The sequence below is a fragment of the Centrocercus urophasianus genome, unplaced genomic scaffold (assembly GCF_019232065.1).
Source record: "Centrocercus urophasianus isolate 14NV4802_14NV808 unplaced genomic scaffold, USGS_Curo_1.0 seq_24, whole genome shotgun sequence".
NCBI lineage: Eukaryota > Metazoa > Chordata > Aves > Galliformes > Phasianidae > Centrocercus > Centrocercus urophasianus.
Window position 1 is genome coordinate 11,297,709 of NW_024884800.1, and position 144,179 is coordinate 11,441,887.

Genomic DNA, 144,179 nt, shown 5'->3' on the forward strand with positions numbered 1-144,179 from the left:
AGGAGGAAACAATGAGTGAAAAGGAGTCTCCAGGGCCTTGTCCTCTTTATTTACGCCATACCAACACGCACCAGACAACAAAGACACACGTACAAAAAAGCCAAGTCTCTGTTTTCAAGTGATTGTATGCGTCAAGGAAAGGGATGAGTTATATACAAGAAGTTCTGTCTGAGATACCTTGCAATACCTATGCTGCAAGGTATTAATTTAAGGGAAAAAATTGTGTCATCCAAAATACCAACAATTTCTATTTATTAAAACAAAAACTGCTTAGCACTGCAGTGAGAATGAGGGGTTTGTTCCAAGTCTATTTTCTACTCAACAGTCTAACTAGTTTCCTGCTGTGCTGTGTCCCTAATAGGTTCATGGACTAAAAACGAAGTTTCTTCTGCTAAATGAGGCTTCAGACTTATGCAGGGAGAGACTACATATTGCAACAAAGGGAAAGTTGAAAAATAAAAGAAAGGGAAAAGAAATAAAGAAGTTTCTTAAGCTCTTTGCTGCCCTCTGGTCTCCCTGGAGGATTCAGAGCCAGAAGAGAAAACAGAGAAACAGACTGACTTGTCGGAGGCAGAAGTGGAATTTTCTGTGTATTTTAATGACTGACACAGACACAGAAGAGGCATTGCTATGAGGGGCCTGTAAGGAGCCAATGGCATTGCAAGTGTTGCACCAAGTGCTATTAACTCTTTCCTCCTGTTACCAGTATCATCAGATCAGCAAATGGCTTGGGTTGGAAGGGACCTCAAACACCACCAGCCCCAACCCATGGGCTGGCTGCCTCCAGCAGCTCAGGCTGCCAGGGCTCCATCCCACCTGGCCTTGAGCAGCTCCAGGGATGGGGCAGCCACAGCTCTCTGGCAGCAGGGCCTCACTGCTCTCTGAGTAAAGAATGTTTTCCTAACATCTAACCTGAATTCCCCCTCTTTTAGTTTAAAACCATTTCCCCTTCTCCTATCACTGTCTTCTTCTGCCTGTAGGCTGAAGCTCATAATCTTTGTGAAGAAATGCTGGATGTTAAACTTGGCTGTCCTCACACAAAGATTGCTGTAGGAAAGTAAAGGGGGAAAATGCCCTTTATTTTTTTTTGCTCCAACCACAGTTTGGTGCTTAGGTAGCGTCAGTTGAGGGCTTCAAAACACAGCTGCAGCAAATTATCTGGCTCAGAAATATTGTAGAAATAGTTGAATAGCTTTGCAGCATCAACTTTTTTTTTATTGATAGGTATTACGTGATTAGCAGTGCCTGTTTATGGGTCTGGGGTTTGGCACTGCCAACAGGGAAACTCAAGCACATTTCAAGATCAAAGTACAATACAGAAATACAGTGTACTGGAGCATTACAAATTTCTTATATTATTATTTCAGATATATTTGGGGAAGATATTTGCTCCATCTGAAGTTTTGAAAGGCTTTGCATTGCTTGCAGTGATCCCAAATTGCAGCCCAGAAAGAGCTGACCTAAATCTAAAATAAGGTATAGAGAAGGAAACAGATTTAGATTTGAATCTCAACTCCATCACTGAATTTCTTCATTAGTTCTGGTAAATCATTTTGACTTTTATTACTTCTATGTCCGATTCTCAATTTCCAAGATAAGAATCAGTTCTTTTTCACACAGCACTGCAAGGATCCTTTAAAAAAAAAATAATCACGTAAAATACAATGACATCCCTCCATCTGAGGGAAGATGGATAGATAATTGCATATATTTTCTTAGAAGAAAACAGCCTTAAAAAGCCAGAAAAATCTCTTTATGTCCATAAGGAAAACAGAATTTCTTTCAGCTGAAAACCTGACCAGACATTAGAACAGGCCGCAAAGCGTGCTTAAAGCTGCCAAGAAAGCCCTGGGCAGAAAAGAGTTTCAGATTCCAGTGTTAATTTTCAAGGATTTTGCTTTTAAAAGCGGCGTCCATAGGAATGTTTAGTTTGCAGCTTTTATCTGGTCCTGAAAGACAGTCGGGGCATCAGATGTCCTGCAAACTAACTGGCCCTTATTTCACTTGCATCATGGATGGCACAAAGGCTGGAAGACTAATTTCAAGATTATCTGCAGCATTGTTTTCGGTGTGAACCCAGTGGCAAGGAATGCAAGAGGTTCTGTGGAGCTGGTATTTCGCCCGGGCTGCAGAACAGGCTTCACATTCACAGCATGGGGAGGAACCACAGCTCCCTTCTGCCCACTAAAAAATTTGATGCAAGATTAAACACTGATGTACAAGAAATATTTAACTTGGCTTCTGACAGAAGATGAGGTGACTTAGAAGAGCTGGGTTTATCTTGGGAAATGTCTCAAGAAGCTCGATTTCAGGATGGCTGTCAGAATTCTGAGCAGAAGCCATTAAACATTAGGCTCCTAATCTTTATCCGGATTTTAATATACCCAGACTTGGACTACAGGCTACGCTGGTGCTGCAGAAGAATAGCACTAAAGCAGCAGGTTATCTTGTCACATCCTGTATGTCCCCAAGGAGAGCACAGTGAAGTCACCTGTGGCATGTTCCCACATACAGCAACCAGCAGGGGCTCCTGTGCAGCCCCACCTCCAATCTTTCTATCTCCAGCTGCATGCAGGCAGAACTCTTTAGCAAAGGCAATGAAAGGATTTCTTCAGCTCTGCTTCCCCTGCACATCCTACCAGTCTCTGAGAGCACTGTCACCCTGGACACATAAAGCAGCATTTCCTCTCAAAACTGAGCATGTTTTAGCATTGCAGATGCAGACACCACACCTGACAGTGTTACCAGTGTTTTGCTCAAAACCAAACTGCATTCAGGCCACATATGCAAATTCTTCTCCATTTTGGAAGAGAGTTGGGCTGAGAGGGAAGAGTAAATAAATAAATATTTTCTTTTCCTTCATTTTCTTAAGTCCAGAGAGAGAAATAAACTAGTTACGGCTGAGTTTTCCACTAGAGTAGGCTTGTTAAAAATTTGCTAGCAAACTTGTCATTCAAATGAATAAACCTCATGTATATGAACATGCTGACAGATATTTCTCCTTGCACAGGTCTGTCACAGTCACTTACAGGCAGAAGCATTTCCTTCCAAATCTCTTTTATTGTGTTGACCACAGAGGGCTCCTGTCAGACACAGCTCTGCTAACACACCCCACCCAAATTAACAACAGCAGCTATTCTGTAATCTCTGTCCACATACTCAAGTGGGTTGTGTGCTTCCATCCACACCCTCTCCTGTGTTTGAACGCTCACCTTGAGCCATCCAAGAGCTCAAAAGGTTCATTTTAGCCCCTTTTTACACTATGCAATTTATTCTAGGACCAAAAGTCATGCACAGAGAAAAGCAAACCATTGAGCAGCGTTCAGGAACTGAAGCTAGAGTGGCATTTCCCAGATGAGATAGATCTCCAACTCGCAGTGAAAACCTAGGGCTCCAGCACACTCCTGAGCTGCTCTGTGCCCGTTCACAGGATCAGGCTCAGTAGAGGTACGGACTGCCAATCCCTGCTCATGAGAACAGGCTCTCCCGGATTTAGCCTCCCAAGCGGCCCCAGTTCAGAAGGAGGTCGTTGCTTCCATTCTGCAGTGGAATCAGTTCTCCCTGCACATGCCTTTGCAGCTGAAGCTCCTTGGCATGCTGATGGGGAGGCTGGTGCCTGGCACAGCTGGCCCTGCAGTATTACATCTAACCTGTCAGAGCTCATTTTCAGTCTCGTTATTCAGGGGTTGGCGCACCGCCAAATCATCTCCAATGGTTCAGCAGCACAGGATCCCCTGGGGTGTATTTTGTTTTCAGATATCTCTCTCCAGCCTCACACAACAAAGCTCTGACATAAAACCTGTGCAGAGAGCATATTTCTGTGCTTACTAACACAAACTAGTGGCATGTGTGCCTGGCTCTGAAAGTCCACATTGGCACTGGTCTGCCTGTTATCATAAGCATCTCTGCTTAGGCTGACAGTCTCGTGTTAGTGATGCTGAGCAGACTGAAAAACAGCCTTCCTATATAGGAAAAGTCCTTTTTGTAAATACAGGCTTCTATTTTCACTCTTCCTATGTTCAGCTGTAAGTAAATACACAGTAGGTCACACCAGCTTGAGTTGTTTTGAAATGCGTTTTCCCTCTCCTTTTCACCCCCTAGACCTGAATCTTTCTTTTTGCAGCATTTTCTCTTGCAGCCCATATGAATCAGAGAAGTATGTAAAGAAGAATTCTACATCTGCTACCTGTTCTTCCTGCCTCACTCTGCTCATCTGCTCTGCAGGAACAGTTGGACTTGCCAAGTTGCATGCATCAGCATCACAAAGCAAAAATGTTGCCAGCTCGAGGTGCCTTAAAAAGGAAAAAGACTGATTCAGGGAAGTCAAGACTGGAGGCACACTGCATCCCCATAAAACAGTGCAGAGAAGGTAAGGCAAGTGCGTACATGGAGTATCACTTGAAGTTGGAATGTAGAGTTACAAGAAATAATATACCTAACATCTTCCAATCTTCCAAAAAGAACTAAGGAACACAAAATCACAAAAAAATTTAAGATCCATACAGTATTTTCTTGCCTTACAAGAAGCTTACGGAAGATTCCTATGAATGACATGTTAGCTTTCTACCCTTGAAAAGTAACACCCTCTTTTTTTGCAATGCAGTAGGAAGAACTATTCTCCATGAATATCTAACAAGTAACAAGCCTGACAACGCTAAACCAAAGGAGCAGTTACATACTCGTGATGGAACAGGTTTCAATCTGTACTGAACAGAAATGTAAAATATTCAGTGAAGAATCATAGAATCATAGAATCACCAAGGTTGGAAAAGACCTAAAAGATCACCCAGTCCAACCGTTCACCTATTCCCAATAGCTCCTACTAAACCATGTCCCTCAACACAACATCCAGTCTTTCCTTGAACACCCCTAGGGTCGGTGACTCCACCACCTCCCTGGGCAGTCCATTCCAGTGCCTGACCACCCTTTCTGAAAAGTAATACTTCCTCATGTCCAGCCTGAATCTCCCCTGCCGTAGCTTGAAGCCATTCCCCCTGGTCCTATCACTGATGACACGAGAGAAGAGGCCGACCCCCAGCTCACTACAACCTCCCTTCAGGAAGTTATAGAGAGCAATGAGGTCTCCCCTGAGCCTCCTCTTCTCCAGGCTGAACATTCCCAGCTCCTTCAGCCTCTCCTCATATGGCCTGTGTTCCAGACCCCTCACCAGCTTTGTTGCCCTCCTTTGAACACGTTCCAGGGCCTCAATATCTTTCTTGCAGTGAGGGGCCCAAAACTGGACATAGTACTCGAGGTGCGGCCTCACCAGTGCTGAATACAAGGGAACAATCACCTCTCTGCTCCTGCTTGCAACACTGTTTCTGATGCAAGCCAGGATGCCATTGGCCTTCTTGGCCACCTGGGCACACTGTCGGCTCATATTCAGCCGAGCATCAATCAATACCCCCAGGTCCATTTCCTCTATGCAGTCCTCCAGCCACACCGCCCCAAGCCTGCAGCGTCGCCTGGGGTTGTTGTGGCCGAAGTGCAGGACCCGGCATTTGGCCTTGTTGAAACTCATCCCATTGGCTTCAGCCCAGCTCTCCAGCCTGTCCAGATCCCTCTGTAGGGCCTCGCTACCCCCAGGCAGATCCACACTTCCAGCCAATTTGGTGTCATCTGCAAACTTACTGAGGGTGCACTCGATGCCCTCATCGAGGTCATCAATAAAGATATTGAAGAGGACAGGCCCCAGCACCGACCCCTGGGGAACACCACTCACAACCGGTCGCCAGCTGGATTTGACTCCATTTACCACCACTCTCTGTGCCCGGCCCTCCAACCAGCTCCTTACCCAGCCAAGAGTGTATCCATCCAAGCCTCTGGATGCCAGCTTCTGCAGGAGAATGCTGTGGGAGACAGTGTCAAAGGCTTTGCTGAAGTCTAGGTAGACCACATCAACAGCCTTTCCCTCATCCACCAGATGGGTCACTAGATCATAGAAGGAGATCAGGTTGGTCAAGCAGGACCTGCCCTTCATGAAACCATGTTGGCTAGGCCTGATCCCCCGGTCACCCCACACATGCCGCATGATCTCCCTCAAGACGATCTGCTCCATAACCTTCCCTGGCACCGAGGTCAGGCTAACAGGCCTGTAGTTCCCCGGATCCTCCTTACGACCTTTCTTATAAATGGGAGTCACATTGGCAAGCCTCCAGTCTTCTGGGACCTCACCAGTCAACAAGGAGCGTTGATAGATGATGGAAAGCGGCTCGGCTATCACCTCCGCCAGTTCCCTCAGCACTCTTGGGTGGATCTCATCTGGCCCCATCGACTTGTGGCAGTCCAGTTGGAGCAGTAGGTCTCTGACTGTTTCCTCCAGAATCACAGGGGGGTTAGTGTGCTCCCCAGCCGAGATTACCAGGTCAGAGAGAGGAGTATCCTGAGGATAACTGGTCTGACTTTTAAAGACAGATGTAAAGAAGGCATTCAGAACCTCTGCCTTTTCCTTATCCTCAGTAGTCACATTCCCAGCCTCATCCAGCAAAGAGTGGATATTCTCCTTTGTCCTCCTCTTACTGTTAATGTATTTATAAAAGAGTTTTTTATTCCTTTTCACGCCAGTGGCTAGGTTAAATTCAAGCTGGGCTTTTGCCTTTCTGATTTCACCTCTACACATCCTAACAACTTCCTTGTATTCATTTTGAGTGGCCTGTCCCTCTTTCCACAGGCGGTAGATTCTCTTTTTCTCCCGGAGCCTCAGGAATAGTTCCCTATTCATCCACGCCGGTCTTCTTCCCCGCCGGCTCATTTTGCAGCTCAGGGGGACTGCCTGCTCCTGCGCCCTTAAGACTTCCTTCTTGAAGAGCAACCAGCTCTCTTGGACCCCTTTACTCGCTAAGACTGAATGCCAGGGGACTCCCCCTATTAGTCCCTTGAACAATTCAAAGTCCGCCCTCCTGAAGTCCAAGGTAGCAGTTTTACTATTCCCCCTCCAGGCTCCACCATGAATCACGAAGTCTATCATTTCATGATCACTCTGCCCAAGACAGCCTCCAACCTCCACATCTCCCACCAAACCTTCCCTGTTTGTGAACAGCAGGTCTAGCGGGGCAGTTCCTCTCGTGGGCTCTCTGACCAGCTGTATCAGGAAGTTGTCCTCTACGCATTCCAGAAACCTCCTAGACTGCTTCCTCTGTGCTGTGCTGTACTCCCAGCATATGTCAGGGAAGTTAAAGTCCCCCATGAGGACAAGGGCAGGCGACTGTGCAGCTTGTGCCAGCTGCTTATAGAATACCTCATCTGTCTCTTCATCCTGATTTGGAGGTCTATAACAGACGCCCACCAGGGTGCCTGTCTTGTCAGCCCTTCCTCTGATCTTTACCCATAGGGATTCAACGTTATCGTCCCCAGTCATAACCTCAGTAGCATAAAAGCATTCCCTAACATAGAGAGCCACACCGCCACCCCGCCTTCCTTGCCTATCTTTCCTGAAGAGTTTGTAGCCATCCATTGCAGCACTCCAATCATGGGAGCAATCCCACCACGTTTCCGTTATGGCAGCTAGGTCATAGTTTGCCTGCTGCACAATGGCTTCCAACTCTTCTTGTTTGTTGCCCATGCTGCGTGCATTAGTGTAGACACACCTCAGCTGAGCCCCTTGCCTCTCACCTAATCCCAATACCACTTCCCCAGGCTGCTCTCTAGCAGGCCTGGCTTTATCCCCCTCCCCCTTCCTATCTAGTTTAAAGCCCTCTCTACAAGTCCCGCCAGCTCCTGGGCAAGTATCCGTCTCCCTTTTGGAGACAGACAATTCCCATCAGCAGACCTCAGGCCAGATGCCGAGTAGACCACCCCATGATCAAAGAACCCAAAATTTTTGCGCTTGCACCAGCCTCTCAGACATGCATTTACAAGATGGCTTTTCCTGGTTGTCTCAGCGCTCATACCTGCCACCAAGGGAATACTGGCAAACACTACTTGTATGCCTGCTCCATCAACTAACTTCCCCAGTCTCCTAAAATCATTTTTTATAATCCTCAGGCTTCTAACAGGGATCTCATCACTGCCGGCCTGAACTATCAATAGAGGGTAATAATCAGAGGGGCGGATAAGCCTAGGGAGTTTTCTAGAAATATCCCTGACCCGGGCCGCAGGAAGGCAGCACACCTCCCTACGGGTAGGGTCAGGCCGACATATCGGACCCTCTGTTCCTCTCAGAAGAGAGTCACCTACAACTACCACTCTCCTTTCTTTCTTGGAGGAGGCAGTCTTTAAACGCGGAGCTGACCGCCTCACCTTAGGCAAGCTTGGCGGCAGTGTTCCCACATTATCATCAGTCACCACTCCCTCTGGTTTCAGAGTTTCATACCTATTACAGAGAGGGATCAGGGGAACCGAGGTAGGTCGAGAACTTGGGGGTTGCCTGCGACGCCGGGATGAGACCAGCTGCCATTCCTCATCTTCTCTCAAGCTGTCTCTCCCTGTTTGACTACAATGAGAGATGGGGTCCATTGTCCCCTCAGTCTGGGTAGTGCAATCTCTGTGCCTTTCTCGCAGAGAGTCATCCTCCTGCTACGAGACTCAGGTAACAAATGACTACCACAGATGTGCCCCTAGGTGTCCAACACAGCAGTTCACATGTACAAAACATACTGATGCATCACATCAGAACTCAGCTGGCTCTGCAGTGATGGCGTTTCATTTACAGCACAACAGTATTTTGGATTTTTATGTATTTATTTTTTGTCAACTACAGCTCTGAGCCCTATCTGAATATAACATCTTTAGATATTTAATATTTTGATATAACCATGTCTACCTGTGACCGCTCTGTCTGTCTACAGTGACAGGAAAGGTCTTGAATCTGCCTGTTGCCAAAAATATCAGCTATTGCAGCTTGGCACAGTGCAGAGCCTCCCCTAGGACCTTGCATTCAGGTGTCTTAAGCAATGGGTTAGTCCCAGAGAGACCTGCTGTAAACAGCTACCTTCGCCAGTTCTGCACCATTTCAGCTACCCCAGATAATTCAGCTTCAAGACAGGACAAATTCAGCTTCAAGACAGGACAGTGCTTATCTGAGAGTCACAGACAGTGAATGCAGACCTGTCGATTTCAGTCCAAAAATTATTATTTTCTGGAAAGCGTGTAGTGACACCTTCAAGCAGTCAATTAACCTTAGCAGTGCTCTGGGATATTCTTGAGGCTTTTTCTGAATGCTCAATGATAACCATAATGGATTATGCTATGCACATACTTCTATATTCCTTCTCTGTCTACTGAAAGGCATGGAGATGCCAAAAAGACAAAGTTCAACAAGTGCATGTGCTGTGCACTGAAACGCAGGTCTGGGAGGAAGGGGAAAATCTTCTGCATTTGCTGTCCCTCTTAGGGCCTTACCAAGAGCCTGAACAATTGAACAGGAAATGACTGACTTCATTCCTATGCCATTGCATACCACAAGCTTACTCCTACCACTGTATTCTCAAGTACACTGATCACTGCTTTCAAGCATCAGCACCTTATCAGGGAGATGACCCATTTGCAGGATCTCAAACATCACCACTTTCACCTTATATCCAACTAGCAATATTCTACTGACCTACGATCCCTTCCTGTAAACCCTAGCTATGTAACAGCAACAAGAGCTAGACTCTTGCATTTAACAGCAGTGTATCTAAACACATAGCTTACTGCAGTAAACAAGTGTGCATGACAAGCTCAGATTGTACTCTGAATATTCAAGTAAATTTAAAACATGATGCTAGCATACATAAATACTTGTATATCCACAGAATTCTGAGCATCTCGCAGATTTATTATCACTGTTAGAATTTTTTCAGCAGAAAGGGTAACACTTAAAATACACAGATGAAAGAGTCAATTTGTTATACCAGAATCTCAGAAGACATCCTGCAGGAGAGAACCCAGCAGCAGGCACCCAGCTGTGTGTGTTCCCCACGAGCAATGTGCCATCAGGGCTCCACCTAAAAACCATTCAGCAGCAACAACAAGTGAAGTTTCCAATAGCATGCAAGAAAAGTGAGAGCCAAGTAAATCAAGTACCTTGTCCAAGACCATTCCAGAGATCAGCTTCAGTGCCAGGAACAGAACATACCTTGTCTACTTTCCTGCTGTTTAACTGTATTCACTCCGTAGTGGCTGCTCCGTGGCTCCCACAGACATGCTCTCTCTCTTTGTATACATGTCCTCCAAATTCTTTACCTCATCATCTTATCTTCCCAGCTTAACCTTAAGGCAAATGATGCATGTTCAGCAATTACAGCTTTCTCTCCAACTCAGTTCTTCCAGCTCCTTTTGTTCTCTCTCAGCTACCACTGGCATGGAGGCAACCTGAATGCCAACACTGTGACTCCAACCTTGCTGCAACACGGAGTGAAGGAGACCAGGGGACATCCTGGACGCTCCTCCAGTTCTGACTGCAGACAGCCCACGGGAGCAGACCCAGCCTGCAACAGTGATTCCTTCCACCTCTACATTCCTTTCGAGGCAGGCTTGCAGGTTCCTTCTGTCCTGTGCTTTCAACACAGCTCCCATATTGCACAGATTGACAGCTATCAGCAATCTCTGCATAGTTCTGACATCCTATATGCTAAGCAGTAACAGGTGACTTCCCATCAAAGGCAAATCTGCCACATTAAGTATAACCCAGTACCACAGATTAGCATAATTTCCTGCAGCTCTGCTGATTATAGTACAAATTAATACATCGTAATATATTAGCAAAGCTTGCCACAGAAGCTGAGGAGTGGGATCTGCTCTGTCCCATGCAAGGTATATTTTAGATATATATTTGAGAATGGAGTTGACCCACAGCAGTCAATTCAAATTCACCTCTCTATGAACAGATTTTCAGTCATCATTTACGATCCAGGCCAGCTGCACATCCAAGAAGTGATTTGTACACAGATGCTTCATTATGTGCAGAAATAAGCAAGAAGTTCAGAAGATATCTCAGCTGGAAGCTACCCATGCCTGTCTGTCTCATGATAAGAGGAAACCTGGGAAGTTCAAATGCAAAACCAAAACAAACTGTCTGAAGAGACTCTCCAGCTCACTCTGTCCTCCAATATGTCCAGAGGCAACAAACTGTGTCAAGAACGCAAGATGACTTAAAACTGTGTGAGAACTAAAATGATCTGCAGAAAAAAATCAATGCAAACCTGTGTTAAGGAGCCACACGAGAGATAAGAAAAGATCAGTAGCTTAACAAGAAGTTTTTGAGGAACAGAAATATTAATCATACTTATTATGTTTTGCAATGCCTTTAAGGCAGAACTTGCCTAACAGAGGTGCTGCATTGCCATTGATTTCCCCATAAGGTCCATGATGTATGAAAAATTGAGGAGCTGTAATGAAAAATTATTTGCTAGCTAGACTGGAAAGTTAGCTTTGCAAAAGTAACTTGTGTGCAACTTCCATAAAGCAGGAGAAACATTGTACTGTTCATGACAGGGTAAGGAAAACAGCATGGAGTAATGTGCAAAGCAGGTTGGGTTTCCACAATCAAACGAGGGAAATTACAGTAACATCTGCAAAGATTTTTTCCCACCTGGGCAACCCTTCAAGCTCGTGTTGTTGGGAATTTTTTGTGCCAATCAGAGGGAGGATGACTTTTTGGGTGCTTGTGTATTCATGGCAAAACAGAAGGAGAGGAGAAGGAAATGTTCTCCATCTTCATAAAGTTACAGTGGAAAGGGACTGCTGTTCTTTAATACACAGGAACAATATTGTTTTCACTTAGCATCCAAAATGCTTTCATTTCAGAGCCAGGACAGGATTTTATTTGTGGAAATCAAAACCCGTTATTGTGTGTGTATGCTTACAAAAACTCATCACCTCTGGAGTGAAATGTGACAGCTGTTTCACAAATAAGAAGCAATTTCCACTGATGAAATGCAGTGCAGCAGATAATAGTCTAGCCGACTGCCTTACAAGGCTTCCTCTTTTGGATACTCTTTCTTTTTTTCCTCCCCTCTCTCCTTCCGATGCAAACCACCTTTCCATCAGACTCAGCAGACTAACTGGGATTTCAAACACCAGTGTGTCCCCCAAACACACATAAGGTGCTTGCAGTGTCTTCCAGCCAGCAGGTGGTTGCCTGCTTTTGTTCAAAGTGTTTTTGCTAGTGCCCTCATGGGCACTTTCCACAGAAAAATAACCCAGATGAAGGTCACAAATGCAGAACCACAGTGCTTCACCCAAGCCTTCTTCTCTGGTACCATCAGTATAGAAACTTTATTTACAAAAGCACCTGCCTTTCTGGGCATGCTGTAGCCTGTAGGTATCCAATACCCCTGTGCTGAAGCACCTGCCTTGAATTAAAAGAAATCTATCCTATCTTTTGCTCAGGTTTTAGCCCCTTCTGCCTTGTAACAAGATCAGAGTGTACCAGTTATTAAAACCTAACACAATAATAGCCAGCAATGCTTTTGTTGCCTCAGCTGTTTGTAAGATGAAATACTGGCACTTTCCCACAAGGCTTTATCCTTTCTGAAATCCTGCTCAGCATTCTAGACTGACAGACGTTGGGCCCCAGAGGAATTGCAACTGAGACTACATGCAAATGCTCCAGCACTAACACAGCCTGCTCATTCTGTGATAACGCACACTATTGCCCTGATGCCCAGATGTCCCAGGAGCCCTGCGTGATGCTGAGTCTGAGGTGCTGTGTTCCATACAACTGAAGAAAAGGAAAGAGGACAAATATTTGAACCACTTCTGTGACCACAAAAACCAAAGCAGCGACTGAATTCCTGGGAGGTCCATGTTGAAGAAGGCTCATTTCAACAACTGAGAAGAACGCATTTTCCAATTTCTCAGTGCAGAAAGCCTGCTATATCCACCTACCTTCTTAAGTGCACTGAGTGGTCTGCACTGAGCTCTTTATTTCCGCAGCCATCTTACTATCAGAATCTGTGCTAGAAGGTCACAGCGAATTCAGGTAAAGCCACAGATCTTCCTTGCAGATACACCTTGTCACCCAAGGCAAAAACATCTCAGCTCACATCTCACAGCTGAGCAGTAGCAGCCCAAGTTGAGCGATCATCTCAGCTGGTGTACTTTGTCACCTTGATGTGTGCTTGCAGAAGGAAGCCACCCTGGGCATAGGGTTTATTAGTGCACGCAGCCTCGCTGCTGGTTCTCACACTGCACTGGAACCAGCTATCACTTATCCAGCCCCCTCCTACTTTCCTTTTCCTGCCAGCATTAAAATTGCCGGATTGGCATTTTCAGCATGACCCTGCCAAGATGAACTTGAACTACACACACATCTGTCTTCTTCACATCAGGGTGAATCTTCTTTCATTGCTTCCAGAGTTGTTAATCCTGCTCCTCTGGGATGGTACCAGGATGGTTTTTTCTTGAGGATAATCAGGCTGTCCAACAGGATTCTAGAAAGGACATGCAGTTCCTGATGCATTTTTACTTTCCATATTTGTTTGTAATTGGTTAATTTAGTCCCACTGGAGCAGGAAATGGATAGTTAAGAGTTCAAGGACAATTCTGGTATTTTGTTTTTAAATGGCATTTATAGGTGATAATTAATCAGAAGCATATTTCAGAACTTACAATTAGGAGGAGTCTTAAAGATAAAACTAACAAACCTTACAGGAAGGAACTGGAGAGAGCAGGAGAGAGAAATGAGCATTCATTCATTCATTCCTCACAGTAAACCGTTAACACAGCTGTTCAGCTAACCAAACTGGGGGCCATAATAAATAAGGTAGTGCCACAGGATACCCCTCAAAGGGCCAAACAGCTACAGAAGGCAGTTCCCACCAGCATCTCTTCAGCCATAAGAGTATCCTGCTGCCAGCATAATCTCCGGAACTGGACTAGATTACATCTAAAGGTCCCTTCCACCTCAAACGATTCTATGATTCTATGATTCTAGACTGGAGTATATAAGAACAGACACATACATGAAACCAGAGTGCAGCACATCAATGAAATGCCTTTGAAAGGAGAGAAGAAAGAAGTTTCTTGCCATGTCAGTCTTCCTTCCTCAATCCATACTGCAAGTAGAAACTCTAATGAAATGCAACACCTTCTGGGAAGAGCAGCACAAAACAACTGTTACTGTAACATAAGGGAAGGAAAACACTAGGGACCTCCAGTGTGACTACAACAGACACCAAAACTAGATGTATTAAGCAGCTATGTCTACAGGAAGCGAGAGACCATAATTTACCATCTCACCTGAAAAACAATTTTCAGCAGTATAAGGCTGCTAGCAGCAAAGTGCCTTGCTAGTTTATTGGTAAATCACAGGAGAGCATCTTCAAATGAAGCATCAGTGGCAGGCAGTGATTTCTGCACAATCCTGTGCTCACAGCTTGGAAAATTTTCTGGGTGTCCCAGCAGAATAAACAAGATAAAGAGAGAGTGATTCAAGTAATGAGTAATAAAAAGGCCTAGGAAAGACTGCCTGATCATGGACAAATGTGATATTGGCAAGAATTAATGAGAGTGGCAAGACAGAAAGGAGCTGACGGTAAAAAGAACATGAATGCGTGACAGTTCAGATCTAAGAAGATTTAAAGTTTCCAATTCCACTTTGGAAGTCCCAGATTTTATTTCATTTATTTAAAAATGAACACCTGAGCATTCGGATGTGAGTTCAGCTTTTAATATCACCAGAGGCAAAGAAGACTCAGGGTTAGAGTTATTCAGACAGAGCCTAACACAACTTCAGACAGCATTCAGTCTGAAATTCACCTGCTCCACCATGTGAGAAAATATTCGTGGTGGGACTGGATTAAATTGAATCCTCCAGAAAGAAAAGCCATTTATACTGAGAACAGCCTCTCTCCAAGCAGAGAATCAGAGGAAAATTCTGGCTGAAGCCAGGCAGTGTAGTCCAGGACCAGCTTTCTGTTTTAGTTAATGGGGCAGCTTCACAAGCCCCATGGTCATTAGCATCCCCTAGCAAATCCAACAGGACCTGCAACCAGATGCCAGTGTGTGGGAGAATGAAACACAGTATTGGCACTGGGAAGCATTCCTGATTTATTTTTTTTTAATTTTCAATTTTTAAATTACATAAAAACTTCAACCATGACAAAGTCATCGCTGGGATAGACAGCACATAAACCATCCCCAGAAAGGAGTTTCCTCCCAGGTTGGGTATTAGGAAGAATTTCTTCTTAGAAGGAGTGGTGAGGTATAGGAACAGGCTGCCCAGGGAGTCACCATCCCTGAAAAGGGTCAGTGTGGCAGTGAGGGACATGGTTAGTGGGCATTGTGGTGTTGGGTTGATGGTTGGACTAGATGATCTTAGTGGTCTTTCCAACCTTAAGGATTCTACAAATCCTGCTGCAAAAGTATTATAGCTTCATGAATAAAGCACAGGGAGGGAATAAGAAATGTTCTTCCAGCACAACTGGACCCAAAGTGGACCCAAGTGTTTCTGGCTCCCAGGCTACATCTCTATCAGTCAGATCCAAGAGTAGCACCAGCACTATTTTCACTCGCACAACCTGAAGGTAACGTTGCTCAGTAAGCACTCTTCAGCCATGAAAATCAGTGCACCTTGAATTATTTGGGGTGCTGAGCCATACCACGTCAGCCCTTCTTGCAAGCCACCAAGAGGAGAGTACCAAGGACTCTTCTGTGCTCTGTGTCACACACAGGCAGGCAATGATTCCCCAGGTTTTATCCCAGTTGCAGAAGGTGGAAGCTTGCTATTCCCAGCCACATTTATTTATCGCTTTACTCTGGTCTCCATGGAAACAAGTCATGATATTAGAGGCTGAAAGAAGGAGGTCGAGAGGTCTGCAGGAGCTGCTGGGAGCCAGTGGCACAGAGCAGAACAAATGCTAAAACTAGAAAAGTGTAATTTCTCTGCAAAGAGCAATGAAATAAGTGGCAGGAGAGTTGAAAAGTACTAAATGTGAGAGGCCTGAACTTAATACCACTTCAATTATTTAACAAGATTGTCTCATCTATGTATTTGGATGAGTATGATCATACTGCAGGACCGCTGAGGTCGTCTCATCACTGCTTACAGACAGCGTCAGCTTATTGTAGCTCTGCACCCACTGGGCACCTTTGAATCACTTTTTATCAGCCTTCCCTACAAGAGATGAACAAGGAATAAAAGCCCTGAAGCCAGACACTCGGAGTTGTGCCTCATCCTACAGAAATCAGTGACACCAGGTGAGCCCAGAAGTAGTTCTAAACAAATAAACACAGAGAACAGAAGTAACAGAAACACAGCTAGCAGATGCATGCCATGTGGGCCTGCATCTCCGTTCAGAGACGGTTTTGCAAGGGACTACAGCCAGACTGTACAATTAGAACAGTACTGACAAACTCTCTTAAGCTATCAAAATGCCTAAATTGAGAAAAGCATGAAATCTCCTCCCTTATCTATTCTATAAATTAGAGAAATACTAAATTAAAAGCGTATTTCAGACAAGGACCACAGGAGATGGTAGGGCACTACAGCGTGACCACTGGTCTTTCCTCCCGCCCCCCAGCATTTTACATTTCACTTATAGAATATCCATCATCCACTCCCCAGGATAAATGCATACAACTTTTTTTTTTCCACCCTAGAGGACAAACCATTTGAATTGTTTCATTTCCTTTATAACAAAGACCATAACCTACATCCTTGATACAACCCCTCGTCTGAGTTACAGAATAGAGGGCAAGCCCAACCAAAAACAATGGTCGTATGAAGTAATTGCAATGCCTGGACAAGGTTTCCTGTAATTAATCACTGGCATAATTAAAAACAAAAATCCACTTCCAGCCTTGCTTCAAATCAGCTTGTTGCAGGCTTTTGTCTGCCACACTGAAGAGTGAATCAAGTTTTGTCTCCTTGTGTGCACTGCTGTCGAATCACCCATGACCTCTGTTGGCCACGTTCAATACATTCAGTTTCCGGAGTCTTTTGGTAGAAGACCAAAGCCCACCTGAAGGAAAAGCTTGCTGCTATATTTCGCAGAATAAATGTATGACAGCCACAGATATTTTAAATATGTATTTGTTCATTTTGCCTCTGCTTCTGAAAGGCTATTCCCATTACACTGAATTGAAAAGTGTTTCCACAATTACTGGGCAAACATCTGAATTCTCTGAGATGGAAAATTGCTAGTGATCTCACAGAGGGCCAGAAAGACTCTCAATCTTTAACAACCCAGTCTTTAAGAAAGGACAGATTATTTCCCAGTACTGCAGTGCCAGGTTATTCCAAATATTCTGCTGCTACAAAATCAGCACTGGAACCACAAGTTCAGAGAAGATGTCAGAGGAACTTCTGAGGGGCTGCCTATGAGACAATTTCATGTTATATTTTAATTTAATTTGGAACAACATGCAAGATTTCCAGGATGCATATATAACATCAATGCAAAGTGGTTTGTTTATTTGTCTTCTGGCCAAAAAAAACCCAGGTGCTCTTACTGAGAATATCTTCAATACAAAGAATCGTAAGTGCACTCCACAAACATAGAAGCGATGAAGCCAGTACTCATCAGCTTATTTTTAAGAATCTAAAATCTAGAAGGTTACAGAGAACAATTGAGAGTTGCCACAGAAAATGCTGTGGCAAGTATTCATCTGCCAGAGTTCATGGTATCATCTGTGTGTGATGAAAGAGCCTCAGCCTTATGGGAAAGTCCCATAGAGTTTATTGAGAGACATAATCCAGCTGACCCTTTTAAATGATTCCCGAGAGTTCTGTGCCAGATGAGATTTATACCACCTTCATTCCCTGTCCCTCTCACACCAACTGTATGCACTCTTTGTGGAGATGAGCCAGGGAGGCTGGAACATAAATACGCCCAGAGGCAGCACATCCATATTGCCCTATCAGAAAGAACAAAGAAAGAAATCGGAACTAATTAGTATCGCAATGTGTCTGAGGCTGGATTTAGCATCATTCAGCAACCACAGGCAGTGAAGGAATGAAGAAAAATGGAGCCAATTTGTGGCTCAGTATTTATTAGCATTTAGATAATATGCCCCATCCATCATAGAAAAGGCATGTTTCAGAAGTACCAATGCTTGTGCGTTCCGAGTGCCCAGAACCCTTGTAAATCGCATTCCTCTGATCCTGCTGAGAATAAAACACATTCATCCAGAAGCACTGCTGGAGGAGGACATTTTTTCCTTGTGATGGAAATAAAGACTGATGATACAAAGGAGTCATAAAAGCAAGAGGCTGCAGATTAAGATAGAAGCAATCCACTCCTTCCCAGTGACGCGCGTGTGTGATTTACAAACTGCCAAACACAGCCATGGGATTAAAATGGGAACAAAATCCCAGTCGACATTGACAGAGGGGATCAAAAAGCATCCAAAATCTGCAGACAAGTTTGCTGCTCTGCAACACAGCTGTTATTTTACATAAGAGGAAGGGAGACCTGAGATTATGGAAAGGGGCAGGAGAGGTTCTGGAAAAGAAACTATTAAAAATGACAGCAAAAAAAGTTTGATTCCTTTGTTTATCTTGCAGGTGAGTAATTGCAGGCAGCACCAGTTCACAAAGGGCTGAACAAGATATCCATTTCCAGATGTTGCAACCAGCCGCCCTGCAAATCTCAAGCATCCTGGATGAGCACTATGTGTGCCTTTCTCAGTGCAGTTTCATTTCTACAGGGCCATCACTTCGTAAGAGACAGATTCTTCCATCGTTTATTGCTCAGTGTAGAGGAGACAGAGACACAGGTTCACAACCTTATTGCAGTCTTGGAAAACATGTTGTATTTCTCCATTTTTCAAGTTTATTCTCCTGACATTCCAAGACCAGACTCCCAGAAATCTCATCAATGCATGACTCAGTGAAAGCCTAAGCATATGACTGGACTCAAAGAAATAGAAAATTAAGCCCACACGTAAACACACTGCTAAAGCAAGGCTTATAAAAACTAGAACACCAAATGAGTCTTTTTCTGCAGACTTCTGCTCTGCTGAAGTTTTAATGATATCTGACTTTTCATCCCACTTCACCATGGGAGACTTATCAAAAATCTTGGAGAGATTCTAGGAAGAGTAACTTCTTGCCTTCATTTAAGAAGGTAAATTGTTCTGGGTCCTGAGTGGTAGTCAGTTTGAAAACAGTCAGGTTGTTCAGTATGTTAACAGTTGTTAACTAAAACAAATGCAACAAAGCAAAGCAACACATTTCATAATGAGCATCCATCTGTAAGGAATGTAAGTCAGTAATGCTGGTTGTTAACACAAGGGTGACACTGGACTTCTGTTCCTAGTATAACAGCTCAAGTTTTTGTTTATTTGTATAATCTTTGAGAGCACAGGCAAGTCAAAGGATCCATTTCTGAGTAAAATGGTGGTTCCTGGGCTGTTAGCAGTGGATACAAATCCACGGTAATGCTGACAGAGGAATTGACTCATAAAACACGTTTGACAAACAGATGAGCTTCAAACTCTCCAGTAGCTCAGGACTATAATGAGCAAGGAGTTTAGTAAATAAGAACATTTTAATTCAGGAATGTGCAATTGATATCAGTGCCACTCATCCACGATCCTGAAAACACTGATATGCTGAACGAGAAGTTGTGTTTCTTGAGATTTCTGTGCCAGCAAATACTGGAGATAAATTAAGCTTCAAATAACAGTAAGTTGCAATTGCATACAACTGTTTCTAGAAAATTCAGTATTTTCTCATTTCCTCCTCGCCATGTACATGCACACTCATAAGGTTACATAATTTAAAGCCACGGAGTGCCACTGATTACATTTATATGTACATCTACCCCATAATCACCTTGCCATCATTCCCAGGGTCCCAGCAGAAACATCTCTGCTGAGATCAAAACTCACTTTGCAGATGAATTTCCTTCTCAGCAGGCAGTACAGACCACTGCCAGCCCTCCAGCCCATTGCCCTGCTCCCTTGAGCTCTCTGCAGGCTCAAGCTGCTCCTCCTGCCTGGGCTCAGACCCATGGCAGCCACACACATGTTGTTCTTACCTGGAGCAGCAGCACATCACCATCCAGACCCCAGCCTGCATCCTCTGCTTTCCATTCACTTCATAGAGGGCAGACACCTGCAGCCTACATGTAGCAGCCTGAAAGAGGCAATGAAATGAGAAATATATATTAAAAATGAAGCTGTGTGTGAGGACAGTGCAATGTATCAGCACACTTTGACAAGAGGCCAAAGCCCTGGACTTAAAATACCCTTAAATTCGTGCCACCTGACCACCTGCACTTTCTGAAACATCAGCATTTTGACATCAACATCAACCTGACAGCATCAGCTCCTCCCAGTAAAGATGGCTGCTGCAAGGAATCAAGATTGCTACCTGTCAACCACCAGTGCTACTGGCCTCGTGTGGACTGGTAAACTTGGCCTGTTTTCCTAAATGTGTAATAAATAATGTACCACCTGTACCAGTGCAGGAGTGATTTCACTGGCCAACCTTCTCTACCAGCCTGTTCTAGCCTGCAGGATTACCCAAAAAGCCCAGGCAGACATGTGGCTGAACTGCTGTGCCCATCTCTAACACTGGCCATTTGACACTTGAGAGCCTGGCACCTTGCAACTCCTACAATAAAGGATATGAGTATAAAGAACAAAAAAACACAGCCTTACTGCAACAGGCTTTCCCCAGGGAGGTACAACTTCTCAACTGCTCCCAACTGACTGTAACAAAACCTTGAGAAAAGGGGACAGGGAGGAGAAGGCTGCCTGATTCCTTCAGTACAGTTCCCAGAGACAGCTTCAGTCACACAAACGGTATGAAGTGTACTCAAAGAAATACAATAAATTAAACACACATAGGTTTAGACAGCGCTTGGAAACAGAGAACACTATGCAGGTAATGATACAGCTGTTCATAAAGTTAGCATATCGCCCTCTTCTTCAGTCTTTGCCATCCCACGTTACGACACAGCCCAGGATTAAAACTAAACAGGAGATTACATTTCAGGCACTGTAATGGAACCTTACCTTTTTACTGCCACCAAAACAACAGCTGCATTTCTTTAAAAAACAGAAAACCTCTACTAATCCTAACCAGCAGGCAAAACAGCTGAACCAAACAAATGACTAGCAGCTCACCCATTGCCAGCAACAGACAGTACAGGAGGGGGCTTGTGGGAATGAGTGTCCGTCCTAAATCCTCCTGAAAGCTCAATGAATTGGTAACGTCAGTGGCATCTTTGTTCATGGTCATGGGACAGAGGTGAAGGTACGTCCATGGCTGGTCCTGCTGAGCACACCAGGAGGAGCCATCACCACTGCTACCTTCACTTCCATCCAACGCCTCCCTCATCTTCTTTCTGCCTCTCCCTTTGCTGTCGCTCTCTCTGAATATATTTTTGCATTGTTGCTACTTCTGGCTCAGTGTCTGCCTTCTGCTAACTTTTCTGCTTTGCTGATTACAGATCGTTGGATTCACACCTGTGGCTCCACAGTCTCTCTGCCTGCCCTACACAAGCAGCCACCCACACAGCCACAAGTGAGTGACATCTCAGAGTGACAAGTCCTACAAGATCGGCACAACATTCTGGGTATCTGTGCCCAGAAAGCCTGAATTGTGCAAGACAGGACACGAAAGAGAGCTGAGCGATTTGCTCAACCTGACTGGATGCAAATCTAAAGCATTTTGCATTTTGTTTGAAAATCCTAAAACTCTGTTGTAGCCCCCATGCTTCCTTACCCCATGGCCTGAGCTCTGTGACACCACTGTAGGGCAGATGAGGTCGGGCTCACCAGAGTGCTCAGCCTGCATCCACACAGACAGGAAGGCCCTGCTGACCCAAGCTCACATCCAAAATACACAAGGGCTGCTCCAAAAGCAATGCCTCTTATTTTATGATGTTGGCCCATGATGTTAGAGGTGGATGTTGCTGGTATGGCAGCAGAGGTTAAACCTTCCTGACAATATTTTGATACATTTTGCTGCCATGCAACAGACAGCAGCAGAGGGGCAGTCTGGCAAAATGGTGCCTGACGTGGAAGTGTGTTTGAAGCAAAGGTGTTTGTCATTCAGTTCCTCCATGTGAAAAAAAATGGCACCCATTGATGTTCATGGACGTGTGCTGAACGTTTATGGACACCAACAATGGATGTGAGCACAGTGAGGTGGTGGGTGGTGAAACACTGTGAAACAGTGGCTCTTATTCATTACTGGTGAAAATGCACAGCTAATGGTGGTGACTGTGAAAACTGAGGATTTGCTCTGTCAAATAGTTGTTGTGCCCTTTGTATCTGTTGTAGTTTCCATGGAAATAAATAGGAGGCATTACTTTTGGAGCAATCTACATAGTATAGATTGACCAGTTGTCCCTGATATGAATCTAAGTGAACACACAAAAAGGTTCTTCTCTTCTTTATTATGAATAAGCACAAGGTTATGTCTTCCTGCACAAAAAGACCGTGCTGCTAGTGATGAAGGACACTGCAAGACTTTACTGCAGAACTACAGCAATCTCATATGACGGATCATTTTTCCAAAATTTATCTAGCATGCATTAAAGAAATCTGACAGGCATATCATTTAAGCTACTGGCTGGTACTGTCCATACACCTGCAGCACTGCTAAGCTAAGATCACATTCATAACATGCTTCCCAGCTCTATTTCTATTCAACAGGAGCTGCAGATTATTATTTCAAGGAAGGTTCATGGTTCTTCTCAAATTACTGTATTTTTACTGGCACACAAGCAAAAGTGCAAAGCAGAATTGAGACTCTCTAAAGAAAATAGCAGGAAAGGCCCCATTGGGGAATGCAGGAGTCATTCAAGGTCTTCTCAAGATTAATAGCATTTTTATGGAGATTCAGTTGCCTGCCTTTCTGCTCATGCTTTCAAATAGGAAGCTGCAGCAACTTAACCTAAAATCAAATGAACCTACTTATATGCATAAAGTTAACTAACCACTTAATTAGCTTCCTAGTCAGTCTTTTTTCCTAAAATAAAAGGGAGGGAGGCATTCATGTTCATTTGTCTCACAATTTAAATCCTTTTTTAAACGAAAGATTGATATTTTGCTTTCTATTCAAGGAGAAGAGACCTGGTGTATGCAAGCTTGCTGTCCTCTAAAAAAAATTTAATGCTCATCAAAATCCTCCTGTATTTTAGTATGCCTCTCTGAGCATCTCATTTCTTAGCTAACAGTGCCATGCACCATGGGTAGACAGAACACGTTCTTGCACTGCAGTGTGTTCCTGCCACTGACAAAGAGACAACATGAATAATAAGAAGTGAGACGTTAAGAAGAAAATGGAGGCAGACAGCCTCTCTGCACAGTATTGCTTAAGGAGAAATCAGTTATTTCATATGCTTGGTTAAGAGGTGGCACCCCTACCACTTTACACACCTCTTCCCTTCCTCAGCTACCTTATCCCTTGCAATAAACTTCACAGCTAATAGTGAGTAATCTTTCTCCTTTCCCAAGCACAGCATCCCAAGGTTGCTCAGCCAGGGCACTGATATATGCTTACACTCCTCAAACCTGTAAAATCTCTCAGGCTCGCTTTGCTCTGTGCAGACATTTCAATCACTGGTATCTGCTTCCTTATATTTAGATAAGCTGTCAAGGTATAATTATGTTATCACTGTTTTCAGAGGTAGAAGCGAAGTTTTGGAGAACCTCTGTGACTGTTCATCCTCAACGCTTTCATTATGTGTTTCAGCACAGAGCATCTCCTCTGCTTCTGCCCTCCCCTCAAAACATCCACAGTCATAGTAGGGAACTGCAGGAAAATCAGTGTTTTTCACTGACTGACACTAGGACTAAAGCAGTATGAACAAGGTTTCTTTCTTCCAGAACAAGTACCAGCAATTCATCATGTTTGGGAAGTTGCAGCCTGCATGAATTCCAAATTTCATGTTTTTCTCTGCCTTCTGATTAAACTCTATATTTTAATTACTAGATTTCTCCACAAGTATCTGGGAACCTCTCTCAGGTCTGAAACATTGCCCTAACGTGGTCAGTGAAATACTAAGATTTTTTTAAAAGGAGCCTGCTGCAGCTAGACTTCCAGGAGATTGGAAGTCTTACTTAATGCTCTACTGTGCAGATAGAGGAATAAGCTATCACGGAGGCTCTTGCATACACATTTCCAACCTTCCTTTTGTATCTTTATCTTCTTTCCTCATCCAAATACATTCCAGTATCTCTCCTGGGTCATTAAAACATCCAGACACATGGACAGGAGGTAAGAAGTGAGAACTATCTCATCTTGTAAGCACAGTGATGGGTAGCTGAGACTCGTAAGCCCAGATGCTATTGCTGAAACTCCTTATACACTTCAGAATTAATACTAAGGGTCTTGGATTAGTTTGAAGAGAAGCAGACTTAGGTGGAAAAGAAAAAAAAAGAATAAAAGCAAGCAGAGACTTAGCTGTGAACCCAGTTTTTGCCTCACCTACAAAGCCTAATCCTTCTGCAGAGCTCAGTGGAACTACTCCTTTACAGGGTAGCAAGAAGAGAATTTAGCACTAAGTAAGCTGCAATCTGGGTTATTGGTATAGTTACACAGTTCAATGAGGCTAACGTGATGTAGTAACACCACATAAGGTAATTAGGATTAAATGGTAGCAGCATTCTCACTGCATTGTGACTGCAGCCAAGCAGCACTCCATCCATGTTAAGCTACAGCATATTGCAATGGAGCAGCAATTGCATCTTACACTGATGGCTACCTGCAAGAAGAAACCTTCAATTGCAAATAAATTAAAAAGTTACCTTTCCTCTTTCTATTATGTTAGAGCACCATGTAAGTTCTGCAAGAATTATACACGGGAAAAGTTTAACACGCCTTTTCTGCCATGACTTTTGCTAGCCAAAGATAACAGGCAGAGGTGCCACAGCCTTCTGTCCCCACATTTCTGTGTGGCAGCAGACACAGACAGGCAGAGGGCTGATGCAGACATCTGTGTCACATTTCTGATAAGATCTGACAACGTTAACGAGATTCGGGAATGACTAGTCATGGTGAAAGATCAGAAATGGCTCTGCTTCACCCCTGAATCCTGGCAGCAGCAGATGTGTGAGTGGCATATCAGAATGGGAGGAGGAAAGATAAAAAAACCAGGGCAAGAGAAAAAGCTAATTACAATCTGCAGCCAATTTAGAACATGTCTCTTGAACTCACTATCAGCACCGTGATCTCATTTTTCATCCACCACATAGTGCCTGATAAACACTGACACTCTGTTATTAACATATTGCCATCTAGTATCTATTAATGCATGTTAGAGCCCTTTATGTGGTGGTATTTTCCCCTCTATCTACATCTATTTTTATTTATTTATTTGTTTGCTCCTGTGGTCAGATGAGAATCAAACAGCAAGAATTTCTTGCTAACTCCTTTTAACATCTCTGATAAGGTAATCTGGGATCCTAAGGGCACATCCTAAACGTAGATTCAAAAGCAGACAACCACTAATGGCCTCCTGCAAGCAGTGGAGATTCTGCTCTTTCCAAAGGCTTTAAAGTTCCCTGCGGTGGACTGAGCAGTTTGGTCTTCTGATACAGAAAAGCTGTCAATCATCTCAGTCAGTGCCCTCTCTAAGCAAGGCACTTCATAAGCCACATGACCAGCCAGACAAGACATGGAGCAGGGAGAGGAAACAAGTGGCTTAGATCTCTATGGCATTATTAGGCACAGGGATGGGAGCCGACATGCTCAGACGTGGGCTGTTTTTCTCCCTACTCTTCACCTTTGCCTGAAAGGGAATATCTCAACAAAGGGAAACTTTAGTAAGAGTTTAATCAAAGCTTCAGGCAAAAGGGCTGGAAGTCTGTTGTGTCTGCTAAAAGACTGACAGAACTTTAAGGTCTGTTGTCTGGCAGTGCTAGCACTACATTCTGGACTCATTATCAGGCTAAAACAGAGGGCCCCATCCTACAAAATGCAGGGCTGGGAAAGAGAAGAGAATCAGTCCTGGGGACTCTTCTGTAAATTAGATGCCCTTGTTTGCTGTTGGCCTTTTTAGTTCACACACATGGCCTTTCCTCTTATGTATGCTTGTTGCTCTGTCTGCGTTCGGCAAAGACACAATCCAGTCCTTTTCTTTGCAAAAATGATCATCAAATGAAAGACAAGGTTCCTTCAGGCAGGATGTCTGTAAGAATCAAAGGGAGACAGCTGATTTTCTCAAGCTGGTGTTGGAAGCAGAGAAAAAGAAGACAATCCTTGGAAGAAACATTGCTTTTGACTTCTGCACCTACCCCTCAGCAGGGAGCCATGCTGTCCAACAACAGCAAGAGGGCTGAGACCAGGAGGGAGGAAGGCTGCCAGCTCTGTGAAGGATGATGTCTGGCTCCGTGTCTGCCCTCCGCTCCAGCTCAAGACTGGTATATGTGACACAAAAAGCAGGACAGGGTATCAGCTATTTGCAGGACTCATTGTCTACTGAGAAGCACAAGGAAGTACGTGGCCAGTCTCAGACCAGTATGTAGTGAACAAAACTCCCACTCACATCTCAAACCGTGGGTCTCAGTGTTTGTGGCTGTCCTGTTCACGTGCTCATCTGAGCAGCATGCACAGTGGATACGGAGGGATTTGTGATAAGGAAGCTTGTTACACAAGGTATATTTTCTTCCCCCATGAGTTCATTAATTCCAGTGGAGAGAGAGGAGCAAAAGAGGAAAGTGGAAAATAAAAGAGGCAGGTAGGTTGAGACATGCTCAATTGTGAGCAAAAAAATTTGTGAGGAAATAAAAGCTACAAGCAAAACTGTCTTTCAGGATTTGATCAATTCCTGTCTGTGAATGTGACTGAATCTATCAAAAGGATCAAATTTCATCTTGGTACATAAATTTCCGAGGTTTGTAGGAGCTACTTCATTTACACCATTGGTAAATATGCTCATTATGTCTGAAAGACTGGAAATGCCCAAGCACAGAAGTAATTGCACAGCAACTTTCGTTACTATAGGGAAAGCTGGTTCCTTGAGATCAATGTTTCTGAGACTACTAGTATCACAGAATATCACAAATCAATTACAGAAAGTCGTACCTTCTCTGCCAGACTTGTGGACAGCTGTAGGATAGGGTTCTTTGTGTGGGGTGTGCTCTCTGGGATTCCCTGCAGCCTTGTACTATAAGAACAGATTACCAGAAAACAGGAAAATTAATGGAAAGCAATTGCCACATTCAGTTCATGTTCCCCATTAAAAAATAAGCTAATGATAGAAAAAGCTGGCAGTGATATCTAACCTCAAGACAGAAGTCCTCTGGAAAAAGATCTGATCAGGTAATTAAGGGGTATATAATAATATAAATAGGCAAAAGGGCTAATTAACATTTGTAGAATCAACCTCCATTCTGCTGTTTTCTGATTGCCAAGTTCTTCAATTTCCAGCCTTTTTAATACGAGTTTAATGTGACTTTTTGTGTACAAATAAGAGCTTTCTTATTAGCTGTGCCTTGTCTAGTCTCTTACTTGCATGCCTGCCTGGATTGAGTCACAGTACAATGAGTCTCTTGCCTACTGAAGTCATGTAATTATCTCAGGATCTTAAATTAAAAATAGAGCTCTTGTAAACCTCTCTGCTCTGAAGAAAAGTGTAAGTAGGCAAATCCAGAATAACCACTGTATTTGTGCCTGTGGAGAGACTAAAACAACAGTTTTTAAAGGCATCAAATGTCTTGTGTATCCTAATAGAAAACTAATTATTCTGGCAACTCTTTCAACACCATCCCATTAGGGAACTCTGCCATCCCAGCGGATATTTATGGGACTAAGTGCTTGGAGAAATCTTGCTGATGACCATGTTATTACTTCTGCTTCGTCTGAAGATAAATCTCCCTGATCCTCCTGGTGAATAAATGAACCCAGTGCTCAGAAGCACTTTGGGCCTTGCCTTGATCCCCTAGCATGCTTTTCTGAGTCAGGATTTCCATGTGCCATCTGATAATTTATGCCCCGGCTCCTCTGTCCTTGCTTTATGCTTTGTGGCCATTAAGGGACTGAGAAACTGCTTGAACTCCTGCTAAATGCAGGTTCAAACAGTGTGCCTGTTTGTAGAAGAGGGCATAACTATTTGCAGTGTTCTTTGGTAGCTCCTACCTCCAGCATTGTTCTCTGGAGTGTCTGAGCACTCAGCAGCATCAAGAGCAAAGAACTGCAAAGAGACAGGCTGCAGATGAGAGATTTCCAGTTATTTTTAAGCCATCTCACATACAGGCAGTTCATGTTTATGGAATATGGCACAGGAGTTATCTTAAAACCAAAGTGCTTCAGCTATGCATATCATGGACAAATCTGAAGTGAACCATACCCTCTAACCTCCTTCCTTCCACAGCCATTTTTGTGGCAATCAGAGAAAGCATTTCCTACAGGAACAGTTCATATGAAATTTGTAAATCTCCCCTTGGGCAGGAAACATCCATTTCCCCTTCTACCTGTCATTCTTTTTCCTTTATTGAATCAATAAGGCATGAAATTTGGCAGCCTATAAGAAAAAAATGAGCTGTTCATGTCAAAGAGAGCCTGGATGGATTAAAAAACCCACATTGTTAGAATCTAGATCCAGCTAATAGGAATTAAAATAAATAGAAACAGAATCTAAATGTAAATGAACATTACATCACCACTAGCATTTAAGCTCATTTTCAAATACAGAATTAGAAACAAATTTAACTTGCAGAAACGTGCTGTGTGTTCACACACACTGCACTACTCTGAGGACACAGGTCTGAATATTTTGTCTGTAGCTTCTGTCTCCAAATAAAACACAGATGGAAATTCATACTGGACAAGGAGGAAGGGGGATTCTGCAGAAGGGGCAGATCCCTACTTTCTGGTCAAAGGAGAATAACAGTTAACAAGCTCTTGCTTCCCTGCCCTTACTTGTAAGCTGTTGCAATATGACAGCCAGTGTGTCTGAGTCAGCCTTGTCCCTTTGGGATGTAGTCTGAATCTCCTGAGTGGCTGTTTCTGTGCTTCCAGCCATCAGTACAAGTTCTCCATCTGCTCAGATGAGGGATGCCTGTTACTGCCATGCATTTACACCACGAAGCCCCTTCTCTCCAACGATCTGTTGAGTGTAATTTCCCTGAAATAATTAGCAGGAGGGCAGTGCTGTTTCTATGGGACAATCCTCGTCTAATCAAAGGCAGCCAGTGGGTTAGCTGCTGAATGAACAATTTCCAGCTGTGTGGTGAGGTACTCCTCCGTTTGATGAGGCAGCTGAATGTCACCCCACCGTGTCCTGCCTTCAGGAATGACAGCTGATTCCTTGCTTGGCTTGCCTCTGTACAGCCTGAAAGTTCTCATCTCTTACCTCCCGAGATCATTGTTCAAATACCCGTGTTTTCCTCTTTACATAAGGAAAGAAATTGCTGGTAGTTGCTCTCAGCTAATATTATCAGTAGGTCACCGCAGCTTTTCTCAGTGTCTTCAAGCTGTAAGGGCATTTTTCAAAGATACTTATCCAGTTCTGTGCTCTGACTGCAAACCTGATGAATGCAATTTTTCTCTACTCAAAGGTGAGCCATTCTGCTCAACTATAAGCATGGGGTCTGTCAGTTAGATGAAGATGCAGTGATTATATCTGAATCTGGTTCTTTTGAGCATGACTGTGTCTCACACTGCCTATTAAAGAGCAAAGTTTAACATTACTCTCACTCCCACTAATCCTTTTGTGTAATGTCACATTACGTATTTGCTTCTACAGCTATTTTTGTAGTTCGAGGTCTTAACTTGCATCTTCCAGCTTCCATTGCCTTTGAAACTGCATCACATTCAGCAGTACAGATTTCTTCTTCTGTGTTAGCACACAAATACACCGAATTAATTTTTTTATCCCACTGAAATTACAACACCTATATATTTCTTTCCTTGGGGACACACCTTTGCTCAGAAATTTTTCAAGTTTAGGAAGACATGGCATAAAAAGGGGGAAAGAATTTCTCCCTCCACTTGCTGCCACTGTAATGAGGTTGCAGACAGACCCCATCCAGATCCTAGGACTCTGAAATCCCTTACTAGCCTTTATTCTGTCTGGATGCTTTCATTAGCAACGTGTCACACAATAATCAGCAGGAAGGTCCTGTTTATTGCTAGCTTGTTTGAAGAACATACAGTCCTAGTGAAGTGGGATCTAATTACTGGGGTTTTAATGAAAAACTACTATGAAGAGTTGTATAAGGCATGGAAAACCATGCATGGGAAATAAAGGCCTCGTTGGCCGCACCGCTGTTTGTGTATCATCAAAATATTTTGCTGAAATACATGATTAATTTTAATCAATTTCATATTCTTAACAATTATCTTTGAAATTCTACAGCTCACTGTGACGACTGAACAATACCTGCTTACGAGTTGTTGATCTCCACTGACAGAGACTTGTTCCTAGCACTCCACAGCTGCTAATGCCAGTCTTCAAATTCACTCTTGAAGAGCAGGAAACGTATTCAGTTGTCAGGTTCAACTCAAATGGCAGATACACATCAAGGCATTTCCTCCATTTACTGTTCTAAACAGGTATATTTTCACTGGAGAACAAATCTGCTTTATGTCTGCTAGCTTCAGTTCAATTTGCTCAACATCAAGCAGATTAAATGTGAAAGTATACAATTTAATTCTAGCAAAGGAAAAGGAAAAGGCTAGGATCTTAATTATTTAATGAGAAAGAAGATTACAGAAAGAGAAACAAAAACAAAAATGCAATTTCAGTATCAAATTTCTTTCCCAGCTGACATCTCAAATCCTTGAGGCATGCACTAACCATACAAACTCCTGGCACAATTTGCAAACTGCAAATACAACTTGGGTACTCTTAAGAGAAAGACCTTAATTTCTGTGAAACTGGACACCTCCACAAAAAAAAGAAACCTGCTCAATTTTTCTCCTTTCTTTTGTTCAAAGTAGCATTCCCAAACATTTACATTCTTAGCCTGACACATAATTTCCATTTTCTGGAGCAGAATGACTCCTCTCTTTCAGGACATCTGGAGTGAAACTTCCGAGTTACCATTCAATGGCACTCTTCTCATTTAAGCTCATTTATTCTGCCTTAAATGGCCTTTGGCACACCGCAACATTTTGAAGGCTGTCATGATATAAATCATAACAAGCACAACTCTGATAACATTATTCAGCAATTCCACTAATCTCATATGACAGTTTTGGCAAAAATCATATCACAGAAAGATTTAGGTTTCTCAGGAAGGGCATAAGATAGAATATTAGTAAGATGGATGACAGAGGAGGTTTCTAGAGATGCTTTGTCCAACACTTTTCTTTGTTCTCGGTCACTTTCAGAAGTTCATCATATTAATATTTCATAGTCTTGGGTCCCACGGGTCAAAACTCTTTGTTTATGAAAGGCTTCTGCTTGGAAAATATGTCAGCTTCACCTTGGGGAAAGCAAATGTCTAACTGAAAAAAGAGCTATAGGAAAGGATTCACTGGATGTGCTCACAGCTCGTCTCCAGCATTTTGTCCAGATGCTTGTCTCAAGCATTCTGTCTCCAGCAGTGGAGATTGCTTCAGAAGTACAGATGCTTGGGAATTTGGCAGTTTTGGAATGATCAGCACATGAAGATGAGTAACATCTAAGGCTTAACAAGGCACAATCACCACGTGTCTCCCCCTGGAGAAGGCTGTTCTGCAGTGATACTGGGTGCTTTCTGCTGTGATCACCATCATCTTTCACCACGTCTTTTAATTTTGCTGCCTGATTTCAGAGCCATCTCTTTTCTCGCACAGAATAACTCTCAGGCCACTGAATCTTTAGCACCTACAGACACTGTGTACCACAGGGAGGAGCACTGCATGGCACTAAATTCAGATCAACCCTTGTGGATACTGAGACATACAGAAAGACTGCAGATCAGCAGCACATGTGGTGCACACATGGTTAAATAGGCTGGACTTTTGGGCAACTTATAGCTATGTAGCCTAACAGTTAAGGAGGCATGGACTTCCTGGTGACACATCATGGGATTAATCAATTATTTTTATAAAAGCAATCAATAACATTCATTTCCATACGGACTTTTTTTTCTTACTTTGGTTTCCTAATGTCACTATCCTGGGTCACTTTGAGCTGGAAAGTCAAACTTTGCAGGTCTGGAAATATCCACAGAAACGCTTGTGACAACAACTAAGGGAATCACAATCTGTTTAAAGTTCCTTCTGTAAGTTAAGGTATAATTTAATTTGTAGCACAATTGTACTAATATGAAACTGCTGAACCAATAAAGCTTTTCAAGAAAAACTACTTATTCCCAAATCCTAATTGGGGAAAGAGGAATCACAGAATCATAGAATGGTTTGTGTTGGAAGGAACCTTTAAGATGATCTAGTTGCAAAACCCCTGCTATAGGCAGGGACACCTCCCTCTAGACCAGGTTGCTCAAAGCTCCATCCAGCCTGGCCTTGAATGCTTCCAGGGAGGGGGGCATCCACAGCCTCTCTGGGCAACCTGTTCCAGTGTCTCCTCACCCTCATAGAAAAGAATTTCTTCCTGATGTCTACTCTAAATCTACCCTCTTCCATTTAAAACCATTCCCCTCATCCTGAATAAATTATCTAGTTTCAAGAAAGTCTCTTGACAGATGAAGAAAGGCAAATTCATGCAGAGCAATGTTAAAAAAAATAATAATGAGGAAGTCAATAAACGTTTCTTCTCTTTTTATGGAGAGAATTTGGAACTACATTTAGATTTGTAACCAGAAAATGGCATTCAGTATTCTGAAAAAGAACTGTGTCCACAAAGACTTAGCTTCAGTGTAATATAACACGGAGTCAGTGTTGTTATCAGCTATCTCTAATTTCTACCCCTCTGAATAGATCTTTTCTGTCCAAGAATTCCATTAGAAGATCAGTCAAATGCTGCTTTCAGCCTGAAATCATTATCTTGTTGCAAAGGATCTGAGACTTCAAAACTAAAGATATTTTTCCTTTCTTATATGCCCACCCACACACACAAATGCGTAAGCTCTGAGATTGTGGGAAGCTTTTATCATTACTGGGTTTCTCAGTTGATTTGAGATCATCCAGTCTTTGCTTCCATTTGTTTCCCTATGACATGTCATTTCACTGTGGAAATGTGTCATCGGTGCAAAAGAAACTATACAAGGCACAAAATGGAAGAGAGTGAATAAGGAAAAAGGTAAACCTCATTATGGTAAACAGCAACATCTGCATTCAGACTTAAGTGAATAGTGACAAGAAGCAATTTAAATCTCAGCTGTTGAGCCTGCATAACACATCTTTAGCAACATGATGGGCAAGGACCACCACTGATGCTGCTGCCAGCAGAGTCAACATCGCTACTAATAGGACTGCATGAGGGAGAGTGCATACTTCTGCAGACACTCTGGCAGACAGCATAAAGGAAGGCTAGCAATGTGGAAAGCAGAAGCTGGCCTCCCAAACGCTGTGTGTCTGTTGGCTCTTTATGAGGAATAACCTGTTCTGGGAAATGAGTGAAAGTTGAGATGATGGATTTTGTAGGAGCAGCACCTGGCAACCTGTGAAGTGCTTTGGCTTTGGAAACCAGGTTTCTATGAGCACAGATGATGATCTGTCAGACAGTTACCCTTGGCAAGGTGCTGGATGTGCAGCTCTGAGGAGTTCTAGGTAGAGACAGGAACAGCTATGTAGCCTCTTATTAAACACTGTCCCCCTTGTTTTGTCCTACTGTGTTCAGTAATGAGTTGAAGTTCAGTAAACACAAAGACTGCAGAGGTAGCTAAAGAATATTGGAGGTGATTGTGCCTTATATAACTCAGTATATAAACTCACTTGTATAAATCATCCTGATTATTTTGCTGGGAATAGGACTGATAGGGTTTGAAATAAAATTCTTAGATGAGGGAAGATGGGAGAGGGGCCTTAGTCTCTTATTTGCCAGCAGCAAAACAATAGAGGAAAAGGATGTTAGACATCTGACTGAAAGAAGGATGGTACCCAAATGTAATCCTGCCCAGTAGGATATAAATAAATCCTTTAAAAGACAGGAAAAAAACCTTAAACATTTCACAACATATGCATTCACTCTGATTATCTGTAAAGCATCATAGATGTGCTTGGCACTTTACTGACAGAAACACTGGCAGCTCTCTGCCTCAGGGCATCTATAATTAAAGCACAGCAAGGGAAGATGATGGAAAAGAGTGTATGGGAGGACAGGGATGTAACGGTGAAAGGGCATGAAGAGTTTTACATGCATTTCTCCAGATTTGTTGTTGTTCTTTTTATTTAAATGTGATATATTTAAAATCTAGAACTGAGAAATGACAGAACTTCCAATACTTGCTGCACAAACTTTCTTCTACCCCAAACCAGAACAGAAAACTGAAGTCTTGAAATTTCTCACGAAACAAATGCATTCAAAATGGTGATCAGGAGATGGTATCACAGGACTGCATTACTTCGCTGGGTGGAAGTATTTCATTCCAGCATTTTGAAAAGTGCCACGTTCAGACACGAGAAATGAAAAAACAAGTCTTCAGCTTTGCCAGTGAGAAATACCGATGCCCACAGCACAAAGAGTTCTTGAATATCTGAATGTTTGTTTGCTACAAAGTTTTGTAAGAGCAGATGCTCCTGTGAAGTGGTTTGGTGTAGCTGAGTGAACACTCTCATCAGGAAAATAGCCTCAGCAGAAATCTTTCACCCAAATCCAACACAAAGACTTATTTCCAAAGAAAGCAGAACCAGGGAGAGCATAGAATAGTATTTTTCAAAAGAGGAAAAATGAAGGAAGAAAGATGACTCCAGAACAGCTGTCCCTTCACTTCAGAGAGGCTAAGAGCACCAGGAAAACACTGCTTTTTTTTTCCAATATTGGAAGTAATTTCACAACTGAAGCAACTTTCTTAGTGAAGCTGGCATGAGGGTTAGGAGACTACAAAGGCAGTTGTGCAAGTTCTAAAGAGCAGCACTGAGGCACTGAGCCCCCAAAAGCGCCTTTGTCCAATAGCTGAGGGATGATATTGCTGTGGTACTGAAGGGAGGCCAGACACCAAACACAGCAGCTAGCATTTCATGGGACCCTTTAAAACAAAAGCCTTTCTTTGGTTACAAAAGAGAATAACTGAGATGAACTCCTAAGTCCTATGGGAACCAAAGAGAGATCAGCTACTGACTTCCAAGAGGACACCACTGGCCTGGAGACATTAACAACTTCTGACCCACAGCCCTATGCAAGAAACCTGAGCAGGCAACCAATTTCCAGATCTTTTCAAGTCTGTTCTGAAGCACACAGCTCTCCCTCAGATCCATAATTGTGATTAGAAAGTCTCTGTCTTGCACATTAATGAGTCACTGTATTTTCCATCAGCCTAAGAAATAATGGAGGAATGAGAAAGGGAAAACATCTAGATTCTCAGGAGAAAATAACCTGAGTTAAGCTTTTACTTGATTTGCACTCAGTAGAATAAGCCCTTGGGTGGTCTAATGTCACTAATAGGGAGGGGGAAAACACACTGAGTAGATCAGTACATGTACTCTGCTACAGATACACCTTTGTGAAGGCAAGCGCATCAGGCTGGGAGCAAAGCAACAGAGCAGTCAGAAGCCATGACATTCACCCTGTGCTGTGATCAGCCAGAGAGCCCCTTTCTCCAGCCTTATGAACACTAATGGAGTATCTGGAAACCTGGAAAATGGCAATGAATTACACTCAGCAGGGTAAACCGCTTGTCTGTGGAGAAAGAATTGTGTTCCATGCCATTCATAATGCAAACAGCATCAAGGCAAAGGTTAGCAGGTGGCTGCTTCCCTTGGAGCTGTAATTAATATCGTCTGAGCAATGCAAAGAGACCCAGAGAATGCCAGGTGTCTCCTCTCTGCAACCATCTGTGGAAAAACAGGATGTTGGTCCTGATAACAGAAGTCTTTCCTGCAAAGCAGGAGGTTAGGAGGATGGGGAAAATAGATTATTTGAAGAAGCATCCGTTAGTAGTGTGATCCTATAGCATGTCTGTGAGCGTAAAAGATGTCAGCAACAGTGACCAACAAATTTGACCTTGACAAATTTGGCCCTTTCAACATCTGCTGCCATTTAACGTTCTTTCTGTGGATGGCAGATAATTGCTGCTTGTAAGGCTGAGGGGATGCAGTAAATAGTTTTCATGCCACCAAAGAAATCTAATGAACAGATCTGAGTTTGGGGTATACCACAATTCTGCACCATTTCCAGTCGGATTCGTCATCCATCCAAGAACTGATGCATAAGAAACCAGGTATCTCCTTGGATACTTCCATTAATTTACCCCACTTCTCCTAAAACACATCAGAGCGCTTTCATGTCTAGTCCACTAAGGATTGTATCTCACAGAAACAGCCCAGCCTCTGCTGTAACTGTTGCTAGCATTAAGATGACTGCAAACCATCCACCTGAAGGCTTAGGTGGCACCTACTTTAAAAAGAGGCTATATAACAAAGGAGACAGGTAGGAGATCTTTTCAGGTTAATGTATTTGCCTCCCTTGGGTGTGCTTTCTGCCCTTCTCTGGTAACTGTACAAGAGAAAAGGTCTGGTACTACAGGACAGCTAACGATCTGCACCAAGTCAGTACAACAGTGGGGCTGCCTAAGGCCTCCCTGCTCCACTAGGAAGCACTACTTTAATGCACTGATCACTAAATTGCTTTGCATAGAGATTGGAAGAACCAGAGAATGGTATGTTACTGTATCTGACAAAAGGGAACAGGTGAAAAATGAAAATGTTCTGTGCAGCTGATGTTACTGGGCCGAGTTCCTGCTTTGCACTCCTTGAGTAAACAAATTCTGAAGAAAGTCACATCTTGACACTGTGCTGGTTTTCCCCTACAATAAAGTGCTTGTAGGTGAACCAAAAGGCTTCTAACTTACCTCTCAGTGTGTCTGCATTGTTTGTGTCTTGCTGCTGCTAACATCGAAAACTGTTCAGGGAGTGATTCTCCTTCCTCTGAAACCGCTGCTTTCAGTGGCACTGATTTGCTCTGTGGATATAAAGATGTAAACCTTCTAATGGTCGGTTTGCAATGAGACACGGTGAAATACTTTTCCAAGGAACTTTGGAACATTTCACAAGCTCAAACTTCTACCTCCTCTTCCTCTGAGCAATAACCTGCTACTGTTTGACATTTCTGTCTCATTCCCTCCCAGCAAGGCAATGGAGAGTATTAGGGGCTTACACTGCTTGCAGAACATAAGGCCCACAGCATGGACTCCACAGCGTTCTGTCTGGAACCAGGTACTGTTCTCACTTCACCCAATTCCAGGGATTGCAGCAGATCTGTAGCTAGAGGTGTCAAAGGCCATGCTCCTATTGACTACAGAAAGGTGTTTTTCATGCGGGATCAAACTTAAGGGCTCTGAAGAGCAAAAATTTTGCTGTTGTGAACATCAGCATTCAGAATTTCTACTAATTACAGCAATCTGTGCTCAGCAACTCCAAGATGAATTAGCAACAGCAGCAACAAGACTTAATAAATGAGAATATTATGCTCAATTGTCTTAGGGATGAAAGACACCAGTTCTGCAAACTCCAAGACTGTACATTGAATGTAAGTAACCTATTCCTCTCCATTCCCCTTCTGAGTTACAATTCACAGAATGTTGTCCTCAACTCCAAATCAATAGTGCTTTCTTCTATTTCTCTGTGGGCCAGTAAAGTTCAGATGTTAGAAAATAATGCCAAACTGATAGGATTGTTATTTTCCTCTGTTTAAAGAAGAATAAAACAATTTTAAACAAGTCTGATTCCCCTTTTCCTGGGAAGAGCTGGTATTTAGCAGACCCTGTAACAGGAAACATTAAGTTAATATAAAATTTAACATCATGCAGCTTCCCTGTATGCATCTCCTTTCTTTGGTGCTATTTTAATAGGATTAGAGCAGAAAATATAAATATTGTTTTAATTACTGTTTCTGTACTTTCCTGCAACCTCCTATAGATTTTCCAGAGCTCAAGCTGTGTATTAACAGGCCTGACAGGTTTGTTCTGGGTGTGATCCTAAAAATCCACAGAGCTCAGAAAATTAATCTCAGTGAGCAATGAAAATATTTTTCAAGAAATCAGTGAATAAAGGGCAAGGTGTCCCCCTTTCTAGATGGAACTGCTTGACTGATGGATCCACTGGCTGCCATCGCTCACTCACAGCTTCCAGTTAGATTTCCAGTTATACTGGTTCAGACTTATTCTTTCCACATGCTCCTGGCATCCTATAGGTGCTGTAAGGAAGCTGAGGATATACCTTTCCTCACAGATGCTGTCACAAAGCCAGCAACTGCCCTTCTGACCAACTACTGCTACAACACAACACTAACTTTGACTCCGTATCCAACACCATCATGTTCTACAATGGATAAGCTGGTGCAGGCAATGCTCTGTCCAAGCAACAAAACCCTCAGCCAGCTGTTGAAGCAGACTGAATCCCATTCAGATCTCTGTGTGAGGGGTCAAACCCAGCCTTGCTTAGCACTCGTGCTAAATAAGCCGTATCTAAAAGATATAACTGTTTATAACAGATGTGCCTGATTATGGAACCTGAGGCTCTGTAGTCCAGATTCCTAATGTGCCTGCCTTGGTACTTGTTAAAATCGTTAATTATAACTTTATGCAACAACAAATTATGTAGGACAGCTATGCTAGCAGTACCATAATTTGTGTCAACCCCCTGTGGTCCCATTGGAAAAAGTGATCTAGGAATGCATATGCTGAAAAAAGATACTCATTTCCTACCAGCACATCTCACTGAAGGTGTCATTAACACAGCCAGTGATTGGTTAGAACAGGAGCAGCAGCACTTCTAAGCCTTTCATTCCTGTTACCAGGATTCTTCAATCATATCTCAATAATGTCAATTTGCTGGCACCATTAGCACTGCTGGAAATGGCCCCTCTGAACTCTTCAGGCACCTTGTATTTAGCCGTGTTCTCCAAGGGTGCAGCACTGAGAGGAAAACACACATTACTGCTGATCAGATAATGAGACACTCCTGGATTATGACTGCCATTCTGTGCTTCAGCAGGTGCCGTTTCACCACGTGCTTCTTTCTGTAGCCAGCTATTGGGAAGCAGAGAGGTCACTGACTATTACCAGCAAAACACTAGTTATTTCAGCCCCAGCACAAACCCATGCATGCTGCACACTCAGGCCTGTAACACTGTCCTCAGTGCAGTTCACACTGCCTCCTTTCCAGAACCTGCTCCCAAATGCCCAAAATACCACATATCCACAAGTGGGTTATAAAACACCTTCCGTGCCCCAGAGCAACTCCCTCTCTGCACTACAAATCCCAGAGCAACACAGTTATTACCACAGGAAGCCACTGACAAGTGGATGTTGCAAGTTTACTCATATCTCGGGGTGCCATATGCTGTATGGTAATATTTTGTGCTTTTACAAAAGCGTTGGTTTTCTTCTGTTTTTAATGCGTGCGAGAAATATCTACCATGAAGTAATGTCACTCCATTGAGCTAGAAGTAACGCATCCAAGTATCCCTGGAGAATGATCTGTTTGGTCATGATGGGGTACTGCATCACTGCAGAACAAAAACTGAGCGAGCAGGCGAGTGGCAGAACTTCCTGACACAGATCTCAGGAAATAGCTTGCTGAAAAGGCGCGTGGAGGAAGGTGGCAGCTGGCAGAACATGGCTACTATGGATTTCAGCTGTTCAGCTGTCACTCACCCATTCGCTCACTCCTGGGAACTTGAGGAAGAAATTCCTGTCTCTAGGGGATAGCATCCCTCCGTGTAATGGGCATCTGCGATGGAAACTCTTCTGCTTCACTCTTCCTGTAAAAGTAGAGGATTTGCATCCTCTGCCAACCAGCTCCAAACCTACCCAGCACCCGGAGGGATTCCTCCCCATAGTCACAAACCTGATGCCAACCAAAGGGCATGTCAGAATTCAGCATGAGGACGCAGAGCAGTTCACAAGAAGTTAATATCATGCCATCTAACAGTTTTTTGCCAGACCTATTTCCAAATGTTTGATTGTATCTTTTTTTTTTTTAATAAATTTAGTAACAATGAAAGAACTGTACACCAGTCTGACTCAAACATTTGCCATAATTTACCATAGATTCATAGCCTACACAGTTGCAGTAACTAAAACTCTTTTCTTTGTCTTGCTTATCTTCATAGCACAGCTAAGGAATTGATCGTTCCTAAAATAAAAGGCAGAAGCTCAATTTTTGCTCTTATTTAGCCACAGTCTTCTTTCTTATCATCAGGAATGTCAGTTCATTTTCAGTGATGAATGAAGACTGCATGTGCTTTTAAAGAGAGTTCTTTGAAATGTTTCAAATTCATTTCTTAAACACCTACTATGAAGCCCTGAATCTGAAAGAATTTAGTCTCTACAATCTAGATCTGGATTGCTTGATGTAAAGGGAGACCTCAATCTATTTTCTCATCTTTTAAATATGTTTTGCACAAAGAAGTATGCAGGCACTCTCATGTGTGTGGACACATGAAAGTATCACACATTTTTACAGCACATAAAGCAGTTAAGTTTCAGTTAACAAAAATCTGTAGGAAATCTTTTAATGTGGTGTAAGAAGAGCCCTTGCTCTTAATTATACATTCTCTCTGCGGTAGTGATTCACTGAACACAGAGATCTCAGATCCTTTTCATATTTTCTAATTTTCATCTAATAAGCAGGATGGTATTTCTAACCACTAAGACAGCTCTTGCTGCTAAAGCCAGTGCAAGTCAAGGGGTGAACTGGCACATTTGGGATGCTGTTGCAGTGTTACCTGATATTGTAGCTCCGAACCGAAATGTTATACTCTATAATATTCCTAATTTCTCAGCTCCTCAAATTAGAAAGAAAATGTCAAAAGCAATCCCCAAACCACAAACTGCGAATGAAGTAGATGCTTGGAAATTGCCAAAAGGATACGGGCTTGTTTCTGAAAATCTGATAAATTTTATGTTGGCCTCAAGGTTGGCACTGGCATGCTGCTATGGTGATATAAGGAGGTGAAATAAGGCTGCAGAGGCTTAGTGCTATTTTCTCTTTTTGAAGGGTATGACAGGTGGCTGATGTCATTTCTGCGTTACGCAGAGTGCAGGGAAAACACACCTGAGAGCCTAATACTGAATCTCCTGGCCTGGAGCAGGAGAACAAGACAGCACCGATATGGGAACACTAGAGGGAGCAAAGACAAGAAAGCGGATGAAGAGGAATAAAGGCAGGAAGGGAAAAGCCACGCCAGTTTCTGAGATAGCTCTGAGCAGGAGGGGAAGGGAAAGGAAGGTTTTGTGTCTCATGCCTTGAGCACTGTATCAAGTCCACCGAGTATACAGAAAGAGGCTTCCTTTCTAAGCATGTATGACAGAAGGGAACCATCTGGATTCTCATTTTGCATATACTGTTAAGGATTCAAGTTGTGCAGGTCAAACAGCCCTCATTCAAGTAAGTAACACATTTCTGGCAATGGTTTTGCCTGAGTTCACCTGCTCTTCAGGACAGGACAGACCAATCTCATTCCCCTGGTGCTGCATCTTGAGGGCAAGAAGTAATTAAATAAAGCAAAATGCATTTAATCATCTCTCAGGGGGCTGAGCACACATCCCTGGTGCACAGAAAGCAGATCATCCCACCTGCTGCTTCTTTCATCTTTAGTCTGGAGCTTCCTAAAACCCCAAATGCTAGTTTCATGCTTTCCCACTAGTTTTTCGAGTCAGAATACAAACAGTACTACATCCCAACCATGTTGCTCTTCAAGTCATCAGCATAGGACACAGCTGCTCTTCCCACAATCTAATTCTCTCTCTTTAAAAGTTATTAGAAGTTATTAGCACTTCAGGACTCATTTTACAGCTCCATGCTTTGATCCTCAGCTTACTCAAGTTAGATCCCACTGAGCTGCTTCATAACATGTTTAATAGCTAATTTGTTTGGACATCATTAAAAGTATTAAGGCTCCAGGCAGCGAGGACATGCCAATTACTGAGTCAAGTGATTTAATTCCAAGGAGGCCAGTAGGAAGCAGCAGTTTAAACTGCTTAAAGGCTTGTACCTCTTTGCTCAGAAAGCCTGCTGATTTCAGTTCAGAGAGGTGTACTTCTGGATCATGTGCTCTGGGTTCTCTGCAGATGCTGAGACATGGGCTGCGCCTGTGAAATACCAGCTTACGTGGCTCCATCGTGATGAAGTCGTGATGAAGCCTGACTTAGCTCTAAGGAAACTTTTCACCACTACAGAAGAAGGCAGTCTTCTGATGAGTGGCATTCTGATAGTTTTTTTTTTTTAACTATTGATATTTGTTTGCTGGAGCTCTCCTTGCAAAGTCCTGAATCTGCATCTCAGCACACTACAGCTTAATGTAAAAATTCTCAGTGCCACTTATTATTTCAAAAAATATTCTGTAAAATAGGTGTCCAAACTTGTCTACTCTAGGTATGTTATCATAGAATCACAGAATGGCTTGGGTTGGAAAGGATTTTAAGCCCAATCAGTTCCAGCCACTGTATGGGGGGTGCAGATAGTCCCCATCAGATCAGGCTGCCCAGGGCACCATCCAGCCCAGCATGGAGCACCTCCAGGGATGCAGCACCCACAGCTCCCTGGCTTTTTATAGGCAAAGCCTTTGGAAAAGCTTTATGCCAGGGTAAATTGTACCTTATTACTTAAATCTACTGCCATATATTCTTATCAGTAGAAGAAATCCTTACAAACAAAGCAACACATACTAACTGCCACCTATTAGTTACACCTCAAACCCTTTTGGGAGGCAACACTCACAGCAGCCAGTATGTCCTTTTGTGGTGCTGTCAAGCAAATTTCCCAGCAGTCAAATGGCTCCTTTTGCTGGTATTAATTTCATCTTCAGTAGAAATTTGCAGCTTGGCAATATTAAAATCAGCAAACCTCTCCAGTATAGAATTCTTTTTTTTTATTTTTCAGGTTTAAAAATGCAGACACCATGGCATCCTAAGGCCTCCCTCGCTGTTTAAGAGCTCCAAAGTGAAAGAAACTGCACCAGTAACATTGTGCTTTGCATAATATAACAGAACTACCTGCTTGAGGAAAACAAATGCCACAAAAAGGCCAGATTTGGTGACACATGGGCTTATGCATCACACATCTCATATTCTCTGACAGTTACCAAAATCCGACATTAGTTATACCACTACAAATTCTGTTCTAGCACAAATGCAACTGCACTGGGAATTTCTACTAGCAAAATTAAAAGAAAGAAAAATAATACCATGGAGCAACTCGTTACACAAATACCAGTTTCAAGCTACAAGTAATAGCTATACAAAAGACATTGACAGGCTTTGAGTGGAGAGTTCAGGCATCCAGAAAATACAGTAGCATCTGGTGTGTGGAGCAGGAAGAACAAAGCTCTTCAGAATAAATCTGATAAGGGGGAGAAACACTAGGGCTTGTGAAATCTAACAAGTGATAGATGCACAAATGAGCCAACAGCACATTTCACAAATTACCACAGGTTTCAAGTTACTTTTTCTTCCCAGCGTGAATAGGAAACACAACTGTGAATACAAAGACCAAGACACATGCACACATAAATTCAAAGGCTTATGTAGATAGGAGGTACATCTAGCACATGGGTATAATATTAAAGCTCCGTACCTGAACAGCTTCAGACCAACTGTTGGGAAAAGAAGACAAAGAAGAAAATAGAAACAAATCAAAAACTGGTCACATTTACCACGTTTCACAGAGAGATAGATAATGCTGTGGAACTAAAACAGGGCTCACTGCTGCAGCAGTAATCCAGGCTTAGTCCCAGCACTCTGTAGTCTGGGTTCCTTTGGTGATCATCTGCATATGTCCACCTAGCACTGTCATGCTGATAAGAACTTCTGAAGCCATTGGCCAATTAAATTCAATTTCAGAAGGGCTTAAGGAAAACCACATTTCATGAAAACAAGAAGCTGGATAGAGCAAAGAGACAGTGATTCTCCTTAGAGCAACCTCTTACAGCAAGGAGCATCTTCACTGGGAGAACAGACTCAGTGTTAGGTCATTTGCTCTACACTAATGATTCACACAAGAGAGAGATGAAAATGCACCCCTTGCCTAAACAAAAGTCAACAGAAATGTGGTGTAAGACTGTATTGCATCTTCAATGACCTTGAATATCAACACAGCACTGCTAACAGAACCTAGTAACAGCAGCATGATCTCATTGGGTACTTTAAATCTGTGTCCAAAGTCTTGTTCAGAGCTCTAACTCAAAACTATTTCTGCAGTGGCTAATTCAGCGCTGAAGCCACTTGTGCCTAGAACTGAGCCAAAGCAGAAAAAAGATTGTTAAGGACTGCTGAGATTGAATGCCGTTGTCAGAACCTGAAGCACGCAGTTCCGATTCAGAAACCTTTCCTGGTAATTTATAAACATGCACGATTCTTTTAAATACCCAGAGCACTGAGTACCATCTCTTCCTACACAGAGTCATTTTCTTTCTGATATATATGCACATATATCATAACGAGGTAACACATGCAATTTGTGAGTTTCCGAATCACATCTCTGCAGCTATATTTTCTCATCTTTCCAGCTACAATTTATGCCCCAGGGTATAAGCTAAGCACTGAGTCTTCTGCAGCAATCTAATACTGACTTCCAGAATTCCAGCTCCAGAGGCAGAACATTCCCTCCAGCATAAGTGCAGGGAACATCTGAATTGGTCAAAGAATACCTTTGAAAGTATATATATAGCACTTCCATATTATATATACACATTACAAACCAAGTTCTATGGTGGCCACTGAGTTCTATTCTAATAAAGAGTGTCTCAACAATGTCACTATAATCTTGGTCTAAAAGCTGGTTTTTTAGTTGGTCTAAAAGTTGGTAACATTTCCCTGATATGCTAGTGCACATGATGAAACTCATAGTAAAGGAAGACAAACCTTTCTGCTAATGCAGTGTGCTGCACAAAACATTCTCCCTGTTTCTCCTGGTCAGTTTGTATTCCAGTCCTAGGAACAATTCTGAATGAACTCTTTGGCCACAGCACACAATGAACACCCATTAACAGTTACATGGGAAATCCCTTAAAAGAACTAGAATTATTTTTATGCCTTACTACAGTAATGTATCTAGTGTTCCTCCTTAAGGAGCTACAAATTGCCTTTTCTTTTGTGTCAATATTATGAGGAACAGCAAGTGAAACTTGCCAGTTCTCATTTATGTTCTATGTAAAGATGAATGCACAAAACAAAACTACAAGACTACAGTTTCCATAATAACTAAAGAGATGCTTTAAAAATTAATTTGTTTCAAAGAAAATAAGCAAAAAACACACATTGTTCCTTACTAGCTCTGCTCTGGTGGTCAAACATGCACCTGCTCACTAGTGTGCTTATCACCTGTTTGGAGTATTTTGTCTTTCTTCAGCACAACGGAGCCTGCAGAGCCATATCAGAGTGGGAACTAGATCCTGTTCTGGTCTAAACACAGTGAACAGAGCAGTTAACTGAATTTGGATTGCAAAACCTTTCCTGCTGGTAACAGCTGAGCCAGTCGAGCTCAGTTTGACTCTCAGATCCAGTGCCAAGCTTGCAGCTCCCTATTATGAAGAACTCTTTCCTTTTAAGAAGTGGACAGAGAAGCCACTAAGAAACCCCAACCGTGGAGCACCACTAAGCTACTCTTAGGGTTATTTGCAGACTACAGCAACAAAACACCTCAAGGCAAATGTTTATACTTTGCTCCATTAAATACAGTGGGGAAACATTAAATACAGTGAGGAAAACAGTGGGAGTAATTTAACATGCCAGAAAAGATGGCATCTTCTGCAAATATCTCCCTCCAACCACACAGTGCCTAACCTTGCAGGATTTCAAAGTCCATAACTTCTTTTAGCACACCAGCTGCTTCTCCTTTAGAAATGGTAACAGCAGGCAGCGGGAAGATGACATGACTTGGAGACAAACCAGTTTTATTTAAAAACAACATTTATATATATTACACACAACATTCCAAGTTAAAAGAACGTTATTGAGAATGCAAAGTCAAATAGTCAAAAATTGAGAAGTGCCGAAATTAAAATTGCCTATTCAATCTTAATTTGAATCGCTGGTGTCGCACAGTGTGCCACCGCCTTCACTTACATGATCAAATACAATTTGCTTTGCAGGACCCTTGCCTCGACTCGTGTAGGGGATGTATGATCCTCAGTTAATGAGCAGCTATTCAAAATATGTTTTGTTCTTGCTGTTTAGTGTGCAGCCCATTTCTGATGGCTTGTCTCCGCAGGGGGTTACTCAGAAACAGTTGAACAACTCCCTGATTGAATGCTTATTAGAGAACAAGATCATTTCATCTCTGCTTAGTTTAACCCACTTTGCTTCACCAAACTCAAGCTCTACTTGGAGAGCATACGATTAATCTATTCATAGCTTTTCTAAGGTACACTTTAGGAATACGTTTTTGACAAATTTATTGCCCCAATACTTCCATTTTATCTGGATAGATTGTTGAAAAAATGATTAGAAAGTTTCTGTGTTATAAAACTATTCATTAATTTGAGATATCCAATTTAGAAAATGAGAGCATTCTTTTTGTAGCATGCTTAGCGTTATATGGTGCTTTAAATGCTGAAAACTCAGTTCCAGCTGCAGCTCTAAACATATAGAACTGCTGCAAATCAGATATCATCTCAAATTGAGTATCCAGAAAATGAGAAACATTCAGTTAATGAACACTTCAAAAAGGTTTCATTTTCAGCAACTTGGCATTAGAATCTCGGTAGTAAAGTCAGAAATTAAATCAAGTTTTCCAAGAGCACATTTAACTGTGTTAATAATGAGACCTGGTGATGCGCCTGTGAAGAGAATAAGCAGTGCAGATGAAAGCTTGGGCTTAAGAATAAGCTGTCACAGGGCTCCAGCACTGCTTTAGAAAACACAGTTTCCTGAACTTTCTTGACCATATAGAGAGGTAAGTCAATTCAGTCACTAAAAATTGTCTTCTCCCTCTGAATGCTCTCTGAAGGAGACCACATTTGCTGCCATTTGTAGGAGACCAGCACGTTTATCTTCACAGGCTAGTTAACTCATGGTCTCTACAGTACTAACATGTATAGCTTGGCCAAATGTTTAAACAGAGAAAAAAAAATATAACAGTGATAAATATCATCAGCTTTCAGCTCCATACATCAGGACTAGAAGCACCAATACCTTAGAAGAAAAGACCAAAACAAGACAGACATAGACAGTTAACAGCGTTACATATTTGGCCAATTGTTCCAAAGAATTCAATTTAAAAGCAGAGCCTAAGCAAAAAAAAGCTTGAAAAAAGACTCAGGAACAGAACAATTAATTGATGACCATTAGTCCATAATAAGAAATAAGATACCATGCATTCAAACTGGTATTTTTCTGTTTGTCCTTCTGCCTCCAAGCATCTGTGTAAAGAACCATATCATTTCTGGCTGAAAGCAGGGAACCAGCAGGGAACAGTGCAAGATACACAGATGCCTATGGCTTGACTTATAAGGGGCACTGATTTAGTGGGAATGAGAGTTAAGTGCAAAGAAGAGACATACAGATCTCTTGGCAAGGGAAGAGAGAACAGAGATGGATGCACAGGATAACACTGCAGACTGCCCCTGGAATATGACAGAGAATGTGCTGGGAGGGTGGCACAGATTACCCTGGGCAGCAGCATCTAGCAGGTACAGCTAGTTCAGTCTTCAAAATAAATGAAGCAAGTGTCTTCAGAATATGAGTGGAGAGCTGCTCTCCTGAAGCTTAAGAGAATTTAATCAGTTTGAGCCCTCTTTGCATCCTCTTAAATCCAAGCTCCTTTCAGGATAGAACAATCACCATGACCACAAAAGCACTGCATGTCCACCAGCACACAGCAGCTACTACAAGAGATTGTCCCAGGTATTTAATAAGCTCCTCCTCTGTAAAATGATCCAAAATGCTAATCCCCTCTGTGTCCTAAGACATGGATGTGAGAGTAGAAGCGAGATAAGAAGATGGAGAAGTGGGGTTCACAACGATCAGCTGACCAGAACTCCCTTTTCCTGCAGCCCCATCCCAGAGAGCAGCTCCGCAGCAGAGCCCAGCTAACAGGGCCTTTGGGCTGGGCTTCCAGGCAATCTGTGCAGCGAGGCAGCCGTCCTCTTTCTCCTGTGAGAGAAAATGAGAGACTGGCATACCATAGATATGCCAACTGTTGCATACAGCTTTCTCATGCTCTGAAAGCTTCTGTTTTTCCATTTAAAAAGAAAGGCAGAGATAGAGAAGAAATAAAACACAGGAAGGTACGTATAGAATATGGAAGTCCACATGTGACTAACCAGCCGTTGCATGAATGAGAGACACCGTGCAGAGGCATGTTTAAATTCAACCAGCACTCTGTGTGAGGCCAGACAAGCAACAAAAGAAAATCCAAAAAGTGACAAGGTTGGTGCTGGTAGAGATCTATTCTGGGATTACTCCGTGTCATTTCAAAGAGCATGACAGCTTCTTTAGCAGTTCTGACCTTTGCAATGCAGCAGCAATTGCTGCAATTGTGCAAGTGAGACAAGATGTACCTATACTATGTGCATTAAAACACTCTCATTGTATGTCATACTTCTGGCACATTTATTATTTGATTCAAGCTGTTTTCAGGAGAGAGGTGATTCTGTGAGAGACACACGCTGGCTCTCTACTCACTGGTGCTAGCACTAGAACTTTATGCATCTATACACCAGAGTTGACCTCCCTGGAGAATTCTAGATCAAGACCAGGCTAGATGTGGCTCTGGGCAGGCTGGGCTGGTGGTTGGCGATCCTGCCTGTGACGGGGGTTGAAACTAGATGATCTTTATGGTCCTTTTCAACCCAGGCCATTCTATGGTTCTATTGTTGTCAAACCAGAACTAATTCCTCACCTAGTAGAGGCATAATGCAATAAGGACAGTCCAGAACTGTTTCGTGCTCTTACTCATACAGAGGAAACTCGAAACAGAAAACCTGCCCCAAAGGGAATTTTCTCTTTGCATTTGCGAAGTAGCACTCATCTTACAACTGGAAGCCACAATAAAAGCGTGCTGCCTGTAATTATGGATGCTCTCATTTCCGTAGACACTTACTGAAATCCTTCAAAGCTTTCAACCTTAGTGGAATTCGTCGTACCGATGAATTCAACAGGAGAACAACATTCTACACACAGAAGTATTTCCTTCCATTAATAGGATCTGTAAAACTTTTCAATTTCATTGCATTTCTCTCTAATCTCAAAAAATTGCAGTGATAAATCAGGAACTCTGAAAAAACTTTCTCAGCTTTATTTATCTTATATTCTCCTACCATATCATCTCCTGCCTTCCTCTCTTCTGGAATACAGAATTCAGGGACTGTCAGTCACCTCCAGGAGCCATTTCAGAGATACTCATGTACAGCAGGTGCAGAACAGCCACAGAATCACAGAACACCCCAAGCTGGAAGGGACCCACACAGATCACAGACTTCAACTCCAGTCTGCTAATCCAACCAAAAGTACCTTTAGAAATCTCAACACTCATTCCATGTTCTATGATCAGGCTGCATTCAGTTGAAATCAGTGATACTGACAGATGTAGCAGCAATATCACAGTAAGCCACTCATAGTTTATGTGCTTATCCAAGAAATGTACTGTTAACTGATTTTTTAAAAACAAATTTTATCTCTACTCATAAAATCAAACCTCCTCATTTGGACTGAAGAACAATATAGAAGCATTGAAACTTTCTGCATAACGCATATTCATTTTGTTATGCTTGGTAATAAATTTTACTCTTCCACTAGAGTGTTTTTACCTTTATCAGATGAAGAGGAATTTGATGGCCTGGCTCTGATAAGAAACGTAGCTTGTAATAATTCTTTTTTTAATGTATGCCTGCTCTATTCTATATAAGGGAAGCCATGCTCCTTTCTCACTGCACCAAGGTGAAATGCTGACCTATTACACATAATGGTCTTGGTTCAGTCTTTACATGGTGAGATAACACTGACAACACTGAAGGCAGGAAAATAAAACACATTACCTTGGAATAATCCCTTTGTACCAGGTACCTACACTATTTGATCAGTATCATCAGTAAATGATGTGCTTTAATTTGTCATTGTAGTTTAAATTTCTAAGAGAAAGGACAAACTGGAAACATGAAAAATTACTAATTACAACATCTAAAATAGAAGCAGAAATGGAAGTGTCAACAATCTGACTGGGACATCAGAGATTTCTGCAGTGATGAATAAGGAGCACTTCACTGCAGACTGGAGGAGAAGCTTTGGGCGATTTTTCAAAGCTTGAAGAACTTCTCAAGGAGTTACAAATGCTCATTTTTCTCCTATTCCTTCAATTATCATTAGAATATCTTGTGCCCTTTCTAATGGCTCCAATGAAATTCCAATAGCATTCACTGTCAAGAGACAGACCAAAGTACTTTTGTGTCCTATTCAAATCAGCAGGAGCTGGGCTTTCATATATCACTGCTGACTTAGACCTGTGGGATTAACCATGACATAAAGTATTTATCAAACCACTGATGTCCTGGAAAATAGGTGATTTCCTGCAGGAGAGAGTGCTATACTACACAGAGATTGTTTTCAGTGTGACAGTAACCCTCCAACATGGCCACAATCTTCATCATACCTGATAGCTTCTGACCACTTACAAGCCTTGAAATAGCTTCAGAAAAATTCAGAAAGTGCTAAATCTGATAGTGTGAGAAATTTCAGTTTCTTAGACATACTGGATATTAAGGACAAGTATCTGAAAAAAAATAAGACTTGGTGTAGCCTAAAAACATATTGGACCATTTTCAGACATTCCATATGGGCTCACTTATAAGTTCAGAAGCAAAAATATCAGGGAAAGATAAATATAACTAAAAAGGGAGGAAAAAAAATCTTTGAACTAATACAAACTTATAGAAATTTGTATTGCCTGGACTTTGCATGTAAAAACATACACATATGCCTACATCTCTATATGTACACACATACACATAGCTTTTCCAGGAGACATAAGAAACTTCATTTAAAAGCTGTGGATAGAAAGAAATACAGGAGGAAGGTTTCTGAATAGCGTAAGAGAAAAAAACTTGTCAATAAGGAAAAAAATAACTTGGAGAAGAAAATATAAACAATGGCTAATGAGACTTGTTTTTTCATTGCTATGAAGCAAAATAGAGAAATTATTTTAAATAAAAACTACAGAAAATATCTCAAACAACTCATACACCTCTGCTGAAAATCAGGTGTCTGTCCACCTGGAACAATTTCCAGGTCAAAAAACAACAGGTTCCCTACAAGACTAGCTCAGAAATACACCATTTTTTAATTTAAAGCACATGGACAGGTTCAAACTGTGTTTTCAGTACATCTGTATTGTAGCAAAGATGCGAAGTGCTTTTCCTACACTTCAGTGATTTGCCCTATAAAGGAACCAATTGCTATTCTCTGCTCCGCTCTGAGCAGCTGTACTCCTCCATTCCTTTAGAGACCGCAGGCAGCCTACAACAGGCACAGGCTGCTCCTTTACACCCAAGGCTTGGGGAAACGAGAGCAAGAAGCCTAAGTTACACCCTACAGATTTACCTTCAGAGAATTTAGAGCTACATATTTTGATTTATACTGACAGGAAGGTTGTTTTTCTTGCTTTAGTAGCTCAATTAACATGACTCCCAACCCAGAGGCTCCTACAAACTAACTTGAGCCCTTCATTAGCAAGTTGCCAGGATTCAGCATTTTGTTTCAGCCTTTAACTGCCACAGATGGTTGATTTGTCTACAGGCTGAAGGAAGTGCAATTATTCTGTAGACAGGTGCAACTGTTAGATGACTGAGTAATTCTGGGGCACAAGATGTACAGGCTGTCCTGCAGCTTTATACAAACCAGACAAATGGAGCCTCTTTGTAGCGGCAAGCCGCTGTGTTCCTGATTTCCCCTTTGTCTGGAATCATGTATTTGGGTTCTTTGGGGCAGGACGATTCTGTAAGCAAAGAAGAAGACAGCCTAGTTTTCCAAGTTAATTTCTTTTTACAAATGTGGACAGGAGGAACGTGGCAGAAGGTGGGATGTGACGTAAAAGCAGACGGAAATGCAGAACAGTTGCTTAGCACCTATCAAAGTCAGGCCCATTTCTTCACAAGATAAATGTGTATTTTAGTAACCACATTTAGGAATCTGCATTTGAGTTTGGGTCCCTAAATAACCTAAGTACATCAGAAGGTTTTTGGATGCATCACTGATGATTAAATAAACACAGATATTAAAAGTAGTAGGAATCCTGCTGCAGTCCTTGGCACACAGGGACACCTTCTGCTTTATATACACCCCTCATAGGATCTTTACCATCTCCTCAGGAATGCCAGATCAGAAAAAAAGCATCACAGAAACTTAATTCTCAGCCAGTGGGACAATACAGGATCAGCCAGCAGCCTTCCTGCCTTTGTCTGGCTGTTTTATGTGGGCACATGTGTGTTTTGGAACGGGTCTATAGCATCTGTCCTGGACCTAACTGATACAACATGGCAGAACAGAGACAAACCAAGCATTTGAGATACTAAACAATAAGCCAGTGGAAATATCAAATTGACAGCCCAGGGCATTGTCTCAGAATTATTTAGAAGCTAAAAACATTTCTTACACATTCCACTCTATTTCTTACTCAAGTAGGAAAACTCACCTGATGTAAGGAGCAAAAGATTACCCTGTGTAATGACACAGATAAGGGAGGCAAACAGAAGCACTTAATTCCCATAAGCATCTCTTGCCTTTGTCTCAGCTTGCTTTTCATGCCTGGATTATGCTAGCAGCGTTAATCTTTGTGACTAACTCCTGGGTTTTTATGTTAGTGACCTGATTCTGCACTACCATGCTCCTCCCCATTCGGTGAAGCTCCCCATGTGATCCATTCTTCCCCCTAAATAAAGTTGAAAAATTTGGCTGCGCTCAGCGAGCGCTGCTGAGGGTGTGTGGAGTGGTTCCACCCTCCCCGCAGCTGCAGCGCAAGTACGGCGCCCGTTCAGCTGCTCTGCTGTAAAGAACGAGGGGCACGAGAGCACCCAGGCAGCAGGGGCTCGGGAACCTCCACAGTCAGGCTCCAGCTTCATGCCGCTGCTGGCGCTCCCCCTCTGAAAGTAGCCCAGCAGGCTGAGGAAGATGTGGCCGGAGAAGGTGAGTGCTGCATGGCTATGATAAATCCTTTGTGCGGAACCAGAGTCTCGTTAGGAAGAGGAGGGAGGAGGGGGCAGGCGTTGCAATCTTTTTTAAAATGAACAAAGTCAAAAGCCTTCCTTCCTTCCACATTATGCAGAAGGCGTCTTTCAGAGGGAATCCAGAGAATGAGCTGTTTTCCCGATAAAGCTGATTTTCCCATTATGGGGTGCAAAACACGGCAGCAATGAAAGCCTGAGCAATGAAACTGCCCGCTGCAGACGTGCTTCTTGCCTGGCTGGGCAGGCAGGTGCCTTGGAGAGCAGCTGCATCCGGCTCAGCCCTCCGCAGCCTCCCACCGGACAGCACGGTGCGGTGCTTGGCACGTGGGGCCGGCACGGTGCGGCACCCGGAGCACAGGGCTGGCACAGCATGGCCGGTACCCAAGCGTGAAGGGTTGGCATGGCACGGCACCGCGGTACCGGCATGCGGAGCTGGCACGGCACAGCACTGTGCAGCACAGCATCCAGAGCTGCAGGAGCACGGCTCAAGACCCCCAGCCTCTTTGTTCGCCTGCAGCCCCAGGAGCCCCGGCCCTTTGCTCACCTACAAGACGTGCCTGCTCCTCGCCCTCCGTGCCCACACCGGGTCAGTACATCTTGCAGTGCACGCAGACCAAACCCTGCAACCTACACGAAGGGTCCCCCTCGGTGCCCTGCATCCCCTCCCACTCACAGTTAAAGCACTGCACTCGCTGCCTCTAATGTGTTACCTCAAATGCATTTCACATAACTTGCCCCTAGTTTGGGATGTGATTTCAAGCTAAAGCAAAAGTCAATGTACACTAATAAGCGTTGAGTGCCTAAAGGAAGTCTTTATTCCCTTTTCTCCCACTGCCTACTCCTTTAGGCTCAGTGCAGGCACCAGCTGACCACAAGCTGGCTCTTTTTGCCCAAAAGACAAAGCACCTGTGCTTTAATTCTGGGAAAGGGGAGAAGAGGGCAGCAGAGAAGAAGGGTGCTCACTGCTTATCTAGAACTCTGTTTCAACAGAGACTGTCCCAGTCCGTGTCGTGGGGAAATAAATGTGATCTTATTCCAGAAATGTACCAAGTAGCTGCATCACAAATGACATTCATCACTCCCCCTCTCTCCCCCTCTGCTTCCTCCCACCCTTTAACTTGGTATTTCTCTTGCACAATTTCAAAGATAAAATCCCCAGAATGCTGAATATGTTGTAGTTCTAGACTGGAGCTATCCATCAAGAACAGGCACACTGGCTGGAAGGAGAAGAGTTTTCTTTTCAAATGAGTTGGATGAACATTTGAATGTTCAAACAATCTCCTGCTCTTCGGTACATTTAAAAAAATGTTATCCCTGCGGGAGTTTCAATCTTGGCAGATTTGATAGAAAGGCTGTAAAGTGTCCCATCCGTAATTGCATTCCTTGCCAGCAGTAGGGAAACAGAAAAAAATGAGAAGATTAAAAAATGAGGCAAGAGAGGGATAAAAAATAAACAGATTTCATTTGTTCATCTTCTTTTCACAACCAATTAGCCCAGAATCAGAATCTTCCTTCACCTGCAAAGAAAATGAGGCTGTAATGAAAAGCCTACTGATTGTTTTCAAATCCTATTTTACAAAGCTTCTTAGGACTTTGTTCATTTGAATTCAGCCCTAAACTGTTTTCAAATTTTCACTTATCCTGGGATTCAAAAGAACAGTTAAACAGTCTGCTTGGACCTGCACTGGTGAGTATTTGCTCTGACTCAAAAAAAATGTAAAACAGAGCATAAGAACAGATTGATCTCAGAAACAGACAAATAGAAAAATCACAAAGTTGAAGCATCAGTGTGGACTAAGGAATTGGTTGTACTTCAAGATTTGTGTTTTCACATAATAACATTTAAAATACAAACTAATGGTAGAATTTACAGGTTGCCTCTCTAAGTCACAGGCTGTGACTGCCCTGAGTTTTGAAGGGTGTTTGGGAAGAACAGGGAAGAATGTTGTGCAAAAGAAATGAATACCAACTAAATTAGAAAAAAAGTAAGCACAAAAAAAAATCTCAAAGGGAAAATAAAGCATTTTTTTTTAGTAGGATACATTTTACAGCTGGCAATAGAAGATGGCTCCTTTATTTTTTAAGGAAAACCAGAGAGTGTCTTATCTGGAAAATCCATCCTCTGAGAAGAGGAATGTTGTGTGCTGTCTAGAGAAAAGAAATCTTGACGTAGGTTTCACTGCATTTTGAAAAAACTAGTTCTGAATGAACATCACAAAGGAACAGATCTGCTCAACTGTTTAGAGAACAGCACTATGATACAGCACTGCTTTTCAAATTCAAACCCAAAAAAGTACATTCCAACCCCTTCCCCACATATGAGCACTTGAAAAGGCTGAGACCATGTATGTCTCTTCCCAACATGTTTTATTGCAGCATTCATAAGCCTCAGTCAGCCCATGCCAATTGGGAGCTTCTAATACTCAGTTTCAAATCTACCCTAAAAATGTTATACTAAGATTTCATCGATCAGGATGATAAACTTTCTTTACCCCACTATATAGCTGAACCAAGTACATCTAGCTAGCACTGATTTGAGATGGGAATTTGGCAAGCATTCCATCTACAGCATGATTTAGCTGCAGTTTCTTAATGGTAACAGGCATCGGTAGCTTCCACAAGGATTTGAATTGTGCAGGCACAGAAAGCAGTATTTGCAAAAACGTGCAGTTACAAGAAGGCTGTAATCACACCTGAACAGACACTGGCATTTATCAAATCATAGTTATACTAAGTGAGTGTGTTACACTATCATGAGGAGGAGGTAATCAAACCAGTGGGATAAGTATCAATTTCGGAGAGAGCTCAAGTGTTACGAGTCTGTTGCTTCAACTGCCCTACTCTTCAGCAATGACTTAATTAAAATTAAAACATTAAAAAAAAAAAAAGCAGAAGTAGTTCCATATGGGTTCTTATAAACTGAATGCCCAAGAAAATAGTATGTCACATTTACAGTCCACATTAAGCACAGGCACCTGCCCACGTCGGTTGTTCCGGAATAACTCAAAAGCAAACATCCTAAGCAAAGCTTACAGCCTGCAGCTTCCATCCAAATCAGCAGAGGCTGTTTTGCTCAGCATCTCTCAGTGCAGAGGTAAGATGGTATCAGGATCTGCACTAAAGTTGTTTTTGTCATACACAGTCTATCCCTCAAAGTTATCAAAGCCTTTTGCAGCTTTAAGGAGAATCAGAATCCCAGTAGACATCATTCCTTTTACAGGAACAAGATTAAACCTTCTGTTGATTTACAGATCTGATCAATGCTGGAATGAGGTGATGCAAGTGCTTCCAAAACTTGCAATCTTTTCCTCCTCTTGCATCGGTAAGGAGGAAACTTCAAAACCAAAAGATAGTCAAAAAAACTTACACCGTATTCCAAGTGAACACAAAAGCATCTTTTCAAAGATGAAGACAGAGCAGGCTGAACAACTGTTAAAAGCAGAGTTTTCTTGCTCACTAGGATAAAAATTGGGTAAAGCATTGTAAAAGACAGGGGCAGAAGTTTATACCCTTAATTAAAAAACAGACCGACTTGTTTAAATTTGCATTGAAGCTGCCTGTTATCTCACTGCATGTAATAGTAAGGGTATCAGCAAATTAAGTTTCTGAGGAATGATTCAGTGTAAATATCTAATACAGATCAAATTTGGATTTTGTTTTTAGATTTACAAGGAAGACTAACAACAACAAAAAAAAGTTGTTTCATTTTAGGATCACTCCAATAAATCTATGGTGCTTAACTCTTACAAATCCAGCAATGTGTTATATACACACCTGAAGTATGCTGCTGTGCTGCAGCAACCCAATCTTTATTATTTAAGCCCATACCCTAAGTGCACAGAACCTGGGAATTATGAAACCAAGCTGGCTCTCAGCTGAAATCTGATCAGACTTGAAACCTCAAGATTTCCAAATGTATTTTAAGCATTCAAAGATAAAGACAGATCTGCACTGGTATGTTTGAGCATTTTGAAAATCAAAGAATCATACAGTGGCTTAGGTTGGTGAGGACCTTGAAGATCATCCAGTTCATATCCCCTCCACAGGCAGGATTGCCACCCACCATATCAGTCTGCCCAGGTCCCCATCCAGCCTGGCCTTAAATGCCTCCATGCGTGGGGCACCCACAGCTTCCCTGGGCAGCACTGCCAGTGCTTCACCACCTTCTGAATAAACTTCTCCCTAACATCTTACCTAAATTTCCCCTCTTTTACTTCTAAGTCATTCCTCTTGTCCAGTTAGATAATGCAAAAAGTGTCAAATGTCTTCGGCGGTCTTATTTACATACTTAAAATACCCATGAAATCTGTCCCTTGTTCTTATATAGAAGTTTACAGATGATGTAGTGAAAAAGAAGTAGCAACTTACTGCTACACTTCACTTTCTGAAGTCCTTCCTCCCTTCTGCTGTTCTCCCATTCCTTCCTCCCTCATCTCTGCTTTCATTTGCTCTCACTCCCACTCCAGCTTTCATCTGCAATTTTGTGCACAAATGTATTAGTAGATTGCCTTGCTACTCTAGCTCTGAAGGAAAAGAATCATTTACATATCAGGTTTAGTATATGATGGATACATTTCATACAAATGTTTTCACATCAAAAAGATGCAAATATGGAGAGAGGAAGCACAATCTTCTGTAATGCAATAAAAACAGAAGATACAATTTGAAAGGCAGCAAAAAATTTATAAGTTGAAGGCAGAAAGAAAACAAGCCGAAAACTACATTAAAAAGCCAGTACTTAATAAAGATGATAGAAATGCTAGAAGGAATTCAGCATTTGATTTGAAAATGCTCTGAATGCTTGAGTACATGAAAGAGACACACAAGATAGAAACCAAAGATTCTCCTCCTCCTGGAATCAAAGAGATTTTTGATATTAATTCAAAAAGGAGTAAGTTTATAGTTTCAGGTCAGTGATCTTTGAAAAGATGCTTTTCTGTTCCCTTGAGAACAGTATCATAACATCGCCTCGCTTTCTGCTGGTTTACATGTGCTTATCAGCCTTTCTTCCTCTGTGAATAAAACCAAAAAGTCACAGGAAAGAAGTCTGACTTAACCTGAAGATTAACAATTGGCTTCCTACTAAAACAGCAAAACTGCAGTACCTCACTTAAAATTTCTGGTCCTCATTCTTTCAATAAAGCTGATGATTTCAGATGTTCACAGAACGCAGTCATTCCTTCAGCTGAAACAAAGAATCAGAAAACAGTTATCCAGACAGGAAAAAAAGAAAAAAAACATTGGCAACTAAAACTCCATACAAGTGCAAGTCTGGCCTCCAAATGAGCATTGTGAATTTATGTGCTTTTAAGGATTCAGTATAAGTTCTCATTATTCTTTTCATTAACAACACAAGTGACAACATTATTCATTACCAAATCACTTTCAGAGAGGTAAGTTTTGCCCACATAAAGTGGCAAGGATTCTCAGTGAAATAAAAAAAAGCTGATGATCAACATTCTTTCTTCTTTTCATAACTCAGCATTTGACAGACACCAATAACCACAAGAACACTTGAGATTAATTTGTCACTAATTTGCCCTTCATTTCTCCCCTGTAAGTTGCATGTAACCTTCAGAAATCAAGCTTGGAAAACCAAACAAAAGGCAACGGCTGTCTCGTGGACATTACAAAACGAGGAGCAAATTTTGTCCTTCTGAGCTTATAGCAACTTTTGCTTTACATCACATATTAGCTTGCTAAGACACAAAGATATGGAAATATGAGCCATAGTGCCAACGCACGTGTCTAGGTGAGGACAAAACCCATGTAATTAGCTTACAGATATTTTAACATGCTTTCATTAAAAGCATTAAAAGTTTGTTCAAACAAACCCAGTTCACTGTTTGTTCCTGGCCAAAAATCACTTTTTTTTCTTTTGTAAATACCTGAACCATTCTAATATATGCTATTAAATGTTAATGGAAATTCCTCAGATACTAGTTTGCATATTTATAATTCTCAGACAAAACACACTGTAGACTTATGACTCACACATGCAAACAACCCAACAATGTAAGAACAATTTAATCTCTGTTTGATTTAAATCAGAGCATAGATACTGAAGAATGCTTTGGGTATTTTTTAATGGAAAATTTCCTCAAGAGAACATGCAGACAATGAGTCTTCAGTTGTTGGAAACTTGAACCATGCATTCAGTGTGTACTTAATACAACTATTACAGTTAATGTGAACAGTCCTCTCTAAACTTAAACATAATGCTAGAGGCTTGACTCTTTTTCAGAAACCAAAGTCTCAGATACTGTAATGTGAGCTATGCTATGACATTTACCACTGCTGCTACTGTTGTCTCTCCAGTGCTGTGTAGAAGTGAATAACCATCTTCTCAGGTTGCTGGAGATGCTCTTTATAATGCATCTCAGGGTGCCCTTGAGCATGCAGCTGGTTCACGTTCAGCTAGGTATCCACCAGAACCCCAGGTCCCCAGGCTCTGCAAAACTGCTTCCTAGCTGGGTGGCCATCAACGCACACTTTGCATAAGGTTATTCCTCTCCAGGATCATGTCTTTGCATTTCCCCTCGTTAAACTTTGTGTTACTTCCCCTCTACCCATTTCTCCAGCCTCACCATGCCCCAATCTTCACAGTTCTCCAGCCCTTACTAGTTTAGGACTCTACCAATTTGATTAGGGAGGAGGCCTTCAGCCAGTACAAGTGAAGATTAAGACTCCTCTTACATCTGCAAGATTTTGAAGAAGTTATGCCAGGCATACAAACTGTCATGTTATTCAGTCATTGTTCAAACCAGGTGACATCACAACAGCTAGTGCTGTTGTGAAAGCTCAAAACCAGTTTGGGCAGTGTGCTGGCTTGAAAGAAATCCTACTTCCCACCTCTCTGAGTTTCTTGCATTCATGACAGAAAATACAACAGTGGATTAAAAAAGCTCAGTTTTTCATCCCTGTATTTTTTTCTGATTCAGATACAGCACGTTACTGCAGAGTGTGAGGCTCTCAATGACACTACAGCTTTCATTGGGAGAAAAATATAATAATATCAAGGAATGAGGTAAAGCAATCTTTGATCCCAACAAGTTTAAAAAATAAAATAAACAAAAAAGGAGAGTTAGCACTTATTACCTCCTGAGCTGGAAGATAGGATGGGGAGCAAAATAAACCCCTCATAGTTGTAGAGGAAACAGTTAGCAACCTGCTACTCTACCTGGACTGTCACAAGTCCATATGGCCATATGGGATCCACTCAAGGGTGCTAAACTAGCTGGAAGAAGTGGTTGCCAAGACAGTCCTAGTCAACTGGGGAGGTTCCAGGAAACAAGGCAAATGTGATTCCTGACTACATAAATCATTGGAAGAAGGAACTATAGACTGGTCAGCCTGACCTCAGTATTGGGAAAGGTCATGGAACAGTATCTTGAATGATATGACAAAGTATGTGTGATCCAGAGGATCAGGTCTAGCCAGCATAGATTCGGGTCCTGCTCGACCACCCTCCTCTCCTTCTATGACCACGTGGGGCAGAGTGACTAGCAAACTGTATAGAAAAAAAGGACCTGGGCTGTTAATTGACAGCCAGCTGAACAGGAGTCACAAGTGTGCCCAAGTGGCCAAGAATGCCAATGGCATTCCAGTTTGTATCAGAAATAGTGCAGCCAGCAGGAGCAGGGACGTGACTATACCCTTGTACGCAGCTCTGGTGAGGCCACATCTCAAGTACTATATTCGGTACCAGGCCCCTCACTGCAAGAAAACCATTGAGGCCCTGGAGCACATCCACAGAAGGGCAACAAAGCTATGTGGAGCACAGATGTAACGTAGAGGCTAAGGGAAATGGGATTATTTAGTCAGGAAAAGAGAAGGCTGAGGGGAGACCTTACCACTCCCTACAACTCCCTGAAAGGAGACTGTGGGGGTGGGGAGGGTCAGCTTCTTTTCTCAGGTAATTAGTGATAGAACAGATAATGGCCTCAAATTGCACTGGGGATGTTCAGGTTGGATATCAGGAAAATTCTCAGAAGGACTGGAGAGGCACTGGCACAGGCTGCCTAGGGAGGCAGTAGAGTCACCGTTGCCAGAAGTTTTCAAGAAATGTGTAGATACAGCACAAGGGACAGGGTTAGTGAAAATGGCTTGACAGTTGGATCAGATGATCTTAGAGGTCTTTTCCAGCCTTAATGATTTTGTATTACTGGCAGATACTGATGGGTTCGGTCACAGTCACTCATGGCACAGAAGAACCACAAAACTGTACCCTTAGTCAATATGTTCTGAAGCAGGGATTCGTCCATAAATGCAGCCTCCTTCTCCCCAAATGCAGGTTAGGCCCAAGTAATACTTTGCAGACCTCAAAAACAAAACAAAACTGCTTTGATTTTTAAAGATGTGTATTGGATTCTGAAATGGAATTACAGTTAACACCCAGCCACATCTCTGGAACAGTACTGTGCAGTACCTGATGTCTAATGACTGCACTTCTTCCCTGTAGGAATCTGATAGCTGTGGATACAGATGAGATGAAACACAGATTCAGGCAAGTACATCATCATCTGATTTTCATTAGTGCTGAGACATTCCACCCTCTTGGACTTCCGTGTAGGTGGTGGACCCAGCTACTTCATCAAACACAAGGGCATTTACTCAGTTTCTTATTTTCTTGCTATTTCTTCAGGCTACCTGAGAAAGCTGCTGAATACATAACAAGGTAGCACTAAAATATTCTATTGCTCATAATCTCCTTATATACCCCTTGTCAGTAATACAACATGTAGACATTCATTAAAGTTATGGTCTGTTGCACTTGCTTTCTTAAATGAAAAGCTTTCAATCAGCTTTACAAACACGTATTTTTTGTCCTAAACAACAGTATAATCTGGCTGTTAAACTTTCTTTAAAAATCAGCATTTATTTTTGACTGTGTGAACATATTGTTCCAAACTGGCAAGAACTGCTCATTTACATCTTTTAACATCAACAGAATACTAATTTATAGTAAACAGTCTTTATTACTAACAAGAATGTGCTGCTGAAAACTCTGCTAATTAGCAAAAGAGACTCTCAGTTCTCTGCTAGCCTGAGTGGGATGAGCCACAGATTTTTGATAAAGAGGATGAATTACAATTGCATCCTATCAAATAGAGCATCCCCAAACAGTTATGCTGCACGATCTTTGAAACCTAATTTTGGCCTCAAAGCATTTGGGAATGGGATGGAGGGGGCTTAGAACAATCTGTTATTTGAAATAAATAGCTCTGAAAATGCTTACAGCTCCTCAAATTAAAATAACCTCGGCCAAACCTACTGCCCTGAGCCACTGCAGAAACCAGTAAGAATGGGCCAGACTTATTCCCCATTAGGTTTAACTTTAAGATGAGAGCTACCATGAGGGGCAGAGGGCAACGTAAACCCCTCCTTGTACCAGCTCTTTTAACTTCAGAAGTGCTCAGATGAATATATATATTTTAGGATTTGTCACACATAGCATGTATCAAAGCCAAACTTAAATGTAAGTGAAATTGTGTCAGAATTATTAATTCAGTGCCTGTAGGGGAGTTTACCTCTCTAGTAATCCTATGTCATTTTTTTTACCTAGGTCATTTTTCTAGATTCCAGATTTGCAGTCAGCAAGGACATCTCCTAATACCAAGGACAAAATTCCCAAACCAAAATCCTCTCTGGACAAGCCAAGCGTGAGAGCAAATATCAAAGAAGAGGGAAAAATAATATAAAAAAAGAAACCTGTTCATTAACATCAGAGCTGCTTTGTAGCTGTTTTTGTTAATGCCTATGATGTTAGCAGAACCAAGCCTACCCCTCAGCAAAAAAATCTGCCTTTGATTTCACATCTCTTAGGAATATTTGGGGGGAAAAAAACCCTCGCTGAACACACGTGCAAGATACAAACTACACTTGTTGCAGTGGGTTGTTTGTTTGTTTGTTTTTAAGCCTGAGGATAAGCTCTGCTACCACAATGTTTCTGGAAAATTAATTCATTTTCTTCAATTATCTGTTTAAAAAGACAAAGGATCACAAACTGGCAGTCAAGCAAGCAGCTTCCCCTCACCTCTCACTAAAAAAGAGAGCAGTGCACAAAGGTTTCTGACTTCAGAACTCTGGATATAGATGACCTTTGCTGTTAGCTTTGTGACACTTACTGTTATTCCCACACTATCTGGCTTCCAAAACAAACAGAACTTCTGAGCCTCATCTATGCCTGGAGAACCTGAGGAGAAAACTGTCTTATGAATGTCACAGGTGACAAGGGAGCCATAGGTCGTGCTTCTTCATTAATCTGGGCTGAGTGAGAAAAGCTACTGAATCCCAATGAGGCCCAAGTTCAAAGAAGTTGCTGTACCCACACTTCTGGCCTCAACAGAATATGAGAACTTTGCTAAATTAAACACAACAAGAGACACTGAAAATAAGCAGCTAGAGGGGTCCCTCTCATCCACTATTGCACTGATAGTAGTGCTGATTATTATTTTCTCTTTGATAATGACATCCCTAGTAACCTACTGTTTTCACAAGTGGAAACTCAGAGATAAAAAACTGCAGAAAGCACAAGAGGAATATCAGAAAGACCACGAAAGGAGCATTTTTCAAAGCACGCCTGGACTCATTTCATAGAGAAAAAGAAAAAAGGATCCAACAAAATATTGTTGCATTACCTAGAAATAATAAAAAGAATGCCAACTATGAAATTTCCAAGCAAATATATCCTTCTTTTATCTCATTTATAAGAGTTGTTAGCAGTTTGGAGATTTCCTACAGCTTTATTATATATATTTATATATTTAGTCTCATTTGTGCAAAGTAAAACCAACACAAACGTGTATTTTTAATCTCTATTGTATTACTAACACAGAAAGTTGAACTCTGTCACTCCTGTCTTTTCAAAAATCCATCAGCCCACAGAGGGGCAAAAGGTCAGATTTTGGTTAATGCTCGCAACACAGCTGAAACAAGTCAATGGAGATGTGTTGCCTTGCACTCATCCAATCATCCACCTGAAGTTTTTGAAATCCAGTTGTAACCTTAAGTAAATTAGATTCATAGATATTCAGCAAGCAACAGCCTGGCCCCACAAGCCTATAACTGAAGAACTTTGCCTTCAGTGACAGATGCATGCAGGCTCAAACCCTGAGTTTGCTTGCAAGTGGTCAGTCAGTGTTTTCTTTCATTGATCATTCAGTGCTGAGAGGTGCTAGAGGCATTCCAACCACAAGTGGATTAAGGACATCCGATGTTAATGGAACCTATCTTATCAACAGCAAGCCTAACATAACTCTTTTTTTCAATTGGGCTTGTAATTATTTTTAAACCAAACTATACAATGGTGTGTTTCTATTTTCATAGCCTGCAATATGTCTCAGAAAAATGACAGCTCTATTGTGAGTAGCATATAAGTAATATTTTCTAACAAAGTGGTGGATGTAATACTAATATATGTAATTGTTTAAACAGGTATAAAACATGTACAATTACAAACAAAATCCGTGCTCAAGTATACAGCTTGCTTGCAATTACCACTGATGCTGTATGTATTTTTAAACAAGCTATAATACTGTGATGATGCTGTAAACTTCTGTAGGCAAAAAAATGTTCTATTTAAAAATGTCAAGATGAAGGATGTAAATGTTCTTAAAGTGCGATCAACTAAAGATATGATTTTTCACAGAATATTCTAAAGGGATCTGTTAGATGCTACAGATATACTTCACAACGTATTTATGGATCACACGATAGTCTATGTGAGAACAAACAGTACTATTTTGTTACAAAATAAAGGAATAAATAAGCAAAGGATATCCATGCCCATAAGCTGGATAATTATTTTTTTTTTAAAGGTATTTTGACCAATTCTATAGACCCCTCAAATGACAGGAGTTGGTACCTCACTGACAGAAGGAAACGCTCCCCCTCATTTCCCAGCCTCTCACACAGATCACATTGCTGCTGGTGCAGGCAAAGAGCTCCAGAATCAGTTGCATGGCAAAAAGGAACAGTTAGCTGGTTGCATAAAAAGACTGCTAACTTAGTATCTGTAGGATTTATAACTACTCACTAATTCATTTATACTTTTTCTAAACAGTGGTATTTAGAACACTAACTGTTGCATGCTGTTACAGTTTGCACGTATTATATCTATGTTAGTTTTTACTGAGCGAAGACAAAGTCATTTTCTGAAAATCATATTGAATAGTAATAAATCACAATTTGGAGAACACATGTATATTTAAATATACAGAGCTGTAAGCACTCTTCCTGACACCCACATATACGATTTAGAGTAACTGCACAGAAAATGATAGTTCAGATTTTTCCTGAAGAAGAATCTGCATCCTGTGTCACTTAACAGCTTTGCAGTGAGACATGATCCTTTCCAACAGCAACTTGTCCTCAACGGCACCAGATCAAAGCGCTGTCAAGCTCCCAGTACGAACAAAAGGGTTTCAGACCCTCTTCTTGGAACCTGATCAAATTGGTTGTGCTTAAAAAACAAGAAATTCTTGAAGAAATTCTTGTCATGCAAAAGAATTATGACTGAGATGGATTTACGAAAAGGCAGCGGTCCCCAGGGAGCCTGAAGCTCTTCATTTTCTAATACAGCTTTAAAGATGCAAGATTAACATAAGCATTACAGGAGCTGTGGAACCAGGTCCCACCTCCTCCACATAGCCCTGCACGAGGGATACGATGACCTCCCAACTTCAAACATTCAGTGAGTATGTATTTCACAGTGCTGTGGTGTAACCTGGCAGGTGACTAAAGCACAGGTATCTGGAAATCCATATCCAGGCAAGTTAATTACAATGAAGCTTCATTTCTATTCGGTGAGCGTTAGTAAACTATTGTGAGATGGCAGTTTATCCTTGGGGAGAAACAAGTATGAAGTCCCATGCCCCAACAGATGGTTGAGAACAAGACCACAGAGTGACTGAGCTTAGATGCCAGCTTTCCTACAGAGAAACACGAGGAGAGTGAAAGTGGTAATCATACTGCCAAAGTCCATGAGAAACTGACTTCTATGGTAATTGGAGGAACATAATTTTATCCATAGTCAATAATAAAGAATAACAACATGAAATCAGCATATATAAAACAAAACAATGCATACATGAAAAACCCTTCCAAGTTAGTGCAAAGTTCAGAGATAATCTGTTCTACATCACCAATAATTTCTTAGATGACATAACACAACTATGTGTACCATGAAAGCTAGAAAGCAAATCTCCAGAACTTCTAGCAGCAGGCAGATTAATTTCTTGCAGTACTACAGCTGTTTAACACATGAATCACCCTTGATCCAACATTACTCTTTATATGCCCAGAAAGTACCAACAAGGGATATTTTACATTACATATTAATTAATATTTATTGGAACATAGTTCTACAGTGCTTCTTTGGATCAAAACAGAAATCTACTGCTGAGGATGGTGCAAGAGAGGAAGCTCCTATGAGCAGAGACAATTTACTTTCATTGTTTTCTATTGGCCACCATGTCAGAGTTTTTGGATCACTACTCTACAGGATTATGAAATAATCCTACAGGATTTTTACACTACAGGATTATGAAATAAATTGAGATATCCAGATCATTCATTCCATTTCATGTCCTTAAGTAGCTGCTACAGGAAAACACAAGACAAGCATTCAGTCAATGAGTCAAAGGAAATAACTGCAGTGAGCAGTAGGAAAAGGCAAGCAACAGACATAGGCAATATAGGTTTTGACTTTTTCAGAGGAGCTACTTGAGTTGCTTTTGTGACGTTTATGCAAACATAGAACAGTACAGCCTGTGAGATAGGAACATGAGCCCTACTTTACAGACACAATTGTTGTCAAACACCAAGCCCAAATAGTAATGCATAACTCACGTAACAATGCATTTACAGAAAGGTTTGAGGAAAGAGTTGGACAGAAATATTTCAGCATTCCCATAAAAAGATCTACATACTGAAAGCAAAACACCAAAATGTCTTTTTTTCCCCTAAAGAAATAATCAGCCCATCTTCAAGAATCTCAAAATTCTTTTTGTAAGGGCTGAAAGATTTTTTCACTGGCAACAACAACAACAACAAAAAACACATTTTCAAAGAATTATTCCTGATTACCAGTCTATGTATGTAACATCCCTCATGAGGATCTACACAGATTACTGTGGAATACTGTATGCCTTTTGCCTATGCAGATCACCAGAGACTTCAAAAGACTCAAGAGAAACTCAAGATTCAAGAGTGCAATCCAAAGCTAAATAAGGAGCAGAGATGGTGTATATAAAATGAATAGGCTTAAAAGATTAGAAGGTAGGAGATTTAAGGGATTCAATCATTTCTAAGGATCAGAGAGTAATGTGAAAAACCAAGCAGGAACTTGCTCATTATGTATGTAGCTATATAACCTGCAGTGACAATTTAAAAATTAAAGCCACCTTTCAGGGAATATTCAATGGACTACAAAACCCACTGGCTTACAAGAAACCAGAACAAACCACAAAGGAAGCAGTGAGGACTAGCTTTGAAGAATTTAGGGTTGCATTATGTTTTCACTTGGGGTTCAATCTGCTCAGGGTCAGTTCATTCAAGGCAGGTTTTTAAGCACCAGAATGTAGGTATCTGCTAACATAGGTGGGTCTATCTAGCTATAGCCCAGCATTTCTTTTCAGGCTCTTCACTGGCTTGAGGAAAATGAAAACAAAAGGCTGAACAGCACTCTTAAAAACAATATAAGCATATTTAAGAAAATAATTAAAAGGATATAAAATACAAAATAACTGCAACAATTCACATTCATGTCCTAAAATGGTGTTTTGTTTTTTTTTTTTTTTTTTTTTTTTTTTTTTTTAAAGTGAAATGTTATCCTATTTTTCCTATTAAGCAACTGAACTATTAAGCAGCAATATGCTTTATGCACTCTGTTTATAGATAAGGATATTCCTTCAAGATTTCCACAGCCTTCAAGAGATCTAACTACACAGAAACCAGAGACTGATGAGAGTCAGTAACTGTGACTCATGAAAGTCCAATGGCCACAAGGTCACCACATGAGCAATGCAATGAGCTCTTGCTGTCAGCAATAATCAGAAAGCTAAGGTGCACTCAAAGAGCAGCAAGTACCTTTTTAGGCTACAATGAAGATAATGATTTTGTTGTCTAACCCATTGAGCTCCCCAGCCATTTCATTTGGATGCATACCAAATACTCAACTTTCATCCAGGTGCATTCTTTAAAGATAGTCTTTGCCATCTTGAAAACCATTGTAAAATTACAACAAATTCCAAAGTATATTAAAAAACTGCCAAAAATATTATTTGATACCGTATGCCATTTTAAACTTATATTTTCTCCTCCTAGACACCTAACCTAGACAGGGTCTATGATTAATTTATTATCATTTGTCCTGTTGGCATCCTCAGTGTTACAGATTAATTTCTGTTACAGCCTCATTATTTCAGTTCTATAAATACCCCATTTCATTTTACTTCTTTGTACAGTTACTTTGCAACCTGCTTTTTCTCCTTCATTTGGGACTCTCACTTCCAATTTAACACAAGTCAGTAGGCAAAGATTGAGCTGAAACCCAATAATTACACCTCCCTGCTCTAGAAAACAGAATCATTTTTCTTATGGATGGAAGCTGTTCTGATATCTCACAAGCAATCCTAACAAAAAAATTGTAATAATAAAACAAAAAAAAACCTCATCACTTGTCAGACTAATAACAGAAAATGCTGGCTTTCATAATTTGAAAAGCCAACTTAGCTGGATTACAATACAATATTTGCATTTGAGGAAGTGTAAAGTTGAATCATAACCCAGACCTCAGCACACTGGGTATATCTGGTTCCACCTGCAAGAATATTAAACCTCCACCCAATTCATCACTGACAAAACAAGTTACATCCGCAAGAGCTGGCATTCAGTATGTGGCTGCCCACAGAAGACTTTTCAAGTACTTTATGTCCTTGAGTTTTGTTTACTCTTTTCAGGCTTTAAGTTTTCTGACCTTTGCCTTTCAGCTTTTGCCATAAGTTCCTGGGATCCTCTGAAAGTTTAGGAAAGCTTCTGAGTGTTTCTCCTATAAGCGTGAGCACATCCTGAAATAAAAAGGGGACATGAAAATTATTAGGTTTTGGATTCCATGTACTTGTATCATAGGTCTGCCACTGGAAACTATATCCAGTCCCTCAAGAACAACTAGGTAGGCTGTATCCATCATCACAATTTTGCTGGATTTTTAAAGCACCTTGTTTAAAAACTTTGCTGACCAACGTGGCCAGTGATCTGGCCCATACAGCATGTAAGCAGAAAGCTATGCTGGTCACTAGAGACCACACATCACTTCTACCTTCTGTGGATGGCTGCCAACATAGATGACAAAGAGCTCGATAGTACTGTGGAGCTCATACACTACCCCAGCTGCTCCCCAATGGTTTCTGAAGTCTCAAATTTCAACTACAGATATAATGGATAAAAAAAATAAAATAAAAATCAGGAGGCCGGCATTATTAGGAGAAAATGGAATGTGTGGTACAGTCCACTAATTCCCAATCTGCTCACAAACACAAAAAAGTTTTGAAGCTTCAGAGAGCCATTTCTATCCTTTGCTCAGAAACAACTTGCTTGCCGTTTCACTCTGTATCAAGAAGTGGTACAACTCTTCCTTGAGAAAGAGCATCCTGAAGAAGCCACAGAACAGGCAGGGACTCCATGAATTCCAGCTTACATTAAAGAAAATCCTTCTGGAATAGATTGTGTAACTATAATGCATGAATGTTAGCATTGAGAAGACAATACTTTAAAGAAGTTTCACCACATCTGCAGAGAATGGTGAAGATCAGTCATTTCCAGAGTCTATCACAGTATATGCAGAAACACAGAACTCTTAGAGGAATGTGGCTGTGACACATTACACAAAGTATTTCTGAAAAGAGAACAGAAGACTTGCTGCAAAGCTACGTTTTCCCCTCCAGCTCTCTAAGTTCCCACAGATTTTTAATTAAGGCCTTACTTTTTCCCTCTGCCATATTCAGCTGGGAAGAAGGGACAGTCACCTGGCAAAACTAAGTCAATTTTGAGGAAAAAACAAAAACATACATCACCACAAAAAAAAAATCAATATGCACAGGCAGGTACAAAAGCAAAAGCTCTACTCTGAAGCTGATATCACTGCAACTTAGAACAACAAATACCTGGAACACACAAAGCAAGTGTATCTATGCTTCTGTGAATAGCGTAACAGGAAAACTTTGGCATTCAGACTGTATCTTTGCAGAAAGTCAAATTCTCTTCACATTCACTTCCCCAGTGTTATCATATTCAAGCGACACACAAAAAAAACCCACAAAAAATCACATCCCTGTCACGGTTAAGAAAAAGCCTTAGAAGCAGACTGTAAGGAGCAAGCTGCCTCAGCCTCCATAAAATCCATTGCACATTGCAGTTCTTATTCAGCAGTTCTTAAGGCAAAGGATTTGGAGAAAGACGAGAATGAGAAGAGCTAACTCCTACATCATTTTGTTATTTGCCATTTTGTTTTGGATAATCCATCAAAAAAAACTGCGGGCAACTAATCAAAATGTACCCAAAACACTTGCAGGACATCATGGAAAAGACCTTCAGCTTATATAAATCAAGCAAGCTTACACTACTTGATCAGCATGCTAGCCTCATGGCTTCATAACAACATGGAGCCAAGTTCCATTACAAACTGTACTGCATTCAGATCAGTTTGATTACATTACTATAAACTAGGGCAAAATCTGGCTTAAGAATTCTTTAGTTATAGTAAGTACCAAAGTGTTACCAAAAAAAACCTGATACACTTGCTTACTCTGGAGTAAATCCGTTCTTCCAATTTTTCGCGGAGCAGAGCTCTTTCCATTAGTATCTTCTTCTGTCTGAGAAAAGTAATTTTGGCTAGCTCTGCTTTCTTCTTCTTACAGTCAGGGCACAGTGAAGATTTGTGCACTTGAGCTTCTGTCACCTGAAGGATGAGACTTTGATGCAATGAGCAGTGTCTGTCCCAGCAAGATGGCTACTCCATTAAAAATAATAAAAATACAGATATAGACAGCATCTAAAGATAAATATTTTCTTTTGTAGGCAGCTGTAAATAATTCCATAGTCTTTGTTACTAAGTCATCTTGCTAAGTCTGTCTGAAAGCCTTCACCCTAAATATATTTGCTTTTCCTCACGTATTGCCCTCTCCAGCACTGATAACATAGACAGCTTCATTTACAATTATCTGTATCTCAGAACCACAGTACTGAACTGTACTGCACTAGTTCTTCTGTAACAGGAAAAGTTTCCCTGACACTTGAGGCTGTGTACACAGTCCTGATTTCTTCTACCTTAACTATAATAGTCAAAAAAAGTTATGACTGCAAATTAACATGTCTGTGAGCAGTTACCAGCCAACAAAATGCTTTAAGTAGATAAGTCATGGGTGGATTAACTTCAATTTCACCAGTGTAATCTCTGCATACTTTGTTAGTGTCAAATACATTAGGAGAACCATCAGCCATTAGTTACTCTTGCTTGATGAGTAATTAATGTTCCAGAGAGCTAGTCTGTGCACGATATCCAGCCTTCCACAACAGCTAATATATTAATTCCTGAAGGCTCAATTAAGTTAAATGAATGTGTTTTATCCCATGTTTTCAGCAAGCTAAGAGCACAAAGACTTGATCATCACAACTGAGTAACAGCAATTGTTAATCAGCAATAATTCCGCCAATGCTAGAGCCTGTCTGTAACAAAGCTGTTGTTGAGAACCTCTTTGATAATAAACATAAGGCCTCAAGTACAAGCCATGGAGGTTACAATATCTCTACAAATTTTAAGAGGAAAATAAATTCTGAAGCAATTGGTTCAAATATCTACACGCAACTCTAAAGCAGAATACAAACAAAATTTTATTAGAAGTTCTCTTTGTAAAAATAAATGGTACTAATTTGTTAGTTTATTCTCCATGAAACCTTGAGCATATTTAATAACATTACACAAATCCCAATATGTTTATGAATAATCAATAATTTTTATCTGATTTTATTTACAGAGATTCCATCTTGTTATATAGGCCTAAGGCATGTCCCACATCTCAAGCCTCTGTATTCTAACTTGATTTCTCTTCCTCTGCATAAAGTGCTATTACATGGTGGTATAAACACAGAAGTAGACATAGCAATCAAATTCACTTTCCTTAAAAAATGCATTATTACACTGTAGTGCAAATGAAAAGGCAACAAGAATTCTACAGAATGGTGGGTTGGTTAATGCTAATAGAATAAAAGAATGTAGGTTGCTTATTTATTTTGGTTGAGATTTCAGCAGGTAGCATCAAAGAATCATTATGCCAGAACTGACTTAAAAGTATTCTATCCTGCTCACCCAGCTAACAGAGTAACATGTCAGTCACTTTTGCTATGCTGTATGGCAACAGATTAAAACCAGCACATATGATAGAATGAAAGCAAAATAAATGACCATAATTGATATTCAAAGCTTTTTTTTTTTTTTTTTAAATCAGAAGCACTTTGGCAAATACAGACATTCTGTACCAATTTCAAGCAAGGCACAGGCATTTGCCAAAGCCCAGATTTATGAGTAAAGGCATCTGTAGGTGATGACTGCTATAAGCACATATTCCAATCCATCCACATGCACAAAGTGAGAATGCAAGTATCGCTGCCAAATACTACCAGCCTCAACCCTCTGGGCAGATGCCGAGTTGAAGAGTTGTGTCAGAATGCCTATCTGCCCATGACAGAGGGGGAGAATATACTGGGCTGGTGAAAAAGAAAAGTGCATCAAACTGTATAAAGATGATGTAAATGATTTTTAGTAAAGGAACTGAGGAAACCAAGTTCCTATTGGACATGCTTTAATTTTCAATATTACTAATATCTAAAGGGAGGAAAGCTGGGGGCAAGGGGTGGCTTGTGCCTTTTGAAATACTTTCAATACTAGAGCTAACAAGGCTACATAATCTAGCAATATACAGAATACTTCCATAAGTAACAAGTGCAAATGTAACCAAAAAACAAGGCTTCTGGGGCATACAGTGGACTGCAGTAACTGATCATCCCAAATCACCACCACTGTTACCATCACACGCAGTACCTGTTTAATGGTCTCCCGGATGTTTCTGAGACGGATTCTGTTCATCAGCTGATGGGGAACAATGCAGTTCAAGTCACTTGCCTCTGATGCCTTTGATGTGAACCCACGCTGCTGCTTTCTTGACTTGCCACCACTTGCCTGCTCAGAGATCAGCTCCTGCAGCACCCTCCTTATCTTAATGATGCAAAAAGACTGGAGAGCATCCAGTTCTTCCTCTGATAACTCAGTAACTTCTGTTAACAAAACAAAGTGTCAATTATTACAACAGAGAAAAAGAATTACTGGTCTTCTACCTGTGAAACCTCATATTATCTATTTAATAAAAAACAAACCCAATGTCAAGCCTGGAAGCAATGACTGTAATAACAGTAATAACAATTTAAACCAGAATCTGGATAACAACTGCAGGCACTTACATAACAGATGCCTCTGAATAGTCTCCAAAGAGAAAAGATAAGAACCCTAAAGATTTATACCACCTAATGGTACTGCATAAAGTTATTAGTAAATCTAGTACTACTTTTCAAGTATTGAATCAGAGGCTATTGCAGGAACTCTGGAAAACAATTCAAACAACCCATAGTTGTGGGGGTTTTTTTGTTGTTTTGTTTTGTTTTCCTGAGGAAATGCAATTATTTTGAAAGTATTTTCCTCTCAAGCTTCAATGATCCTTTAAGAAACTTTAATACGACCTTGTTTAAACAAGATCTTTCACTCTTATCTCCTCCCTTGCCAATGACGTGTAATAATAAACAGACTTCATTTCAGATGGGCATTCAAGGATGGATTTAAAACTTCACACAATGCTTTGAGGGAGATTTTCCACTTGTTTAAACAGAGCCAATCAATACAGAAACCAACACGAGTAAGCTTTTTGATGTTGCAATTTCATTATTTCATGAGCTTAAGCACGTAATGACGCTGGGCTGTACTACGTGATCTTAAGAGATACCATTTTTTCAACTATTTAAAGAGGGAATTCTATTTCTCTACCTTTATAACACTAATTTCGTTTTTTTATATGCAACTTCTGAAGCCCGGTGAAATATTTGACTGTCTGTAATGAAATGAGAAGCAAGGGATCCAAACAAATACAGTAATCATTACTAGAAGTCTGATGGATGCCTCTGCATATAGCTAATGCTAACACAGTACTCCCTTTTCAGGGCTGCACTCTGACAGCCAAAAGGAAGGCAGACCATAATACTACAAATGCGGTTTGTTTTGACTTAAGTACTCAAACGCAGAGTACACCACTTAAGCAGTCTTTCCTTATTACATGTTCCACTCATTGTCAGTAATTTTCCTTAGATTCAATTTTACTTTTTCTGGACAAGCACTGCATATTTCAGGGTGCTTCTGTGACAACCAGCACACTGTCATTAAACTCATTAAATGTACTTAAACTGTACTTAAATGCACCTTGGCATAACCATAACACAAGTCTTTACAACAATGAACAACATAAACATAAAACACTTCCTAAAAATGCTGTGATTAATGGCACCTGAAGCAGGCAAGCCACGGCAGTGGAATTTCATAAGGAAGCCAGGCATGTCTTCAGAAATGCACTCAAGCCTTATGAAGATTAAGTGGATCCACAGTTAAGACTAAGCAGAGTGGAAATCAGTAAGCTTTGCCTTATGGACATGGAAAATGTGTGATTTAAGTGCAACTGTCACAGTTCAAAAATCAATCATCATACAGCAATTTATTCCTCCTTACAAGCTGGTGTATCGAATTCACTAACGACACAGTGATACTTCATAGATGGATGAATAAGAACCACTGGTACTGTAAAATACAATTTAATATTTTTTTTTCCTTGGGGAGGATCGTGAAAGTTTGCACAGGTAAACACCATCAGATCATCTTCCTTGCAAAACTATGTAAGACATGCACCAGTATTTGGTTTAACTATATTAAAAAACAGATACGTATTCACCTATGTTGCACAGAGATTGAATAAAAAAATGAACACATTACTGTGATGGTAAAAAAAAAAAAAAAATCAATTAAAAATACTAACTCAAGAACTTCAATGCCCAAGTAAAATACATGGGGTTGCTGAATACTTTGTGACAACTTAATACCAGACTAACTCATTCCGTGAAGTTTCTTCTGACACATCGAAGTGCACTTGAATGAAGAACTGGTTTCTAACAATGCACACATTAATTGTGCTGCCAGGCATCCACCCATTTGCTCATAGACACCTACAGACATTAGAAGAGACACCAGCAAAGAGAAGAAGAAGATTTAAACTTTATCAGTAAATAAACTCCAAGGGAATAGAAATGTTCAAAGATCCAGGACTACAATTTTACAGAAATAAGAACCAAAAGTGGTAAGAGAAGTAAGCACACAGTTAAATTCAGGGAGCAGAATTAAAAAGAAGAGTATTTTAACTGCATAATAACTATTTAGACTTTCAGATTTTCTTTCAGGTAAAAGAGGTTTGTCTGTTCTTCCGCTGAAGGAAGTGAGATTTATGCAACAGGACCCATGTTGAAACCAGTTGGTTTTCAGTTCCATTTCTTGTCTTTCTCTCTTTTCCATCTTTGGACTAGACATGCTTGAATGCTCAATCTCCATTCATGGGGGCAGATTTAAATGTCATTGTATATCTGTCTATTGAGAATACCTGCCAATGCCAATTATTGTTCCAGAAGCATGCTTTGCTGATGCTTCATTGCCCCCAGTCGTGCATTCCATACCATCTTCCTTGGAGGATAAGGAAGGGATAGGTGTTAAGAAGAACAAAACCAGACACCAGAACAGACATCAAATGAGAACCATGTATCACACAGACACAGGCTAACAAAGCACAGGCTGTTTAGAAAGTAAAGCACAAACTGAACCAACAAGCTGCTCTGATAAAAGCAGTCAGTATCTCACCACTGGAGATAAAATAATCTCCACATCTACATTATAAAACCTGGCACGTGCCTTATAACTAAATGACCTACATAGATTTTACTTCCTGTATGCAACTACATTTTTAAGGATAAGGTTTTAAATCTACAGAAGTGATGGAGGAAAAAAAAAAAAAAGAAAGAAACCTACTGTTTCCCTGGGTTTCCTTTATCTTTGATGCCTAATTTTGATTAAGTAGAAAAAACCTAAAGCATAATAATAACAATATGCCTACAGTCTTCTACTATAAGAAGAAAAAATGTGGAATGGATAAAGGAGAGATAATTGTGAAAGTCAGTAACTGATTACTACTCAGTAAGATCGACAAGATAACATCCTCATAATTATCTAAATTGCATTCATGCCATAGAGTACAGCAATTCAGATTAACACACTGATGGCCCAATCAGCAAGCATAAGTTTCAAAAGATTTGTTCAGATAGCATAACACTGATAATAAGCCATCTGATAAATCAAGCTATTTAACAGAAACATGAATTCAAAGCCAACTATGTTCTCCTGCACAGTGCAGGATTTCCTCAGTTTCCACTCAACAATCATTATAAGAGCCAACAACAAAATCTCACAGAATTCATATTTCTCAGGAGAAACTCTTTCTCAATTCCCACACGGACGTTGCTGGTTGGAATTTCCCCATTTGGCCTGTATCAATGCTATTTTACTACTGAATAGCAAAGCTTTCTAACACATTGTTGGATGAAAAGATAGAACTCTGAAACACCAGGGCCTCAGCCTGCTGGATTCCCACACCTTGTGCATGTTACCAAGCAGGAAGATGAAGTGCCAAGAAGCACAGGATTAAAAACGAGCCAACAAAGACCAATGGGTACCTGCTCCCTCCTGCAAACACAATAGTTACAGCTTCCTCAGTTTTTATAGGCAACTACTACTACTTTAACAAATACTTTTACTATTTCACTATTTTACTTACACTATTTGCTGAGCCAATTTACACACTAGGACACTTGGAAATTTGTTCACGAAGCACACACACACTAGATCTACTCAAAGAAATAGCTGGGCAACTGGCAAAAATTAATACAGAAAAACAAATCCTTATGCTTCCCTCAGTGCACTCACCTATGCACACATGCCAGCACCTTTCACCCAAACACCACAAACTGCAGCTATTTGTATCTACCCTAGACTTTCTTACCTTTAGATTTCCCAGTGTTGATACCAGTACCACAATAAGCAGAGTACTTTAAGTTGTCAAAATTGACTGACATCCTGCATTTTAGTATTTCAGCCACAGAGCTGCCTACTTCTGCTCAAACATTTCTGTACCTCTGAACAACATGCACTACCAAAACTCTTACTTTAGCTGGCAGCAGTACAGTGGTAACACTGCATAAAAAAAACCCAACAAGCAAAGCACTTAACACAAACATCTTACAAGCTACTTTAAGTGTGAATCTCTCAATAGGAGCGCAAGCCAGGCTGTTAAAAAGCCCCACCTGAACTTTCAGACATACATGAACCAAAGAACTGTGGTTTCCTGTAGTAAATATCAAAGATGATTAACTGTCTTCAGAATAATTGAGAGACTTGGAGACTTAGAAGAATAGGGTGGGGTTTTTTGATGCATTTTTCTAACAACTAGTTGCTACACAACTGAAGTAAAGGTCCAAGGAAGAGAAAGCAACAGTTACAGTAAAAACTTCCTCACTTCTCCTGATGCAAGCATCAAGGTTTTCCTTCTTATAAGCCATAAATAAATCTAGCAAAACAAGACTGATGTTCCAGGGCATTCCTATATGCAAAGCAAGATTTTCCTCATTTAACTGTATCAACAGTAAGATACAAAAACTCTTGCTTTATTACCCATAGATGAATTCAAAAGTGACATGCATATTCAGTGCATACAGCATTCATTTTGCTAAATTTACAGAGGGGAATTAACTGTGCAGCAGCCGAGCACTAGGAGATCTCATTTTCTATTATGCTTTAGATGACACCAAGTTGATAAAATAATAAGGGCTCAGAGCCTACTGAGTGCTGAATTAAGCCAAAGAAGAGGAGACATCCATAGGTATCAGCATACCGAAGCTGCTGTGCTTATTCTGTATGTATGTTAGCTGTGTACTTTGTTTTTCTAATAAAAGTAGACTAAATATCGATGATGATAATTTGGGGATAATCTGTCCACTGCGTGCCAGCATTGTTTTCATACAAATGAAGCTTAAGCACGAACCTTCATATTGACAGAGCGAGGAGGCACGCTGCACCCAGAGTGCTGAACTACTTCGATGATCAGGGAGAGCACAGATAGAGAGCAATGCATCATTTTACACATCACCTCGAGCTAAAAGACTCAGCCACCAGCCTGCCTATACCTGCCCACAGCCCATAAGCTGAAGACAGAACGTTTCTTTGAGCAGAATTCAGAGGATGAAGTCTTGCCAATCAATTTTCAAGGAAAACCCTGTAGAGACCTAAAACATTCCTAATGCTACATTGCTGTTTATAATTTGTTAAATGAATCTGAGTTCAGCAGGTTCTCTTCAGTTTCCCTATCGATCAAATGATCATGAGACTCTGAGGTATTTTAGGAAGATTATCTCAGCATAGCTCACCAGGAGAGGCCTCACTACTAAAAATAATGTACATTACTTGTCTTTACACTTGACTCCATGAAGAAACCCAATAATAGAAAGATAAAAGCTGAAGATGACTTAGGAACTCATAACACTGAGTCACCACTGTTGTGAATGAGCTATGCAATTAAGAGAAGCATAAGAATGATCTCAGGGCATGTTCCCCTGTGGTGTATGGGGAGTTTCAGGATGCTTCTATGCAGAGTACCTGGACCTGGTTTATCAGTCTTAGAGCAGACCTACAAAACTTTGGATATTTTTCCCCACATACATGCAAAGGAAGATACCCTGCTTCAGTCATTTTTCTTGCTCAACCACAACTTTCTTGCTCTTTTTTTTTTTTTTTTTTTTAAATTAAAAATAGTATCTCTGACCCACTTTTTAGAGAGATTTGAGCAGTACTTCCATCCCACCATCTGCTCTCACATTTCCTTGCATAACCAGTGCATGCAAAAAGCCTCCTCCTTTCCTCTCTTCCCCACTCCTCCTCCACACTACATCATTGTGTTGGTTGAAGTTGTTCTATTGTTCTTGCCAAAGCTGGAGCCCTGCTGCCTCCTGCAGCTTAGAAAAGAGACTCTGAGGGTTTCTCTGTGAGTAAGGCCTCCTATTTTATTATGTTGGCCCATGACATCAACAATAAGATATTGGTGGTATGGCAGTAAAGGTTGAGCCTTCCCATCAATGTTCCATCACATTCTGTTGCTGCGTGACAGATGACAGCAGAGGGGCAGCCTGAGAGAATGGCATCTGACATGGAAGCGCATATGAAACCAAGATGTGTCACTGAATTCCTCTGTGGAAAAAACTGCACTCACTGACATTCACTGATGCTTGCTGAAGATTTACAGAGACCAAACAGAGGATGTCAACACAGTGAGGAGTGGGTGCTTCATTTCAGCAGTAGCAACACAAAGACAGTCACGCATAACTGTGACACCATGAAATGAAGAGCATCACAGTCAGCTCCCCTGCATGAATTAGCTAACGCTGGTGACTTACTGAAAAACTGTTTGGTAGCTGAAAATTTGCTCTACTAGAAAGTGTGATTGTGGTCTTTGTATCTGTTGTCATTTCCATGGAAATAAATAGGAGGCATTACTTTAGGAGCAACCTATGTAAACCATAGCCAACCGGCGATTCAATAATTAACACAGACGGTCTGCAGGGGGAAAACATTTCACCTGTTCTGAAAGCATGCTTATTTTCAAAGAGAAAACACAGCCCAGCACCTACACAGCTGGAGAGAAAAAAAACCAGTCCAGTAAAATTGAGATTTTACAGTTCAAGAAAAGTTATCCCTGCTTTAAATTTCTGCAGATTTATCCACACCTTGTAATAACACATAAGCAGTAAAACGTCTCTGCATCAGGAGCAGCAAACCTATGTGTTACAGCAGACAAACTGTTTTGTTTTTTTCTTCCAAGAAAGCAGAAAAGAGAAGCTTTATATACCTGGCTAATTGAGTCTGGTTAATTACCTGGCTTATCTTTAATAGCTTATACATGACTTTTTAGTCTAGCTAAGAATTCTGATCCCCTTCTTCTGTCAAAAGAAGAATTATCAACTCTACCTAAGTTAGTGAACTCACCAGCATGAGTTTTGATGACGAATTTATCTTGTTTAATGCCAGCTTCCTTATTTTTTAGGACATCAATCAACTTTCCAATGAAATCTCTTTCTGCAGCTGCAGAATCAACTACTTCAGACTGCTCTTCTACAATGGAAAAAAAAAAAAGATATTTGATCATACATTGTAAAAAACAAAAAACAAAACAAAACAAAAAAAAACCCTCAAGACTACTAAACCAAGAGGCAAATTCTTCACTAGAATATGGCTGAGTTTTCCCCGGTGTTGAAAAAGAAGCCTCGAGCCACAGGACTTCACCATTTATATCAACAACTTCATGCTGAAATACCAAGGAAGTTTCTGTCCCATTGAAGTATCTCACTGCTCGTTTCTAATCACTCCACCGAAAGATTACAGGATAAGCTGGAAAGAAGAGAGTGGCACATTCCATCTTGTCTGCAGTGCTAACTTCACCTCGATCAAGGCCCACGTAGGCCCTTCTTTTGTGGCAGCACAAATACTCATGGGAGCATAGGTGAACTGAATCTGGAAAAGATGAAAGACTGAAGTAGTCTGAAAAATCAGTGCCACTGACAGAGAGGTACGTACGGCATGGCTCCAGACACTGGCTGTCTTCTCTAATCTGTTTTCAGGATAGCAATAGCAAATTCAGTAGGCTTATAGAAGGTAACAGAGACATCAGCGTATAGGTTTTACAGAGTTATTTATATATGCTGCTCTCTATAAGGTATCAACTGCAGAAAACTATCAACTTCACAAAATATTTTTTCTATGCATTATTCCCTGGTTTTTTATTTAACAAGTAGCACTCAGACAACTCCATAATTTCATGGAATATTAACCTCATGAAGATACAAAGTGGTAGCACTTACTAAAAGCACCTCTGCAAACAAAGCACATGCTTCTGGATGGCAAAAAGAAGGATATCAGTGGTTAGACATGGAACCATTTCAAAATGTTGTTGTATATCCAGAAAAAAAGGTTTAATAAACCCCATCATTTGTAAAAACTAATTTTTACAAGCCAAACTGTTCAGTCTAATCCATTAGACACTGTTCAATTATAGAAATGTACCATGAATAAGACATCATAGCAACAATAATCTTTTTCAGCTTTTTTAAGCACTGATCTCCAAGGCTACACTCCATTCAGTTTTCACATTTTTTTGCAAATTCAAGTGTCCAGTGCCCAGATCTAAAGCTGTGATAGGTCTGAAGTATGGTAAGCTCTCCATACCTGTATGACTTTGGCCTGCCAACCACAACATGCTTTCCCCTGGATCCAACACACCAGAATGCTCTGCATCTTCTGTGGAACAGTACAGTTGAGATGATTTGCTCTCATGCCAGCAGGAGGCTATTTCTTCCTCACTGAAGGTTTCCCAGGTGTCTTCTGAATAGTCGAGGACAGAGCTAGCATAACTCTGGCTCAATTCCTTCTGCTGCTTTTCACAGTCACCAGAGCCATCTGATGAGGTAGTAGTCATGGTGTAACACTACAAATAAAAACAGAATAAAAGCATACTGCAATTTCAGTTACACAGGAAGAACAACTGAATCATTTACAGCTATGGGGAACACGTGGACAAACACTATAGCTCAGCTCAAATCCTATTTAGCCACCAAAACAGGTGGATGGAATAACTACTTAATATGTTACATCAATGCAACACCCTTGAAAGCACTACTGCTGATCAAAGTAACGCATCATTAAAATCTGTAAGCATACAGTAACAATTACCATCAAGCACTGCCAATGAATTTTGATGAGCATTCCTTTTGAGTTTGAATGCAATGAATTACAGGTAACACTTGAATTCAGTCATTCATGAAAACAAAGGTGATTTTTAAAAACAGATTTTGTTTTTCTTAGATTAAACCTCCCACCTCTCAAAAAAGCAAACTCTCCTTAGTTAGATTAGACTTTGTCTAGAATACTAGAAAATAAGCACAAGCCTGCTAACGTTCTCAAAATGAAGATAGCCATGCTCACAGCATAGGAAAAAAAAAAAGCTCTCCAGAACAAAGTTTAAGGAATAAGACAGACTTCAGACAGGTAGCTGCCACATAACTGACAAGCTTTATTCTTTTCTTTTTTTTATTAGAGTGATTCACTAGCCATTCTCCCTTTGAATCTAACAGCTCTCCTAAATAATTTCAACCCATTTCTTCTCCCGATCTCATAAGGAGAATAAATGAATGGGCGACATGCCTTTGGAAAGATGCTTACAGCAGCAACAGCTGTGGCTCTTCCATCAGAAAAAAACAGAACCCCAGAGTGATGGAAGTGGGTAAACAAAGGAATCATCACCCTGAAGTTCAGCTACACCACTGTAGTTTGGTGTTCATTAACTGTTTAGTTTGGACAAGAGAAGGCTTCCTGGTAGACCTCGCTGTGGCCTTCCAGTATTTGAAAGGAGCATAAAAACAGGAGGGGATACATCTGTTTACAAGGGTGGATAGTGATAGGATAAGGGGGAATGGTTTTAAACTGAGACAGGGGAGGTTTAGGTTGGATATTAGGAGGAAGTTTTTCACACAGAGGGTGGTGACGCAATGGAACAGGTTCCACAAGGAGGGCTGTGGATGCCCCATCCCTGCAGGCATTCAAGGCCAGGCTGGATGCAGCTCTGGGCAGCCTGGCTTAGAGGTTGGTGACCCTGCACATAGCAGGGGGGTTCAAACTCTGTGATCACTATGGTCCTTTTCAACCCAGGCCATTCTATGAACTTAGTTTTGAAGGTGCTGATTTTAGCTATTTCTCTCCCTGAAGCGCACTGCTGTCTGTTCTACATGCCTTGTTGCCACCAAGGTCCTTTGGTGAACTGTGTACAGACTGCATGCCTTAAAAAGTTCAGGGCTTTTCCCAACAGTTGATTTCCAAAAGAAATACTTAACACCAATTCCTAAGACCAAAAGTTTAATCTTTGTTTTAGCATGTGCCAGAAGTCAAATAATAGTTCTGATCTAACCTTTAAATATTAATAAATACTTAGTCATTTTTTTTGTTCACTACACCAACATTAATTCAGACTTGTTAATTAGATGAGATCTAACAGAGAAAAATAATAGGAGCTGCAAACTGAGTCAGTGTTCGAGCCACAGCTGGCCCAAGGAGCTGCAGCTACACACAGATAGAGGAGACAACCATCAACCCATCCTTGCCATTTCCAGTAACCATATTCCCTAGTGCCACATCTACACATCTTTTGAAAACTTCTCGAGATGATTTCATCTCCCTGTGCAGCTTGTTCCACCACCTCACTGCTCTTTCTGAGAAGAGATTTCCTCTAAAATCCAACCCAAACCTCCTCTGGCACAACTTGAGACCATCACCTCCTGCCCTATAGCAGTTACCAAGGAAAAGAAGCTGACCCTCACCCTCACTTTATCACAGCCTGCTTTCAGGGAGTTGCAGAGAACAGTAAATATTCCCGACTTCTCTTAGTCTTCTCCAGACTACGGAATTCTAGTTCCTTCAGCCACTCTTTGTAACACTCATGCTCTACACCCTTCACAGCTCCACTGCCCTCTTCTGCATAGACACCAGGGTTCCAAAGACTTTCTCGTAGCAAGGAGCCAAAAACTGAACACAGTACTCAAGATGCAGCCTCACGAGACGTACTGTATAAAGTATAAGAGGACATAGCTGCCACTGACAAGTTCTCAAATCACCTAAGAAAGATACTGGTCACAATTCAGTAACAAAAAGAAACAGCTGAACCCTTTCCAAGCATTAGGGCTCCCTGAAATACTCCTAAAGGAGACAATCTCCAAGCAGAGATGCTTTCCCTTCAGCTGCCAGCCCTTGAAAGTGATTAGGGGTCCACCCCTTCCAGTCACACAAGTGAATTACTTGCATCTGTGCTCCCAGGGTTGGCCAAGCCCCTTCACCAGGTGCTCAATCACCGGTTCAGGCTGTGACCCAACAGCTGCCATACACCAGAGCTGAGTACAGAGGGACCTGACTATGGAGGGACTCCTCCCTGCTCCTGCTGGCTGCACTATTTCTGATGCAAGCCAGGATACCGCTGGCCTTCTTGTTTCCCTGGGCACGCTGCTGGCTCCTGTTCGGCTGGCTGCCAACCAACACCCTCAGACCTGTTTGTAGTCACTCCGCCCCAAGCCTGCAGCACTGCAAGGGGTTGCTGTGACCAACGCGCAGGACTCGCGCTTGGCCTTCTTGAAGCTCATGCAATTGACTTCCAGCCTGCCCACGTCCCTCGGTAGGGCCTTCCCGCCGTCAGGCAGACGGCTGCTTCCTCCAGCTTCGTGTTCTTACTGAGGGCACTCGATCCGTTTGTTACAGCAAGTAACAGCCAACAGGAAAGCATTCTGCATCCACTTCCCGGTTAAAGCCCCACCGCGGCAGACGTTGTCCTTCCTTCAGTTATTAATCTAACAAATCCCCTTCAGAATGCCGTAACCACACGCTGGGGCCTTCCTTTACAGCCAGACTGCTGGGCCCGAGCGCTGTACTTACGGACGCAGCCTTACACACACCGAAGAAACAGCTCTGCTTCCCTTCCCCCGCCGTCTCCGGCCCAGCAGGGCCCGAGGCCCGGCCCCAGCGGCGCCCCGCCCCGCTCCGCCTGGCCGCGGAGCAGAGAGCGGGCGGGGTGCGGAGGGCGGGAGGCGCCGTGTTGTGGTGGTGGGTTTGCCGTCCTCACGCCGTCCCTGCTCTTCAGGCAGCGATCATCTGTGAAAAACGAGGGCATCCACCACTTCTCTGGGCAACCCGTGCCAGCGCCTCACCACCCTGAATGTAGAAACCTTCCTTATGTCCCATCTGAATCTCCCCTCTTTTCGTTTGAAACCACTTCGCTTTGTCCTGTCGCACAAGACCCTGCTTAAGAGCCTGTCCCCTTCTTTCCTATAGCGCCCCTTAGATGCTGAAAGGAACCGGGCTGGCCTTGCTGAGGTCTTAGCTTGACTTTGAGATATTTGGGACATGAATCTTGTCTTCTCTCATGTTTCATTATGTGCTGCAGCTCAAGTGATGTGGATTCTCTTGAAATAGAGACTTCTATGTGCCACTCCTATAATGTAACAAAACAATTTTGCCAGCATGAGGAAGGAAGTGAATACTGATGCAGTGAGGGTAAGAGGAATGAACAGCTCATATTGTTTAAATGTTCTAGCATTCAGTGATTTGCTGCTTGGTGCTGGTCCTTTTCAAGAAACAAAAATAATTTACATGGTAAATGTTAATTTCATATTCCCCATCAGAACAAATTAGTGATCAGTTGGGAGTGGAAGGGGCATCCTGCAGGAACTGGGAGTCAGCTGAATAATAATCACAGCAGAGATCTGCATAAAAGTCTTTTATTTAGGCTGTCAACATTAGAGGAGAAAAATGTAATCAAGAAAACACCACCTCTTTAGATAAGCAAAATCTGCATTGTGTACTAAACCTTTCCGACCTAAAGATTCACCTTTTATTGATTGCTTTATTTTATATCTTTCTTCTCAGGAAAGTAATGTTGCAAACGGGCCAGCAAGCACCCAAACTGAATAAGAACACTTTCTGGGCGAATCTTAAGAGGTAGGCTGACAGTTTTCATGCTCTAGGTTATAAATGATTGTGAAATAGTATAGGGAGGAACATTACGTTTTCCTTGAAATGCTAATCAAGATATACAAAGAACATCACAGAATAAGAATAACACAGATGCTCACAGTTCCCACTAACTGCCTCCCTGTCAGCTTGATACTTCATTATTTATCATTGTCCATTTTTTATGGTAACAGTTGACATCAGATTACTATTGACCTGGTTGATATTTGGATTTATTCCCTAGAGGTTAAAGACTTTGTAGTTTCATTTTCTCAGTCCTTTTTAAAATTCATAATTTTAGAGCATGGAATATATATTGTTCTATCAAGTTTATTTCCCTGACATTTATTCAGTGGAAAGTGTGATCCCAATATTAAAGGTATTTTATTTGAAGCCCAGGATACAAATAAATCTTTTAACTCATCTTCCCTAAAACAGGGCACTTTATCACTGCAGTTCCTCTCACTGATGTCTAGGAAGTTAATATGTTGAACAGCATAATTATTTGAACTGGTGTTTGTTTTTAAAGGATTTACTGGTGATAATAGATAGACCAACTCAATTGTGTCAGAAAATATTCACAGTTCTGACTGCTAATGTAATGGTGTTGGTCCTATGCAGAGCCATAAAATAACATTGTGTGCGAAGCAGTGACAGGATTTTACTCCAGCTCTTCTCTTTATCATACGTTATATTAAATTTAAACAAAATTGTTAAATTTCTTTGCGTGGGTTTTGATGCCTTCTTCTATGAAAGTTGTAATAATGCTTTTAACCGGAGGGCTGCATAAGAATTCATACTTGCTAGGTGTCTTTCACACATAATAAGAATCTCATTAATGTTGCCAGCAGAACTAATTGGACTGTCGCAGTAAGGTTCAGTACCCAGTTGGAGAATTATGGTGTGAGGCCAATAGAATTTAGCATATTCTGCTGGTGGGTAAAGCTGACATGAGTCATTAATGAGATGCTTCTAAAGCCTTACTCTCCACAAAAATGCAGGTACTCTGAGTGGCTTTCTTAGACTGTGTAAACATGAAGGACAAATGTAAGAACTCTTCTAAATTTTTCAAAAGCAAGTTGTTGACAGTTCGAGATACAGTAAAGGTTTTCTCCTTTATCAGCACAGACGTTGAAAGTACTGCCAAGTAGCACCTAGACTCCATAAATCACTGATGAGAATGAATAGTTTCAAATTAATACAAAAGAAAAACTCTAGGGCACAGGGCATCTAAAGAATTGTCTAGGGCCTGCTGCTTTTAAAATGGCCAGTTCCCATTAATTCACATCTCTAATTAGGAAATGGATTGATCTCTTGCTTAAAGTTGCTAGTGACTGGCTGGTGTCCATGTCAGATCAGAAGTGTGCATACAAATTAAGCATTATTAGTGGCTGCTGTTGTATAAGTTTAAATAAATATAAGTTAAATGAAAACTGTAGACTATGTTCTATAGGCAGAACAAAAATGTATTTCAGATCTGATTTTATCCTTAGCTCTTGTAGTTTATGCTCTGAAACACAGTAGGAAACCATGATCAGTTGCCTTTTCACTAGACTTCCGGGTGGAGAAAAGAGGACTGAAAATCTTGTGGAACAGATAAACACTCTAAGTCTTGACCATAGCATCTCTGCAGGCAGATATAATTTCATCTGTGTCAGACATAGCAACCACCTTGGGGAGAAATACATTATGAGGTACCAGGTTGTGAAGAGTGTGACAAGTGTCTGTTCCTGACAAGGTTTTATACACATTGGTTCTCTAAGTTGCTGGAGAGCATTGTATTCCAGTGGAATTCCTTAGGATGAGACAGAAACAATAAGCAACACTTGTGACTGCAAAGAAGCCCCAGCTGTATTTCCAAAGTTTGGTATTGGTGCATAGGCTAGATTTCAATTAGCATAATTACATTCCATCTTCCTAATTTTGCTTTATACTTGAAGATGGATAATTATTCTTACTCACTGTGTGTCTGAATGTGCTATTAAATAGCAACATCCACTTTCCCATATTTGGGTGCATTTCAGTGCAGACTGCATACACAGACTGCAGATTGCCTTTGAGTGTTTTCTCCTTATAATTGCAGCAACTGCAACAAATTGCAGTAACCTTATAGGAAAACATCTGGAAATGCAACAAAATTCAATTAACCAACATTACAAATTGTCTATTTATGTGCATGTATGCATACATATGCATAAACATACAAACTCCCCACCAGAAACGTAAGGGCCTGTTTGGGAACAGGCAGGGCTGCAGGAAGTACTCTGCCTGAAAAGCAGGAAGGAAGCTGACCTGGTATTTGACAGTAGTTTCTTATAGTGGAGGTGTAGCAGAAATGCTAAGTCATGGCCTGAAGCAGTGATTGAGCACCTGGTAGGAAGGCAGGGCCAACCCAGGGGAGCTCAGGCGCACGCAATCTACCTGAGTGACCACAAGGGGTGGATCCTGGTTCCACCCCTTCTCAGACCTCATTTAAGGGTTGGCAGTGGTGGTGAGGGTATCTTATTGGAGATCTGAGGCCTTTCAAAAGTAAGCAGGTGTTTTGTTTTGTGGGTGGTTTTTTTGTTTTTTTTTTTTTGTTTGTTTGTTTGGTTTTTTGCGTGTGTGGTTTTTTTTTGTTTGTTTGTTGTTTTTTTTTTGTTGTTGTTGTTTAAATGCCTATGGATGCTATGTTTGGGCTTGTTATCATTTGTAGTAGCTAAAGACTTTACCCCTGTGCTATTATTGCTGTACTAGAGGTAAAGTTGACTGTATCTTATGATACCTTGAAGTTCTTCACTTGGAATTCTCTGTTTGCTGCTCTGAAACTTACTGTTGCGTGGGTTGGGACTAGATGTCTAAATTATGTCTTTCCTAATAGACTTGCTTTTTCTTTTTGGTCCAGATATAACAATAACGTGAATCTAATTTCTCCTATGTATGATCCTGCTGCTTTCTAAGACAAAGATGTAGTTTGTTAACACACTCTGCATCCTTATATATCTATTTGCATCTGTTTATTTGATGTTTTGCTCCTGCAGAGTTGCAGTAAGTACCTCTGAGACATTAAATAGTGGAAGAATTCAAACCCACAATTTAGAACTGGCATTTTTTAGGATGTATTCCCTTAGATGGACAGGTTGGGGTTATTTCTGAACACGAAATGAATTCATGTAGAAGAAGTCTCAGGAACTCTTACAGTAAATGCTTGACTTTATTTTCTTTTATCTTTTTATTAAGTTTCCTTAATGATTTTCGTATGGAAGTTCTGAAGAATTCCTAGTGTCTTGTTGTGGAAAGAAACTTCTAAAGGAAAGATGAACTCATTGTGCTCTGTGGATAGATTAACACTGTATTTATTAATCAGTTTTCTTTGGAAATGTGTTGGCTCTTGGAACTCTTTCAGTGTGCATTTCAAACTGATGAGTCATTTTGACACTTCAGAAAATACCTTCATTCAGAAGTCATAGCTTGTCACATCCACACTCTGGTAACCCATCATGTATTTATCTGTCTTTTGTTAAAGCATAGTATTTATTCATTCATTGGCTTGACTTTGTGATACTAATTTTCTGTTACTGAAGTGTCCTAAAGGTGCTGCACGTTGTCTTAGCAAGGTTCTTTCTGGTTTTGTTCTCCTAATGATTTACTGCTGGAGTATTATTTCTACTGGAGAAGGAGAAATGATTTTGTGGTTTGTTCAGAACACAGTGTTTTGAGATGTTTGTAATCTCCTCTGAAGATAATGAGATTTTCAGAAATAAAACTATCTTGAAAGAACAACATTAGTGTTGCTACTGATCTTGTCCTTGTTGGTGAGGAAGTGAACTGTTTCAGGTGGCTGTATCTATGGTGAAAGATTTCTCTCTCTCAATTTTCTAGGGCTCCTTCAGAGCTCAAAAAAAAAGGCACTAATTTTGAGTTAATGCTGTGTATGTGTAAATGTTTAAGAACATCAGTACCTTAGTCTAAAGGCCTTCTCAACAAGTACAAGCTCTGTGAACTCAAATACTGCTTTTCATTGTATTGATAAAGCTGTCATTCTCATACCAGTAGCTTACTTGAAACGTAGCTGGTTTTTCCCGTCCTGTGGGGATAGGAATGTGAAGGCAATCGGACGAATCGCGTAGTGCTTCCAGGTCTGTTTCTTTACATTCCACTATGTTGTCTGTTGAATAATTCTGTAACTTTTAGGTGAATTTATCATTCTCTCCAGTGTGTGTTGGTTATGAAGAAGGTACAATTGCAAAATTGTTAACACTGAGGTCTTATTAACAGAAGATACTTTACATATGTGAACTTCAGTATTTTTTTCCATTGATCTCCAGTTATTACAGATGGGGAATATTAGGTGCATAAGCATGCATATACCTAAAAGTCTTCTAAAGCCTCAAAAGTGTACATAGAGGAGTACATTTTGCACTGATCCATGTAACTGCAAAATGCATTCAAAACGTTACTTACTCTCGAAAGTCACACAAAACAAGGGTTAATACTACCTCACTATAAGTAAAAAGGCATGAAGAATAAATGACTCCTTCAAGGTCAGACAGAATAGCTGCCAAGACTTCTGGATTATTATCCTGACACTTCTTGCTATGACAAGATGCATCCTGTTATTCTTTATCTCCTTAGTTCTTAATCTTAATTAATCACTCTCTGGAGAGAGATAATTAAAAACACAACTGAAACGAAGGGAGTGATCTCCCTAATAATCTAGGGGACTAAGTGTTGTTAAAGTTCTTGTTCAGTTACCTGAACTCAATGTGCTTTTGAAAGTTATCCCTAAGACTGATGCAGGTTAAATATATGGAAAACAATTTAGGGCACATTGTTTCTGAATAGATATGTTGGAAGGATTGTTGAACTTTGAGTGGAAGGCAATTATTTGTCCCGCTGTGGTCTGTACAATGTATTAACACATTACTCAGCTGGGGGAAGGTAGCTGCTCAGGAGAACTGAAGGGTCTCTAGAGTCTGACAGCTTCTTCTCAGATTTTACTCTTCATTAAGAACATTGCTACGCCTGCCCTTCCATTGTTCTGCATCAAATGGAATTATGCACTACTGTTTCTTGTACCTATTTACCTTTATAAATCTTCATAGTCGGGAGCTATGTTGTCTTAGCAAGGTTCTTTCTGGTTTTGTTCTCCTAATTATGCCCTCCACTTTCAAGCCCTTTATTCATAGGACACTTGCTGACTCTGGTAATAGCTCAGCTTAAAAAGACTCTGCAAGATTGATCCTGAATTTTGAAGAGTAATGTGCATTTATAATCCTCTCTTAGTAATGCAGACTGATAGTACAGACTGACCTGCTGCATACTGATGTATTAAGCTCTATGCATCTGTGTAGTCTCGTGGGGAGTATTTATGGAATAAAGGCTACATTCATCCAGTGTTACATTTTGTGTATCAATCATTAAACATTTAAGTCAAGGATGGATGTGTTTTAAATGGAGCTTGTGATATAAGTATGTAAAGTAGGAAAGTATTACACTGGAACATGCTGCTGGTTTTAATTTAGAATATCTTTTTCTTAACAGGAATTTGTACTCGGATGTTTAGAACTTGTGTAGATCACGTAGACACATCCGTACATAATTTGTATGAATGGCAGTGAGGAGATGCTCAGTCTGCAATGCTCAGTGTCTCTAACAAAGCACCACTGTGAAGTGCAGATCAGGAAAACAGCAATGAACGAATCATAGTCGGAACAGAGAGGAGATATTAAAGCTATAATTCAGCAACCAAGTTGACAGAGTGAGATGAAACAATGAAACTGTGGCACCATTATCCTGTAACAGAAGCTGTTACCTGTGTTTAAATGTACTCTGCCCAAATACAATTGCTTGTCCTTACAGCAGTGTCTTATTATCACTTCGATCCTTTGCAGAGTCAGGGAACTTTAAACAAAGAGTAAGTTCGTGTCTTTTGAGAAAGGGGGGGAAAAAAAAAAAAGCAAATGAGAAAGGTAACCTTGATCTAGGCTGACATAATCCCAGAACTGCTAGGATTATTATTATTAATTTATTTATTTAGAGTTCAGAGCAAAGCTGTTATTTAAATGTTATTTTCTTCCTTCCTCAAGTAAGTGAAATGTTGACAAAATGGTGAGTGCAGCTGAAGAAGCTGATCTCTATTAGCTATCTCTATCACTGGCTGCCTTCCTGGCTGAGTCCACGCTCACCAGTGGACCTGAGTTATTGGTTGGCAACGCTCGCAGTAAGACAGGCCTAAAGCTGTTTTCCACCTGGAGTGTTCTGGTGTTTACATTTAGTCATGCCTGTATCCTAATCTACTTGATAGAACAGTTAGTGACATCTGGTTCTCTCTTACCAATTGCTGCTGCTACTAGAATTGTAAAATTTGGTTTTTTTTTAGCAAGAGGGATTAGTACCTTAGTTTAAGAAGCAATATGTTAGTTTAGCAAAAGGAATTCTTAACTGATAGTTCTGAAAACTTCCTTGTCAGCTTTAGTGGGTGAACAGCCTTGTTTCCTCTCAATTTTGCAATGGAGACATAATACAATACTTATCTTCTACGTCAGTGATTTTGCCTCAGAAGAAGTATTGGAGTCACAATAGAATACTTTTATCTTTTGCCTCAAAGTATGCAAGGACATCTTCCTCAGGTTCCACTACACTGTTTTTAAAAGTGGCCCACTGTGGCCTAATAAACAATGGATATTTTCCAAACTGGGGAGAAGTGAATGGAAATAGGTCAAAGGCTTCAGTGATGAAGCTGATGGTGAAAAAAGGGGAAGAAGAAGGTGGGTACTCAACCATCCTAAATACCACTGAGTATGCCAGAGGGACATTAGCACATATCTATGAGACATTAAAAAATAATGAATATGTATGCCAGTATTCTGCATATGCATGTCTTAAGTGTTCAAATGTAGAACCTGAACTCTGAGAGGATGCACTTGCTTGTCAAGTTGCCAGGTGCTCATCATGAGGAATAAAGGAATGCCTTTTTCTAACACCTCATGGGAGTTGAAGAGTTTTCTTCCTGGATTTCAGATTACAAAAGAAATCCTGATTTCCAGGCCAGGATGATAAGACAGAAGGGTACCGCTCTGATTTCTGCCTTCCTATAATAGCTCTTGCTGCAGCTTTACATGGAAGTGAAACAGATTTGGATAGCAGACCATTTCTGGTTTGGCTGCTGGCTCAAGTGCTGTTTGTAGCAGTATCGCATTAAATCACTGTAATGCAATAGTGGCTCAGTGAAAGCAGTTAAAAATTTAGTGCTCTGAGTGTTGTACCTCCTAGACAGATGCAGGTGATTGATTCAACTCATGAATTAGGAAACTCTTGTGATTATATGGAAAGGCTGTAACTGTTGATAACTACAGTAAGACCTGGGCCATTGCAGAATTGTCCTTGAAGAACAAACTCATACTGCAGTAGGGTATCCTACAGGGTTTGTGTTACAAACATCAACTGGCTTCCTTGTGGGATACTTCCTAGTGAGACAGGGCTGGTTTGCTCCCTGCAGGCACTGGGTAACGCCGGGGTCAAAGAGCAGTGGTAGAAAATTGCAGACAGTGGGACCTGCCACAGTTGTTTCCCACTCATTTCTGGTTTTGATGGCAAGTGCAGAATTTGCTGAGTGTCTCCAGCATTGCCAACAACTTCCAGCACTAGCTCAACCTCACCTTTTAGATTTTAAAAGAGCTATTTTTGCCAAGTGGTTTCTACTTGGTGTATAGGTGGGAATAATTCAAGAATTTAAGGTCTTTCTGTTTTGTCTGGGCAGCTGTTTGTGCACCACTAGTGTTACTGGCAATTACAAACTTTGCAGCCATCTCCAGAATGCTTTGCTTCAAAATCGTTCCTCATGCATGTAAGCCTATCAGGCCCAGCAGCACTCCTACACCTTTTGCCACCACTGAGATGATGCAGTCAGTGCGACTATGATGGGGAAAAAATCACCACATTTTAGTATCTTGTAGTTATAAATGAAAAGGCCTTGACCGAGTCATGGCACGTTACAGATTGTGTTGCTTCTGGGTGGAGACATCAGTGGCTTCTTTTAAGTTTGCATATTTGTGTGCTTTTTTACAATTTAGCAAGTAGGGCTTTATATGCGTAACCAGTAGTATTTGTTATTAGAACCAATAGACAGCATCTGTCCTTGGAATGATGATTTCTTCTTCATTCGCATCAGATCTCTCCTGTCATTTTTAGGTTCTGGATAGACAAGAAAATGTATTCCACGAACATCATAGAATGCATAATTTTGATTGTAAATTAGTAGTTGTACTACTTGTTAGGACAATTTGACTATTTATGCAATCATTTTTACTGAGCTGCCATGTATGTATCTCACTTTTTTTTTTTTTTTTTTTTTAATCTTAGGTATATGTGTTTTCAGGTTTATGCTTGAAAATTAAGTTTATGTGCTTCTATTGCTTGTGTGAGGGACTGTGTAGCATGCTGCAGGCAAATAAACCCAGGTGTGGACTGGTGTTCATGAGCTGTGTGCTACCAGAACTGCCAGTATCATACGTTCAGTGTAAAGTGACTGATATTAGCTGTACTCTCTCAATACAGACTGAGCATTGGCTAAATTCTTGAAAGCATTAATTTTGGATATGGAAGGTGTTAAAAGTTAAGGTTGACATTCAGGCAACATCTCTTGCAAAAGAGTATTTGGCAAGTCTTGAAACAGGGAGGTTTTTTAAAAAAACTGTTTTTTCCTTATATTGTGCAACATGAGCTCCTGTCAGGCTGGAATACTAGTGTTTGTGAGCAGAACATAAGGGTTACTACCCATTCGAGTTCTGTGGGATTTGAGAGCTCTCTGCTATGCTGACCATGCAACCCTTAGGACTTGTCAGTTCTGAGGGTGAAGTTTTCGGCCTCTTCAGATTCCATGTGTGCAGCAGGCAGGCGCAGGTAATTCTACCAAAGGTACAGTCTAAAATCTTCTTAGCTGCAAATGGAGTTCCTCAGGCTCTGTCATGGATTCCTTTGCTTCTATGTTGTCAAATTCCCTGTCAGTATGAATTTTTTTTGTTTGTTTGTTTTTTAAGTCTCAGATGCATTTTATTTTTTTAACCTTTTGGTAGTGATTTTCAGCTCTTGCTGAAGTCATCTCTTTTCCCATCAGTTCCCACTGTTCCTTGTTATTATTACATTGTGTATTAGGTTAAATATTAATCGCTGTACAGAAGGAGAATGAGGTGGGAAAGTCTACATGTCTTGGATGCTGCAAAAGTTATTTTGGATTGCATTATTAATCTCCTAAAGCAATTTGCCATTCCTTTGTAATACTTGTCTGCACTGAAGATCAGATAGCATTTGGGTTTTAAGATAATGAGTTTCAGAGACAAGTCTATAACAAAATAGTATTGTAAGAAATGGAAAATAAAACTGTCAGGAGATTCTTGCTTTAGAGTTTGCACTAAAAAAAAAAACCAATTATCAGTGATAAAAGGCTGAGTAGAGTATTATAACTTAGGTGAACTCAGTCCTATCAGGTAGGTGCTCTGGGAACTTGGATATTGTTTGAGAACTACTTATGGTGATGCTCCTTCAATGCTGGCAACAACAGTACTCTGTCACATCTTATATCTGTGCTGTACCATTTTCTCATGTAAAAATACCCAGTAGAGGTTTAAGCTAATTACTTTGGTTACTAATTGCACAATAGGTGCAGAAGTAGTTCTACACTACAGGGGTCAGACGTAAGGCTACAAAAAGGCAGGCGACTCAAGACTTGGGGGTAGGCAGCAGCCTAAGCAGATTAATGTGGCAGTGCAAGGTCTTGAATAGTGGCACATCTAAAGTGACCTGATTTACAGAGCCATGGACTGAGCTGGGAAGATTAAGCAGATTTTCCTGCATCAATAAATGCCAGTGCCAGTACGTGATTTGCAGCGCTGCATGCTGTACTCCTCATCTTGATCTCTGCTGATAGGACATCCCTGCATCTCTAATAATTTATTTCTGTATGCAAAAGACACTGTGTTTTCGGGTGCTTGAAAAACAGAATCAGTTCAAGATGCTGAAGTAAAACTCCAGCTCTGAGCAGCCCTAAATTTTATCATATCTAAATTTTAATGTTGTGGCTTTAATGCATGTGTATTATTATGTACAACATGTTAGCAGAGTTGTTTAATTGTAAGCATCCTTTCTGCTGTTGGTACACTCAGTGTGAAGAAAACTGGAGACACTGGAGCATACTTTGGAAGCCTTAAGAGCTTCCCATCCAAGAGAATTAAAGCTGATGTGCCTTCTCTTCATGCTTCATCACTGCCTGTCTGTAGGTAGGTGTTCCAAAGATCTGAGAGCTAGTGGTACTCATGCTTACATTCAAAACTTCATTAAGAAAAAGCCCTCTCATTCTGTAGTTCAGAGTCTGTGCCAAACAATAGAGAATTGAGGATGTAAAATGAAGACCTTGAGAAGGTACTTTGTGGTCTTAGTTAACTGTCTTGTTGTCCAAGTCCTCTTAATCCTTGGCAAATTGCAGGAAAAAGTGGTAGGTTTAATGAATGCAGTTCATCAAAAAGATAACAAAGTATTTAGGTGTAGAGCTGCCCCACTGACCTGGTGTACAGCAGCTTCAACATCTGACAGAAAAGGCAAAGTGATTGGAATAAAGGTTAAATGCCAGGCACCTTTAAAGTAATCTAACATTATTTTAGGCCAAGCAACACTGCCTTACATGTTGTAGGCACACAGAGACAGCATTTCTAGCAATTTGCTAAGCATCTGTCACCTGGTGGTGAGCCTGCTGGAATTTGGACCGAGCCTCTTGTTGTTGGTATTTGGACCTCACTTAAAATAACCTAAGTTTTGCAGCCCTGCCACTGGTGATGCAGGCAAATGGTGCAGAAGGTGAGCATCGTATGGAATGTCTAATTTATTTTGGCAAGGAACTGTACTCAAAACTTCAGAATGCTCCCTGTCCTCTGCCTGGAGCAGCATCACTCAGCAGTGATATTTGAGGACACAGAGGAGGAGAAGCAGTGCTCTATCTTATATTGATAGTGCCTTTCCCTTCTCATTTTCCTGTGCTGAGATTCTTGTTTGTCACCCACTCTGAATCAAACTTGTCTCTGAACCACTGAGTTAACCTCTTCTGACCAAAGCTGCCACCAGCAACACCAGCCTCTACAATCTGCTTGCAATAAATAAGTAGCACTGCTGCAGTTATTCCAAAGCAGCTTTGACTTGACAAAAGAAATGAAAGCTCAAGTGATGCTATTCAGCCATGTAAAACTGAGTCTGCTCCTACTTTATTATGGATGTTTCACCATGCTGTGAGGGTTCTGTGCAGCCACCTGAAAACATTTAGTAAGATCAGCTTCAACATTTCATTTCTTTTTCCGGTTTATTAAAGAAGAAAATCTACCCTGGCTCACTCAAATGACCACTGCTGTTCAGATGATTGTGCAGGCATGAGGCACTCCACAGCGTTGTTTTCATGTTCATATTTGGGATTATTTTATTTACTAGTGTGACTTATACAACAAATAGCTTTAGGTTGGTTAGTGGTGCTTGCCACAAACAAAGAAGTCTGAGCTCATCATGATCAGCCTGAAGTGACTTTTGTAACAATGCAATGGACCTCCATTTAGGAGAGATGAAACCATAGTGAACTTTTGCACTGCTAGGTGGTTTAAACATGAACTGTTCAGGTATTAAAGAGATAATAACCTATTTTTAATCAATATGGTGGGTAGGTTTTACAGCATGTTGTTGCTTTATTTGATTGGGATTTCACATCCTGATTGTACAAGCTTCTTTTTTTAAGTAAAATTTCTCTCTAATCCAATATTTCCCTTGGGAGATTTCAGCCCCTTGGCTGGCTGGTAATGTGATTGCAGATTTTTTTTTTTTTTTTTTTTTTTTAATGAACAGGTTAATAAAGAGACTGAATGTTATTTTTGAGATTTAGTGGTTGTTATTAAGACTTTTGTTCCTGCATATCTGAAATGGGAATTTCATTTGGATCGTTGCAAGTTAGAGTTATGAGAATCAGATAAAATATTTGCAATTATGTGGCTGGAACCTCTTGAGGGATCCACAATTCACCTTAGACTATTATTGGGTAGCAATGCTTTTCAGTCCTCGGTGTGCCTTCTAGGATCCTTCTGTGAAGGAAACTGGGTGCTTTTACATCACCACATCACAAGCTGGTAACTTATGCAAATGCAAGGGGTGACCTGGGCAGCCTTCTCAGCCTCTGCTCACCTGTGTAAGTTTCAGAAGTAATCTGATCTTTGTGCTGGCCGTTTTCCAGACAGCCTTCCTCCCTGCTCTCCTCACCCTCATGACATACTATTTTCAACAGGACTTCTACTTCATACATTGCAAGATCAGCCTATTCTGCATATCTTGCCCTTGTGCTGTGGAAGATACTCACAGTTGTTTTTATGATGGCTGAACGAGTTTGCATCCTGTTGTGGACAAAGCAAGAAATACAGAACTGCTCAAAACCTTGCCTATTTTTGAGAGCTCTTATACAGGAATTTTAAATTAGTTTACTTAAGAAGTTAAACTGGCAAACCGTGCTGGAGGGTGAGGTCAAATGATACTGTGATCATTTCCCTGGTTAGAAGTAGGTACAGAGAAAACTGACTGGCTCACAGACAGTAGTAGACAGAAGCAGAAACTGGATTGTCAGACTGTTGGCAGTGTGCTCCTGCTGCACCATGCAAATAAAGAAAGTGTCATTTAGGGATGCTGAGGAGGGGAACTCTGTCAAATTAGATTGCTGTAAATCAAATCATTTTTCAGACAGTGTTTGAACAGAAGTGACTCATTACTTGATGTTATACAAATACTGTGTGCACACAAGGATGCACGATGCTTAGGCTAGTTGGTAACCCTTGGGATGCCACAGCTGTAGAATTGCACACTCAAGAACAAAAGCTTGCAGTTCTGAAGAATTCCTCCTCCTCGGTAACTGCCCCCATGCACCTCATTCTGCTTGTGCAGCTTACTATTGCTTGGCATATTACTTTTCCGTGGACACTGTGGTAGATTTCTCCTGGTTTTATTTCTGTTCACTGCAATATTCCTGAGGGAAATGAAAATTTTTGTATCTCACCTTTTTATGTGTAGAAGAATGCTTTAACTGGTAAATTCAATGTAAAGATTTATCCGAGCAGGAATACACATTCAAAAGCATTCAGAGAATGATGGCCACTACATCAAGAAGGAACTCCTTTAGAGATCAAGAATGTAAGCAACACCCTCACAATAAAATTCAAGGAAACTTTCTTTATGCAATGACAGAAAGTGAAGACCATTCTACTGACCAGTGGAAAAAGACACAGCTGTAAGTACATCTTCTTAGGCTTGGGAAGGAGCAATGAGCTTCTGTTCTTCAGTTTGGGAGCCCTATACCGGGAGCTCTGTAGTTCCATTAGCATTTCAGATGAACTCTGGTGTTTTTACAGATTTGCATTCCTATATGCATGTGCTTGCACATAAATGCTGAAGTATCTATTTTCATCACTAGGGAGCTGACCTCCAGCAAGCAACGCACTGGAGAAAAGAGACACCACTTAGAACAGATTAAATTGCAGCCACAAGGAAACATCATTTGGATTTTTCTTGCAGGACACACTGTGCTGTGTTTCTTCAAACCCCAGAGTATGGATAAAACTTACATTATTGAGGTGGATAGCTTAGAGAGTTTCAGATAAGGATTAGACAATTACATGAATAAGAATAGGTAGGATGAGAAGAGAAGGACCATGCTGCCTGCATCTGCTTATAAATTCACCAGTGTGCAAGTAAGGTAGAAATCCCATAACTATTGCCATCAGAGAGAAGATCTGTATGTGAGCAGAGATCTCTTGCAGCGGTGATTTTTGGGGTATCAGTAGAGACATTTTAAAACAGATCTTGTTTTTCAAGAGGTGATTTTGTTCTTTCTGACACATTTCTTCATTATGCTAAAAGATCATGCCTCAAATAGCTAAATGCTTTTGAGTATGTTTCCTACAGAAGTGTGTTGCCAATCAGCTGGGAGCGTTCTGAGTTCAGAATAAGTTGTCCTTACTCTGAAGTTTTAAGTTCTGTCTTGTATGTAATCATTTCTTAACACCAGAGCCAAACGGAAGCTGGACCTTCTGACTCTCAGCACTGTGCAAGTGTTACATACGCTACGATGGTATGGAGGAAGAGTTTCATCTTCAGCTTTATCTTTAGGCTTACCGTAAGTGTCTGACTTAATGAAATATCAGGCTAATCTTCTGAGGTATTCAGAGAGCATGAAAGTCTGAGGGCTATGTGCAGTAAAACATAACTTGGATGTCTTAAATCACCTTCTAAAGGTTTCTCTTTCTTTGCACTCACTCTAGAGAGAACCGAAGGAGACCTAAAATCTCCCTGAAGCTGTGATTCACCATTGTGCTGGTGTTGTTGGCTCTGCCTGCTTAAACAATTCTTTTCTTATGCCTAGCTGCTTCTTCCCAGCTCTGCTCTGCCTCTTGCTTGTGCCAGCCAAGCTCTTCTTGGGACCAATCTGGAACATGGCTCAGTGTCTTTTTAGGACATTACCCAAATATCCCTGGCATCACACCATCCTGTTATCTTCTTCAAAGTGGTGGGTTATATTGAAATAAGTTTGTAAATTCCACAGATGTCCGCACTGTGTCAGCTGAGGCTAGTCAGATCCTTACAGTGTGAAAATAGTTTTGTCCTTCCTAAAATGGGGATTACTTTGCAAATGAACATTTCCATTAGATTATGTCACTGTAGGCATTTTGACACGTGGATGAATGACTTTGGCTGTTTCCAGTAGAAAGAAGTTATGCACATACACACTCAAGTGAGAATGACATTGTTCCTTCTGTGTTTTGTGAAATGAGTTACTGAGAGGATACACCCAGAAGAATGGCTATGGATACATCTTTATCTGAATTATTAATGAAGAGTTTATCTCTTTCTCTCTTTCTATAGACTGTTGACTGGCATTCCCATGCAACCATCTTTTAATAGAAAAGCAAAATTTCCTCCTAGGCAAAGGAAAAATAAATGAAAAAGTGATTTCCTTGTTCAGATCATCTGAGTAGATGAAATCAGTTGGGACTGTTATCCAACGAAAGAAACAGGGGAACCAACAAGGGAAAATGCCTTATGGCTCTGGAGATATTACACCCTGTTTGGCAAAACACTTTCCGTATAGATGGGACCTTGGCTGTTATTTTCTGTGGCTGTCATACTGAAATGTTTGCCTTTATAACAGCTGGCTGTATTGTTGTCACCTAGTAGAACTGTGTAGCTGGATGTCTTTCCTCCTGACTTATTCTGTGTTTGAGTTACCATGTATGGCTTATCCCTGAGTGACAGATGCCACCCATCTGACTGCATCCTGCAGCACTGAGACAGCCTTTCACCAGCTGTGGGGGTATCTATGGCAGGTGTTGCTGGGAATTTCCCTTTCCTTTAAGTCTTCCAGTCACAGCAAGCTGATGTCTGGTTAGATCTGTTGTGGTGCACTGACTCTTTTTCCTCTAGAGCAAGCTTAGAGGAAGAGAATAAAGTGTGATTAAATTAAATAATTTCTACCAGCACTTGTACAAATAATTGCTGAGCATGTGTCTGAAAGTAGGTTGGCATAAAATCTGTAGGAGATTTCCATTTATGAGCAGCGATCAGCCCCAGGGTTAAGGTCTACAGAATTAATCCTGCATTCTCCTGTGATAGCTACTGTAAATATAGCTGCATAAAACCAGCAGTCCGTGTTATTAGGCAGGCACTGATGTGATCTCTTACTGTTATATGCATCCCCATCATTTTGAAAATGAGAAGATAGCTCCGTATGATGTATCTTTGATTCTACCATGACATCCTTCAGCACTGTATCTGAGCAGAAATGATTAGTTTCGTGTGTCACTGTAGTTAAGCACGCTCTGGAGCTGCAGGAAAAAAATACGTATATTAAAGTCACTGCTTGAACAAGAAGGGGATGGAAGCAGAGCAGTGAACAAGGGAATATAGAGGCAGGTGGTCTCTAGCCAAAGTTTGTTTGTGACACTGGGATTCACATTCCTCTGGGAAGTTCTGTGGCTATTTTAAAGGGAGCTTTACAGAGCCTACTCTTACATTTCATCCTGTATTGGGTCACTAAGTTACTGGATGGCTCTTATTGGTTTCTAGCAGCCACCTGTAACCTGTCTGCAGTGCTTTGTGGATCAGCAATGGGTGGTAATTTTCAAACACTTGTTTTTACAAAACACAGGGCTGTCAACACTTCTTTTTTTTTTTAATTGATACAGGGCTTTTCACCTGGGCTCAAGTTTGGGATTGCAGCAACACTCTCTTGAATTTGGTGGAGTACTCTGGAGGAGAAAGGGAGATGTCTAGACAACAGTGCAAAAGCAAGGCTGAGAAGGGAATTCACTCAAGCCGAGCCAGGGAAATCAGGCTGCAGGAAAAAAAAGGACTGGGAGCAAAATCCTAGAGATCACCCAGCCAATATCAGTAATCCTCTGGGACATAAAAATAAACCTGAAGGATGTGAGACTAATATTACCTTGCCAGTAGTAGAGGTAGTTAGTATGTGTGATATTATCTAGTGTGGAAAAGATTTAGAATTGCAATAACTTACAGCAACAATATCAACATACAGCAGGTTGCAGTACCAAACCATTTTAGAACTGTCTTAGCAAGAGGGACACACGTCATTCGTAGGTAGCCAAAGAGCTGCACTGTGAACTGAGAAACAACTCTGTTGTCTTCAGTGAAAAATATACAGGTATCGGGAGGCACAAAACAATATCACAGGATTTGAATTGCATGTGGGAAACTAAATGGTAATGAATTACATAATCCCTGTCTGAATTGGGCTGGTTTCATGTAGGCATTAGAAAGTACAACTTTTCTCTGAATATGTATTCTCACCAACTCATGTTTTTTATGCATAGGATTTTTCTAACAAGGGTTGGTTACTACACTTGCATATTTATGTTAAGAAGAGAAAAAAGCAAATGGGATTGTACATGAGGTACTATCCTCATTGCTTTAATTATCAAAAAATCCCTGGGATGTTGTCTGTCAAGCACCTTTCTGAAGCACCACTCCAACTAAAGTTACATACAGATGACTGTTTATATTGTAAATACCTCATTGCCAGGTCTTAATTTTGCTTGCTTGTTATGGTTTGAGTTGGTTTTGTCAAAATAATGACAAATGAATTGTGTTTATTTGTAGGGGCTGTCTCAGGCATGATGCTGTTTTATATTACTTTGTTATTGTAGAAGTCAGTCTGGGAGCCAAAACATGCGGATCTGCAGCATATAAAAATTAATAGGATGTTTAATTCATGTATTTGAGATGAACTATGAGATAAACTTAAAATGACTATTATGTTTAATTTGGGTGAATGCATATGTTTGTGTTTGCAACCACATCTGTTCTCTTCTGGAGGGAATCAAAATCCTCCATCTGTTTAATAGTTTCCAGTCTATGTGTATGGAGTCTCCTTGGTGTTGGATATCAAGTTCTGTTTTTGTAAGGCAAGTGATTCAGAGAATGGGATCTGAAAAGCCCGGAATTCCAAGAGCTACACCTTGCTGCAAATTTATGTGCTATCATTTCAAAATTAATTTAGACACTTTGAAAACAGTATTTTTATTTGAGTGATGGAGGAGATCTGTGAATATGCTGCAATCTGTGTAAAACTACTGCCTGGCTTAGCAAATACTGTCCTGTAGTGTGACAGGAGAGGTGCTGCTCAGCCGGCTCCTCCCTTTCTCCCTGACAGCTGCCTCCAGAGTGATTGTCTGTTCCTGAATGTATGTGGATACATGCTTTCCAGTAATAGTACCTTATTTCCGCTCCTACATAAATTACAGTCTGCAAGGTGGCCCAAGTTCATTAAATTCGTGAGTTTTATCAATAGAAAGTTCATAGAAAAAAGTAAAGCACAGGGATTCCTGTGTCACAGCTTGTTAAAAAGCATAACAACTGTGAAAGCACTCACCACCTTTGATTTACCATCTCTGGCTGAGACTCAGCTAGCACTTCATTGGACATCCCATCTCTGAGCCTCACTGCAAAGCAGGTTTATAAGGTGACCAGTTCATTCTTATGAATGCTGACAGACAGTCTTCTGCTCTGCTATATGAATTCAGCAGCCCTGTTTTTCTTTAGCATATACTGCTTGTGCTTTGAATTCCTTGACTGCTAATGCTGAACTGCTGCCTTGTTAAGGGGTGTTGTGATAGCTAACGTGGCATCTTAAAAATAAAGTCTTGACCACTCATGCTCACATTGCAGATCCTATTCTACTTCATATAGTCATCCTGAAGTACTGTACTTATCCTCTAAGACAGATAAGAGTTTGCATGCTGTTCCTCAAAGATTTTATTATTAATGTAAAAACCCTGCCCTGCTTAGAGCTCAGTTCCTTGTCAAGCCTCCCTAACAGAGGCTATTGAGTTGTATATATGCTGCATGGCAGCCTGACTCACATTCTGCCAAAAGCCATACAGAGAAATCCTTCCTAAAAATGTTCCCCAAAGGACCTCTGCTGCTTGTGAACTCTTTAGATCTTTAGTTTTCCAGAACTACTTGCCTCCATCAAATTTTAGTATAGGCAAGCCATGTGATCTAGAGTGAAAACTGTAAGAAATTTTCCTTCAAAAATTAGGGACTTGTAAGAAATAGGTTTTAGTGAAAGCAAAGCATGAATGTATAAATCGGACAAGGTTTCCCCTGGGTGTTCTGCTGAAGGTTCTTGTGGCTTAAAAGCCCCCTCACAAAGCAGGGTCATCTGTGCTCTCACATTTACTATTCCTCCCTGGTTAGTCTGTAAGTTATCCGTGCTGTTTGAGCTGCAGCATTTTTTGCTTTCAGAAATCTGTTCATTGCTCATCAATGAGTGCAAGGAAAGCGAACTCCCCCAAGTTCAGTTTCTCTTGCTCACTGTCTGAGTCTCTCATGCAATTTATTCAGTTAATCCCCTGCAGAAACTCATTCACATTGGAAAAGCTTGAGTGGAATCTTGAGGTTTCATGAATTCCAGCTGTGACTGTTGCCACTGCATACCGAACTGCAATATAAATTGGGTTTGAGTACTTAGAAAAATTCTCATGATGGTCAGGTTTATTTTTACTAAAATAACAATGTAGTTTGTCAAGAGTTGTGTAAGGTTTCTCTTGTAGAGCACGCCTTCATTTGGTAACTTAAGCGTGTGGCTCTGCCAAGTGGAAAATCTGTTTTTTGGCTTGTTGTGCCAGATCAAAAGCCCTGATGACATGTGAAATGAAGCATTGAACTCATACAAACTGTTTGATTTGAGTCTGTTTTAGAAATGTTATGTAATATCTTTGTCTCAGCATATTTTACGGCACACCAGGTATCATTGATCTTTACAGAGCTGGCCAAAAGCCCACGTAAAGCACAAAGGCTGTGTAGTCGCTAGCACATGCTCTGGCTGGCCTGCTGAGATGTGTGATCATATTGTTCTGCCTCACTCAAAGTTACGCTGCCAGGTTACCTGGTATTTCATATATCTGACATTAAAATCAAACCACATCCTCTATGACTACATGAAATTGTTTAAACAGAGGAACTGTTGCTAAAACTACAATTAAAGGCCATTCAAGTTTCTTAAGCAATATCTGATTTAGGAGGTTCTGCAGTGTGTGTTGGGATGGCTGGGGCTGTCTGAGAAGACTGGGACACCTCCTGCTTCTGTTTGTACCACAGGCCAATAAAATGCAGTCTGCCACTTCATTTCTTGAATTGAACCCCTCGTAATCAAAATGCTCAGGTATAAGTGGATGACTCTGGGGGAATCAGGCCTTAATCTTTCTGGCTGGATCTTCTCATCTGTTAAGCTGGTAATAAAAATACTGTGAACAACTTACCAGTTGTGTTTAAAAAAAAAAAAAAAAAAAGGCAAAAAAGCTGTCCACAACTTCAGTTTCCCCTAACTGTAATAGAGGAAAGCCTCTCATTCTTTTAGTGGAAATAAATGTGCATGCAGCTCGTATGTGGTAGCTGGCTCGAGTTCCTCACTGTGTGGTATTCAAATTCAAGAAATGGGGGATGAGGAGCAAACAATCAGAAAGTTTAATTTGTGAGGCTTCTTGTGGGAAAGACTTGAGCACAGCACATGTTAAGAGAGATGAGAGTGACGTATTGCTTACTAGGCAAGTCTCCCTTTTTAATCTTCTCCTGCATGTTTGGAATCCATTGATCAAATTGCAAGTAGGTGATACAAGAGTTGAAACCTTGAAGATTAGATGCTTTTGCAACTCTGTTGAAGGCAGGTAGGCAGGTTAACAGGCAAATCCGTGTTAATGCTCACAGAGAGAGGTAATGTGTAGGACTCGCCCAGTACAACAGACAACAGGAGTGGTAATGAGTAGGTGAGCCTTAAAAAGCTTCACTCATTTTTCACTTTATTAAGCATCAGACCATGTAAACACAAGACAACTCCACAGGAAGCCAAGTTTCATTAATTTCTGCTGCTGACAGAAATAGTGGCTTTCTTATATTCAGGGTAGAAACTGTTTTTTCTACGCATTCATTGCCACAGACTTGCATCCTTGAAGGTTGGTGTGTAGAAGAAAAAGAAAGATTTAAAACAAGATCTCCATTAGAGGGGTGATACTATATGTGGCCTTTGTGTCTGCTTTTAACCCAAAGATATGGTGTGGGGAAGTCTGAAGTGTGCAGGTTACACTGCAAGTTGTCTGCATCGTTTATTTTGCCAAGTGTAGAACTGAATCTCTCTTTCTCCAAACCTCAAACTGCGTTTGGATTACATATTCCTTTAACTGAAGAAACCAGAGCAATTAAGCAAATCAGCTTCAGTCCCTGAAAGTAATGAAGTTACATACATCTCCCCCTGTCTGCACTGAGGACTCTTTATGATGTTTCTATGTTAGTCAAAATCATGGCAGTATCTGAGCATCCTATCAAGCAATTCTATTCTCTTATGGAGATATAATAAGAAAACCTCCTGTGCAGCTATTCTAGAGCTTCATTTGTTCTTGGAAGTAATTTTACTGGTACAAAGTGTATGTCTGTCAACAGAACTGCATCTGTCCTAGAAGCACTTTGTTGCTTCAAAGAAGCAGTATGGCTGTTTTTGTAAAATGTTGCTGGCACTGGTACTGGCTGAGCACTTATGGGCAAGAACCTGGTCTTGTGCCAACCATAGTGAAGTTCTGGATTCAGAATCAAGTTTTCTTAGGGTCTATTAGAGTAAATGCAACTTAAACTTCAGTTTCCATTGTCCTCACCAAATTTTTTGCCTTATCTTTGGAAATGTTGCCTGGCAAATTAAAACACTGTATTTTCATCTATATATGGAAAAGTTTCATACTGAGACATCATTAATTCATCTATAAAAGTAACAGACATGGTGCTCTGAATAAGAAGAGATTGCAATAATCAGCAGTTGAAACACAAAGATAACCATGAATGCTTGTGAGGTGGGTTCTGACACTTATAGACCATTGTCAGGGAACAAGTATTAGTCTCTAGTGTGGTAAGGGATAGATCTCCCTGGGCCCCCATAAAACCCATTCGTACTCCTCATTAATAGGAGGTGGCAGTCCCATTTCATGAGAACTACTTGAAAATCTTTTGTTAGTGGAATAATGACCGTTAGAATCATAAGAGAATTATTCCAGCAAAATGCACATGCAGATTAACATGAAAGCTCGCAGACAGTATCAGGCTTATAGGTGAGCAGGTTAGTATGTGCAGCTCTGTGCTGTATTCCCAAGCAAAATATGCAGTTTCATTCGTTCTGCATCTGAGTTCAGGACTGCTGGGCTGCTACTCTCTATCCCTGGCTAAGCAACCTCTGCCTGATGTCACAGAAGCAGGGATAAGGCTTGAAGTCAGCAGCTGGGCTGCTGTGCTAGCCATCATGCATCGAAGGGAAAGAAAGAAGCTGGCAGCACATTTTGTGCAAGCTGAAACCTCCCACGGTGCTCCTGCTCAAGGGAGCTTATTTAATTTAGGGAGCAAACCAAGTGCACCAGCAAGACTGCCTGTTTACAGATATGCTTTGCACCTCACAGGCCCTAGAAGGAAGAGAGAGCACGTAAACATGCTTTGTTTTGTTCATTTTTTTTCTTGGGCAGGCACAGGTTCAGTAGGAAAAAGAGACTGCAGACTTCCACTCCCCCCACCCTGCATCTGTGAGATCTGATGCAGCACCACATTTGCTGCCACGTCAGATGCTGTGCAGCCACATGCACCTAGCTTGCTGAGGACAAGTGCCCCAGCTTGCTGCATTAAAAACATCCAGTCTCGTTTGGTCCTGTGAGCCTCCTTCACCCTCATGTATTTGTATTAAGCTGCTGGAACTCTAAGATGCTTCCTGGTATGTGCAGCTCTGACAGACGCAGTCCATTGTACCGTATTAATAGCTAGGCACTGTACAATCTAGAGTGGTGATATAAGGACAACCCAAACAGTTTCAGAGCAATAGAAATATATGCAATTTTCCTGTTTTGTAAGTGTATATATTCTCAACTTCGGACTTGCACTGTGATTAGCTAAATTTAAAGGAAGGTGTAAGGAAATAACATCCATAAGAGGAAATCTTCTCCCTGGTTTGAGATCTCACAGATGTCTATAGGCTCTGTGTGCTTTTGCACACTGACAGTTTTCTATCCATTTGCCAGAGTTCCTGATGATGAAGAGCAGTGGATCGGTGTAGCTCTGCTAGAAGGTTAGAGGGGGGTTCTTTTTTCAGCTCAGTTGAATGGGTTTGGATGGAATGAATTGGTGCAGATCTTTACACAGCACTTGGCATAAACATGGAAAAGGATACAACATCAATAATGTTAACTCAATTTTTACACTTTTTTTTAGAAAAACTGCAAACGTGCTGTTAAAGCAAAGTTGTCATTTAGTGCGAGGCAAGTATCGATCTTTATTTTTATCCAAAGAAATGCAAACTTTTAAATAGCAATAGGAAACTTATCTAAGCCAGGACTGTGATTGCCAGAACACAGTCAGAGTTCTGCCAGTACACTGCATGGCCTTGAAAGAAGTGAACAGCAACAGACTGCACACAGCTCCTCTGTACCCTTTTTTTGCCCAGGGTACGCTGGGCAGAACTGCCAGTGAGACAGGGGAGCTGATTTTTATTCAGCACTTGAAAAATCAGGGGGTTACAGCATTAGAAGTAAAAGATTTTAAACTGCGTTCCTCTTGGTTCCTAACAGCACGGCGTGCGTTGATCAGTGCTGTGTGTTGAATCAGTGCAGGAAAAAAACCCAACAAGCAAACCGATGTGAAAAGAGAAACGCGCCAAGAATAATATGGAGGCACAAATCAGTGCAACATTCAGATCTGCCGTATTCTCAGCTAGCTTGGTTAAGTCTGTCCAAATGCCTGAATGAAAAAATACATTTTGGTTTATCTCAGTTCCATGATGAACACGTTAAGTTAAATAAAATGAAGATCCCTGTTCAAACAGAGGCAATGACAATTGCAGACGAAGCCCTAGAAAAGCAGCTGGACACCATTGTGCGAGGCGTTACAAAGTGTCAGGAGCCAAAGCTGTAATCCTCACCTCTTCAACTCCTTCTTCTGAAGTTCTTTCTCCCTAAATCCAGAGAGCATATAGTGAGAACAACTCAGATCATCTGTGTCGATTAAAGAGGATAAATCATTTCTTAATTAGAAGTTGAGGACAATGGGGCTGGGGCATCATTAAGCAAAGCAAGCCGAGCCCTGGTACGATGGGTGCTAAACGGGCTCTTAGCCGCTGTTATGTACTTCTTTGGCTTGAAGCAGGAAAAGCAGGTCAGCTTAGGGAAAGAAAGGGAATTCATACGGACCTACCCCATCCACCCAAAGATGTGCTAACCTCAGGAGCGAGGCCTCTCCGATCAGGAAAGTGATAACATTCACCTAAAAGATACTCTGTGCTTTTTTCGCAGCCCCCCTCTGCCGAGCAGGCTCTCATTGTAAAATGCCTCCGCAGCCTCTGGGTGCAGCAAGTTGAATGCTTCTTGTTTTCTCTTTTCCCATGTTGTAGTCTTGGAAAATATCAAGCACTTGAAGTATTTGACAATAAGCTTTAACCCTAACGTTACAGAAAACGCATCGAAGGGGATCCAGAGAAACCTGTCCCTGCACTGCCTCAGCGCTCTGCTGGGTTGAGCCCCTTTGCTTTGTGCCTCAGCCCTTCAGGTGCAGGGAAAGGTGTGGGAGAGAAATGCTTGCTGCTAATCCCAGTCAAGGAGCAGCCAAGGAAGCGATCACAGAGCTGTCGAGCTTTTCTGCTCCTCTGTTCTTATCAGCTTTCTTTCTCTTTCATTCTTTAGAGCTACACGTGGGTTCTTGACCCTTTTTCTGTCTTCTGCTATCAGGCAAGCAGGTTCTCTGCTCCCTTATCTCATTTAAAGCCTTCTCCAGCCGCCTCCTGTAGGTTCCCGTTGTTGGCAGGAGGCCTGTACACGCTGCAGGTTGTGGTTTACATGTCCTGACTGCCAGCTTAACATTCCTTTACTTTTCTAGCTCAGAAAAGTCTGTGCTAGAACAACCGTGACTCAGGAAAGGAGAGATGGGCTGATAAGCTCACCTATTCTCCATTCCTAACGCTCAAGCCTACCAAGCATAAAATGTATCTTCGAGCAGCATCAATGCTACAGAAATTCCTCTGTGTTTCAGTGCACAGAGCATTGCAGAGGGGATCTTTTGTTCATTTGTCTCTGAACTGACTGGAGTTTTTGTCAGCATAATAGCAAAATTGGATGTTAACCAGATAAAATACTGCCTTCCGCTACAGATTGTCCTAAGCCAAAGGCAAACAACAGGTACCTGATAACAAGAAAGGAAAGCATTTTCAAAGTGCTTCCAGCATCACAAGTTTGAAAGGTAACTTTAAAAAACAGCAGTCCTCCTGCAGTGCTTTTTTGGGATAGGTATCAGTAAATCCCCGTGACATTTCCCTTACGGTAAAGAGAACAACGTATTTGGTTAAGTTCAAGCAAGTTCAAGAGCACAATTCCAGAAGTTTTACTTTTTTGCTGTTTTGTTTTGTTTTGCTTGTTTTCAGGAAGTGAACCAGGTATGTGACAGTCGAATTTCAGTGTTTTGGAGAAGCTTTTATTTTGAGGATATTTTGTTTTCGCTGTTCTATAATAGGAACTGGATGAACAAGTGTGAAGCCATACCTCTGGGTCAGCTAATACGTGAAATTTCTGATTCACACCCAGGAAAATGTCAGGAAGTCCTTCAGTTATGTCAGCTTGCCCCTGCACACTTGGGCAGCAGGTTATGTGCGTGCTTATGTCAGCATTAGGCAGGGCATATTGCTCACCAGAGCAAGGTTCCACGGCAAAATATACATTGCAATTACATTATACATAGCAATCTAAGGTCACCTGTTTGCTTACAAAGAGCAGTTCTGTCAATTGACAGTGAAGTCTCCAAGTACCTTTGCTGCAGCAACCTCCATCCAACGGGCAGTACTGATGCAGTCAAAGCTGCTAGTTTACCTTTTATTAACAAGATGGTTAAACCTTGGTCCCTGCTCTTCCTGGTGACACCTGTGGAGGCCCTTTAGCGTGCCTTCATGGTGTAGTCGCTTAGGTTTCCACACTGCGAGAAAGTGTTAAATCACTCCAGCAGTGAGCAGGGTATTTTGACCACTTCTTCCTATTGCTGTCTTGCTGCAAGGGAGAAGGCTGTGGTCAGGCAGCGAGCATCTCAACAAAGAGGCCAAGCAGGGAAGAGCTTTTCCAGCACGGTCACACAGAACTGAAAATCGACTGGAGTCACATTTTAAGTCACATTTTATTTTTACCTTCCCCACACAAAGTGTCCAATGGTGTGAAGAAAGAAAAAAAAGACTACCAAGCCACTGGAACAAATACTCTGTTTTATTACCTTCCCTGCTCTCTGTTCTAAACATGCACTTCACTGAAGGTAGCACTAGAAGTTGCTCCTAGCTCTCTGGGGGCAGGTGAGCCACTGGCAGTGTTTTACTTGCATCAGCTTACCGATAGAAATACAAAGTTAAGCACAGCCTTTCCTTGTCCACAGGAGAAGTGTCACAGGTATGGAAATGAAATCAAGCCCTCTAATGTATCCCCTAAGGCATGGTGTGGCAGTTTGAAAGGGCACGGGAAGGGTGAAATGTTTCTACAGCTTCAGTTACTCCTTGAACAGGTATGAAATTTTCAGAATCTCACCCTTTTTGATAGTACTAGAATAATACAAAAACCAAGAACCAGAATCTTCAGAAATAGAAAAAGTCAAGATGGATGCATTTACTGATGCATTGAAAAGCTCGTAAATTCTCATTTAAGTTCCAAATAACTTCTTGTAGTGAAGCTGAATGCAGTCCAGGCTGTATGCTGATGTGTCATTTTCTCAGATATGAGCTCCTGAGTACAATGTTTGGTCGTCCTGCATTACACTGATAGGACATACATTAGTGCTGTGTCCATAAGGTCTTTTAAGGAAAGATGCTGGAGCCATTAGTGTGATACGATGAGGGGGCATTCTGTGGCTGGCCTGTAAAGGGTGCAGGAGTTGAGCCCCTCGTAGATGAAGAACTTAAGAACTGAGCTTCTTCTCACAGCCCAATGATGGGAAGAGATGGAGCTAGAGCCATGCAGATGTTTCTGGGCTGAGGATCACTTCTCAGTGAGCAGAACTAGCAGCAGAGCTGGAGAGGTGAGGAGGAAGGTTGGGTTCTCGTAGCCATGTTTGACCAGGTACAAGTCACTTTGCTGCTCATCATCCTGGGATTTTGAGCACTTGCAGCAGCAAATTCCAGTGCAGGCACCACCAGCGACAAATGCCACAGACATCCATATACCGACCATTCCTGTAGCGTCGGCCATTTACACCCATGGAAACATTGTTTCAATAGTCAGCATTCGCAGGAGTCAATATTCAAATGTCACAGCTACTGTTCACTTGAGCGTGGTTGACTGAGTTAAAATATAGACCTGTCACTGCATGTTTTTTATATATAAACAAGCTGCTGCTGGGTTGCCTATGGAATTTGTGTCTCTTTGTGGATACTCTTACAACACAGCACAACTTAGATGCACCCGTATTCATTAACCACCAAAACACGTTAGCAGCACATGTGCTCTGCTACTGTAAAAACAGAAGAGTTGCTAGCTTGCTTTGTTAGCGGCTTTGGAAACTTCCAGGAGCAGAACTGGCTCACGCAGGAGATCCCCTCCACCATCCCGTGTTCTTGAATGTCCACAAAAGCTGGTTCCTGTAGCATGTTGGAGTCCTGCCATGGATTGTAGAAGAGGCCACCAGTGATGCAGATTTTTAGAAACACTTGCACAAAATTATCTCCCTTCTGACAATTTATGGTTTAATGTTAGACAGCAGCTTCCACGTTTGTGCTTTATCAGTGATTCCATAGTTTCAGTTGAGTTTTAATCTGCCAAAGGTATCAGCACTTTTGCCAGTTAGTTACCTTCCACACAGCACTTTCTAATAGGCTTTTTGGCAGCCATGGTTGAAGAGGTCTGTTTTCAGAGATGTTTAATGAAGTCTTTATTTAGAACTAGAGACTTTTCCAAATGCTGCTCAGTGAATCGAGAGATGCATTTTATCCTGCTGCATTTCAGCTCTGCGAGTGTAAAGCGTACTGATTTGCATTGGACCCAATCCTGTAAATCCATGGGCACAGTCTACACCATATCAACACCCTATGAAGACCAGGGGTGAGCGATGTGCTGCTGTGGAATGGGCTCTTTAAGTGCTAATATAATACTTAAAGCCCAAAGCTGCGTTTGGCTTAAGGCAGACTCTAATTTATTCACCCATGCTACCTCAGCAAAACTAACTCCTAACCTTATTATTTGTTGTTACAGGGGAAAATGACCCCAGGAAGGCTTTGAACACGCACTTAGCACTTTGCTGAGTTCATCATAACGGGATGCATGTCACTAAGACAACTGAATGCAATGATTTCCTCCCATCTTCCCTAGTGAAACAGCGTAATGACAGCTGATAACTCAGGCATTCACACGCTAAGAAATGCCCAAACTTGTCCATTGCATTAGCCCTTGGAATGAAAGTTGCTAAGTGCATCATTTCCTCTCTGCATATACAGTCTTTAACAACTTGGCCATCTATTACATCTTCCCACATGGGTTATATTACCTCACATAACGAGGATAAACTCTTGCAAATGAAACACCGGGCTCTATCAAGGTCTGTGGTTTGTGTGTATTCCAGGGAGCATTTGTTTCCTGATTCAAAATCTCTCACCTTCAGTTGCTCATAGATGTTCTGTGCTGCAGTGTCCACTGAACTGCTGTAGCAGTAGATAAATTTATTGTTGTATAAAGTTTGGATATGCTTATATAACGTAATATGTGACCTGCTTTGAATTTTGACAGGATAAAAAGCACGATTAGATGCTGATTGTAAACTACAAGGGTAAAAGCATCAATATGTTCCTATTCTAATTCCTTACATTGTCTCTGAGGGTGACATTTTCCCCGCTTGTTTTTAGCCAGATTTGGGCAAACGTTAAACAAAAACTTGCAGCTTAATTTGCATGTGAGGCTGGCAATGAGGGTTTGCCATTATCAACAGCAGCAAACAATTTTGTTACCTTTTCTAAGTATCCCTGCAGCCAAAAGAGCTTGAGCTTTGAATTTAGAAGTTACCATGGAAATAGCTCTTAGAGAAAAGTCTGTCTTTTCCCATGTGATGGTTGTTTCTCTTTTTTAGGGAAATGTACATTTCTCTTGTGAATTTTATGTGGGCAGCCGGCTGATGAAAAACTCCTGTTATTCTAAGCAGAAAGTATTGCTGGAAACTTCCTAATCTGCAGCTGCTTTGCCTTCCCATTCTTCAGTGTGTTTTGTAATCTGTTTCGTTGTTAAAGGTTGAACTCAATGAGTTTTCAGCTCTATTCTTGCCATTTCTTAATGCCGAGTGAACACTCAGAACAAGAAGCAAGGCAAAAAGCAATCCCTGCCAGCTGACAGGAGCCTGCAGTGTGACGGTTCGATGCTACGAGGCGCCGATCAGTGCTGTCCTCGTGCTCTGAAGAACACTCCCCCTGACACCGACAGCTGGCACCGGTCCCTCAATAAAGTATGGTGAAATACAGGAGACACACTAAGAACATTCTCTATTGGCAGCTGCCCCACAGCATCAAGCCAGCATGCCCGTAAAAGCCCTCCATGCAGAGGAACATCTCACTGCTCCCTGCCCTGGGTCCTTGGGAATTGTCTTTGATGCTCTGCAGTAACGTACTGCTAGCATTTAACTAGTGTGGCACTTAAGTCAATGCTGCCTATGAGAAATTATGCAAATATGCAATGGTTGATAGCTGGGAACACGGTGTGATGTGTTTCTTCATCTCCACATACTTTGTTGTTGCCACACTGGTGTGCACCACCAGTGCCACCAGCTTCCAGCTGTTTGCTGCAGGGTAGGACCTGCTCTGCAGCCCGTTATTCCCTGGGATGTCTTGATCCACAGGGAGGGGAGTATGGAGAGGATGTAAGGTGCTGGCCAGAGAGCCTTGGAGAATGAAGGTTGATGCTTAACCATATGACAACCTCCTTCTGCCTGCTGTCGCCATCACTCTAATGCATGCAGAAAGATGAATACTAGAGAGGAGGAGCTAGTTCAGCAGGAACATCTGCTTGAGGGAGGTTTGAAGGTGATGAAACAAGAACCAGGCCTGTCTCAGCAAGGAGTGAGCACAGGATGAGAGCAAGCAGGGAACCAGACCTGAGAGAATGAAACTGAGCCTCTGAGGACTGAAAGGCAAACTGTCTGCTAGTGCCCTGGTGAGCAGTTCTGCTTTCACCAAGCTGCTGAGCCCTAATTCTCTTTTCACATCAGTGAAACTCTGTGGAGCTGCTCCTGACACGAACAGCAGTTTCCTATTTCTGGCATCATGTAAAACAGACAGGAACCTCCCTGCAGCAGCTGCTTGCTACCTGGAGATTTGTCCTTCAGCAGATTAGTAATGATGGTGGTATTGCTTTATTATGTTGTAATTAAAGGAAGTGAAGAATGCAGGAAAATAAAAAAATGAATTCAGGATAGAGCCAAGAGGCCCACATGCCGGGGTGATAGGTAAACACACCTCTCTGCACGTCACTGAAGGGTCACTGGTGGAGGGATGTCATCCCAGAATAGGGGCATGCTGTGGGTACATCCTTAGCAAAATGGACTCTGCCTTTCTAATGACAAAGCAGCAGAAGAAGCTGATGCAATGATGAAGAGAAAGCCACAGCATCAGCTGCTTTCTGAAGATACAGTTTTTCATCAAGAAAATAGCTCCCTGTAATCTACGGACTTGTGTGACTTTGTCTCTTCTGTGTGTTCCTTGGACAGTTTTTAGATGAAAGCAGACTAGTGAATTGACAGTGTTAGGATCTGCAAAAATGTATCTTGCCTCTGCCAAAGGAAAGGATCAGACCTGTAAATTTATTTATTAGTTTAAAAAGGGGCACATAATCATTGCATGTTTTATATAGCAACAATTACTGCTTAATAGAAGCCTGCTGGTAGGCTTTAGTGTTGTGTATCCTGTGTGAGCAGCATCCTGCTAAAGGGAGTGCAGGGAAGAGAATCAGAGCAGGCATTGGGAGCCAAAGGTGCAGGTAGGTAGCCAAAGGTAGGAATAACTTGTTCTCCTTAAGGCTGCACGGCTCTCCCATCCACTTATTTGTTTGTTTTTCACAGTCAGTTTAGGGTGGCTTGTTTTTTCCCTTTAAAGGGAGCTGCAAATTTAATTGAGCTTCAATTACAGGAATGTACACAGAGCTACCGTGAGATAAATAAAGAAGAAGACAACAGACACATCTTAACGTCTTGTTTTCAGAGGTGCCTGAAAGAGATCCTGTCTTTGATCTGTATGCACAGTAGGAACAGTTGTTTTGTGTAGCTGACACAGTCCCAAGTGGGCTGCTCAGTGATCCACATGTGATGGCTTGCTTGGCCACAGCAAGCTGATTGAAGCCTATTTTTAACGTTCTCATTTTCATCTCTTTAGAAACAAAGCCAGGAAATATTAAAAACAACCCATGCTGTTCTTCCTCCTCAGCAAAGAAAGAGGGCCAGAGGTGGCTTATATCAGGAGATAGAACGCCATTAGTCTTTTGAGAGGCATTCGTTTTTGCCAGTACCATCCATTTTGAGCAGACTTCAGCACCTATCCAGGTCCTACATTTTCCTTATGTTAGGCCTTGAGAACCCTTCTGCTCCTGGTGATTTTCCTTCTTTCCCTCTTCTGATGACACATCTGTTTTCTGCTTCCAGAAGAGTAAGCCTAAATTCTGCACTTTTCTACAACAAAAGAAATCTTCTGAGGGAGAAATTGGTGTTCACGTATGTATTCCCTGCTGGGCTGTGTCCTCTTGTCTGAGTCCTACCCCCCAAAAAAAGGCCAGGCGGTCCAATGGCCCTCACAGCCTTGAAACACAAAGCACCTATTAGAGGCAGTTAGGAGAAGAGAGCATGGCAGAACTAATGGACGTGGTGATTTGTGGAGGTGTGCTTTTTGATCTGCTGTTCAGCCTGAGTGCTCCTGATTGTTCCTGTACAATAGAGCTGATTTTCAAGTAGGGACCAGTCCTCATGATTCACTGGAAGCCAGCAGGAGCTGCAGGAGCTCCATCTGTGTAAAGATCAGGCCAAGGCGGTGCTGAGCCTGGGGAGTAAACACAGGAAGGCTTTAGCCAAACTTTCACTGCCAACTCACATCACAATGTGTCTGGAGTTCAAACAGGTCTGGATTTTTTTTGCAGTTTGTTGTAAGTTTTTCTTTCTGCTTCAGATCCAGCTGCTTCAGGTTCACAAAGGGATTAAAGCCTGAAATGCTGGGAATCTCACAGGAAGATTTGCTTTTAAAATCTCCTGCTCTGAATTGGATGAATATCTGACCTCTTGGGCTCTTGTCATTTTCTGTTGAACATTTCTGCAGCAGGATTTTTCCAGCTAAGTCTAACTGATGGCAGAGGCTTGGCGCTTCTATCTGAACCGAAGGCACTGAGGAGTACCATGACAGCTTGAATTGTGCTTTGTGAGCTTAACTGAAGGTCTTCACGGGTGTTTGCTTCACCAGAGCATGGCAGGAATGCATCCTGACAGGGTGTCTGTGAGGCTGTGGTACAGCGTTGCATTTGTATTTCTGCGTGCATTACCTAACTGGAAGTCAAGGAACATGCTAGGTTATAGAACAATACAGAAATAGTTTCTGTCCTGATTTGTTAACAGGTTTTGTGTTCTGGGTTCTGTTTGAGGGAAGCATGGCCAGAGTGTGTGCCTACCAGCCACCAGTGGGTTCAGCTTCCTTTGGATATACAGCTGTGGATTTATTGCAGAGTGCCTTTGAAGTGAAGCCGGCTTTGAGTTGTTAGTTACAAGGGCCTCCTCTCAAAGAGGAAAATAGAAAGAGCAAAAAAAACCAAACCACAGGAGTTTCACTTGTTTTGACCACGTGGAAGCTTTCCATGGACTGACAAGGAACTGGAATAGGAATGAGCATTTTCATAGTGATAAAGCGATAGTGGAAGTGAAGACTGGTCATGAAGGTTTTGGAGACTTGTGGAGGGAAAAGCTGTGAAGATATAGAAGATAAAAGAAACTTATAGGAAAGTCAATAAGGAGTCAGCAGAGAATGCTTGAGGAGAAGAGAGAGCAGATGGAACAGGGTTATGTTTATCAAGGTAGTAGCCATAACAATGTGCTGTAAGTCCAGCAGTGCTTCTCCTAAGACTACTTTAAGCACTGAAAACAAAGACAAGCAAATTATTAGATAATGTCATGCAGGAACTCAACCTTCATAGTTACACCGAGAAAAGAAGATGGGAAAAGGCAGATGCCTTTTTTTCCATAGGAGAAAGGTGATGAAGAGAAGGGAGGCTTGGAATCCAATAATTGTAGATTCAAGATTTCATTCCGTCCCACAGAAAGGCAGGCACAGAAAATATGCATAGCAAAGAGATCACCCTATGAGAAATGTCACATCACCTGGGAGTTCTCAGAAGAGAATTAAGGTGCTTGTTGACTGACCTTAGCCAGATCAGCCCCAGTGCTGCACTTAGACTGTTAGATACTCTTACTGGGGATTAAACTAAGCAGTGATTTAGATGTTCATGGCAGGACTCATTCTTTCTGTCTCTTCATAGTGCTTTCTGATTGCTGCTTGTTTCTTTCTTGAAATTGCTTTGATGTCTCTTGTGATCATCTCTCCTGACACTGTCTTGCATTCTGCAGACACAAGTTGTGATCTGCTTGGCAGTTCTGCAATTGCTCTGACACTTGAGAGAAACCTTATATGCCAACAGTCACTTATCTCTGCTTTGAATTTGCAGGCAGACCATGTGCTACTCATACAACCACTGCGGAATTGCCTTAATCTTCACCAGCCTGTGGTCTGGGGACCACCTGTCACAATCTCTCTTTTTAATCCTCTTTTTTTGTGATTGAGCTGGCACGACTCATCGCATCATAGCACTGAGGGAACCTGCAATGACTGGTGTGGATGTCTCAGATAAACTGAGCCCCCAGAAGACACCAGAGATGATGGCCACGAGCATGGGCTGCAGAACTCCTAACCCTGGATTATTTGTTGAGACTTATCCAGAATGGTGTGTGTGTAAACACTGTGAAGCTGAATGGTGTTTGTTGTTTCAGATTACAGCTCTGCCGTGAGGACTGTAATGAAGCAAACTCAGTAAGATACAAAACCAAGTGGTACAAGAGGGGTCAATTTTTTTCTAACGCCATTCTCTTTATTTCTTTTAATGACAGGGGATTAATTTGGCCCTTGAAGTCTAAAATGTCTTGACACTCCCTGAGGGAACACAGACATGAGGGCTCTGCACAGTGAAGGGAAGAACAGTTGAATTGAGGAGAGAAAGCAGCTGGGAAGAGCACTGAGCCACAAGCAGTGCGTGTACAGTACAACCATCACTCGGAATTTAGGTAAGAGGGAATGTTTATTGAAGAGACACAGTACACCAAACTGCTACCAACACAGAACCCAAACCATTCTAGACGTTTAGGAAAGTTCAGCTTAGTTAGTATTTCTGCTCTTTTACCTTACTGTTCCACAACAACTAAAACAAGAGCCTCTCTGAAAGATTTCTCAGTACAAACTAAGACTAATTGGCTGCTTTGAGCTGTTCCCATGCCCAGCAGACTGCAGAAAGTGCAGCAGATACAGGGTACCCTCCCACCCGCTCATTACCAAGAGGTTTAGATCATTTAAAGGGGAGCTGGTATTTCTGGGTACTTAATCAAAGCCAAACCTCAAGGTAAACCTCTAAACCTCTTTCAGTCTGAACATTACTTCTTGGAAGTGATGTTTTAATTTTCATCGTTCCAAGGAAAGTCTTTCATTCCTCTCAGCTGGCATCTGAGATAAGGGACTAAATCCCCCAGACATAAAACGTTGAACACTTCTGAACGTTACTTTAGTCTCTTGCTCAAAGTCTTTTTCTTCTCCCCGACTGATTTCAGATACAATGCAAAATAATCAGCAAGGAGAAAAAGGGAACAATTTAAAGTGTGGCTTTGAAGTTCAGCTCATGTTCTGGGCGGCTGCCCTTCTCTTTTCCAGCCACCAAAGAGATGTCTGTCCTGGGGGGTTGACTCAGGCTGGATCTGCAGCAGCTCATATATTGCATTCGGGAGTACTCTTGGGATGCGCTAGGAAATGATCGTGGATTACAAAACTGCACCTTTCCAAGGTACCTCACTGCTGATCCTTTTGCCCCAATTAATACCAAGATGAGTTTGTTCATTTTGCTGCGTAGCAGTTGCAAGTCCATATTGCACACTTACAGCAAGTGTGGACACATCAGCAAAGGTTTGTAACACAGGGCCAACCTTGCTCTTTTTGGTCACTGCCACGCACAGCAGAATGCTTCTGGGTGCAGAGCTTGCTGAAGCTGAGCTGTTCTGCTCCTGAGCTCATTTTGCTTGAGCTACCAACTTGCTTGGCTGAATATCCTCCACTGCCTTCTGCCGTTAACTTCCAGCAGAATTTCAACCTAGACAGCTACAAGCAGAGGCTTCTTGTGGTTCCTATGGGCAGACAGCAATGACACGGCAGAAGCCTGAAAAAAATGCCTTGTTTCTCTTAGAGAAGATAATCCTGATTGTGTGTCTTAAGCAATAAAATCTTCTCTGCGTTCTCTTCCACCAGAGGGTGCCAGCGATTGACAAACCACCGGCATCGGCAGCTTGCGAGATTGCAGAGATCGGTGCTCCCAGCGTATCTGAGTGAAAGAGTGGGATACACACAGCTGGTAAATTTGCTTTTATTTTCAGCTTTCTCACTGGAAGGAGAAATATTGCGTGTTGGCGGAGTTCAGTACTGCTGGCCACGAAGCTGCAGTGCAGGCACGGAGGTACTCAAGAGAAACAAGCAGGTCCTGCCCCATTTCTCTCCCAGCAATCAGCTGCACCCATGCTGTGCAGGCACCGCAGCTTTTTCAGAGCTCACAGCTCCTTGTAGCTGTTGGTTGAGCTAAAATATCTCATCATATTCCTCACCAGCCTTAACATTAAACTCCCCTAAGGCCCTTTCAAGATCCGCTGTTCAAACCAAGGGACAATGCAAGGGGCATTGCAGTTCCTCACCTGAATTAAAAATTTTCAACTTGATTAGTCAGCAGCTGAAAGTTTGGTCTAGAATGACAGTCTGTCAGAGGACAAAAATAGCCCTTTTCTTCCCATTTGCCATGTGTATTTACCTCTCCCATTAGCAGCAAAGGCAAATATCACTACTTTTTTTCCTGTTCTAGAAGGAGCAAAGCTAAGCTGCAGCTTGTTCTGTCTTGCATGATGTCTATATGTGTATCACACGAATTTCAATTGCAAAACCAGCAGGACAATCCCCTAGAATTCAGATCAGGCCATCAATCACGTCCTTAGAGTCACACTAAGTGTAACAAGGTTCCACATGTAACTAATGGGAGACTATTTGTCTGTTTATCTTCATTCCCCTTAGCTGGGCTTAGTGTGCAGAATGAGCCGTGCAGTGTGGGGTGAGTTCATCCCTTGCTACCTAAGCAAGGGTCGTGTGCTCTCACTGACCTTTAGTGAATGTAATACTCTATGAGGTTTTATTCACTTATTTTACAATAGCACTTTTCAGAATGTAATTCCACTTTTGTATGGTAACGAAGTTATGAGATCTGCTGTAATATTAGTCAGAAATAACCAGTCTGGTGGGACATGGAATTGAAAGGCATGGCAGGGACAAGTGGGACTGCAGGACTAAAGAACCAGTCTTCTGCTGCTCAGGTGAGGCATGTCATGCATGAATTAATATTTTAGACTCGGCTGGGTGACATTTTCCCAAATGCAGAAGTGTCACCATACTGAAAGGCTGTTGTGACTGGCACTCTCCCCAGAAGAGCAGGTTGCCAGTCAGTTAGTTCAGAACTGCACTGCGGGTTTGAGCTTTGAGACTGAAATAAGGGCTGGTGCAATTCAGGGTTCAGTTTGCAGAATGGTGTGAAGGCGGTCTGTCTTCTGCTTCTGACACAGAGCATGTCCTGAATGCATTACTAAAAAATGTTGATTCATTTCTGATACAAATAGCTGGTGTATAAATCTTCAATTCTATCAATTTTTCTTTCAATTTAGGTGGTTAAACTGAACTCAAGGCTTCGCTAATTGAAACCTGTAATTGATAATTTGTCTCACAATGGAAACTCAGAGTGGACCTTAGTGATTTCCTTTATTCTCTTTATGCTGTCCCTGCAGTCAGAGGAGCCTGAAGCAGAAAAGCATCCACCCATTTCAGAGCTGACATAGTGGTCCTGTTGGGGAAAGGGGGGTGGGGATTGGGGTGGGGAAGGCACTCCTGCAGGTGACTGAAATACCTTCAGCAGTGATGTGCAGCCTGAGCAAACTCCAGCAGTTGCTGGGGATGTGGCTAGCACAGGATCAGGATCTCTGAGCACTGCTAGTAATCCTAAGTATGATAGATGAAGTATGACATGCACAGTGACTGAGAAAAATTGCTGGTTGTCAGAATATCAGCAGCCAATACAACAGCTATGTTTATTGACTTCCAAATGGCAATATAATCTTAGTTATTGGTAAACTTCGCATTGTCCAACCTGATGTTCTCTGTGAAAACATAGCTAATGGCTTTATAGAAAGGTTGACAGCTCAGTGCACTGATTGTGCATATTTAATTCTCAGTGCAGCACATTGATGGATTGCTGTACCACTTTTTTTTAAGAACTGATGTTCTTCCTCTTGGTCTTAAAATAACTCTGGTTTGAGGTCTTCTAGCCAAAAGCAATCAACAGATAAAATCCATGAGCATGCTTATTAGAAAATAATGATGTAATTGGAAAGTACAAGGAGGGTAATAAATTACTCACATTAAAGGAAATAGTTGAACCACCAAAGGGAATGTGCTCCATTTGTGACCACGAAGAAGAAACACAAAATTAGGTGTTCGTTCAGTTTGCATGGATGAGCGAATGTGAGTGGCTGATGTTTGGAGAAAGAAGTCTGCCTGCATATTGCTAAGCAATGTACCTTAACAGTGGCACAACTGGAGATACAGACATGACTAACAATTTAATGGGGTAAATTCAGGTAACTGGTTACTTTGGTACTAAATTCTTTTATTTCCTTAAGAGAACTTAAATAACTCAGAAAACTGACTGGAAAAAAGAGCTCAATGCAGCTCACTGCATAAACAGTTTTTAGAATAAACAAAATCTTAAGAAGGGAGAAAGAACTTCAGAATTCCCAGATATATAATTCCATCAGGAGAAATGGAACACAGCTGTAAGTGCTGTATACACAGTTTCATCTGGGGACTCTCAATGAAAACAATGACATCTGAAAAATATCAATAATTAAATTTTTTGTGATTATAGGAGGGCAGCATTTGTGTAGGCAAAAGAACAACTTCAGTGTTCCTTTTGGAAAAGAATGGCATGGAATAAGATCTTGACTATTCAGATGTCTGCAGTTTAATGATAATTCAAGATAAATGTATATATTTGTACTGTAGACACTTGTATAAATGTATTTTTATATATATCTGTGGACTTAGTTTTTGCTGTGCTGTGATGCTTCCAACAGATTGCACAAGCACTGCTGGAGAAATGGTGTGAAGGAAGATTGCGTAGAATCTCTTCTGCAATCTTGTACACAAATAGCCAGGCAGAAAAAAACTTGCTCATTAAAATAGTTTGTTTAATGTTAAGAAATACAGAGGGTTATGTAGCAAATTCTAAATGTTAACCAAAGTGTTTCTCATTGGAGTGAATTTATTGCTGCAATGGGAAACTTTTTCTCCTCAAGATTTCATAGGAACAACTAGGGCCAAAAATAGCTCTCAAATTCTCAGAGAGGTTGATTCTGTCCTGCATCTGAGATATACTGAGCTTTGAAATATTTAGGTGTGGGAAGATGTGGCATTGGTAGCTAACATACAAACTGATTGATTGTCTATCTTGTACGTGTATGATCTTGTGAGAGGCAGGGATTAATGAACAAAGAAAAAAGCAGCAGCAACATCACAGTCATATCACTCTGAGTATATTAGTATAAGGATTTAAAATGTATGGGTTTTTTCTACTTGGGACAGATTTAGTTTTGTTTCTGAAATGGCCATGTTCCTTCTCTATGATGCTCCTGAGCTTCATTCACTGAAGACGTGTGGCACAGCTCACAGTGTATCCTATTGTGTGCTAACAAGAAGTTACCAACAGATGGACTCAGTGGAAGCCCTTCACCGTGGAAATGTTAAGTGAATTGCTGTCGTCTTCACAGGATCAGGCAAAGATTCAGCAAGAGAGTAAAAGGAAAGAGATGAACTAGCCATGCTTTGTTTATACACATTGCTATGTGATAGCATCCACCATCTTCTAGAAGGCACATGGTGTCGTTAGCAACAACAAAATAGTAGTTGCACAAATTATGTAAAAAGGAAGAATTCCACCTGTAAGTATCAGGGCTAAATGTTGTGGTATGTATCTAGTTAAAGTAAGAAAGTAAGTACTTTTCTAACTTATTCTCCACATTCTGTTTGCCCGGGCAGGGATCTAACATTCATCCCACTGCTAACCTACCTTCTCATGTTTTTACCATGGGAAGTTACCAGCACTCCTGCCTGCTCAAAAGATTAGCTCAGTAAGGAAATAGTAAATAGCAGAGTGCATATGCCAAAGTTCCCTCAGTGAAACCATCTGGGTATCGATCGTGTTTCCATTCTGAATTTTCATCAGGGCTATTTATTATTAAAGAGAAACTGTGGGAAAAGTGAGAAAGGAGTATTGTTAATAAGTTTTCTGGGAGTGTATGTATAAGCCAATTCTTATGAACTGGAATGGCATTATCCAAGGGCCACAAGGTTCTGCTTGTAAGCAATGCAGTAGGCTTTTCATGCTAATTTGCTCTTAAGTTGAGGATGATAGCACCAGACCAGCAGTGGATGAGTAAATGTGACACATTCACAGATAAAGGTGCTGACCCATACTTGATAAGCACTTTTTGTTCTACAGTTTCCAGTGACAATAAAGCCATCTGGCCGTTGTTTTATCGATGGGCACAAATGAGGCCTGTGCTTCTTTACGTGATAGGCTTTATTTCTACTTGTTGGTAGTTAAGAACACAAAATGTTTCCAGACAAATTGCCTTCTCTAAAGTTTACTTTTAGAGTGTCCTGGAAGTACTTCAGTAGACAGCCACATATTATTTTTCCAGTTGCATGGGAATTGCATCTCTAGAGACTGCTTTCCTCTTGAGCTGGCAGTGGTTGTCAGAAAGGGGTGAGATAATTTTTCTTTATTGTTTTCTGTTGCTCCATAGCCCTTATATCCCAGTAGAAAGCACTACTATTGCTTTCCTTTTGTCCCACATCAGTTTGTTTTAGAGAAACATTCGTGCTTCATTTGCCTGCACACCAGCTCTAATAGTCAGTGAGTGCTAGGCAGGACTCCATCACTGGACGATATTATCCCACAGGCCGGTGAAGAGATGAAATGGGGTACACCTTTACTGCTGCTTCTCTTCCACTGCTTTTTTGGCTAAAGCAATCTTACAACACCTGAGTTAAAAGTGAATTGAGTTAAAACTCAATTCACTGCAGCAGTTCTAAAATCATGAATGCTTTCTTCAATAACTAGGCAATGCTGGAGACAGTGCACCTGCCAGGAGAAGTGTGGTTGGCCTTGAGAGTGTGGGGTGCACAAGAGTAAAACTGGCCAATTTGTAATTTCTCTGCCATGGGCAGGGATGCCCTTGTTAGGTCAGGTTGCTCAAAGCCCCATCCAACCTGGCTTTGAACACTTCCAGGTTTGGGGCATCCACAACTTCCCTGGGCAGCACATGCCAGCGCCTCACCACCCTCTGAGTAAATGATTTATTCTAAATACCGAATCTAAATCTGCTGTCTTGTAGTTTGAAGACATTATATTCAGCTTCCTGTAGTTAAACCACCAAGAGTTCACCAGACTGTATTACACTTGGTATGTGTAAGTACAAAGTCATCCTGCTGTCACTCAGTGTGCTTAAGCACTCCACACACCGTTGATGACAAATAACCTGCAATTGTTCATCTTTGTTCCCCAGGGTGCTTTCTCTGGCCATGGGATGACTCAACTCAGCAATGTGGACTGGCTGAACACATGATTTCACAATCAAATAATCAGTCACTTTTTTAAAAAAAAGGGCAAATTTATGCAGCCGCTTGGAAGAAAAGAGCAAAGTGCTGCCTAAAATTCCTTTTATTTACAGTGGGAAATGAAGCATGAGTAAGACGATTAGAACTGTAATTAAACAAGAGATTCAAATCCACAGATAGGCACAAAATGAAGAAGGAGCTGTCAGGGAATCGGTGTAGAACAATTCTGAAGTGCTTTTTCCTCTGTAAGCCCAAGGAACAACTCTCCTAAATTTGTCTTCAACAAGAAGATATCTCCAAAAGCCCCTCTGTTTACACTTAAAAGCTGGGCCAGAGGAAAAGATCTGGCTAATCTTTCCACTTAGAAAGATATCCCATCCATAGCACATACAAAGATGCTGAAGTTTGAGCTTCATTACGAATAGGAGAAAACAATTTTCTAAGTATGACAGGGTGAAATCCCAGAGGAGATATTGTCAGCAGTCAAGTAAAGCTTGAGTTTGGCTCCAGTCCTGAATTATATCCGTTTCTATCATTTGCCAAACACCACCTTCCTTCTCCAGATGCTGCCAACATCCTAATATCATACTGCATTTAAGTACCATTCCTACTCTCCTTCCATGTATTATGCAGTTCTTGGCATGTTTTCAGCAGCTTTTCTAAAGCCGCTTCCAAACTCACTTTGATAGGTTTCAATAGCTTGCTGAGAGGCAGATAATCCACCCTTTGTCACCATGGATTGAGTCCTGTCTCGAAAAAAGAACAACTCCATTTCATCAGAGAAAGACAGTCAGGAATAAATTTGCCACTGTTAACAAGCTTGACTGGGTCACAGCTTTGTGTACTGGAACAGAGGGTTTAAGACCCTGAAACAGGTTAGTACTGTGAGGAGTATTCTACTCAGCTTCTCTGCTATGCATACTTTAATACACAGGATCATATATTTTCTTAGACCATGTCAATTACCAGAGGAAAAGTACCTTCCAGAGGAACCAGAGGAAACCTATGAAGTACCTGTTCTGCTTTGGTTTTAATTCAACATCCTTTATTTCTACTATGTAAGAGGACTCCGTGCTTTTTTTCCCCCGTACGTTTCCTGATGTAGCAAAACAGCCACATTCAGTCTTTAGCTAGCTTAACAAAATGCCAGGGGGAAGACAACCATCCCCAGCCCTCAGCCATAGATGTATTTGTGCAGATCTTTATTACAAATAGGAGCCCAATGTGCACTGGAAGCTCTGCTACAAAATTTCCAAGAAAAAACTGTCTTCTCTCTTTTCTACTTGACAGCAGGGAAAACAGCTCTGCGTTCTTAGCGAAGCCCAGGATCTGTGGGCCTGAGGGGCTTCATTCTTTACAGACAGTGATGGACGTATTGCAAAACAGTATCTACAGATTTATTTGGAACTGCAAGAACACATCTGCTTTGGCTTTGCTCGGAGTTCTCTCGTGGTCCCATTCCATGAATGTTCATTCAAGAGAGTTCTTTGCAAAAGCTAGATTTATATTTGCTTTGTCAAGTTTGTGAAGGAAGTAAACTTCAGATGAACATGTTTTGTTTTCTCAAGAAGGATAGTTCTGCTCAGGAAGCAGAAACAATGCCATTTAGTGATGAGACCATTCAAAAGAAGGGCAGCTCAAATTGCAGGGCAATAAGCGGGAAGAATCTCATAAAATAATTTTATAGAAACAGTGCACATGAGAAAAATCACAGTCTGCTCCTGGCTGCTCAATGGAAAAGAGAAAAAACTTTGCTGTATGATCTATTCGGTACAAAATTATTCAGTTCATCTCCAAGACCAACAAACCAGATTAGAAATACATGTTCTTCAGTTAGCTTCCTTAACCCTGCTGGAAGTGGGCATAAGTGTTGGGCAATTTCATCAAGAGCTGTTATGATGACGTGTTTTTTCTTTCCATTAAAAACACCTGGCCACAGCTGTTGTAAGGGAAAAAAGCCCATCCACTCAACATTTCCTTACCTCACATCTCAGTGGTGATTTTCCACCCCTCAAGTTATGCTTTAATTAACTAAAAAAAAAAAAAAGCAAACCCTTCTGATTTGAAGCAGGGTGGAGGTGCTTTCCTATACCCCCATCACAGCATGGGTGGCAGATTATTAGTCTAAAGCAAAACAACACAACAGAGGATACCTAAGCTGCCACATTTGATTGTGCTGAATTTGACAGAGGGATGGTCCCTGCATGCAGATTGTTGGTGCCTGTTTGCAGTTGCAACTTATTCTGAGGTGTAAAACCTTTTGAAAGGGCTGTCAGGGGCTAGGCTGGATTTTGTAATTAATTTAATGATATAAAATCAGAGGCAGCAGCACACGTTCTTAATCTTGTGATTCCTTTGGCAGTAACAAAAGATGAGCTAATTGTGTTTTTGCAAGTGTATCTCTTGATATTCTATGGCATCAAAGACATAACTGCACTACAGCACCTGCACCCATGTATTAGGGACTGCTGCATTTAACCCACACAAATGGCACTGTGGAGATCATCACTGTCAGGGAATGTCAGCAGAAAAAGCTGTAGGAAATGGCACAGGTCTTTTCCATGGGGTATTTTCCAGCTAGTCAGAGGAAACCCGTTAATTGCACACTCTTGTGTCTCCTAGTACAGGCTGTAATCATAATAATGCTGCAGCTTATCACATAAAGACCTTGAAACTACCTCTGGGCATCAAAACTCAAAAAAATTCCATTGAAGAGCCCATTAGAATAAAGGTAGTTCCAAAGGTTTCAGTGAGGTTTGTAGGAATCTGTACCAAGTTCTGCTTTCTTACTCCTCAGCAGCTTATATTCCCAGAAATAAGAAGCTACTTGCAAGTTCTTTTTCCCCAGGAAGATACTTCAGAAACAATTTGTGACAATCAAAACTCTATAATACGGGAAAAATCTGTGTTTCCTGAAGTTACTTCTTGTGACAGTTATTTTCTGAGTATCATTAAAGAGAGAAAAAAGAACACTGAAGGCCAGATTCATGTCTGGTGCCACTTAACTGACCATTAACATCAGCACCCCATGGACTTGTCCCCAGCATGTACATTATGCTCTCTCTTTTCAAAGCGACAAAATCCAACATCTCGGTAGGACTGTGAGCATAATGTCTGGAACAGATTATTTAATCGTATCTGAACCTGTCATCTCATTTTATTTTTGGCACTATTCTCCCCTTAACACTTGTAAATGAGGCTGCCTTAGTCAACAGTCATATTCCAAGATCTCAGCAGTGTGTGTCTCAACTGATGGGTCACCAACCTTGGGACCTCAGTTCTGCTCTGCACTTTTTTCATAGCTCCATCTATTACTTGAGAAAATCTCCTGGTAGAAGTCAGCACCTTTTATTCTTGCTCAGATTGACCTCTGTGGAATAATAATATTTGGGAATAGGTTGTGAGTTTGTGATAGTAGCTGGCTAAGAAGTGCATCTGTGACTCCCATGTTTTATTCCTCAGCTGAATGTGCTTATTTCTTCCCTCTTTTGTTGCTTTTTGCCTTCTGTGTGTGTTCTTGGTTTTTAAAAGAGGAAGGAGATGCATTGCTATTATATGTGTGTACTGTGCAGTACTGTAGAGTTCCTTTCAATGATTCTCACACAGTTTATTATTAATATTGCAAATTACCATCATCTTTCTGCTAACCTTATAAGAAAAAAAATATCTGGGAATAGTGCACAGCGCAGATGCAAAGGCCTAACAGAAGAGAGGTGACTAGAAATGAATGACCACCATAACCATTCAAAGAACTAAAATTGTATCACAGATGAGTTTGGTATTTTCCTCCAAACTTTGGTGTGCTTTCTCTTTTTCCTCCTCTTATTCCCGTTGTGAGTCAAGGACAGAGAAAGATAAATCTGTTGGGATTTTCATAGGCATCACAGGAAGTTCTAATGCAAGCACTGATGCTGTCTTTCCTCGAATCACGTCTGAATGAGCTTCCTTAGATGTGTGCTTAGAAAAACAATGAGGGCATTGTGAAATACAGTCCCTTTCCAATTCCAATCATGTGCTTTCTTGGACATTGGGTTTCCATCAGCAAGTTTTTCTTACTCACTAATAACAGGATGCAATAATTACAGTGGTCCTAACACCCAGCTCTTGTTCATGGAGGAGCGAGCGATCTGTAACAGTGGACTGGCGCAGGCAGGTGCTGTATGCACTTCTACCACTGGATCCTGGGAGGGAGCTGGTTGCAGTGGAGCTCCCACTGACACCTGGTGACCCCAGCACTGGTGTGCCTCATCCTCCCTCGAAGTGAAGCATTCAGAAGGAATGAAGAGAGGTGCTCGCTGCTGTGAGCATGTTCTGCAAGCTCTGAGGAGTGCAGTAGGAAAAATGCAGGAATACCTGCGTTGTGTCCTTTCTCCTTCCCACCTTAGCTCAGGTGGTAACACCTCTCTTATGAGGGCGTGCAACAAAGACACCCCTGCTTGTCGCACCATCGCTGCAGCAATTAAATAATGCCAGTTATCAGTGGATGGAAGGTTATCGCAGAATCACAGAATGGCCAGGGTTGGAAGGGACCTCGTGGATCGTGAGTCTCCAACCGTCTGCCACGTGCAGGGCAATCCTCAATTCCTCAGCAAATTCGGGGTTAGGTTAGTGTGAGCATCAGGGGAAAGTGCTGCCCTTGGGTTTGCCTAATGTTGTCAATATTCATTGCGGGGGCTGCAGCGGGTTTGTGAAGGTTAACCTCGGTTACAGCAGTTGCTCAGGATGGAGCTCGGCTATCCATGAGAGGTATTATGTTCTGAGTGTAAAGTAAGCACGACCACTTTTGTTTCACTTATACGCGCGTTTCACTTATAAGCGCGAGACAAATCTGCCGCCACACCTTTCCGCAGCGAGCCTGAACGTGCCGGGATGAAGGGGCCTCACTAGGAGCCGTCGCCCGCACAGCCGATCCCCGCAGGGCACTTGCCCTCGCTCAAAATGGCGGCCGCGGCACCACTCCGCCCCGCCCCGCTAGCATCTCGCGAGATTTGCGGCGGGGCGGGAGCCGCCCGCTGCAAATGGCGGGGCGGAGGCCCGGCCGCGCGGGCGAGCTGGGGTGCGGGCGGTGCCATCATGGAGCACATCACCACGCCGAAGGTAAGCGGCCGCTGCGCTGCGATCCGCGGGCTGCGCCTCTTCCTCTCTTGGCTTCGCTCCGCTCCGTGTAGAACGCTGGATTTTGGAGCTGGGGGCGGGTGAGGGGACAGGCCGGTGCCCGCTGCCCCGTGCGGAGGGCCGTGCTGGCGGAGCCGCAGGCCGGGCGCTGGTTGTGAGGAGCCGATGTGTGAGAGGCGATGTGTGAGGAGTGCCCTGCGTCTGTTCTGGGACTGGGCGGCGTTACTGCAAGCGCCTGTAAGTGGATCATCTGTGTACTCTGTGGTCATAAACCAGCGAACTTTCCTTCAGGGCACATAAGGCTCTTGAGATGTGTATTTCCTTCCTTTTTTTTTTTTCATCTAACTTTTGGTTTTTGCTTTAGAAGGAAAGAGAAATTCCATAACTAACAAACAGGCCAGAAAAAAACAACAACAGCAACCAAAAAAACCCACACAAGTAGATATTTTTTTAAAACAATTTTTTTTTTGTGTGTGTGTCTGTGCACATATCTCTTAAAACTTGTTTTGGTTAGCTTAGTGTGGTTTATGAGATGTGATGCAGTTAATGTGTAAGTGCACGCGGGCAGCAGTGCCTTCTGTGAGGGCCGAGATGCTGGCAGTCCGACTGGCGGGGCCGTTTCTTTCCCAGCAGTACTTTGATGGCACCAAACATGGGCAGCCTTGTCTGTTGTTGTCTTTGCTGTCTCGTTTCCGCAGCTGGCACAACAACGAACTTTGATCGCCTTGGCTACAGAGCGATCCTTTTCTTCATGCTGCTGCTAGATCTTGACAGTTCATTTAACCTTTTTGACTTTAAGATTATTTTCCCTGCTGTTCATGTATACCGTAAAGCTGGTTTGGTGCACGTAGTTCTTAGGTTTTTCTTGTTCCCTGAATTCTTTTTTAGCCGTGGCATGATTGTGGTTCAGCAGATGTTTAGAATTTCTTTGATCAGGGCTAAATTTACTTTATAACCCTTTGCTCTTACTGCAGGTGGAAAATGTGAAATTACTGGATCGCTATACAAATAGGAAGGCAGCAAGCGGGACTTTATACCTGACAGCTACCCATCTTATCTATGTAGATGCTTCTGCTGAAGTCAGAAAAGAAACATGGGTATGTGTGATACTTGGAGATTGTTTAAATACAAGTTTTAAAAGATTAAAGATCTCATATCCAATATGAATAGTTCCATGAATTCTGAAGTTGTAGTTCTTTGCAGTGTTTGGATACCAAATGTTTAACAGAAATTGCCCTTTTTGGAGGAAACGAACACAATGGTTGTCTGACCCAATAGTTTCAGGAACAAAATGAACATGTCTAATGGCTTCAAGCTCAATGTACAAAGCCACCAAACTTGAATTTACAGGACTTTGAAGTGTAAAACTGGCACTGAAATTAGCAACCTTTGTTTCATTATTCCTATTTTGTAATTAATACATTGTGTTTGTGGGTGGAAAAGAAGTAAGAAGAAGATAATTCTGCTCCTTGTAATTGGGTCTACCTGGTTCTACATATCAGTCTCTAAAAATACTTTGTGTTCTTTCAGTCTGGCTCTTTGTTATATAGCTTTTGGGTACGCAGTCTGGATATTTATTATGTTTGCTTGATAAATGTCATAAATCAATTCACTTTCTGCTGATAGTGTATTGCACAGCTTTCCAGTCTGCTTGTACAGCTTATGGCCTTGTTAGTGTTATCTGAAAGATTTTGATTATCTCCTGTTCTTCAGATTCTGCATCATCATATTGCAACTGTAGAAAAATTGCCTCTGACCACAGCTGGATGCCCACTCCTTATTCACTGCAAGAACTTCCACGTGGCTCACTTTGTTATTGGGCAGGAACGTGATTGTCATGAAGTGTATACCTCCTTGCTCAAACTTTCACAACCAGGTATTTGGGTCAGTCTGTTTCTTAAACTGTTGAAATGCAGTAAGCTCAAAGGCTCATCTGAGCGCTAGTGAAAGCTTTGCCTGTCACACTACTGATTTTATTGTAGCAGAGCAGGAGAGGAGGGTGTGAAATCAGAATGTACTCGCACTGTCAGAGGTGATCTGTGTGTGTTGGTGCAGTAGATTGCTACTCTGTGCACCAAACAATTTGCTTGTAAAGTAAGCACACTTCTTCTGGCAGTGGAAATGAGGAATCTTCTGAAGACCATTGCAGAGTTGATTGGCCAGAGTGTGGCACGTGTGCCAGGTGTTACTTCAGTCCTGTTGTTGCCAGTCATTTCTGTGATTTGGCTCATGGCTGTGCATAGCTCTGCTCTTGCCATTTGAGCCAGATGTCCATAGAATTCCAGATCCCACAAAGTTGTAAATGTTATTGTTGTTTCCCAGTAGCACACTTAGGTAACTCTTCAGTGTTTATTTTCTTTTGGATGTGAAACCCCATGCTTCACCTTGGTGTCCTGTCTTGGAATCAGTCTCCAAGTAGATGCAAAACATCCTCAGAAGCCTGTGGTCTATTCAGGGCTCAGCTGTTTAGTGTAAGGTTGAATTTTCAGGCTGTTTGTTCTCCTTGCAGGACAGAATTCCATTTTCTACCTGCTTCCATCTTCAGCAGCTTCTGTTTCCTTTACTGAACCAATGTTTGAAGTCCAGCTTTATTATGAAGATCCTGCTTGGTGTTGCATTTTATAACTTTAACAGTAGTTCAGAGGAAGAGAGTTGATAGCATCAGTCTGCTTCATGCTGGTCATCACATAGGAATTAATTAGAAGTACTGCAGTAGAAGTGTTTTATTGAGTTTGGCTTTGAGCCACCTATGGAGATTAGAGCTTCTTGTCAGTTCCCATCTTTTTCCTTGTGTCCCAGGCTGTCCAGTTTTCTTAGTTACGAAGCTCTAATTTTCTGCTGTTTCTGTCAGAATTCTGCTGTTGTGTTTAAAAGGTGTCACTGTTCTTTCAGTTTTGAAAATGAGACAGTTCTGTAGCATCTTGAAGCGTGGGAGCTGTCACTGCAGGAGATCACATCAGTCAGTTTCTGTTGTGTAGTTTGGTGTAACGTTTTGTAGCTCTTTCTTTTGTTCTATTTGATTTTTGTACTTTCGTTTTTTGCACTCATTTGGTTTAAATTTTTTGTATGTATTTTTCCTTCATATTATTTGTCAGAGCATCTGATTATTTATAGTTTGCATGTGTATGACTGACAGGTATGGGTTACCTGTCTGGTAACCTGGCTGTGTTATCACACACTGCCAGGTGTGCTCTCCGGAGAGCTTGCTGCCTTGGGAATCAACCAAAGGAGATATTGGTGGGATTTGCATTTCCTGAGGAGAGTGAGGGAAATTGGAAAGGTAGAGATGGAGGGAGGAAGAAATTATCATTTGTCAGGTACAGCCTGAAGCTTCTGTTGGGCCACCAATGATACTCAGTGCATCTGTCATGCTTTCCATGCAGCTCAGAATTCACTGTTGAGCAATGAACTTGAAGCTTTGCAAGAGCTTTTTTATGAATGCTTCACAGAAAAGGTCTCTTCATAAATGTTTTTAATTCTGCATTCATTCTTAGAATATCAGTCTCTTGGAGCATGCGTATTGCAGAAAATTCAGTAGGTTTTTTTTCCCCAGAAATTGTGAAGTTTTAATTGTAACAGAATACTGTAGCACATCTCCCTGCCTGTGGGGAAAGGAGTACTGGAAATTCCTGAGGATCTGCATATGAATTGGTGGCACTTAGCATTACCCAGAGTGAAACCTTATAAACACGAGGAACATTGCATTATGGCTGAAACTTGCATGCTTATAATTCTTTCTTGATAAAGTTAGGAAAGTTTTTGATGAACTGAGAAACTCCAGATATCCACACTGTTCTGTTGTAGTACTCAGTATTTTTCTAAGGCGTCAAAACCAGTCTGAATATTTTGCTTAGATGAGTGAAATTTACAAAGTGATCTTTGGTGCAGGAACGTAAATAAAATAGCTGTTGCTGCAATATAGCCAACTATGGATACAGCAGTCACACAGCCCTTGGCTTTTGTGGAGGAAAAAAAAGCACTTGTTTTCTGATTGCTTTCAGCTGAATGATTTTTAATCTTTGTATCAGTGGTTGTACATCTGTACCTCAGTGGCTTGCACAGTGATGGCCGGAACAAAAACCTTTAGGAAGAGATCCTGACTTTTCTGTATTGAATTATAACTAATGAATTTTTTTCTTCTTCCTAGTGAAACCTGAAGAACTTTATGCTTTCTCCTACAATCCTAAAATGTCTAAAGATAACCGGGAGATTGGATGGAAACTGATTGATTTGAAAGTAGATTACCAGCGTATGGGAATCCCAAATGACTACTGGGAAATAACAGATCTTAATAAAGACTACGAGGTAATTCTTGTCCATAGTAGCCAGTTGGTGCAATACCTCTTTGTGTTAATGACATTCAGCAATCCTGCTGCTGCATAAGTGTTGCCTCTGGGGAAAAATGAGCTCAGTTGGTTTTAATCGATGCAGCAGCTTAATGTGAAGTTGTGGATAATGATGCTAAGAAGGAACAGAGCTGCAGAGTCACCTTGGTTTGCTTTGATTCCTCTGGCAAAATATCAGCTACTTATTTTTCTAGAGAAATGTCAAACCATCTGCTACAAGAACTTGAAGTACCCTTAAGTTCTTTATGTATTTCCAGACTGTGTCCCTCCTGTGTGATGAAAGATGTTAAGAGGAGGAATACATGGGAGTGGCTTGGCTTGATGAGGATCAAGGCAGAGTGACAAGGGACTAGAGTAAGGAAGGAAAAAACAGAAACTGAAGATGCTTTCTTTTTTTTTTTTTTTGCTTGTTTAGATCTCATGCTAAGGAAAAACTTAGTTGTTTCAGTTCTAACTTGCTTCTGCTATTTCCTTCTCTTTAAGGTCAGGTTAGGTCTAAACAACATCAAATGGAAACATTACTCAACAAGTTTACTCAAACTCCAGCTTTGTACAATTTCCCTTTCTGTTTCCTCTGGTTTTATGCACAGTCTTTCTATCTAAAATATGCTGGATATCTCTGAGTGAGGACGATACCAGTATGTTGTCCTGAATCCTTCCTCTGTGCTCTTCATTCTCTCCCCACCATTTTTTTTTATTGTTATGCTTTGGGTTGAAGTAGTGTATGCCCTTCTGTCAGAAATGACTGGAGTTTTAAGTGGCCATCTTTGGATGCCTGAATTGAGATGAAGTGGGAAGTGCTCTTCCCATCAAGGCATCAGAATGTGGGTATCTAAAATATTGATGGTTTTGAAGCTTTACTTGGTATTATGTAACTTTCAATTGGCAATGCTTAGCAATTTCCTCAGTTTCCAGTGTGCATTTGAAACTTGTCAAGCCTCAAGTAAAGACTTGGAGGATGTCTCATCTTTAAAGTATCTGCTGAAAAGACTATGGCTTTTTGAGGAAAGTGGATCAGGCTGTTTTGTGAGGATGATACCTGATGGCTGCAAGCTCATTTCTAGTTGGAGATTTAAAGGGAAATCTTAAAATATAATTACTCATATTTTCTTGTGATAAATTAGTAGCTTTCCCAGAATGTATGGCTTTAAAGAACTTCCTTTCAGAACATGTGGCACACTGTGCAATTCAGTTTTGGGGCTCCACTGCAAAATTGTTTGTTACCATATTGTTTTATTATTTTTACCCATTCCCTTGTGTTGTTTTTTCCTAGATGCATTCTGATGCCTTGATGCTTCAGATATGGTTTTTGATACACTGTGGTGAACAATGTATTGTTGCTTATAAATGTGAGATCGTGTACTAAAAACAAAGTTGTCCTGTGTCTTGAATTGATAAACAGTAACATCTAAATTCTTTCTTCTCACTTCAGGTTTGCAACACGTATCCTCCAGAAATTGTGGTGCCTAGAGCTGCTGGTAAGGCAACAGTGATTGGAAGCTCAAGGTTCAGAAGCAGGGGGCGGATTCCAGTGCTTTCTTACTTATATAAAGAAAACAATGTAAGTAGTTCAACTGTCTGCTGTTTTGGGTGGGGTGGGGCTGGAGAGCAAGGGTCCCCCTTCTTGTACAGCTCCTTTCCAGTGAAGGAAAGGAATGAGATAATTATTGAAGTGCTTTAACTTCTTGTTTATCTGTTCTTTTCCGTAAGGGCTCTAGAATTGCTTTGAGTCGCAGAATAAGCTACATACCAAAGACATGGCAGTGCAGTGTAAAAAGCACAAGCTCTTCAAGCTTCTTGTCTGGAAATTTCTTGTCAGCTTTCAGGAATGTCTTTTGTGCTGTTTTTTCTGTGTGCTTATTTTAATGTACTGTTTCTGATTGCCTGTAGCTATATTGAATAATGTTTAACAAGATGCGTGTTAACTCAGCTAAATTTTCTTACTCAGGAAGAGGAAGAACTGCCCTGAAATAACTCTTCTTAACTCAGAATAAGTGAAGGTTTCAGTTTTGTTGTGTTTTTTTCCTTCACTAAAGACCACAATGTAAATTTTTAGCTGTGCTGTTTCAGCAGTGTTTTAGATGCAGATGTTAGGAAAATGCTGTCACAGTCAAGTTGTTGTTTTCCTGAGGAAGCGTGCCTCGACCTGGGCGCCTGTGGGGTTGTGCTGCCAACAGCTGAACTTTTCCTGTAGCGTGCCCAGCACAGTTCTGTGTGGGTAACAACTACTGAGCCAAACTGAAATGTAGCATGGTATAGTGCATGTTAATCTAACAGAGGATTTGAGAGCAGAGCAATAAGGGGCTCCTTTATTCTGTTATATATATATATATATATCTGTTTCTGAAGATTCTCAAAATCCTAGTTTTGTGGAATATTCCAATGGCAATTCTGCATGTCCACCTAAGAAGCTGAATCTCACTGAACATGTGAGATATAAAATCGATGATGTGATATTATTTCCTGCTCTCAGATTGTTTCTGCTGCATTGCCCTGAAGTGTGATCTGTTGTGTATTGCAGGCTGCCATATGTCGTTGTAGCCAACCCCTCTCTGGGTTCAGTGCTCGTTGTCTGGAGGATGAACAAATGTTGCAGGCAATCAGAGAAGCCAACCCTGGGAGTCCCTTCATGTACGTTGTGGACACAAGGCCAAAGGTATCTTCATGTGGTTTGTGGTTACTTCTAGAGCTTCTATCTGTGCTAGCAAGGCTCTTTCCAATTTAATCATTACTACTCTGCTAAGGCTTTCTCAGGTAGCTTTAGGTTAAATTGTGCCAGTCTTAAGTGATGTATTCAGAATCAGGCTCCTTGTTCTGTCTCTTGATATGGTGAATGCTTGTGAATAACAAACTGTAACGTCAAGTGTTGTTAAGAATGCTTGTACTCCTGGAGTGCTCTAGGTTGAGATTTGTGTTAGGGATCACCTGAGATGACCAGCAGTCTTGAAGCTGGCTGAAACAGTGAGCCATTCTGAAGATGTGCTCTTAAGACCTTGGGTTGGAGAGACTCCTTCGGAATCAGCTGTGCAAGACTGAAGTGCTTTTGTCTGCCTACCTGGTGGCAGAAGTGGGTCTGTATGGAATCTGAGAACAATTTTGCCTCAGTAAAAGAAAACAAAACAAAACACTAATGATCTCTCAGTGTGCAGCTTGGAATTCAATACAGTCAGCTACTTGGTTGGTAGCCACTCTCTGGAGCTAGAACTTTGTTGTGGTCTTCACATAAGAGTAACCTTGAAGAAACAGACAAAATACTGTCTGTAATGATCTGAAGAACTGAATTTAGAAACAAAATCAAATGATTGGTTTGTAATCATATTGATTGGGAATATAAGCAAATTAGGACAAGGATTTGCACAGCACATGATTAAATATAAAAATCTAACATAGATTTTGCTGTAATGAGAAACTGCTGCATGTTCAGATTTTAGAGTTACTTTAGAGAAACTACAAACACAGTTAAACTGTGGAGAGGGTCTGGAGGGAAAAGCCCTTTGGGGAAAGCACAGCGTGCTTTACCTGTTGCTTCAAGATGCATTTTGTCTTTTTATAGTACGATGTTCTATAAGAGATCTCCATTTAATTACAGAACAGTCTGTAGCATGGTTTTTCTGCATGCACAGCTTCTAGTATCAGATGTTCCACAGGAATCTGTCCTTAATGATGGTAATTTTGATAGGTTTGGTGAAAAGGAACGCTTGTGATCAGCCTCCCTTCCAAAGCACCATGTTGTGCCCTGGATGGATAGAACTGAAGCACCAGAATTACTCAGTTACTCTTAAGATGTTCAGATATCGATGTCTTTTCTTTTTTCCTTCTTTCTGTGTTAGCAAATCGTTGTGGGAGGTTGAGGTACTCTTTTCCTCGTCGCCGCTGAAGATTAGGGTAGCTCTTGAGCAATTTGGGGTGATTGTTAACACAACCGGCAGCTTTTCAACTTCGTTTCTGCAGTTCCACTCAATTGCTGTATTCTTTTTGCTCAATCTTGATGTTCTGTGTTTCCCTCAGATGGCTTTATTTTATCTGTGCATGCATGTCTATGAAAAGCTTTGGAATTCTCTAACTACTTCTATACTACCATGTATGTATGTTATTCATGAAGTGGCATTCCTAGTTTTACTTTGTTTCCTTCTGTCTGCATCTTTATGTAGCTTCACAGTGAAGACGGACAGTCTCTTTACCTTCCTTGTGACAGCAGTCTCTTGCTGTTGGGTCAGGCTTTGATTTTGCCTGGCGTAACAAGTGCTAGCCAAGGTCTTACTGAATCTCTGCATGTGACTAATGGACTGGAGATGCTGACATACATCTAGTAAAATGTCTGAAAGTGATGTGTGGGGAGGTGGGGAAGCACACCTGAGTAGCAGCTTTTGTTGAGTGTGCCTTCTGGGGGACGACAAGCAAGCACACAAAAAGACTTGGCAAGCAGATTGTATTGTTTCTTGTCGTTTTCTCTCTTTTCCATCCTCTTCCTTTGAATCTGACAGTTAAATGCCATGGCCAACCGAGCTGCTGGGAAGGGTTATGAGAATGAAGACAATTATGATAACATTCGCTTTAAATTTATTGGCATTGAAAACATCCATGTGATGCGGAACAGCTTGCAGAAACTCCTGGAAGGTAAGTAGTGTGCATGCAGCTGGCCTCTCTATTGCCTCTACCTAATTTTGACCAATATATGATCTGTCCTGTGTGCACAAGTAGGTGTGGACTTGGTCTTAGTCTAAGTTACTTACTCAAAGTAACTTAGTTTGTCTGCTTTATTGAAGTGGCTGAAGATACCAGTTTTAAAATGTTTTCCTGGTAGCTATTTCATACACTGCTGTGCTTGGTTTTATAGGGAATCAAACTTAGCAGGTAACATGAACAACATTTCTGAATTTTATGTTAGTTAAAATGTGAATTTCTTAAATGTTCCAAATTAAAAGTCTAGAGAAACTTACTGTACTGCTCAGGTAGTTTTATTTTAGTAGCTTAATGCAACCATGAAGCTGTCATTGGATGTTGAGATACTTTTCTGAGATTTCTGTTGCTTAGTTTGTGCTATTTTGGTGTTAAACAGTATGTCTACTTGAAAGATAAATTCTCCTGATTTTCTGAAGACTTAGAGATGAGAGCTATATATGAGATCAGTTTCTAATTGAGTGAGCTTGTTGGTGTAATTCTGGAAGTTGCACTGAAGTTGATGAGAGCACCTTGGATCAAACAGGCATACTCTGCTAGTTTGTTTCCAGCTTTGTTAACTTCCTTGTGTTGACAAAGATGAAAACCACATCAGAGTAGGTGCTGTAAATCCTTCTCTGGTCCATGTGTTTAGTTTTAATTATAGTACAAATGCTGTCATTCAAAATACAAGTTTAAGGTATTAGTAGTCAGCATAATGGCCATCTAGCCTCAAATAGCTGAATAATTGATGCTGCCAATTGCCTGGCCAGGTAGCTCTGCAGGGTCTGTAGTGACCTTGGAGAAAAATGAGGTTATTCACACAACGATTGGATTGGCTTTAACACAAATGTAAGTCCTCAGTTGCCTATGGCTGGCAGATTTATTCTGTGCTGGTGGAGGAGGAACCTCGAAGGTTGTATGTTACAAGTTAGAACTCTCCTTTCTTTGGACCTCTGAAAGTGTCACCGTGCAGATGGTTGTTAGGTGTCTGTGTGAGGGTCATTGGTGTGGAGTGCCACTGAATGCCAGATCTTAACAGAGGGAGCTCAGCTGAAAAAATAAAACTGAGTTAGTTCTAGAAGGAGGAGGAGGAAGATACTTTTATATCTCAAGTTCTCTTGTAGCTAAAAAAACTGCTGGATTGTGTCTAGATATGCAACCATTCGTTTTCCTTAGGCAGACACTTAGATCAGAGTATGAGCTTTTAGAATCTACCAAACTCTGCTGCTGCGAAAAGGTGATGATGGGGAAAGAAAAGAATGTTAGTAGAGTCTCAGCTAATTATTTTGTTTGTGTTCTTAGTGTGTGAAACAAAGTCTCCATCAATGAGTGATTTCCTTACTGGGCTGGAGAACTCAGGTTGGTTACGGCACATAAAGGCTGTAATGGATGCAAGCGTCTTTCTCGCAAAGGTAAATTTATATACTGAGCTTCTGCTGAAAAACCTGTGCTTGGAGCACATCAAGTCAATAGCCCAGTTCTCTTTCTCCTAGTTCCTTCATGGGACTAGAGGAAATACCACTGGAATTGAGAGAGCCATTTGTTCTGATGCAATCAGTAGGACTATCTGGACTTTTTGGCAACCCTGCCCACAGCAGGTGGGTTGAAACTAGATGATCTTCGAGGTCCTTTTCAACCCAGGCCATTCTATGATTCTCTGACATCCTTAAAACTCACTGAAATGAGTGGAATCGCAGAATGTGGATAAATGACACTTGTAAAAGCCTCTGTACCCTGTAGCATGTTTAGGAATACAAACAGTTTGTAACCAGCATGCTCACTAATTGTTGGACTGTTGTGCTTTAACTGGGGATTCTCTAGACCATCCTGCTTTCTGCTGAGATGCAGGAATCACAGATTTGTATTTTTCAATTGAGTCCTCATTTCTGCAGATGTTTTGAAGAGCGTGGCTTTGCAGGTCAGTCAAGAGAGAAGAGTCCATAAAGCACGTTGTTCTTCAGCAACAGTGAAGGGAATGCAGATGACAAACTGTAGTAGTAGTCACTTCTGTAAATGTTGTCTTTTCTCTTAAAACTTTTCAGTGTAGTGAGCAAAAAGCTATTTTCTGGCAGCAATACAGAAATGGAAAGAAGGTGATGCTTATGAGAGCTCTTCTGTTTTTGTTTTTGTTTTTTCTTGAAGCTTCTAGTTATTCTTTACTCATCTACCAAATCCTCCCTCGGAGGAAAGGACTGAAAATTCATGGCATTTCAGAAGATGAAGTGTTTTCAGATCAGAGGATTTTTGTTTCTTGATGATCTGTGTTGCTGACAAGGCATGCTACAGCATTTCATTCTAGTTGGGGCTGATGGCTGCATGCCCAGAAATGGTGTTTTTCTATGGTTCAGATTAGAAATGACAAATTTTTCCCTTAGGTTTGAGAACAATCCGGTAAATGCAGATGAAGGGATAGCATTTAATTACAGTAACCAAACCAGAAAGCTGCTAAACTGTTCTGTCTGCTCTTCTTCACAGGCTGTGAAAGATGAAAAGGCCAGCGTGTTGGTGCACTGCTCTGATGGGTGGGACCGCACAGCACAGGTCTGCTCCCTGGCTGGCCTCCTCCTAGATCCATTTTATAGGACTTTTAAAGGCTTCATGGTAAGAACATAGGTGTAGGAATTTCAAAAATAAAAAATGCTCCTTGGATTTGAAGAGTAAACAAGGCCTAATTTAAGTCTCAGGCCATTTCCTGGAACAAACAGTAGGTGACCTATATAAAAACAGCTTTGATTCTTTCAACAAGCTTTAATTGCTCTGAACACTATAGGCACAGAACAGTGGTAGCTGATTTACAATTCCCAAATCTTTGTTTGTTTCCTTGAAAGTCCACGAGAGCCTTTATTGAGGCATTGCAGCAAGATATGAGTGAGTAAAGGGAGCAACTGGCAGCAATGCACAGAAAAAGTGGTGAAGAAGTTGGTCATTTAAGGCTGTTACAGTGAGGATTTCTTCTAGGATTTTGAACTCTGAAGTACACAGGGAAATACATAACCTGTATATCATATCAGGTCTGAGTATTGTTCAAGATTTATTTTAAAGCCATAACACAAGAATTTGGCCTTTGCTTCTGCAGTAAGGTACTTCTTATATGAAGCCATCACTACATAAATACAGACAGATCTGTGGTCTTTCCAGTCGTCTCGTTTTGTTAATCACCCCAAAGACAACTTGCTGCTCTTTCTCAGAGTTCCGTAAAAGAAACCTTGAGATCAGAACAACGCAGATTTTGCCTCCCTTGCTGCATTGCACTGCTAGGCCTGCTCCTTTCATTACATGCTGTTTTTTAATTATTACTTTTTGCTTCTGGATTACACTGCAGCCTTTAAGCAATTAAAATTATACCAGTACAACGCATACGTGGGCTTCCGTAGTGCTCTGGACAATTCTGTGTGATGAACATAGCTTTGATTAGGATCAGGAGCTGTAACTGAAAGGGACAAATCCTTGTCCTCTGCCAAAATAGTTTGTATGCGTGGATCCTAAGGCAGCAGTTATTCCTAGATGAATGCAACAGAACTGTCAAGAAAGCAAAAAGTTTGGAAAAAAATCAGTGTAACTTAATTTTGAAAGAGATCTCTTGTGAGTTCCTGCCTTTCTTTTCTTTAGGTCTCTGGCTGATGATATCAGGAATTGATATTTGTATGATGTAGCAAGACACACAGTACTGGATTACTAATAGT

At 41.4% G+C, this 144,179-nt stretch overlaps 2 protein-coding genes across 19 annotated transcripts in view; one reads left to right on the forward strand and one right to left on the reverse strand.

The window, feature by feature from the left end:
- Window positions 1-17,358: 17,358 nt before the first annotated feature.
- On the reverse strand, window positions 17,359-84,820 carry CUNH8orf48 (chromosome unknown C8orf48 homolog). Of its 13 annotated transcripts, none has more exons than XR_006169975.1 (12): window positions 84,739-84,820; window positions 81,493-81,751; window positions 80,257-80,382; window positions 73,132-73,364; window positions 70,840-70,992; window positions 69,013-69,103; window positions 58,139-58,218; window positions 57,402-57,506; window positions 36,727-36,836; window positions 26,912-26,993; window positions 19,908-20,005; window positions 17,359-17,781 (listed from the first exon to the last, which is right to left on the reverse strand). XR_006169975.1 is itself a non-coding variant. In XM_042824862.1 (8 exons), exons 2-7 carry the CDS (start codon window positions 81,740-81,742, stop codon window positions 58,160-58,162), a joined length of 912 nt encoding a protein of 303 aa, XP_042680796.1. In that variant the 5' UTR covers window positions 81,743-81,751; window positions 84,739-84,820; the 3' UTR covers window positions 54,252-54,550; window positions 58,139-58,159. The 13 variants fall into 13 exon arrangements, 5 of the variants coding, with proteins under 5 accessions (XP_042680796.1, XP_042680797.1, XP_042680798.1 ...); XR_006169976.1 differs by lacking the exon at window positions 17,359-17,781 and adding an exon at window positions 18,653-19,066; XR_006169974.1 differs by lacking the exon at window positions 17,359-17,781 and having other exon boundaries at window positions 18,653-20,005.
- Window positions 84,821-131,386: 46,566 nt separating this feature from the next.
- MTMR8 (myotubularin related protein 8) overlaps window positions 131,387-144,179 on the forward strand; it is a 26,998-nt gene continuing 14,205 nt past the window's right edge. For all 6 annotated transcript variants that reach the window (XR_006169994.1, XR_006169993.1, XR_006169995.1 and 3 more), the window contains exons 1-9: window positions 131,387-131,470; window positions 132,463-132,585; window positions 133,202-133,364; window positions 135,636-135,793; window positions 137,267-137,395; window positions 138,356-138,490; window positions 140,319-140,451; window positions 141,799-141,908; window positions 142,972-143,097. Coding sequence is in view for 2 of the 6 variants with exons in the window: in XM_042824903.1 (XP_042680837.1) it covers window positions 131,447-131,470; window positions 132,463-132,585; window positions 133,202-133,364; window positions 135,636-135,793; window positions 137,267-137,395; window positions 138,356-138,490; window positions 140,319-140,451; window positions 141,799-141,908; window positions 142,972-143,097 (1,101 nt within the window). In the remaining 4 variants the exon portion in view is untranslated. The remainder of the gene's footprint in view (window positions 131,471-132,462; window positions 132,586-133,201; window positions 133,365-135,635; window positions 135,794-137,266; window positions 137,396-138,355; window positions 138,491-140,318; window positions 140,452-141,798; window positions 141,909-142,971; window positions 143,098-144,179) is intronic.

Coding starts and splice junctions, on each gene's coding strand:
- CUNH8orf48 (XM_042824862.1), bottom strand. CDS start 81,742: ATGACTACTACCTCATCAGATGGCTCTGGTGACTGTGAAAAGCAGCAG. Junction 80,383..81,492: donor GGCAGGCCAAAGTCATACAG/GTATGGAGAGCT, acceptor TTTCCATTGTAG/AAGAGCAGTCTGAAGTAGTT. Junction 73,365..80,256: donor CGTCATCAAAACTCATGCTG/GTGAGTTCACTA, acceptor TTTTGTTAACAG/AAGTTACTGAGTTATCAGAG.